The following is a 126,076-nucleotide window of genomic DNA, read 5'->3' on the forward strand; positions in this document are numbered from 1 at the left end:
TGCAGCTGGTGGAATCCCCATACCCTCTCCTGGGTTTGGACTATGCTGTGTGTCCAGCAATCCCCTGTGTGGTAGGCAGGCTTTGGAGCACTTGTAAGCACTGGCTCAACATCAGCTCTTAGAGTTGCAGGTGGATCCAGGCACACTGCTGCCAGTGAGGTCTCTCTGTACTGATGCTCTCTGATGTCCTCCTTAAGATCCTAATGCCCACCGGTGTTAATGCAGCAACACAAAGTAAATGCTATTTGTTCACTGGATATGTAGGTAATGACAGTGGGAGATTTTTGGTCTACACCCAGGTGCCCGCAACTACCCCTTCCCAAGTGCACCCAGCTGCTGCCCTGAGTGCTTCAGCCCCAGCACTTCCCATCTGTGCACATTCCAGGGCACTAAATTGCACTGTGCCATGAGGGCACAGCACTGATACCCAAACCTCTGCCTTAACCCCGGGCTTGGGCTCTCCTTTCTTAAAGAGAGTTCAGTCCTGGCTGGGAGTGCATGATTTGGATTCTCTGTGGGCAGAGAGGGGCCCTTCTCTGCATTTCTCAGGGCACTATTGGAACAGTGCATGCCCCAGTGCACGCAGTGTCAGGGGATCCTCACATGTGCTCCCTCCCAACAGCAGCAGCTGGCATCCCAGGTACATGCAGCATTCACTGTGGGAGGGGTCACGTCCTCTGCCACGGTAGCAAAACCTAAACCAACAACGATAACTAAAAAAAAAAAAAAAAAACCACCAGGAGAAGGGAAAAAAAAAGCAAAACCTTGAACCAAGGAATGATGGTGATAAAGAGGTTTTATATTCCTGGGGGCTGGCCTATCTTCTTTTATTGCCCCTTTTGCTCTGTTGTTTGTTTTTTTTTTAGCAATGCAAATGCAATCCATCTTCTAGAGCCTCCCAGTCACAGCCTCTCCATATACAGGGCAGGGGGAGCTTGGTAGCAGTTGGGACCGTGCGGTGCTCCCCAGCACCCACTACCTTCTGTGGCCGTGCTGGCGTCGGGCAGCACCAACATCGAACTCTCTCAGGGTGAGTGTCCCTGGGACAGCATCAGTGCCTCTCTGTGCTGGGCTGCCGGGCTGCTTGCTGGGATGTAGGCTGTGCTTGGTGCACATGGGGCTGGGATTTGGGCTTTCAGTTTAACAGGACGTTGCTTTCTTCCAGCCCCCCTCGTGCTGTGCGGGCAGCCTTCCTCCAAAGAAAAGATGGAGATGGTGGACCCCAAGCACCCGCCGGCCAAGCGGAACTGGTACGAGCGCTACGTGCTGCCCTGCTTGGCTGAGCTGCTGGGCAGTGCGGCCTTCGTCTTCATCGGCTGCATGTCGGTTGTGGAGGACGCAGTTGGCACCGGGCTGGTGCAGCCGGCGCTGGTCCACGGGTTGTCCATCGTGCCCATTGTTGTCAGCCTGGAGAACATCAGGTAAGGGGCTGGTGACCCCCAGGATGTGCTCGTGGCTCTCCTATCACACAGCCCTGGGGTCCCTTCTTCCCAGGGAGCATCCCCCACGTGCACCATGCCTCTTGGTTAGTGGTTGTGAGCGAGGTTCTGGGCCTGGGGGAGGTTCAGCGTTCTGGCTTTGGTTGCAGCATTCTGATTTTAGTTCTTTTTAATATAAGGAGAAGAAAAAAAAAAGGCCAAAGCTGAAGCAAAAGCATCACTTGGGAAATCTGTAGCATTTCCTTCTGAAGCAATGTCAGGATGACACATTTTAACCTGTGTGCTCAATTCCCTTGTGCACTGGGAAATGCTTGGATTCCATTTACAAATGGTTTCAATTCCTCTGAAGCAACATTTAGACAAAGCTGCTCACTGAAATAGGTGCTATTTGACTCCCAAACACGGCTTCTTTCTGGATGGAAAAGCTGAACGGGTCCCTGTGGGGCTTCACTTCCTCCTATCCCCATCTCCCTACAGGAGATGCAGGTCAGGATGGGTCCTGGGGCTGCCCCTGCCCAGGGGCTGACAGCAATCTCCTGCCTGGGCCTGTCTGAGACATCTCGACTTCGGATTTTAATTACAGCTGAAGAGTAAGACATAACTGTGGGCTCCTATACGCTCTGACTCAACGGCTTCACCAGCGATTATTATTAGGGCTGATTGGTTATGAAACTTGTTAATTAATGCGTGTCCCATGATAATCTGTCTTAATTAAGAGGTATCTGATCTTGTTTGGCATGTGGTCTTTGAGATTAACGTTCTGAGTCCCGTTGCCAGACGAGTGCCTGCTGCTGCATTGGAGTTGGGGCATAGCACTGCCCAGTGGAAAGAGTGCTGTCATGTCCTTTACATAGTGCACAACCCTTGCCCTGCCCTCTGCCTTCTTGTGAGATGTGTCCTGCATGGAGTGGAGTGTCCTGGCAGCTTCAAAGCAAGGGAAACCTGCAGCCATACCATGCTGAGCCATGCTGTGCTGTGCTGTGCATTGCTGTGCCCCACACTGACTCTTCTTTTCCTTTACAGCGGAGCTCATACCAACCCAGTCGTGTCCCTGGCCATATGGCTGATCGGCGGGATGGAACACATCATGCTCATCCCGTACATTGTTGCCCAGCTCTGTGGAGGGATCTTAGGGGCTGCCCTGACAAAGGTACACACGCCTGAGGGGGGCTCTGGAGTTCAAGGACTGTGCTCCCACTCTGCCAGAGCTGACACTGCCCTGTGCTGACGCACAGCCACAGGTGTGTGTTGCAGTGGGCAAGGGGCACTATAGCACCGGTTATCTGTGTAATTAAGAGCTCTGATGTTCATACAATCCTGCACCACAATGTGCTATGAGAGCACAGGGCGTGCTGTGCCTGCTTTCTGCTCCCATAGTCCTGCTTCCAAGCTGGGCTGGGTGCAGGTGTAGGGGTGCTGCCCAAGACAGAGCATAGCACATCTGCAGATACAGCTGCTTAGGTGCACGGCGTTCCCCTGCCACACTATTCTGCACCATTAATTGAATTTGGTGTGGCCCATCCCTGGGCTCTGAGCCCGGCACAGCCCCATGCTTTGTGTGTGTCCGACAGAGCACAGCCAGCTCATTATCTCTGGAGATGCTATGAGCCTTTGCTAATGAGTTTATATTTGCCAGGCACTTAGGGCTGGCTTGCAGGAGGAAAGTGCTGAGATTAGCTCCTCTTTAGCCGAGCACTCTGCCCGCCCACGCTACCCTGACAGTGAGCACATATGTTTGTAATGCCAACAATATGGAGAGGGGTAGCACCAACCAAGTGTCCCCCCCAGGCCGCGGCAAACAGTGCAAACTTCGACACCAAATTCGGAGGGGCCTTTGGCATCATCAAGACAAATGAGCAGATCGGCCCAGCGCTGGGCAATGAGATCATCCTGACCACTTTCCTGTTGCTTGTGGTCTGCATGACTGCAGTCAATGTGGAAACCAAGAGCCATCTAGCACCTGTCTGCATCGCCCTGACAGTCGTCATCAACATCATGGCGGGGTAAGCTCAAGTTCCCTCTGTGCAGCCCTAGTAGTTCCACTCCAGTGTCTGCAGCAGCCAGGATGGGACCCACAGCTGCAGGGATGGGACTCCCACTCCCACTCACAGTTCCCTGCAGCTTGTGGTGGGCAGAGTCTGGGGCTGCCAGGTCCCAGCACCAGGGCATCCCACTGCCACCCCAACTGGCACTAGAGCTGCTGCATCCTGCACCAGAGAGGGGAGAGGAGAGGAACAGGATGGGATGGGATGGGACAGTTTTGGGTAGATTGGGATGGGATGGTTTGAGTTGGTAGGTTTTGGGATGGGACGGGATGGGACGGGACGGGATAGGATGGGATGGGATGGGATGGGATGGGATGGGATGGGACGGGACGGGACGGGATGGGATGGTTTGCGGTAGCATGGGATGAGATGTGATAGGATGGGATATGCCCCCTTGCAGCCCTACTCAGAGCCTTCTGGGCAGGGCAACTGATGGGTTCTGAGCATGTCCATGGATGCTGGCAGATCAGACACTTGGTCTGCTGGCACTGGTAGATAGGAATTGCTGGGCACAACCCAGAAAAGTGTCAGGGAGGCCAGAGGCTTGAGTTCAGCACGTGGACACCTCATGCCGCACCAGCCTCTGCAATTACCTGCTATGGGCTGATAAAAGTGAGCAGCCACCCCGGCAGTATTGACAGTAGGAAGCCCTGAGCAAACAAGGGCAGCTTCTCTACGAGTATCCTCACAGCTGCTGGAATCGCTGCCAGGCTCAGCTGTGGGGCTGGCTCTAAGGGCGAGCAGCCCGCGTCCTATGGCACTGCGCCCAGATAACCAGCACACACAACTCTGAATGTTAATGGGCTGTTTGGTTAAGGCAGTGCCCCCTCTAGCGGGATTCAGAGCTCTTATTTAAACATCGCTCAAACTTCATGTGCAAATATTTATATGTGGCATGTTTTTTTAAGCTGTGAATGCTGTTGTCTCTCCTGCACTGCTCCGCTACCTGCGCACAGCACAGAGCATTCTCTGGTTAAAAGCTGGGCACCGGGCGAGCCCCAAAATGGGCTCAGCAGCTTTCACACCACACTGGGCATACCTGCAAATGGACGCAGGATGTGGGAGCTGCTCCACACTCTAGGGAGCAGCTCATGTCGTTTGTTCCTTTTTCAGGGGTACCATATCCGGACCCTGCATGAACCCTGCTCGAGCCTTTGGGCCAGCTGTGATAGCCAACTACTGGCTCTACCACTGGGTGTACTGGGTCGGGCCTCTGATCGGCTGCCTGATCTCCAGCATACTGATTAGGTACGTGGTGCTGCAGCGAGGCTGCCCTCTCTTGCTCCCCATCCCATCCTGCAGCAGAGCCCCTCTGCTTCTTCCTCTTCTCTCTAAGAAGGAGGCAGCAAAGCCTCGTGCTGCTTCCAAGCCTGGCGAATCTGCTGGCTTCATCTGCATCTCCCCATGTGTCTGGTGCTGAGCTACCACACTCTGTGTTCCTATGCACACCGCAACAGTGCAGATGCTGACCCTGAATTTCTTTTCCCTCCTGCAAGGTTCGTGATCGGTGGTCGGGCAATCCGCCTGTTCCTGAAGTGAGGCTGCACAACACAACCCTGGCACCTCCTGCTGAGCACACTGCTGAGACACGCTGGGATGGCACTGCCGTGTCCCAGCCATGCACCACGTCTGTCCTGCAGGGCTGTGCCTGGCATCTGTGGGACTGCACGGCTCCATGCCACAGTGCAGCATGTGGCTGTGGCCAGCAGCTCTGTACAGCTGCTGCTGGGCTGCTCCTGGGCCCCTCTGCTCCCCTGGGGGCTGTGAGAACCACTGGTTGCTGAGCACAGCAGCCACTGTTACCCCCAAATGATTGGCACAAAGCTGAGTAAAGCAACACGTGCCCCCCAGTGCTGGCACCAATTGATTCCTATATTGTTTATGACTATTATTTAAGGAGTGTGCACATGCTGGGAGCTTCCCAGCTCCAAACATGCTGGGGGCACCAATACCCTCTGCCCACTCATGCAGTATGTTGTCCTCCTTCCTGAATCTCTGCTGTCCCCCCATAGACTGTGCAGCATTCAGTTTTCCCCTGCATGCACCTGGGACTCTTTGCTGTGCAGGGAACTTGACTGCGCTGCATGTGGCTGTACTGTGTATGGCTGTGCTGCACTCCATGTGCCTGTGCTGCATGTGGCTGTGCTCACTGCGTGTGGCTGTGCTGTGTGTAGCTGTGCTGTGTGTGGCTGTGGTGCACACGGCCAGACACTGGCTGCAGCTTCTGCAGTGTCTGCATTATTCTGTAGTCTGTGCCATCAGAACTGCCCCTGCTGCTGCATGCTAGGAGCTCGGATCCAGTTTTTGGGGACTTCTCGGCATGCTGAACAAAAAGGGAAATGGGAATGGGAGGGAAGCCCACACTGGCTGCTGGCAGAAAGACATGATTTCTGAGCAGCTGGCATGGGGAGAGCAGCCAGTAGCAACACCTACACATTGGAGATCTATCCCCATCCCTAAATCACACTGGCCCCTTAGAGTGAGGGTGCTGGCAGTGACCCCTGCATCTTGGCAGGCTCTGCACAGCAATGACACCAGCACACGGCCGTCCTGCAGTCCCTCCCAGGAGAGCTTTTGGTTGTTCTGAATTTTGCAAACTTTTAGACACGGCTGGATGTTTCTGAGAACATCTGAGGAGGGCAGCATTGTCTGGGGGGGAGGTTAGCAGAAGTGGCTGAGGTTCCAATCAATGTCTTTTGCTGTTCCAGCCCCTACAAGCACTGCTATGAGGTGCCCAGGGGAAGGGGTTGTCCTGGGGATGCAGTGCCACACTTGGAATGGGGACAGACAGGAGCATTTCTGTGGGGACTGTGGGGGAAACTCCATGGGGTGGGGTGGGACACAGCACCAGAGGAAGAAAACCAACGGGGTTGGGCAGAAATGGCTCCGCAGCACCTGGCACAGGGAAGGAGCCCCTCCCAGCTCCCCACCGTCACCGTGGGTCTGGCAGTCCTTTCCAGTGCATCTCACTATTTTTAGCTCACTCGCTATGTTCAGCCCAGGAAATGACCCACCGATGCGCACACGCTTGTACACAGAGCCGGGCTTTTTATTGCGAAAAGAGTGAGGCAGGAGGGAGGAAAGGCCCCACAGGAACGGCCCCGGCCCAGGTGAGCGGGGCGAGGCGGCTGCTCGCTCGGGAAGGAAAGCGGTGCAACCCGCTACGAGACAAACAGCGCGGAGATGTCACCGCGACGGTCGTCATGGCAACGCTGTAAAAAATGCCGGAGCAAACAGGGAGCGAAGGCGCTGCTTCCAACCGGGAGGACTCCCCGGGCTGCGGTGCTGCGGCTGGGGGACACCGTGGGCACGGGACACCTCTGCGCTGCCCGGGGCAGGGCTCAGACGGAGCGCGGCTGCGGCCGCCGGTGGGGGGGAGCGGGTGATCATCTTCCTCTTTCGGGAGGAAACACGGGCCGTGGCATCCGCAGGAAGCACAGTTATAGCTGCAGCTGCTGCTGCGCGGGAGCTGTGCTGCACCCCTGCTCCGTGCTGCACCCCTGCTCCATAGTGCACCTGTGCACGTCCTCATGTCCTTCCCCTTTTTGCTGCTGATGTGATCGGCGCACTCATTTTTGATTTGTCAGGGTGACTTTTAATAAAGCATCTGTAATACATGTTGTTTTTCCCCGAGTATTATTAAAGAGCTTAATTTATGCTAATTAAATACCAATTAACTTCCAAGCACTTAATGTGCTTTAAGGACATAAAATACATCTCATTCCCATTCAATTAATTCCACATCAGGCCTGGCCATGGGCCTGCACTGCGTTTAACGGTGCATGGATCTGCAGCACAGCCAGAGCCCTGCATGCTGGCTGCGAAGCTCCTGGTGCCCATCAGGAGGGTGTCCCAGGCTGTCCCCACACTGCTCCCCAGCACTGCAGCTCTCCTGTCAAGCGCAACTTTTCATTTTTTGCATTGGCCTTTTCCCCTCTGAAATCCTAGCACTAGGAGCTGCTCTGTCCTGCGGCAGGGTGTAAGCACTCTGTATTTTTGGACCAAATAGTTTCCCAGTGGCTGCTGGCAGCCATGCTTTCTGCCTGTGCTGATGACACTTTTTTGGTGGCTGGTGGCTGCACAGAGCACAGCTGCTGGGATTTGGCACCGCACTGCAGGGTTGAGCTGCTCCACGCAGATGTGTGAATTAATGAGCCAGCTAATGTGGCTCAGTGCCTCCTTGCCTCTCAGACCTCTCAGCACCATCACAGCTGCAGGGACGGGGATGGTGAACTGGGGGAGCCGGGCAGCAGAGCAGAGGACCCCAGTGCTAATGCCCATGCTGCAAAGCAACAGATGGCAGTGAGGCTGTGCAGCAGGGATGGAAGCTAGCAGTGGGGTCAGGGCAGCTATCCTTTGTCCTTGAGTCAGGACCAACCGGGTTGGTTTGGTTGTTATGTCCACCTGGGACAGGGCTTCCCTCCTTGCAGCCAACACAGCTGCATCTGCTAAGGAGGGTGGAGGGCTTTAATGAGCAGCCCCACAGCAGAGGAGTGCTACAGTACCGGAGTGTGCACCCTCCTGTCCTGTCCAGGATGTGCGGATTTCTGCAGAAGAATGTCCTGTGCTGCTGAATGAGGCTGTAGGAGCAGCTGGACTGTGCTCACCTCTGTGTCCTGCACTGCTGCAGTAGGTAGAGTGCTGCCAGGAGCTGTGGCTGCTGGCACTCAGCTGGCACATCCCTGAAAGCACTCAGCTCCTGGGAGCTGGGGAGCAGCCATGGATGCTGGCTGTCCGGCCAGGCCATGCTGAGGGTGAGGATGGTGGTGGCTGCGTGGGCACCAGCACAGGGACACGGGATGGTGGAGCTGGGTGATGACATGTGGGGCTGGCACCGTGCGTGAGCTGGCATCTGTATGTAGGAGATGGGGAGAGAGGCAATGGGAAAGGGAGTGGGAGTCTGCAGTGTGCATCTGGGGAGCTCTCACCGTGGGTCCGAGCAGGGCAAGGGGGGCTGGTGCCCTTTGTTGCTGTGCCCATTTGGTGCCTGAGGCTGGGGAATGTGCTCCTGTGCTGTTCTATTGGTCTGCAACCAGGGACCAGGGCACAAATGCCAGAGCAGGCTCCCCGCTGATTAGCGTATATGCAAAGAAACCTAACTAGCTTCAGCATTGTGCACAGAGCTCTGCAGGGGCCCACAGCTGGGTGTGGGGTGCTAGGAGGGTGCTGAGGGGTATCTGCTTGGAGCAGCAGTGACATCCCCAGCTGATCTCTGGGATCTCTGCCCTGGGACCCCGTGTGAGGGCACGAGAGGTCCTAGATGGAAGGAAGAGGGCTGGGGGTGGCTACCGCTCTGCTTCCCACCCCCACTTCTGCTTTTTCTTCTCATTCTATTGATCTTCAATTTCTTTTCACTTTCTGTCATCGCAGCCCACTCGGGCTCCCTGGGGAGCAGCCGGTAGCAGCCTCCTGGGGGAACGGGGGCCGGGGTCTCCTCCGCATATGAGTGCAGCACTGTGGGCCCTACTCCCCCTGAGCCCCTCTTCCTGCCTGCATGGTGCCTCCAGCTTCACTCCCTGGCCCCAAGGTGTTTCTCTACCCAGCATTGCTCGAGCAGGGAGGATTTTCATTTTGCAGGGTTTTTAGAAAGGGTTCAGATAGAGTTTTATTTTCAAGTAATACTTTTTTTTTTTCTTGGCACATAACTCCTCAGCCTGCACATGCATGACCCCAATACTGGGGGTCCCAAGGCCCCAGTACCCCCAGCCCATCCCTGGTCTCCAGAGCTCCCTGGGGCACAGCTACTGCCCCCCAGCATACAGAGCCAGCTTGGTCACCATGGAGACCCATGAGGAGGATTTTGAACCATCTCGGAGAAAATTTGGCAATTCCCTAGGCTTTGTGTAGCCATAGGTTTGGGCTGCAGAGCTGTCTGTGTGACCATGCCCCCCATCCCAGGCCATGGCAGTGGTGCCCATAGGGCGGGTGGCATGGGATGACAGAAATCACTGCATCCCTCTCTTCCAGACCACATTCCTAATTTGTCCCTGTAGCGGATGATCCCACTGTCAACCTTCGACTTGAGGAATGGGTTTGCAGAAACAAGGGTTGCTGTTGCTGTTTGCTGCTGCCGGGTTGGATTTTGGAGGGCATGAAACTTCTGGCTGTGTCTCAGCAGCAAGCAGCCATCACAGCCAGATGGACAGGCGGATGGATGGATGGACAGATGGATGGACACGGTAGTGCTTGCCTGGAGGTCTCTGGGTCCGGGGCTCCCTGAAGCTGAGGACGGGTGGGAGCAGAGGCTCGGTTGGAGGGGAATGCTAATCAGAGTGTGTGCTGGCAGCAGGCAGAATGCTGCACAATAAATAGCCATTTTAATTACCGCACAATATTTACAAGATTGCTTCCTCATTTGGGAAATTAAAACAAATGCTCCATCAAAATGATCAACATTGTACAGAGAAGCAGAGGGCTGATAGAGAAATACATCGGCTGTTAATGAAAGAGTAATTGGCACCTTGGTTCCGGCGTGGCTTCCTCCTCCTCTGTACAACCACGGCATGAATGACGGCACAGGACAGCCCTGGGCGGATGGCAATGGAGCGGGGCACAGACAGCAGTACCCATTCTGGGCTCCCAGCCCCACTGAGGCTCTTCAAAGAGAGGATGTGGGAAGGCTGGGTAGGGGACGCTGAGCTGCAAAACCCTCTTTCGCTCTGGTGGGGTTCTGCTGGCTGCTTTTGTCTGTCTATCTGTCCTGCAGTTATCCCGGGAATTAATGGCTGAACGGACCCAGCTCTGGCTGCTTTGCTGTCTGTCTCATGATGTTATTCCCAGGTCCTGGGATCACGTGAGGATTTGGGGACACAGACTTGAGGAAAAAAAAAAAAAAAAACTTCTTCAGCTATCCTGGATATGGATAAACTGTCTCAGAATGTAGCTAAAGACAGGCAGAGAGGGGATGGAATAGATGATACTGGGTTTCTGAGTATTTGAGATGGATAAAGCCATTCGTTAGCCCCATTGGGACTAAAGGAAGTGGGATAGTGCTTAGGTCCCCATGGGGGCACTGCTGTGGTGGTCCCCACACCCATGAGCATCCCACCAGTCCACCCCAACCCACAGAGACTATCCTAGGTTGGTATGGGCCCTATGGGCACTGCAGCCCCTCTCCAGGCTGCCCCTTCCCTTCCCCCTCCCTGTGCCTTTCTTCGTCTCCATTCTTTCTTTTTTTGCAGTGCTTCTGTTGCCATGGGAACAGTGATATCAGTAATCGGGGTGGGGCTTCATGACATTGATGAGCACAGCAAAAGCCCATTTATGTAACGAGCGCAGAGCCCCTGCTCCTACATGGGCACACAGAGGGGAGAAGCACTGTCATGGGACCCTGCCCTGCACCCCTCTGTGTCTCCCATCCATCTGGTGCAGAGGCTGGCAGTTGCAGAGATGTGCAAGGTGTAGGGATGCATGGAGTACAGGGATGTATGAGATGAAGGGGTGCAGGGATGTATGTTGATACCAACCAAGGCAGAGGCAGGCAGGCGGGGACCAGCTCTGTGCAGCCTTGCCTGGCCATCATTCCTGCCCACCACACAGAGCTGCCTTTTGCTTTTCCCACCGGGTGTATTAATCACAGCCTGTGTCAATAGCTTTTACTGTTTGGTCATTAAACCACAGAGAACGTCAAACAGTAGCAGTGCCCTGGCAAAAGCAGGGCTCGTTTGCTGCGTGGCTGGGGAGGTTTGGAGGACAGCTACAGAGATGCATCAGAAATAGGTCAGGCATACGACTTCCAAGGACATCTGAAGAAGCAGCAGGATTTAATTATGTTCAGATACCCGCTGACAGTTCAGCATTCAGAGGAGGAGATTCCACCTCAAATAGATCAGGGGAAATCATGACAGGATGGCCCTTCCCTGCCAGGGAAGGGATCTCCTGGGCTGTGCTTGGGGCCCGGAGTGTGGGAGCACATGGAGCTACGGGAGGGGTTGGGGAGATAAAGGGCAGTGGGAGAAGGTGGGCAGCTCTGGGCTGTCACCAGGAGCTGTGGGGCTGGGAGTCATTGTCACATAGTCTGGGTGCAATGAATGCGTGGTTGATGGTAGCCACAAACAGAGTGGGGCAGAAACCAAAGTCAGGAGCTTGGTGTGCTCAGTGCATGCCCAGAGTGCTGCCTGGGACAAATGGGACCTGAGAGCAGCCGGATAAACACTGTGCTCCTGTCCAAATCCAGTCAGAGTCATTTAGTTTGAGAGCAGTAAAAGCCACGTGCAAATGTTTTCCATTCAAAAATTCTTTTGATTTTTAGATTAGGAAAGTAGCAGTTCTTTCTGTGTGGTTTGGGGTTGTTTGTTTGTTTGTTTTTTGATTTATTTATTTGTTTGTTTATTGGTGAAACATTTCAAATATTTCTGGAAATTCACCAACAGGTAGGTTGTTCTGTTTTCACAAATTTTTTATTGCTTTTCCTCCACAGCTTTTGTTTGACTTCACGTTCATGGCCTGGGGATTGCTATCAGGTCCCACAGTGGAGAGCAAAGCGTTCCTGCCCAGCTCCCACCAACAGTGGGTGTAAATGGTGTTGGTGGCACCTGAGCTGTGGGGTCAGCAGCCCAGTGCCAGTTCTGCACGTTGCTGCATTGGAAGCTCTGTGCATTCAGCTGTGCCATCACGGCCCCGGATCAGAGATCACTCTCCAGCACAGGACAGGGGACAGCAGAACAGGGTGTGCCTGGTCCTGCTCTCCTCTATGCCCTCACCTTTCTGCTGCAGTAATTTCTGGTGGAAAATAGGGGATGGGCCAAGGCCACGATAGGAACGTCTCAGGGTTTCCATCAGGGTTTAAGGCTTTCCCCCAGGCTGGCACCAAACCCTGCAGCACGGCACCGTGACACTGCGGGCTCTGCTGGCTCAGGGAAGTCTGAAGGGTTCCACCGGCATAGCGGCTGGGAGCGATGCTCGCACTTAATGGCTCGGCTGCAGGGAAAGCCCTCGCGAGGCAAAGCTTAATGAAGAAGTCAGCGTGCACTGGGATCAGACCTGCCGCCTGTAACCGAGCCTCATTGTTATTTAAATTGGGCTCCTGGCAGGGCTGGGAGAATAACACACGATCAGACAATTCTTCTGAGCAATGCGATGAACCATGCTCAGGGAGCCAGGAGGCGGGCTGGGGAGAAGCTCGTGTTGTGGGGCAGCGGCAGTGAGCAGCTCCAAAGGCAGCAGTGTGCTGGGGCTGCGGGTCTGCCCCGTTCCCCTTGGCACACTGGGAAGCAGGAGTGCTCCCACTGCCACAGAGGCTCACTTGTGTGCTCACCCAAGGCGGTGGAAAATCCCCGAAGCTTGAATCAATGGCAAGGAGCATGCCTGCTTCCCCTCTTATAGTCAGAGGATATGAAAGCCAGTTATTGATCAAATGGATTTGGAAACAGGCAGCAAAACCCAAAGGATTTTACCACTAACTTTGTTTAAGCAACGGTGCAAGAAGGCGGTTTGATGTGAGCCACTTTTGGGTACATGAAACAGAATTAATTTGTTCTTCCTGAAAACCCAGCAGAGAGGAATATGAAATATTTAAACCGCCCAACTGTGGTTGTGATGCTCTGAACCACAGGGTCCCAGCGGGAATGGCACTTCCCATGCATGGAGGTCTGGAGCACTCCCACTGCAGCTTTGCTGTTCCTGCCCCTTGCCCAAATGGGAGACCCAAAGAAAGACAGAGATTTGAAGTCTTTCCTCACTGCATTTATCTATCTGCAATGTGCTGTGCCTTGAGTAGTGATGGGAGGAATGTTGCACATCCACACCAAGTTAGGAAGCAGCTCACTGTTTGCAGCCCAGCAGCTCCGTATCCCCCTGCCCTGTATGCTCGTGGGTGCTGTGAGTCCCATCAGAACAACACGGGCTGGTGGGAGAGCCTGGAAATGGGGCACAAGCTGCAGAGAGTGTGCTGTGGTGGAGGGGAAGCCTTTGAAGCCCCCTCCTCTGAGCAAATCTGGCAGCACCACCTCGGCAGCCCCAACAGCCTCTCCTGCAGGTTCCAAGGAGGCAGCAATTCCTGCGCCTGCCCTGCCGCAATGAGAGCTGGATGTGAATATGAGGTGAATGCTGCTGGGGTCTGGAACTGGAGCAGTGTCTGTGGCCACACAACTCTCCCATTACTGGTGATCCTGCCAGGGTTTACATAATACCCCTGTCCTGCCACTGGGGCCGCTTGGCTTTGTGCAGCTGCTGAGGATGCTTTCCCCACAGTGGATGTGCAGGCTGGGCTCTCCCCACTTGAATGTCACTTCTCTCTCTGCTCTCTGTCCTCAAGATGTGAAACATGCAAAAATGTTGAGAGCAGAAAGGGAAACCCCAGAGCATCTGTCAGATCTCTGGGCACTGGGAAGCCCCCCATTCACCCCCTTGTCACAGGACAGGATACTTGGCGGGGGCACCATGAACCCCACAGCACTGCTGCAGGCACATGGCCCCAGGTACCTGGGTAGAACCCCCCTGCAGCCCTGTGACTGTGAGCAATGGGAGGCACTGATGATGTCCTAAGGAAGAACACAGTGTATGGAGGTGTCTGCATGAACAATCTGAGGTGAGAGATTTTAAAACTCTGCTTACATCCCCCCAGAATTGGGGTCAGCAGGAGCCATCCTCAGGGTCACAAGCAACTGGAATCCATCCCTGTGCTGGGTTTCCTGGCACGACGCAGGGTGAGACGGCATCCGCAGAGCACGCAGGGGCTGCTGAGACACCTTTATATCTCATTAGGGCTCCACTCTTCCTCCACCTGCTTCCTGTGGGGGATTCAGGATCCTAAGAAACACGCACTGAGAAAATGAGAAAATCTGCTGTCAGTCTCATTGGATTTGCTTAGAGGGAGCTGATCTGTGCGCAGCTGGCACAGTGTCCCCTTGCTACAGGCACCTTGTCTGTCTCCTGTACGCAAGATCCTTTGGGGAGCACTGAGCACAGAGCTGCTGCCTCTGCTCTGTCTGGAAGATTCCATAAAACTGCAGGTTTATGGGAATGGGAATGAACTCTGCTGTGTTTGCCCCTGCTCCATGCAATGCACTACTGCGAGAGTGTTGGTTCAGTTCTGTTCATGTGCTCATCCTCTCCTTGCACTTCTGAGGACTTTACTTGCGTTAATAAATACAAGAATTTTCTTATGAAGGAGCTGCGTGGATGCTCAGCCCGATGTGTTCTTGGTGTGTGGGGGATCTGAGTACACAGCTCCCATGGAAATCAATATGGCTTTGGAAGTCCCACCTTTAATATAACATGAGTCTCAGTGTGTTAAATAATGAAAACGGTAAAGTAAGGGAAAACAAGAAAAAGGAAAGCAGCCTCCTGAAAGCAGAAACCATACCTGGCTTTTGTGTTTTGCGGCTCAGCAGAAGGAGGAAAGCTTGAATGTGAATACTGACATGATTATCAGTGCTTGTATAGGGAAATTAAAGACGTCTCCGTGGTTCCTGCTGCTGCTGGGTTTCATATGCAACAGCTATGAGGGCTGTATTTGGAAAATGGGTACATGCATTAAAAGAACAACAAAGAAGAAATAGCAAAGCACAGTTAAAATGAGCAGAATTTAGCTTGGCGTGGTTACATGCTAAGTGCAGCATGCACTTAGGATTATATACCAGTTTCCTTTGCAAGAGTACACAGGAAAAGCATCAAAATGACCTGTTATTATTTTTCTTATTCCTTCCATTCCTTTGCATGCATAAAGAGCTATTTCTGTTGTGAAGATTTCTATGTGCAAAGCTCCATGAATGGGCCTGGGCCTCAATCAGGGGCCCCGCAGCTGCACCGCCTCCAGCCAGCAGCCAGGAATGTCTCTGCACTCCTTGGGACAAAAGCTCTGCACGAAGAGGGATGCCTGCAATTTGTCTTCCCTCCTTAGCATTAAGATCGCAGGGTGCTGGGTGTTAGTAACTAGCTGTCTGCTTATGGAAAGACACTACCAGCAGGACAGGTCAGCTCTGGGATTATGATTATAATGGAGCTTTTTAAACAGCTGCATAATAGCAGCTCTGGGCCTATTTCTGGTATCTTCCTGGGCAACAAATTCCATGAAGCTTGGGGGGCATTCTTTGGAGCAAGAGCCTGTGGGCAGGAGGGCTGACAAGGCAGGGCAGGGACAGTCACAGTCATAGTTGTTATGTTTTGGTAAAGCTGCCTGCCATTCTGATTTAATGCTCCCGAAGCAGGCTCAGTGCATGGGGCTGGCATGAGGAGAGCTGAGGAGGTAACCCTGGGGGGAGGGGAGAGGGGAGCTCTCTGTAATGCCATGGGCAGGGGGTGAGGAGAACTGTTGGTATGAGATGGGACCTGGAGGATTCAGTGAGATAGGAAAATGAGGCTATTGTTGGAACTGTAATTGCACCGTAATTTTTTGAACTGCTATTGTTTGTACTGAAAATCACCACAAAGTCCTGAAATCACCACAGGTGCACCCCTGAGCTTTGCATCCCCCCTCCCCAGGCTGCTGCTGGCTCACATTGTGCAGGAAATCAGGGCAGGACAAACGATCCTGGCTTTAGCGCTGTAAAGCTTTTGAGTTTGGGAACAGCAGTCTTCCTGCCAGCTCTGCAGCAAGCATTCATCACCCAGCGTAGGTGCCTCCTGCGAGTGACCTGAAGCCTGGATTTCCCTGTGGATTCTTATACCCCAGTTACTGTCTCTACTGTTATTGCGTGCCCACAGCCCAGTGACTCACGCTCGCCCCGTCCCTGCCCGCAGCACGGCTCGGCCCGAGGATGCGCCCCTGGGTACGGGATGCAGGTGCTGTATGCAAATCAACGCATGGGCGGAGCCCCGTCGGACCACGCCCACTCGCGCGTCGACACCGCGCTATGCAAATCAGCATGCAAAGCGGGGGATTGGGGGCGGGACTTGAGCCGAGAGGAGCGAGCGGGAGGCGGGGTCCGTTGTTAGAGGGCGGAGCTTGTTATGCAGATGAAGGGCGGGGCTGAGGTGATATGTAGATGAGGGGGCGGGGCGCTGCCGGGTGTGCGTCGCTGCCTCCCGCCACAGCTGCAGCCAGAGGTGCTGAGCGCCGCCGAGCCCCGCAGCTGAGCCGAGCCGGGTGGAGCCGAGCCCAGCCCGGCGCCCGCAGCGCAGCATGGCCGAGCCGCCGGCGGCGCCGGGCCCCGAGGGAGAGGAGGGCCCGGTGCGCTTCGCCCGCAAGGGAGCCCTGCGGCAGAAGAACGTGCACGAGGTGAAGAACCACAAGTTCACGGCGCGCTTCTTCAAGCAGCCCACCTTCTGCAGCCACTGCACCGACTTCATCTGGTGAGCGCCCGCTCCGTACCTTCCCCCACCCCATCCCCCCTCCCGATTCCCGTCAAATCCTCATCCTGATCCCCATCTCCGACCCGAACCCCCTCAGCCGCACCCGGACCCCGCTCTCCCCCCTCCCGGTCCCCTCACCCTGCCGCCGTCCCCCCTCCCTCCCGGTGCCGGAGCTCAGCCTTTCTCTCTCTCTCTTTCTCTCCCCGCAGGGGTTTCGGCAAGCAGGGCTTCCAGTGTCAAGGTGAGTGTCGCGCATCGGGGCCGCGGGGCTAAGGGACAGGTCTGAGAAGCAGCTTCGTCCTTTCATACCCTAATGTGGAGCAGACGGTCGGTGCGTTAGTTTTGGCACCCCAAAATGAGTGTAGAAGGCTGCATAGGCACTCCCTTCCTCCCGCCCCTCGCATCCCCCCCCACCCTTTAAAAAAAAAGAAAAAGGCAGAGTTCGATGGTTTTTAATACATTTAATGCATTTAATGTGTAGATGTTTGGTAATGGCAGACGGGCGGCTGGCCCGGCAGTGCGGGGCCGTGGCTGTGCGGGCTGAAGAACTTCAATGGCTCCGTTGTGTTGCTGGGGAAAAATGAGGCATTACAGCAAAATGTGCCGTGAGAGCTGCTGGGTTACTACAGGTGGAGTTCTTGGTTCTGATAGTGCTGGGGTTCAGGAGGGGCTCTCTAGGCTGCCCTTGCACATCAAGCTGTGGTAACCCTCCTTTGCCTGGCTCTTGTTGTGAGGTCACGAGATCCCCAGCAAAGGAGAGGAGGAGGGGATGCAGCTCCCACCTGTGTGGGGTTACAGCCCTGGGCTCACGACTCAGCCTTGTAATTGCTGGCTCTGTCATCTTGCTCTAGTGAGGATCTGGGTAAAGGTTTGTTTTGGCAGGAGGCTGAATGCCAAGATAAGGAATAAAACCGCCGTTTAACTCAGTAGCTCAGTATCAGCTCATTTTGGCACACCTTGCTTGTGCCTTGTGCTCCTGGGTGACCTGGGCAACCCACCAAGGCTGCTGTCTGCCTCAGCCCCCCAAATGCTGGCTGCTTGTGCAGAGGAATGCTGCAACCTGTCCTGCTGCTGCTCCTCAGGGCAGTGCTCCCCTCTACCTGAGGTTCCATACACAGGCAATGAAGCAGCGCTACGTGAAGGAGTTCTGTGCGTCTTATACTTCTGTAGGTCTTCCTAGTCTTACTTAGCCCTTAATTCCGCCTTTCCTTATGGCGTGTGCAGTGTGCTGGTGGGCATATTTGTACAAACACAGCAGCTCTGAAATCTGCTGTGCCCTAGAGAAGGCTGAGGGGCAGAGGGTCATCTGAGGGTGGGGCAGGGCTTGTTCTTTTCTCCTATGTAATTCATGGTCGTTTGCTCCATTCTTCCTCTAGTATTCAGTGTCAGATCATTTGAACCTTTTCAAGCATCTTTCAGCTGATGAGAACTATTGCTGAAACCTGCACTTGCTTTGAGGCTTAACTCTTAAGGTTTTTGTTATCAAATCCCTTTCTAGTGTAAAGGCAGTAAATGGGACCCATAAGGGCGGCCTCAGAGGTGCTGGTGCACAGCTGTTGGCCATCAACTGTCCGTGCCTGGCCGTGGGGCAGAACAGAGCTCCTGTGCCCTCCTGGAGGGTGCAGGGCTGTGATCACAGCATAGGATTCCCATTGCGCTGCTGTGCTCGGTGATGCTGCCAAAAGTGTGTGACTGGTCTGTAACGTCCTTCTGTCATAGAAACTGCTTTCCAGGTTATTCTGGTATGACAGACATGAGAACAGCTTTAATTCAACTTTAACAATTGCTCGACTGTTGTATCCTACTGTTAGCAGGGACGGCTGGAAACATAGCTAAGGCACATGCCTGTCTTGTTTCTAAGCTGTTTCTTATTGCATGCTTAAGTAGGTTTTCACCTGTGCCCTGATTTCTTTCTAGGGCATTTGCAATAATTAGATTGTTAATTAGCTCATTACTTGTGACTTTTGGCAGGAAGTTTGCAGAAACTGACTCATTGTAGCTTGGAATACTAATGGATACTGCAAATGCCACCTAACTGCTTGCTAATCTCCTTATCCTTGTATACAATCTTCTTCTTATCCTTGCATACATCTGAAGGGAACGTTTCTGGAAGCTGTCAAGAATGGAGTTCTCGGTCTCCTTCTGAGAGCCGCTACCTCTGTTAGCATTTCCTTTTCTGTTAATATTCCTGTTTACCATCCTTGTGGCACCTTTCTCCTGTTGGCCAGCAGCTCTCAGGCTCTGTAGGTCGGAGTGCTGGGTGTGCTGGAGGCATTAGGAAGGCACCTGTGCTGTCAGCAGGGTCTGCTCAGCTGCAGTTGATGCTGGGCTGTGCCTGACCCAGAGCCTGGGAAGCGGTGCTCATGGGGAGGTGAGGAGTCATGTAATGTGATTCTCAGTTACAAGCAAAAATAACCTGCATCTGTTAGACTGCTTTCACGTGCACAAAGTAGGAAAGATCTTGGAAAGAAGGATCTTGGTTCCTTAAGAAGAGAAGGGGGGAAAAAAAGGGCACCATTCAGCAATGAGTGCTTGGATCTCCTGCAGTGAGTTTTTTGGGTACATTGTTCACTTTCTTCCCCTAGTAGTGACACAGTAAGCAAAGATACCCTTCAAATTTAATCTTTCCAAACTTGGTCCCATACGCACATCCTTCTTCCACAGCTTCTTCTCCCAGCCCTCCAACACCAATTCTCTCAGTACAACGCTCACTACATAGCCTGAGTTGCTGAGGGTGTCAGGCAGGGCTCACCTCCTCCCGGAGTGTTTCTCATGTATTTCTCAGCTGTCACAACCCCCTTCCTCCCCCACCTCGCTGCCCTCCAGAAGGAAGTGAAACCCACTGCAGTGAAACCCAGCATAGCTCAGGGCTGGGTTCATCTCATCGGCCGTGCGCTATTGACTGCGTGAAGCAAGGGAGAAACAAAAGCAAAACAAACTCCAATCATTCAGAGTTGCCTCAAACCCAGTAATTTCGTGTCAACATATTATGCACAGTGGAGAAATGTTAGTGTTCAAATAGACTAATTAAAAATGTTACTGCAATTACTTTTGCGACACAAATGGTGCTAATTATATAATGCAGCAGAAATTGGAAACATAATTTTGGAGGGTTTCTGTGTGTCTCTTGGTGGTAGTACAATTTTCAGCACATGGCAGTGTGGTCTGTGATGAGGGGAGTGCTCTGTGGCTGTGGGCAATGGTGCAGGGGGTGGTGGGGAGGGAGGGGGGAAGTGAGACCAGACCCCCATGTTGTACCAGGTGATCAATGCTGCTGCAGGGCTGCATCAAACTGAGCTGGCAGGGAAAATAGGAGGTGTGTGTCCCTTCACACTGTGTCTGTGTGACCAGAGCTCCTTCTAAGATGAGCATTACAGCCTGAATGGAGCTGATTTCCCTAATCCAGCTCTTTCCTGTGCTGGATACCTCCTTCCTCAGCTGCTTTTTGGAGTTATTTGGGCAGGAAATCTGGGCTGGCAGAGGCCTCTTGCAGAGCCTGGCCCACGGCTATCAGGTTCAGCAGGGATCACTGATACCTTCAGCCCCGTCAGTGTCTCCTTACAGCACCGAAGGGTTCATTTTTTTTGCTCAGTGGATGTGGTTTCTCTCCACCCTCCCCCTTTGCAATTAGCATGGTAGATTTTTCTTTATCTCCCAAGGTAACCGTCATCCTACAGTGATCTTAAAAGTTTGATGACAAAGTGGTCAGCTTCCTTCCTGGGGTATCTCTGCTGAATGGGGCCAGGCAGGGGGCTCTGAGCCATGGCTCCATGCACCGTAGGTTTGCAGCAAGCGGAGCTGTTGGTCCCAGGGCTCTGGTGAAGGATTTGAGTCTCTGTGATGGTGCTGCTCCAGCAATTGAGCCTCCCGGGGGAATTCAGTGCCTGGGCAGTCCCTAAGGAGACCCGCAGCAGATGGCATCAGTTCTGCTGTGTGCCTGCTGGCTCGTTTGCACGCGATCCTGTGAATTGTTCCAGCCTCATGGGGTGCTGGTGCCTGGAGGTGGTGCTGAGCATGTGGCCGTGTGTGGCTGTGTGTGGGTCCCCTGTCCCAGGGACACCTCCTGGGGAGCGAGCTGCAGGTTTTTGCTGGGCCTCCATCTCTGCAGATGGACTCCTGAGAGGAAATTGCCAGGGCCGCAAAGCAGAACAAGACCAAGTATGTTGGATTTTTGGCATGAGACAGGAGGTACAGCTCCTCTTACATCCCTCCTCTTCAAGTTCAGTGTGGGTTCTGTGAGTGCAGAGGTGGAGCTCAAGCTTGAGGAGTCCCACCAGCCCTTGGCAGTGCTGCTGCCCTCCCAGCCAGCAAGCAGGGCTCTCACTCCTCTGAAGGCATTTGAGTAGAGCAAAATATCAAGCTGGATATACTCATTGGTGCTGTCCAGCCCCCCTTTAGATTTATCAGCAAAGAAGTTGCGTGAGCACCATGACTAAGAAATTAACTTCTGACTGTGCCCGTTATTTAGTTCAGGGTAGAACTGCCTGCAACACGTAATTTAAAAGTGCACAATCAGAAGGGAAATGTTGGAGTACTGTCTTCTGTTCTGCCTCAAACGTGCGTGGCAACAAGGAGGGATGCTTGTGAGGGTAGAGAGGGGATGGGATTTCATCCAGGAGGAGTGTTTGGGTGTGTTTTTCCTGCAGAAAGTAGCTGTGCAAGGGATTAGCCCTGCGCATCACCCTCAGCAGGGCTCTGGACCTGCTGGAGCCCAGCTGTGGGCTGCTCCCATTGCTGCATGGTGCGGGCTGAAGGGCAGCGCAGAGCGGAGGGGGTGTGTGGTGCTGCGCAATTAATTCCTCCAGCGTGGTTCCGTGAATCATTATTCTAAAAGTCCATCAATTAGAACCATTTAGAAAAGGTGAGTAATGAGCTCCCTGCGGGAGAGGAGTGGCCGTGGGCTTTCTGGGCAGCGCGTTCCTTGTTTTCTTCAAGAGCTGCAATGGAAGGCAGAGTGCTGGGAACAAACAGCAACAAATGCACCCACAGCAGCAGGGCTCTGCACACAGCTGTCCTGGTGCGTGCAGCCTTGGGCTCCCATTGCCATGTTTTGGTGTCACTGTGTTGCCAGTGCCAAAATCCTTCACTGCTGTCTGATGGCCTTTGGCATGCTGCCTGCAGCAGGAAGGAGGTGAGGGCAGGGCAGACCTGTTCCAAGCGGTGCCACAGGAAACAGAACGAGCAGCGCCTTGTTCAGCTCACAGTGTCATCATCTCATCCACAGAGCCCTGGGAGAGAGGGGTGGGGGCATGGGAAGGAAGGAGGCCCCAAGGCTGCATGCTGCTGGGCAATGCGTGGAGGTGATGTGCAGTTGCTCTGGGGGCTCCAGGAACTGTGGCTGCTCTGGGTTAGTGCTGCTGGGCTCTCTTCTGGTCTGCCAGCATTTCTCAACCTTGCTCTCCATTGGAAAGTAAAATAAGCTCGACATGTTCTGAGTTGGCCACCTGAATTCTGTGCAATTAAACCACCAACTCACCAGCAGCTGTCTTCTTCCTTCTGAGGATTATATGGCTGTTCGTTGCTGCAAGAGGAAGCACGAATGGCGCGGATGGGGTCAGTGCAGTGACTCTGCTCTCCCCATTGCTTCCGACAGCTGATCCCACTTCCCTCCATGGGAAACGTGTGCGCAGAGCAGTGGCAGCTGTCTTCCTGCAGCTCCCTGTGCTCAGCCTCTCAGTGTGGGGGTGCTGTGGGGTGGGTGGCTGCTGGCTGCACGTGGGTCTGCAGTGCACACCGCCTCAGGGCCGTTCCTGCAGCCACTTCAGCTGCAATTTGGTGCTGCTCTTCCCGGGAAATGGTTCCTGGAAGGCAGTTAGCTCCTCTTGTTGCTTACTGAGTGCCTCTCTCCTGGAAGCTGCCCAAGGTTGGGCAGGCGTGGGGTGCAGCAATTGCTGCTCTCCTGTTCGATGATGATAATTGCTGCTAATGAGGACATGATGCTTTCTCTTGCCGCTGGGTACACTTGAGCTGAGCTGCCCCACACATGGATCTGCAGGCATGTGCAGCCCAGTCGGGATGCTTGCAGCCAATGGGCAGTGTGCAGGCATTAGCCACATGGCTCTGTCTGGGTGATGCTGACCTGGAGCCTAGCTGCATCCCTGCCCAGGGCTTTTGAGAGTCTGGGCTGCTTTCTGCACTGCTCGGAGCTGCCCTGCTTGTTCTGTGCTTCCAGAACTCTACTGGGTCTGCTTGCTTTGAGATGAGCACCTGTAAACTATTAACCTCTTGCTTCCAGAATTTAATGTCTGTGGCACAGGATGAGTGCAGTGCGGCCCAAGCCTTACTGCTGCACTTGGCATCAAGTACATTGGTGCTGCATCTCCTTAGCTCAGTTTGCTTCCATATTTGGTCTGGCGTTTGTGCCAGGTTTATATATCTTGTTTAAATGTGCTAGGCAGGATGCTTTCTGCTGACCCTGGCTGTGCGGCAGTGCTTGCTGAAGGGCCCAGCAGTGACAAATCACAGCACCTGCAGGTCTGGGGCTCACTGCCTTCAGGTGCATTGCAGTGCAGCTCCCATTACAGCCAGCTGTGGGTTTGGGGATTTTTTTTTTATTATTTATTTTTTTTAAGATATGCAGTCTACCTGCAAACTTTCCTTTTTGTCTTGAGGTGCTGATTCCTCAGAAGAATAAACTCTTTCTCGCTCCAAGCAGGTGGAAAAAATGGATTACTTTGTGGGGATGGCTGGGAAGGTAAAGTCAAAACCGGGGAGCTCTGCAAAGGGTCTTCAGAGCAAGATGGGCTTTTAGGCAGTGGCAACAACTGGCTGCTCAGGATGGCTGGGAGTCAGATTATGTTTGAGCTTCAGTTGTCCTCATCACACCGTGATGCCTCGGTCTCTGTGCCCATCGGTCCCTCCGTTGCCATGCAGGAATCGCTTCACCTTCAGAGAGAACAACGAGCAGCCAGCACAGCCAGCACATCGCCGGGCTGCCACCCTGAGCGCATGAACAAAGCGTTTTCATGGTTTCTAATTATAGCCGAAGAATGAGAGCGTGCGGCTGTGAAGAGGTGGGAAAGTCGTCCTGGCGCTGGTGAATGGCTCAGTGCAACTTAGTGACATCGCCGCGAAGGCAGGAGTCATCCGAAGGCTGTTCTGGAAGATCAGTGAGAAGCCGGAGTGAGGGGGAAGTGGCCCACGGATGAAATTTGCATCACTGAGTGGATTAGCTCCTGACGCAGTGCAAAGTCATTATTTACCGCGTCTCCAGCTCTGCCGCCTTTATCGGCGCCGTGGTTTGGGGAGAGGCTGATTCAGAGCTCGTTCCATCGTAGTGTGCTGCTTGGCTGGGACCTCCAGCACTGCCTCGTAAGCGAAATGATGGGGCTTGTCAAGATCGTTAATATTGTGCCTCCCCAAAGAGGCTGAGTAATTTGTTTTTAGGTTTTATACGTCCTTTGCATTTGTTACGCTAAATGCTTTTGCTTAGTTCAAGAACACTTGGAAATGGTTTGTAACTCAGTGCTGCCTTGGGGCAGCCGAGCAGAGGGGGGTGGCCCAGGAGGTGAAGCGGGGGGCCGAGCCCTGGATGTGTCTGTGTCCCTGCCCACGTGTGGGAGGTGAGGCAGTGCCATGCTCTGCATTCCCGCAGCTCCGGTGCTGTCAGTGCTGTTGGTACACTGTCACCGAAGGGATGTTCGTGCATGGCTTGAAAGAACCTTTCGAGCTGGTGTGAGCTCTTGAAGCCATTTGTGCTGTGCTGCAACCTGTGCCTCACCGTGATAGAGGTTAGCTTTCCGCTGGGTTAGTGCTTCCTTGCCACCTTTCAGCTCCTTGTCCAGGAGCATGCCCTCAGGGGAGAGGTTGGCTGCTCCAGCGGTGCCTGGTGGAACAGCAACTGAGCTCTCTGTGCATCAGCCGATGTTGCAGCAGGGAGTGCTAAGATCCAGCACAGCTGTAAGGATGGGAGCTGTCTTTGTGCGAGGAGAGCAGGGGGCTGGAGCAGAGCCCCATGCACCCCCACCTGCCCAGGGCAGCAGCCATAGAGCCGAGCTCACCCCTGTGATTGTGCGACTAAGGGCCGGCTCCAATAGCTCAGCCCATTAACTTTCAAATGTATCTTATTCATCTGTTTTTGATGGAGAAGTGCCTCAGGGCCAAAGGCTCCTGGAAATGAGGCTTGTAGGGCTGTGGCAGCAGCGTGCAGCTCTCCCGGATGAGACAAAGTGACCTTCATGGCAGCCAGGAGCTGAGCGCAGTGCTTCTGCTGGGGCTCTCCCTGCCTCAGACGCGGTCATCCCTTGGCCCAGCAGCCATCCCTCGAGCTGCCCAGATCCCAGCACTGTGTCCCTTCCTGTCACTGTGTGACCTCCTTGATGCCATCCCCTCCTGGTTTCAGGGGCATTCCGTTTTACAGATGCAGTGGAAGCAGAGCCAGGTGCTGCAGCGCAGAGCCTGCAGAAGCGGGATGCTGGTGGGAGAGTTGTCCTTGAGCCTGTCCTCATGCTTTGTGGCTGAGGGCAGTGGGGTGTGTGCCAGGATGGCAGCCTGCAGCAGGCACAGCGTGGGCAGCTGTGTGGCTGTGGTAGAGGTTATGGCAAAACCATTGACCTGGTGCCTTCTGGGATGGATAAAGTCTCTCTCCTTGGGTCATTTGGAGGCTCTGGGACTGAGCTTTTGGCGGGAGAGGCTGTAATTAGCACCTGCTCAGTAGTGTTGCGATTAGGTCTTCAGAGCAGGATGCTGCTGGACTGAAAAAAAAAGTAACAATAGCTCATTTGCTTAGGAAACCATGATGGAGATTTGCATTTTTGTTCAGTACCAAACGTTTATGGAGAATCTTTGCTAAAATAACTTCGAACTCTGCAGTTCAAATTTCTTCCTTCCCTGAAACTATCAGAATATGTGTCTCAATGCTCAACAATTCAGTCTGAATTCCTTTGTTTTGCCGTTCTCTCTCTGCTGTAAGGGAAGAGCTCTCATCCAGGCTGTGGACAAGTGCTGTCATCAGACGCTGCGTGATAAATGGCTTGCTTCTCCCAACCTTGGAGCAGAATTAAATTCTTCCTTATTATATACCTAAAAGCATTTCTCTCCCTACCAGCAGTCCCCTATTGATCCGAACGTTTGCAGGCATGTGTCAGGGCAGGGGGAGGCTTTGCAGCGTAGTTCAGAATCAACTCTGCTGCTGGTTGACAGCGAAGCACCTTGAGATGCGCTCTGTGAACCTGCTCCTGCTGTGCAGTCTGCTCGTGGAGCGCTGGCAGCACAAAGAGAGGAGCTCGTGGCCATGAGCTGATGGCTCCGGGAGGGGACCTTCGGGATCTGCCTCAGCCTCCTCGCCGAGCTGCTGTGTGGGTAGGAGGTGTGGGGTAACAGCAGTGTGAGCAGCGCAGCACAGCAATGCCCTTTCCTGCTGGGTCCTGGGGCAGCACTGCTGCACAGTGTGTGCAGAGCCCACTCCCCATCTTGCAGGGAATTCTGAAGAAGGCGATTATCTCTGCTGTTACTATTATCTGAGTCCAGGAGGATGAAAATAAATGACTATTGCGAAGGGCAGACTGACTCACTTTCTGCTTCTCCTGTAAATTTCCATTTAAGTTTCAGTTTAAGCTCAGGTATGAGGGGAGTGAAAGCCAGTAATTTGTGACAAAAACTTCTATTTTAGATCACTGAAGAAGAACTCCCTTTCTAATTGCAGAAATTATAAGGCTGTGATTCTTGTAAAGGAATACTGAATCCAGTAGTTACTTATGAATTGCCATTAGATGCTTCTCTGTAGAGCCAGAAAAAGGAGCTGTGTAGCCATATGCTGGTGCCGTGTTCCTGGCTGAGGGTGGCGCAGACCTGCATGCTGTCCCTGCCTCTGTCTCTTGCTACAGAACAGTCAGGTCCCGGTTGGTTCCTGCCCACCCCTTCTGTGCCAACTCTGGTATTTTGTCAGCTCTGTTGTGTTCTTTGGGTTTCAGGGTTCCTCTCGGTAATCCCCCATAAATTAGCAATTCTGTAACTCAAATCTTCTTCCCCTTTCCCTGGGCCCAGCTGAAGGGGTTGGAAGGTGCTTCCTATTTCTAAGGGGGGAGGAAGGCGGGTTGCTGCCCACCCACAGAGCAGTTCCTAGGGCTGGCGGGGGCTCACTGCCCGTCCCACTCCTGCACCCATCACCCCAGCAGCTCTGTTGCAAGTTCCTCCCTTCTCACTGCTCAGCTGCAATTTCCCTTCCACCATGTCAGAGTGAAACAAGAGTACTTCTTGAAAATGCCAGAGGAAAATCATGTGAGCAACCAGTGTTCTGTCAGTGCTTAGAGAGGTTCAAAATAACATGGTTGGGCTGGTAACTTCCCAAGGGGGAAGAAGAGGGGTGCGAGGCATGGGGGAGTTCTGCATTCCTCCTTGTGCCAGGGAAAGTGCTGTGGGCATGGGATGCAGCCATAATCCTGTATGGGGGTAAAACTACTCCAGGCTGTTGGGTACAGTGCTTGGAGCTGCTGGTCCAGCTGCTTTGGTGGGCAGGAGTCCCACATCAATGCTTTTCTCTTGTGCTGCGCACCTCTGAGATGTGACTGTGCATGCAGCATGGCCTCGCAGCATGAGGCGCTTTCTCCCACTGCAGTGACTGAAGGCATCTCCCCAAGGTGCTCCTTTCTTTGCACAAAGTGCATTTCCCACCACCTGTAAAGCAGCGAATTCCCCAAGGGCACTCAGGGGACGCGTGCCGTCATTGCTTTCCACCCTCCCGCAGCCACGTGTGTGCCGCAGCCCCGCAGTGCTCCGTGGGGCCGGGATGGAGGCGCAGCCATTCCTGCGTCCTTCTGTGCCCTAAATTAGAGCTGCAAGATGCTGCAATGGGTCCAGATGGAGACTCCTAAAATAATAGCTGTCAGCTCGCTGCTGACTTGTATGGGGCGCTAAAGCTTTTGCCTTTAGGAGTGACAGTGAGTGAGCATGCTGTGGGGCTGTATCCTATGGAGCAGCGCCATGAGGCAGTCACTCTCTGGTCCGTGACCTGGCTATGGAGATGGCCCATGTTTTTGCCCAGCTGCTACTGCCCACCACGGGACTCAGGAGACCTTCCAGGAGTGCTGGGTCATGCTGTTGCTTTTATTCCCAATGGTTCATGAAGCTTCCGGAGTAAGGATGTGGCCCTGCAGGGCAGCAGAGGTCATGTGTGCATCTGTGCTGAGGCAGCTGCTGCATAGCTGCTAGGTTATAGTGAAGGAGGTGAAGTGTCTGCAGTGCCCTCCTGTTGGTTTTAATGCACTTTTCCTACGTGAGGGCCGATGGATGCTGACAAAGAATGTGTCTCTTGCTTCCCATTGCTGCAGAGACTGTGGGGTCTGCAATAGCCTTTTGCAGACTGTTGCCAGTCGAGGCAGCTGTTCCCATTGATTGGGTCATTGCACATTCAGCTCTTGTCCTGTTTGGGTTTTATTTGCTGTCCAGCCCTGCTGTATGGGAACTGCCAACCCATTGTACAGAGAGGAGCAGTTCTGTTGGGGAGCCTCGTGCCTGGCATCCCCGATAGCTCAGGTGTGGACTGGAGCCTGGTGCTGTCTGCCTGGTACTCCTGCACTGTCCCACTTCTGAGGCACAGATCTCAGCTGCGCTGTCACGTAACGTCCTACCATTGTCATATTGGTGATTTCAGGGGGAGATGAGGGATGTGACGTTGCCCTGCTTGCATGAAAGAGATGAGGGAAGAGCACAGGTGCTGCTGCTGTCCCCTGTGAGGTCCCCCGTACTGTTCTCCATAGCCTGGCAGTCCTCAGCTGTTCACTGCTGTCCATCACCTCAGGCAAGACGTACCTTTCTGCCTTCCCCTTGCAGCATTGATGGAGTGTGCTGCCTTGCAGTGGTACTGGGAGGGTTTTTTAGCATATTCCCTGGCTGCACAGCTCAGCTGGCCCATGTCACCTCCCACTGTGCTGCAGCACTGTGTTCTGAGTCCTGTCCAGAGCCTGGGCTTCTACTTCTGCTCTTATGGACTATGGTGCCCATCTGCAGCACTGTGCACTTGTCTGCCTGCTCTAATTCAGCGTGATCCCATCCATGATGCATGTGGTGCTCCGTCAGCCCTTACAATCCAGCAGCACCCACATAGCACCAGGCTCAGAGCTCACTTTCCTTTTAGTGCAAGCCCAGAGCCCTGCGTGCTGCCTCCTGCCTGAAGCAACACAATCACAAGTGGCAAAACCCGAGGCAATGGTACCCATTGCACGAGGCTTCCAGAGGTGATCCTGACTCTCAGCATCCTGACAGGTGACAGCAATGCAATGTGCATGGAGTGCAGCTGTCCTGCAGCCCAACTCAAGATGCACCAGGCACCGTTGGTGCTGCAGGAATCGATGGGGAACACTGACAGCCCAACCCCAGAAGTTTCCAGTTCCTCGTCCTGTTGCAGCTCCCCCCTGGGGTGAGCGCATCTCATATGCAGGCTCCAGCTGCCTCAGTCCTGTTCTTGTTGCAGCCTTTCCTGGTGCTTCTGCTGTTATTGCAATCAATATCTATTTCTCTCTGTTTCTGGCCTGCCACGTGGCGACATTTCTTTCTGTGAAGATTTGAGCAATCTGGATTGAGGAAGGGGTGGGTCACCTGCAGAAACTGCACTGCTTCAGTTGCAAGCTGAAATACTTTGAGGTTTGACACCACTTCAGCAGCTCCCCTGCAGGGAAAGCTGGGCTGGTGGTGGCGGCAGGTCGAGTGGGCTATTTTTAGAAATCCCGTTTAATTGTCTGACATTATTTTTTGTAGAGCTCATTGCTGGATGGTTAGTCAGCTAATGTCAAAGTTTATTACCATAAGCCAGGTCTTACTGCATGCTTAAATAATAGATTCATTATAGGGCCTTGGATCTTTCGCTTCATCCCTTGACTGGGAGGGAGATGAATGATGTGGGAGCACTCAGCATCTGTGTGTGATGTTTCTTTGCTGTTAAAGTTCCGTTCTCACAAGTCAGCATTCTGCATCGCTCCCCATTATCGTGTGCATTGGGCTCAGATAGCATCTGCCCTGCAGGGCTGTGCTGGAGGCTGCCACTGCCCTGCACTGCTGCAGCCCTGTCTATTGCTGGGCTCTCTTCGTGCTCTCATACTTCATCTGCATTGTGTAAAGAAAGCATTCTCTGCTGTAGAGGGTTTTTTAACTAAATGCTTTTTATTCACACAAGCAGTGAAAAGCTGCTGCTTCTCTTTGTTGCCCTGCCCCATGTCTGGTGGGTTTGGGGAGTAACAAGCCCTGTTCTGACCCCTGGATTTGGGCAGCAGGTGCCATCCCTACACATTGTGTGAGTTCTGCAGCCGCACAGGCTGGAGCAAAGCTCACAATATTCATCTCCATTGAGGAACATGGTCCCCCATAGCAAAGTCCTGAGTGTTGTATTGAAGTGAGACTGCTTCCTACAGCAACCTGCTGCAGAGGGCAGGAGCTGCAGACTGGGGCTTCTTGCTGCATCCCAACTGATGCATTTGGCTTTGTTTAGGGTCTTGAGTATTTTGGAGCATGCTGGCTTGAGTGAATAGTTTTAATTAGTTACATTCTTAGGCTGTGGTTTGCTGTGCTGACTCACTTCCAGCTCTCTGATAACTCAAACACATGACTTCATATCAAGGCAGAAGAACAGAAAATAAACTGAGGGAAGATAGCATTGCACAGCCATGGTGCAGTTTGTTCCTCTAGTGTGTGGGTCCACTTTCGGGGGAGTGTTTTTGGGGAAGCTGAGACCAGGCTGTGCTTGAGGCAGTGTGGAGGGGTCTCATGGACAGCAGCTGTTGGAGCTCCAGCAGAGACTGGCACTGTCCCTTTGCTCTTCTCATGGGAGAACAGCGAGTGCAGTGTGTGCCTGGGTACAATCTGTAGTATCACTTCCCCAAGTTATTTCTGAAGCCCAAAGGTTCTCACTAACCATTGTGAGCATGAGCAGTGCTTGGGGGTGGCAGTGTGTCCCGCTCGTCCTGGTACCGAGGGGCTGTGCCATATGGAGTCAAATCACCACAGGCACTCTGCTCCTGGAAGTCCTGCTGTGAGATGGAGCAGCTGGCATATGCTTAGTCTTTGTCCCTCTGTGGGTGTTGTCCCTGGCTTTTCCTTTGCCAAGCAGCTAGGATTTCTCCCTTGGCAGAGGCCCTCAGTGCCATGCCACAGCACAGGGTTCCTGGCTGGAGCTGTGCTCTGCTCTTTGGTGTGAAGGCTGCAGACAGGGAAGCTGCTGGTACCCAGCGTGCACTCCTGTGCTTTGCTCTGCTTCTGCTTGATCTATCCTCCCTTGGACATGAGAGCAGCATATCTGCCCCTAGTCCCAGCAGAGGACGCTGCTCAGACGCTGCCATGCTCCGTGCACAGCCTTGATCCCCCATCTTTCTGCTGGTGGTGCTGAGCAGGTGCAGAAGGTACAGCCCTGCAGCACTCAGGAGCTGCAGCCCCATAACAGCTGAGCTCTGCTGGTCTTTGCTGCTTCCCCTTCCCTCACCTGTGCCTGTTCCCCTCAACTGCTAAGGTCTGCAGTTCTCCCCTGGGGCCGTGCCCTCCCCGTGATGCTCTGGTGCAGCCCCAGGCACTGGGTGTGAAGCTGTTCTGCACCAGGCGTGAAGTTGGTTTGTGGAGCTTCTGTGCATGAGCTGAGCAGTGGCTCCTGGGGGACCCCATTAAGGCAGTTGGGTCGCTGCGCTGCCGTGGAGAGGAAGTTTTGGTGCAGCCCACAGCAGCATGGTAGCTTTCCCTCCTGCTTGCTCTTTCGAGTATTTTTTTTTTTTTCTTTTTCTCTTGCTTAAAGTCATCCTCACTGCAGACTCACTGCTGGAGACAGGTAGTAAAACATGCAGATTTTACTTGTTTTCTTGTAGGTATTGGTGGTGCGTGGGTGGTTTCTTCCAGGCTGGGGCTGCACAGAGCCTCTCCCTGCAGTCTGGCAGTACCCTACAAGACCCTTCATTTCCCCACAGTAATGCTCTGAGGCTGCCATGTAGCCTCTGCGTGGTGACGTGCAAGAGAAGACGTGCTTGTGCTCAGTGGTCACCTTGAGTTGGTGCAATGCCACGAGGACATGGAGTGGGTGCACAGTGCTGCTGCGGGATGGGTGCTTCTATCAGGGGAGCCCAGCACATGGTTATCTATGGAGCCCTCTCTTGGAGCCCTGCCCTGGTTCTCAGCCACCCCGAAGCGCAGGGCAATGTGGGCCTGCACCTCTCCTTGTCACGTCCTGCAAGTGATAGAGATGGGCAGAAATCCATGTGCCAAATACCTCTGTGTCTGAGAGCCCTCCACAAATGCTGCTGTTGCTACGGGAACGGGCTTTCTTGTGTTTGAATGCGGATTTAATTCTTTCTTCTCCTCCCTGCTCCCCACCGGTTAAGACACTCAGATGGGTTTAAGTTGTGCATATAATGGTCTTCCCGATTGTGCAGGGAGCTCAAGAATATCTTTCACTAATGAAAGAGCTGCCTCAACTCTCGAGGGTTGAATGAGAATTCTTCCTCAATGCCTCCTATCAACGGCTGAGTTTACCAGCCCTGTGCCTCAGGGCTGCTCTCAATGCCACCTGCATGGATAATTGAGACCTTTCGGGTTGCCATAGAGAATGCTTTGGCTTCCAATCTTACATCAATCGGTATTTGGGATGGTTTTCTTTAGAACCACCAGAGGTGGGAGTGCTGTCTTTGTAGCACACAGGTGACAAGTACAGAATCACAGAACCGTTAAGGTTGGAAAAGACCTTCGAGACCCTCGAGCCCAACCCTACCCCATCCCACTGTGCCCACCGACTGCATCCCTCAGTTCCACATCTCCACAGCTCTGGAACACCTCCAGGGACGGTGGCCCCACCACCTCTGTAGCAGCAGTGCCAGTGCCCAACTGCTCTTTCTCTTTCAGAGAGGAAATTTTTACAATACCCAAGCTGAGGTGGGGCACTCTTTGAGTGCTGCACCCTATGGAGCCACGTAATGCACCACCCTCTGCAGGCTCTCGTGGCAGTGCCCAGCCCCAGCGCCCAGTGGGTGCAGGAGATGGAAAAGCTCTGGGCTGTCACTGGGACAGTGCCTCTGTTCTGCATGGTGGGACGGCACTACAAATAAGATGAAATGATTCATTGCTAGACCTAAGGTTGGGTGAAAGTGAAGATGGTGATCACAGTGCTGGCTGTTCCTTTACATTAGGTAGGGGTTTTAACATGCATTGTCCAGAATGTTCCTTGCTCCCGAGAGGGACTGTCAGCAGCTTGTGCAAGGAGCAGCGGGATCCTATATAGGCCAAATTCTGCTCTGATAATGGAGCGAGCAGCTTCACAGGAATTGTTCCTCAGATACATCAGCCAAACTGAAAATAATTTGGCTGCTTCTTGAACTTGGCACACTTGAGCGGCTATTACAACTTCAGAGGAATAACACTGAAAGAGGGATTCATCTCTACTTCTGAGAACTCGTAGTGCTTTGATCCTGGGAGCTGGCTCCTGTTTTCTGGCTCCATGGCAGTGGTGTGGCTGGGCAATGCCTGGGCACAGCTGGAGCCCTGCGGCCCCATCCCCTTGGTGGCAGCCACCCACCTAGAGATGCTGCAGGAGAAAAGATCCCATCAGCCAGAGGGTTATTCTGTGTTCAGCCTTTGCCATCCAGAACAATGCTGTAATGAAATAGAATTCTAACCTAATTATTATGGATGTTGCGGAGGTTGGTGGGGATGATGTTGGGCTGCTGCTGAGCAGGGCTGCTTAGTGGTGACAGAGGAGGAAGATCGTGGAGGTGCTGAGAGGAGTGGTGATGTAGCAGAAGAATGTGCAATGAGGATCGGCCTCTGCCATCTACGTACACTCTGCTTGAGAACTGCATTTGCAGCGAATTAAAATCCTGGCAGAGTGTGGAACAGACAAATTTTTTTGGGAAACACCTTTTGGTGGGTGTGTGTTTCATGCTCTGGAGTCTGAAGGGCAGAGAAGTGCTTCCCTGGGGGTGGCTGGCAAATGAATCTGCTGTCCTAGGCTGAACCTGATTCCTTTTCTGTAGCTTCAGCCTGCATTGGTTCCAAGATAAATAGCCTGTGTGCTGTGCGGGATGTTGCTGAGGGACCGTACTGCTTCTGGTTTGGAAAGCTGTGTGCAGGGTCCCTTGCGAACCAGGCAGGATGTGCAGCCTGGGCTGAGCCTGGCATCACCAGCAGCAATCCGGGTGCTGGGGTTGAGCAGGCTCTGGGAGCCTGGCAGCAAGGAGCAGCTCTTCAGCTGAGCCTGTGCAATATGCTGCTACTGTTTATGCAAAATAACAAATCCTTCCAAATATTTATTACTACATCAGGCATGGAAAGCCGCCTCCAGGCAGCTGCCGATCTCTGAGGCTGAGCCCAAGACCCATCAGCGGGGCAGAGCCAGCACCGTGGTGCTGGGGGTGCTGTGGAGTGCTGGGGCCACAGCCTGGCCCTACAGCAAGCAGGTTGTGGGATGATGAGCTGGGAAGGGCTGGCACTACTTGGTGTTGGTAGGGTTGGAAGGCAGCGCGAGGGGAGGGCTCGGAAACAGTCTGGTTGGAAGGACCCAGAGCCCTCCCAGCACGCACAGCTAGGTGTCTGCAGCAGTATTTGGGGCCTCACCTGGCTGCTGCGGGTACCTGGGTGCTCCTCGTCCCCAAGCACCCACAGTTCTATGCAGCCCTTTGCTCCCAGAAGCATCGTTTCTCACACAGGGACACCCAGGATGCCGCTGCACGAGGCAGCGTTGGGGAAGTTTTTGCCTTTCCTGCAGTGTGGGTGCAGGGGTGCGTGGCAGGGTGCCCTGCACAGCTCAGGTGGTGTTGCAGGCATGGCACAGCTGAGAGTGGGATGGAAGGGACGCTCTGCAGGAGTACCATCAAAGCCAAGCTCTGCACTTACCACTGATAGGCCTTATCTCATTTATATGGAGTGCTTTGTAGCAGCCAAAAGAAATTTTAGGCAAGCTTAAATATTTTTATGATTCCCTTTGGGTTTGTATGTATGGTTTTCTCTCCTTCATTGCTTTACTTTAATAAAACCAATGTCTGTAAAGCTGCCTTTGGGCTGGCTGGGAAGGGCTGTGTTCATTGTGCTGGGAGTGGAGCAGGTGCAGGGATGGTGCTGAGCACAGCAGTGCACGGCCACGTGGAGCTGCACCCTTCAGTGTGGGGCTGCCTCTGGTAGCAGCAGGATTGGATGGAGGGTGGAGGGGCCCATGCTCTGTGCATGGATGGAACTGCTTATCCAAATCCCATTAAAAATGCAAATGGTTTCTTTCACCGGGACAGAGCCGCATTAAAAAGTAGGCCATATTGTAAACATTAATGTAGTCCTATTGGCCAGTAGGGACGTGGAAGGGGAAAGCGAGCCAGGAAGGCTCTTTGCAGAGCTCCATGCAAGTAAAAGGACTCTTCTCTGCCATCCAAAAGCTGGCAGCCCATATAACCCTCTAATTGAGCACAGTGCCATGTAATCGTGTAGGACCGCTGCCCAAGAAGAGCAGCTCCAATCCATCACTTGATGAAGTCTATTTGTGAGGTAGGTTCTGAACAACCTGACCATTGAGAGCTACAGCAAAACACAAACAAAACAAAACCCTCTCTGGTCTGATTTCCCACCCCCATGGCAACGTGCTGTGAGTGCTTCCCTTAATGTGGTACTGCTGGCTCTGCACGCCGTTGTGCTGCAGCCACTGCACCTCATGGGGTTTGGACCCGGTGCTGAATCCCAGCCCTTCCTGCAGCATCCATACAGCCCGTGCTGTGCGGCTCTGGCTGGGAGAGCAGCGAGTAGACAGTGAACCTTCATGCTGGAAATGGTGTTTTAATACTTTATTTGTATAACATCAAAAGGAGTGCCAAGTGCACGAGAGATCCTGCCAGCTGCAACCCTTTGAGTGTCTTAAAGGCAGTCGTGTTGCTGTGTAATAACATATAGCGCTCTGAACTGTCATGAGATAATGGCCTGTTTTCAAGGGAAGAAAAACAATAAAAAACTGTAATCTGCATCCCTTCCTGCAGCAGTGTCGCTGGGGTGTGTGGGGATGCTGTGCATGAGCGCCTGTCTCTGGAGGGTCAGCGCTGAGGGATCTCGCTGCTGTGAGCCTCCTCCTGCCAAGAGAGCTGTGACCCTCTGACGTTGCCCCATGAAGGTTAGGTGTCCCTGTGCTGGGCTCTGCTATTCCCCTGCCTGGGCTGCTTGTGCCCCCCAGTACTGTGTGTGCTCCCCTGTGATGTGGCTGTGTTTGATAAATAACTTCCTCCCCCCGCCTCCTCCCCTTGATTGGAAAGTTTCCAAATTGTTAGGCTTGGTTTTTTTTTGTCTGCCCCCCTCCCCAGCTTTCCTCTCACCTCCTGGTGGGAGGAAGGGATCCATGTCACAGCACCCTGCAGACTTTCCAAGGAAATCAGCTGTCCAAGTACAGAAAGTGTGGGAGTTCCTGCATATAACTATGCAAAATGGGGCTCAATCAGGCAATGGTGGCAGTTGTTCTCCTGGCTGGGAGGTGGCTTTGAGCCATCGAATGGGGCTTCGGTAAGCTGAAAGCTGAGGGCAGAACTGTTCCCTGTGCCTGTGGGTGCCCAGGGCTCATTGTGGTGCCTGGTGCTTCTGCTCAGCATAGCTGTGGCCTTTTTATTTGCATCCTGCTGGCTCTCTGCTTTAACGTATTATTTTTCCCTTTTCTAAATGGACATTTTCAAGCCTATTGCTGGCTGCTGAGCCCTGTGCAGTTGCTTCAATCCTGCTCCCCTGGGGTGTTCGTGGGGGGGGGGTGCTGGGAGGGAGCTGCAGCCATGGAACTTGGGGCCCCACAGTCCCCAGTGGGACCTCCTGGTGTTATCGAGGCTGCAGAGTTAGAGACCAAAGGAAACACCTGCTGTGTCTGAAACTGCTGGAGATGAACCTCTGCTCTTTGCTGGAGCATGGCAGGAGGATGTGGTTGAAATAACAAGATAACGTCCAGTGCTCTGCTCGTCTCGGCTGGGGAGAGAGGAAGGGAGGGAGCAGTGGGGCTGCGGATTCTGGGCAGCATCAGCATGCCCTGGGCTGGCAGGAGCAGGGAGGAGCTTCATCTCCAGTCCTGTGCTGTTCCACGAGACTGGGAGTCCACAGCATGGCATAGGTTGGTTTGGGGCAGGAGAAGATGGGAGAGCTGGAGGATATGTTTGGTTTGGTGCAGCAGCCCCTTGCCATCCTTCTCACCTCAGGGTGCTGCAGGTGTGTGCAGAGTGGCACGCTGCTGCCTGCGTGAGCTGTGCAGCCTGCAGGAGGCAGGGGCAGAGATTTGCTGGAAAGGATCATGGAAGCATCTTGCATGCTCCTGATAGCCGCGTGCAGGGGAGCTCTGTTCGTGTCAGGAGATGTTTGTGTCTGCACCTCGTGGTGCTGTCGGGGCAAATGAGGGCTGTGTGTTCCTCCTGGGTTCCACACTGGGCTGTGTGTGGAGGTGCAGTGTGCAGGGTCGGGGAGCTCTGCAGGAAGGAGTGCTGCAAGAAGGGCTGTGGCACAATCACACAACACGATTGCGGCATTTCACAGAGCCTCTGTAGGAAGCTTTGCGTTAAGGGGACCCCAGCTGGCTGCTGCTCTCAGCAGTACTTAAACTGATCCGCTGTCTTTCCTGGGGGTACAAGAAACCCTTCAGATGTTTCTTTGTATGGAGAAAAGAGAACCTTGCAAGATGCAGTGTGCTTGGTGTAAGCCACGGGCAGCAGCAGAGAAGTCATCCGTCTTTATATCGGCCAAGAAAATATTTTGCTGTTGTATTCATGATGGTTATTTCTGCACTTCCTGAAAAGCAAAAGAACTGTGCAGCACCTCTGGCACTGCTGAGTGAGTCCCAGGGCTGCCCTGGTGCCTCACTGCATTGTTCCCAAAGAGCTCCTGGGAACATCCCAGGCCCTGAGAGGAGCAGCATCCAAAAGCACAGCCTCACAGCCAGGGGATGCTGGGGAAGGCTGGCCCGGCAGTTGGGGCTGTGCCCTGGGCTGGGTAGGTGCAGCAGGAGCTCACTCATGTGGGAGTGCTGTTATGCGATGTGAAATGAGGTCCATGCGTGTGCTGTGGGAGTGTGTGGGACCCAAGTACTAAATGGCGTGTGTTGTTATCGGGGAAAACACTGAAATGAGGTGAGAAATAATACACACCTGTGCTGTTCAGTTGTTTAAGGTAAATTTACCCCCATTTTCCTGCATTTGGAGCGGTCTGAATAATTTAAAGCTTGGTGATTGGTTTTTCATTGTTTTTATTAGAAATATAGGGGACTGAGAAGATGCTCACAGACAGCGCTGTCTCGTTAGCAGTATGTAAATGCAATATGTAAATGCCTCCCAAACTTCACTGCACAGCAGCTCTGTGTTTGTGGTCTAGTCTTGGTTGAAGATCCCTTTACACTTTTAGAGCCAATTTCAGACTCCAGTCTATAACCCACCTGGCTGAGAGGTACTGCAGGGTGACTCCAGTGTTCCTGGAGGTCAGCAGAGAATAAAGCAGCATTTCTGGCCAAGGGAGCTTGGGAAATGCCTCATTCGTGTATGAGCTCCGTACCCTAAATAGAATATCTGAAGGAAATGACTTCTTTATCATGCAGCATGTGCTCAGCATAAATTCCTGCTTTGGTGTTGAGAATCAAAAAGCAGCTCAGTGTCTGAATCTCCAGTGCCATGAAAAGATGAGTTTTAGGATCAGAGCTCTGAAGTCTGCTGGCCAGTGTCCATGGGCATGAGAAAGCTCTCTGCTTGGGCAGGCTTCGGTAGTGCTCCCGGTTCAGGAAGATACCGCAGTGCGTTTGGGACAGGCTCGCATGGCACCAATTCCTTTAGGCAGATACACCCACCAACCCCAGTGCCTGAGTGCGGATGTGTCCAGGAGCAGCCACTGCCTCTGCATCTCTCTGCACGCCTACAGTGACAGCAGTGCTATCTGAGCACTGCTGCTTAATGACCCTGCTCTCTGGCATTGGATGCCAGACAATGCTCAGAACATCTCAAATTTAAGAGGGGGATAAGAGGAAGAAAAAAGGCAAGTGAAGTTTTCCTCTCTGTTTTGGAGATAAGTGACAAAATTCAGCTTAAACTGAGTTATATTATTATTAGCACTTTGGGGACTGGGTTTTTATCTTCCTTGAGCAGGATTAATATGCTCTTACAGCAAGAAGCAAGGCTTCAAAGCCAGCCAGCAGCCATATCCCAGGGCTGCGTGTGTGCAGTGACAGGGATGCACCAGGACCACCCTCTCCTTGGTGCCCACTCCCGTCCTGTAGGGACACCTTGCCATATTTCTGCCTCCTCCCCAGACTCCGACCTGGCGTTTCAATTACAATATCAAATTACCAGGTCACCGCTGTTAAAGTAGGCTGCCAAGTTTTTAATGATCTTCTCTCTCTTGTCATGTGCTGGGTTGTTTTTTTTTTCTTTCTTTCTTTCTTTTTCCAAGCCTCTTTTCCATCTCTGTGCTTCTAACAGAGCCCATCTGTAACCCAACACAAGGCAGCGCTGAGCAGTACCACGAGGCTGTGTAAGTGTGCCCCAGGCCGGGCTTTGCAGCAGGCTCAGTACTGATCCTCTGGGGTTGCTGCAGCTCCTAGCACCTCCATATCAAACCCAGAACTCATTTCTAAGATGGTTTAATCTGGTCCCCCAGGACCATGATTGATCACACAGCTGCCATCCAGCGAGACTGCACCAGGCTGAGAGCTGGGTAGGGAGAGGAACCTTATGAGGTTCACCAAGGGCAAGTGTAGCATCCTACACCTGGGGAGGAATAGCCACATGAATCAGTACAGGCTAGAGGCTGAGCTGCTGGAAAGGAGTTCTGTGGAATCTGGTTGTCCTGATGGCCAAGAAGGACTAGTGGTGACCTGGTTGATCAATGGTTGATCACAGGGTGATCATGAGCCAGCAGTGTGCCCTGGTGGCCAAGACGGCCAGTGGGACCCTGGGCTGCCTTGCACAGTGAGGCCAGCAGGTGAGGGAGGTGATCTTGCCCTCTGCTCTGCCCTGGGGAGGCCACACCTGGAGCACTGCACCTAGTGCTGAGCTTCCCAGGTACTGACAGACAGGGAACTGCTGGGGAAAGCCCAGGGAGGGCTGCAAACCACCTGGATGCGTTCCTAGGTCACCTGCTGTGGGGGTTGGACTGAGGGAGTTCCAGAGGTCCCTTCCAAGCCCAAAGTGTCCCCATCCCCTTGTCCTTGGGCATGGCTCTGAGCACCAGCACTGTCCCCGAAGGCTGAGGCAATGCGCTGCAGTAATGGAGGCTCTTGGCTTGTGCTTTGAGAAACAGGTTAGGGGGATGTTAACGCTGAAAGAAACAAATTCCAGCTTGAAAAATTACCTGTTAGTGTTGTGGCACTGTGCCACCTGGCTATAATTAAAGAGCAGAGCCGAGTCTGTTTCCCTCCTGTTCATTCAGGGCATCTGTCAGGGCCCACGCGTGGGCAGTTGCGCTGCAGGCTCAGTTCCCCCTGCTCTGTGCGTGGGTCTCTGAAACAGCACTGGCACGGGGAGCGTGGGGGGAGCGCACGGGGTGCAAGGAGAACACGTGGGAGGCTTTGCCCTCATCGCTCCGAGCCCCTCAGTGGGTGCTGGGTGCGGGTCTCCACTCCATGAGGAGCTTTTGGCCGCCCCTTGAGGTGCTGGGGTGAGGCTGCAGGGAGCAGTGTTTGTGCTCCCCGCAGCTTTTATGGCCTTAGAAGCTCAGGAAAGGTGCAGGAGCTCGTTCCCATGCCCCACGTGCAGGAGCTGCCTGAGCTGTGCCCCTGCCCACAGTCAGAGTGAGGCTCCGGGTGTTTACGTCTCATGCAGTGGGAGAATGGAGATCGCTCCCCAACCTGAGCTCTAATGCAGTCATCGGCCCCTTCCCCGCCCACACCTATCCTATTGCCGTGGATGATTGATGTTCCTCATCCCGCCTGGCTTCATTACGTTCATTGTCATGCAGAGTGTGTTGTCAATTCACGCCTGGTATTTCATATAAAAGCTGCAGACTTTTTTCTTTTTTTTGAATGTTTTGTTCGTATGTACTTAAATCCTTCTAATAGTGCATGGCTGGGCTCAAAATATTTAACCCTCTAAATAAAAAATGAATATTAAAAATGTCTGCTTTAGAAATGAGCAGCGAGTGGCCTTCCCACTGCGCTTCAGCACAGCTGCTGAGGGGTGCCTGTGTGTGCAGAGCGCTGCGAGTGCGTGCTTGCTTCATCGTGGTGGCGAGCAGCTGCCCCTGGAAGCTGGAAACATTGCTGCGCCCAGTGCAGCACCCACATAGTGACAGGCAGCAGTCGTCCTCATTTGGGAGCTCAGCCACGTGGCGACCAAAGGATGAGGAGGAGCCCACACTGTTTTTAAGAGCTTTCCAGAGGAGCCCGCGGCGAGCGGAGCAGCCTGGATCCTGCCCACACAACCTCTCAGGACTTGCGTGCGTTTTCCTCCCCATCCCCAGGAATCACCAACACGGGCACATTGCTGGCACAGTCCTCAGAGTGCTGCAGTTTGCAGAGGGGTTGGAGCTGAGGAGGGCGCCCTGCACTGCCCTGCAGAGCCCTGCACAGAGCTGGGGAGCTGCTCGCTTTGACGATGCCAGCAGCTGCGGCACGTGCCAGGCGGGAGCAATGGAGGCTGAATTATTCAGCCTGAAAGTGAATCTCTGTTACAGCTCGGTATGTGAGAGATGTTGATGAAGTATTTAAATTCTGAGCTCTGTAATGTAAAATTCATGTCTCTGTGCCTCTGGAAGGAGCTGCCAGTTGAGCGAGTGATGCTGCTGACCGGGCTGCAGGAGCTGGGACCTGGTGCTGGGGTCTTCCTGTAGCTCTGGGATCACAGCATCACTGGTCCGTGGGGATTGAAAGGGTGTCCTAGTGCACTTCCAGTCCAACCCCCACAGCAGGTCCCCTGCTGCAGGTTGCACAGGAACGCATCCAGGTGGTTTGCAGCCCTCCACTGGGCTTTCCCCAGCAGTTCCCTGTCTGTCAGTGCCTGGGAAGCTCAGCACTGGGTGCAGTGCTCCAGGTGTGGCCTCCCCAGGGCAGAGCAGAGGGCGAGATCACCTCCCTCACCTGCTGGCCTCACTGTGCAATTGTGTCCCTTTGGCTTTCATAGCCACCAGGGCACACTGCTGACTGCATCGCCCCAGGCGCAGCCGGGTCTTGCAGCTGAGGTAAGTGGTCCCCGCTCCCATGGCTGCTAGAGAGGACAACAAGCAGTGTTGGTTGGTTTCATAATGGCTGGGAGATTGTACGGCTAAAAAAAAAAAGTATCACATTGCAGTGCCTGGTATTTCTGAAGGAAAACAGTTTTATCTTTTTGGCACTGAATGACAGCTTTCTCAGTGCTGATTTGAAAGGCTGGGCCTCTTCAAATCTGTAATGAAGGCTTCTTTGTATTGTTAGTGCAGAATTAACTGGGCTGATTAAGAGTTGCTTTCTTGGACTGAGAAACCCATGTAGCTGCTCGGGCAATTGGAGCCTTCTAGGGATGCTGGTGAGGTCTCTCTGGAGAGAAGCTGGCAGTCTTGTTCTTTTCTTCCCCTTTCCTTAAGAAAAACAAAACAAAAACAAAACCTGTTCTTTAAGAAGCTGAAACCACACAAATGCCTTTTCCTGCTCCCTACCTCCTTTGCCTCTTGTCACCTTGGGTTGGTGACATCATCACACACACCCCTCCCCCCCTCACCATGCCTTACTGGCCCCTCAGCACCCCAAAGCCCTTGTGTCTGCCAAGAGTGGTGCCTTCGAGCAGGCAGGCAGAAACTCAGCCAGGAAGGGCTGCCCTGCCAGGATGGATGCATACATGCTGGTAAGAAGGTTGGGCTTGTGGGGCTCCTCCTGGAGCAGAAAAGCAAAAATGCAGCATGGATGTAGTAGCAAAGCAAAATGAGTTGAAATATGAAGAGAATTGTCAAAACGTGAAATGCTCAGATGCAGCAGCTGGGCAGCCCAGGGGCTCGGAGCAGGGGTGGCAGAGCTGTCGTTTTCCTGTGCCCTCCTGGCAGCTCTTTGCAGCACAGAGCCCAGTAATCTCAGAGCACGTCCGCTCTCTCCGCGTCTCAGGGGCTGGCAAGGGAAAAACCGCTGAAGTCTGATGGGGAATTAAAGATTTTTGTTGTGTTGTAAGGACTCCAGAAAGCTTTTAACCAAAGCTGGGGATTAAATCCAAACAGCACAAATTTTTAGCTCAGCTTCTCCTTATGCGCTGTAAGTGATTAAAAGCTGTAAAGCACTGTCAGAAATTTAGGACTTCCCTTCCTGGAAGCCTTCTTTCCCCTTATTTTACAATTACCATGCTTCACTGACTTTGTTTGATGTACCGAGCCATACTTCTGAGTGCGGGAATGGAAATGGTGGGCTGCTGCTGTACACTTGGGTGCGTGGTGAAGGCAAAGCCGGACTAATGCATCTGACCTCACAGTTGACCCAGCGTAGGTGGATAAGCACAAAGCGCCTTTAAAAATATTTTTTTGTGTGTGCTATTTTGTTCTCTCCAGCTCCGATAATCAGAACTGCAACCCGTTCCCCGGATCTCTCGTTATTTACGAAGTGGAGGCATTATCCAAATGAGAGCTTCCACCGGGTTGCAGGGGAGCAGCTACGCACTGAGATGCGCTCAAAATAATCTTTGAGTTTGCTATTAGAACCATCTGCCCAAGTGAGGATCTGTCAGCTCTCCGGCGAGGTCCTTATCTCCTCGCTGGGGCTGATTTGGAGATGAGTTTTGGTCGGTCCTTGTTCTGTCTCTCCTAACTCTCCATCTGTCTGCTTTATTTGACGTTCTGCATCTGGTGCTGTCCTGGGTGCCTTCAGAACTTTGCTCTGCCTAGAGGAGGATGACAAAGGGGACACGAGTTCTGGGAGAAGTGTTCTGGATGGGGAGCATCGAGGTGACTTCCCTGAATTATTCATTTTGCGAAGGACTTGGGGAGAATTGATTAGCCCCTTCTTCAGAACAAGGAGTCCGTACAATGAAATTAGAAACAAATGGAGATCAAATAAAGGCAGCACTGCTTTATGTGGCATCCAGTTGCTAGGCAGGGTTCATTCTTGCAGGAAGCCGTTTGTCATGGTGTCTGGGTTTTGAGGAGGGCTGGATACCTTCCTGCCAGCTAACTGCATTTTGTGTGGGAGATGAGGCTAATCAGATCGCATGTGGCAGGCTCTCAGCCAACAGTGTGCAGGCTCAGGGGCTGATGGATGGCATGCCCAGTGTGCTAAGGGTCCCTGCACTGCCTCGGTGGCCCCAGATGTTGTCAGCGTTGCATCCCAAAAAGCCAGCCTGGAAAAAGCACCATTTCAGAGATCATGTGCCATCTCTGAAGAAGGCATTCAAGGCCAGGTTGGATGGGGCCCTGGGCAGCCTGATCTAGTGATTGGCCACTCTGCCCTTGGCAAGAGGATTGGAACTGCATGATCTTTGAGGTCTTCTCCAAACTAAGTCATTATGTGATAAAGGAGCTGAGGGTGAAAGCCTGGACTGTCTGGGAGGTACCGGACACCTCTAGCAATGGGAGCACTTGGCCAAATGAAAGCTGCTCCCCGCGGTGCTGGCAAGGTCCTGCCCTTTCTGGGCTTTCATGTTCCTGGGTTCCATGCATCTGGGCTGGCTCCCTTGGCAGCCTGAGTGCCAGGCTAAGGAGCTTACTACTGCAATAGAGGGCATCTCCTGTGCAGAAGCTGTTGGGCTGAGGAAGGATTTTATATTCTAAGAGCAAATCTTTCGGCATTGTTGTGTTTTTGGGCAAGCTGCCCAACTGTCTGCTGTTAGAAGCGCATCTGAATGGAGATAGAGCATGTGAGGTGAGGGATGTTGCATATGGCAGGGGAATTCATTTGCATTTGTTTACATTTTGTAAACAGAGAAAATACCCCACGTGAGCAGGAAGATGTATGCACAGAGACGTGGAGCCCAGGAGCCCTCTGTTCAATATGACCAAATGTGGGGGACAGGTGTGATCCTGACTTGCTTGTTAGCAGGATGCAATCAGCAGCTGCCAGGGCTGCGTGGGGCTGCAGCTGGGCAGTGCCCCATGCTGGCATCTTGCCTGCTGGCCCTGCTGGCACGGGTCGCTCCAAGCAGCCCCTTGGCATCGAGCAGCTCCTGCGGTCGTGGCTGCGTGTGCCAGAGCTCTGCTGAGATCTGCCTACTGCGGGTCTGGGGCTACTCCTCCCTGCAGCTTCCCCACACATCGGTGTCACCGCACCGTAATGTAAAGCCACTGCACCTTAATGCACTGCTGCCTGCTCGTAGGGCCGCTGCCGGGCTGTGGGAGCGTCCTCCCCTCTCCCTGCACTTCATGTAGTGCCAAGGGCTCTGCCCTCCCGTTTTTACTTCTGCTGGAGGTCTCTTCATTAGTTTTCTCCTATTGGCCCAAGAGACAACTGAATCATAGAACCATATAATGGTTTGAGATGGAAGGGACCTCTAAAGGCCATCTGGTCCCACTCCCTGCACTGAGCAGGGACATCCTCAGCTCCATCAGTGCTCAGAGCCCCATCCAGCCTGACTGTAGCTGTGTGCAAGGATGGGGCACTGCCACCTCTCTGGGCACCCTGTGCCATTCCTCACCTCCCTTGGCATAAAGAACTTCTTCTATCCGGTCTAAATCTCCCCTCTTTTATTTTGAGACCATTTCCCCTCATTCTGCACATAGCCCATGCTATACCAAATATCACTGGTATCTGTGATGCCAAAGGCAACCATGGAGTGCTTCTACCTGCAGCTCATGGCAGCACTCCTGCGCAGTGTGATCACTGTATTCATCCCTCCTGCCATCACCAATGACTCCTCTCTGCTGCGATATCTTACAGCATCATTGCAAAGCATGCACGCCTATAACTGCTCCTAGCTGTGTGTTTTCTATCTGTCCCTGTATACTGCTGCCCACTCTGAGCCCGGAGGTCCCTCCTGTGGTGGAAGTGCAGCCAGACACGTGCTGTGCTCTTGGGATGTTTCTTAATGCGTTTTTTCTGGCTGTCAGGTTCTGTGATCCACATGTGAAACTGCTTTATAGTTTTCTCAGGGATTTCTGAGCAGCATTTTAGACAAAGAAGCCTCTAAGTAGCTTTGGGTTTTTTCTCCCCCTCAACCTTAACAACACCTTTAGTTATTTTTCTGTCCTCCCACCTTTTAAAAGAAGGCTCTTCTCAGAGACCTGAAAATATCCTATACCACTGTGCTGGGGCAGCCCCATCCCTGTAGCTGCAGTTCTGCCACACGAGTCCCAAACCTGCGGAGCTGCAGCACGCTGCCTTGTGTGGGCTTTTATATTCCTCACCTCCCCCGAGACAGTGATTTCTCCCCAGATGCCTGTAATGGAGATGGCACTGAAGAAGAACTTAGGGCCAACAAGGAGCCATGCATTACACAGCAACAAATGGTAAAGGTTAATGTTTCATTTTTGTTGTGTATAAATGACTCAGGACGTTTGTAGCTCACCAGTGGGATTTGATAACTTTATTATCGCGAAATAAGATTTACAAATGAACTGTCTAATTAGCAACCTGGGAAAGCTGCTGCTTGTGCTGTAGTTTCTAAAGTGATGAAGATGCAGTCCTAAAGCTCTGCAGCAATGGAGTGGAGCGTGCTGCCCTTCAGCATGGTGCACTGCATCGGCCATGGGAGGAGCACCTCCCATCCCTGTGCCCCTGGGTAAGGTGCACACATGGGGTCGAGGAAGAATTAGAGCATAAGCTACTATACCTGATTAATTCTCTGGGCTGTTTTTCTGCAGAGATTGAGTATTCCCCTAAGTGTGCATGAGATGTTTGCGTGGACCTTTTCAAGGCTTGCAGAGCTTCGTTTGAAGTGCTGGATGCAAATCCCCCACCACTGCAGTGAGCCTCCTGCTTGCTTTGGATGCGTAGGCGAGCGTTCCGCTTCATCATCATCAAATGGATTCTCCTTACAATCCATATTAATATCGATTGCTGGGGAGCCCACTGCTCCTGCTAAACACTCAGTGGCCACAGAGGTGGCCCACAGTGGCCAGGGCACCATTTACTTAATTGAACAGTAGTGTGTAATGCTTTGCGGACACTACAATCATTTTTCCACTTGGATTGATAATACCATGTGTCTGCTGTTCGTTGGGTCCCTGCTCGAAGGACAGGAGGTGTTAAGTGGGCACGTATATTTAATGCCTTCTTTAATAATTAAACTCTCCGATAAAACCTTAAAAAAATATGGCTGTAATAAAAACCTGTTATGGTTTTGAGCTTCCCAGGCATTGGCTTTCTGGTTTCTTGCCACCAGAAATGGGCATTCCACCTGTGCTGGGGCCTCTCACAACCCCACAGTGCCTCTACGTGATTTTCAGCTGTGGTGAAGGACATACAGACGCAGCTGCTGCTCCCTCCTGCAGCCTCAGCTGCCCTGGTTTACCTTCCCCAGGCAGGAGCAGATAGCGCTGTCCCAGAGTGCAAATCTTTGCAGGAGTTGGGAAGGGGTGGAACACCCCAGGATTTGCTTTTCTCTCCTTTCCCGCTCTTCCATCATGTTTGCATCCAGAAGCTCATTAACATGGTGCAGAGAAATGCCATACAAGCGCAGCCCAGCAAAAATCCACCTCTCCGAGCCCAAACCATTCCTGCCACAGCACTGCTGCAACATGAGCTCCGTGGGGCTGCTGGGGGTTGTTGCAGGACAAATCTTTGCTAATACAGTTCTAATTTCTTCCTTCCTGCTTCCCAGATGCTTCTGTCTGTGTGTACTAGTGACAAATGGTGAACAATGTTTTCAAGAAAATGTTTATTTGTTTGGCTCAGAGAAGCAGCTCCTCTAAGGAAGGAGTTGTTGGCAGCTGTTGTGCCTCCCAAACCTTCTGTTTGTTCTTTGCATAATGAAAAATGTGAAAGGGAAAATGCATTTGAAACTGGATGGAGCGGGGCACAATGAGTGGATTGTGAGCTTAATGGGAAACTTCACTTGCTTTCTCTTTGTTCCTTAAGGAAAGTCCCATGTGGGTGCAATGGAAGTCAGCTTCATTTCTGTGCATCTCCATCTGCTGCCTGTGCTCTGGTGCTCAGAACCCTTTTTTCACATGCATCTCCTCTCTGGAGTGGGGATGGAGCAGCAGAAGGAGCACTGAGGTCTTTACCAACCTTTAACTGTTTTGTGCTGAGTGGGGTCAATGCTGCTGATGGGGCTCCCTGGTGCAGGAGGTGCAGTCAGGGAGGTGGCACACGAGGACAAATTTCCTGCACTGCTCCCAGAACTCCAACTTTGTGATCTATGTGCGTGCGAGGAGGGAGGAGTGCGTGTCTTCTGGTCTGGCAAATGGAGGCTGGGGAGCTGCTAAAGAAAAGCAGAGCTGTGGGAGGAATGTTGCCCACCTGTTCCCTTTGGTATAACGTTCTGTTTTTGGACACACACACTCTGCAGCGCAGATGTCTGTGTGCGCCGGCGCTGCCTCTCATACATAGGTGACCTCAGCAAGCTCCAAGTGAGCGCAGGGGCACCCAGCCCCTCTCTGACGTTCGTTCCATGTTTTCCTTCTGCTTACTTTTCTGCTTTTCTGCCTGACAGTCATCGATAAGGAAATCTGTAGCAGAACATTAAATCTTAGCGAATCCTGCTCAGTGTCTGAGGTGCCGCTCCCCACAGATCAGATACAAGCACATTTCATGGCTCTGGGTCTGCACGCTTCAGGTCCCATCGCGCAGCTCTGACGCTGTCCCTCTTCTCTCTGCAGTTTGCTGCTTCGTGGTGCACAAGCGGTGCCATGAGTTCGTCACCTTCTCCTGCCCCGGCGCAGACAAGGGCCCAGCTTCTGATGTAAGTATCTGCCCTGATGTTATCTTGGTGTCAACGCTCTGCCTGGGCCAGCTCCCACACTGTACTGCAGGCAGTTCCCCAGGGCCAACCAGGGGCCCCTCAGGAAGAGCAGGTGTTGTTCTTCCAAGGGTCTGCTTCGTGTCATCCTGCAGGATTAATGAGCCCAGTGTGTGTGCACGTTGGAGGAGCGTTCCCTGCCCCCAGATTCCACCTGAATGGAATACTGCTCTCTGTTATCAGGGGCCTGTAAGAAAGAAAGGGACAGGTTCAGCAGAGGCTGTTGTGATAGGACAAGTTTCAAACTAAATGAGGGGAGATTTAGACTGGGTATAAGGAAGAAGTTCTTTATGCCAAGGAAGGTGAGGAATGGCCCAGGGTGCCCGCAGAGGTGGCGGTACCCCATCCCTGCACACAGCCACTGTCAGGCTGGACGGGGATCTGAACACTGATGGAGCTGTGGGTGTCCCTGCTCAGTGCAGGGAGTGGGACCAGGCAGCCTTTAGAGGTCCTTTCCAACTCAAACTGTTCTGTAGTGTTATGGTTTTTAGAAGGATGCAGCTCCTGGTGCATCCCGATGCTTTCAGCAGACCAGGACTCACTTGAGCTGCTCTGTGTAGCTCTGCCATTGCATTCCTGGTCTGTCTGACAGCTTTTGTGTTTTACTGTGGAAACTGGCTAATCTGGGGAACTGCGAGGAGAAAGAGAGCAAACTGGGGAAACTGTGGTGCACCAGATCTCTCACCTTTATAAATAGAAGCAGTGGGTGCAGGAAGTGCAGTGCGCAGCGGAAGGTGGGGGCTGCACAAGTGCTGTTGGTCACTTTGCCCAGAGCAGGGCTGGTGCTGAGATTTGGTATGTGGGTTTGGGATGTGCTGTCACAAGTGTGGGGAAGGGCAGAGCTCTGGGGCTCTGTGCCAATGGGATGGGCTGCAGGGGCATGGAGCTGCTTTGCTTTTATAGCCAGCCCAGGACCCAGTGGAACATTAAACCTGTGTGTGTAAGCAAGGTGTTCCTCACACCTCTCCTCGAGGTTGGCAGCTCGCAGGGATGCATGGCTGTCATGCACAGTTTGATAAGCCCACTTTTATCTGCACTTCCCACTAGACAATTTGTCAAGATCTTCTGTTATGTTGTTGTTTTTTTTTTTAATTCCCCACCGGCACTCTGCATGTGCCTATCACTTTTCCTGCTGAAGGCTTTCTGCTCTGCAGGGACTGCTGCTAATTGCAGTGTATTGGAAGCTATTGAACCTTACAAATTAGTTAGTGGAGGGGAAAAGGAGATGTAGTACAGATGCCAACCGAAGAGACCCAAACACGTACCCAAATTCTCTATTAGTCCCTTACTGTTCTGTATGGGGCTGGAGCTGCACAGGGGTTGCTGTACTCTGTCTGACCCCAGAGCACCCAAGGGTGTCATCCCCAGCCCAAGGGATAGCCATGTCCCCTGCCTGAGCCTTGCAGTGCTGTGATGGTTTGCAGCATGCAATTTCCCTGCAGCATGCTGCAATTACTCCCATGGGGATAGGAGGGAGTGAGTTCTGCTTCTATTGCTCTGGGTGGTTTCACTGCTGCTCTATGAAATGAGAGCCTGATGGAAAAAAAAGCAAGGAAAACTGGAGAAAGTATGGGGAAGTGTGATAAAAGGGGATTTACGCTCTGCCCTTTGCTCAGCCAGGTGGGCTAGCAAGCTATCCCATGTGCACACCCACACGGGGTTCCTCTGCACAGTGCTACTGCACAGCACACAGAGCTGCAGCCCCCAGGGTGGCTCTGCAGCTCTGCTGCTGCTGAGTGATGTCACACAGTGAGGTGCCTTCAGCCATGTGGCTGAGCTCTATCGTCACACGCTCTCTATTCTCTGTCATCTGGAACTCATAAAGATGGCAGTGAGACCTGCTTGCACCCTGCAGACGTGGCTCAGGTTACAAAAGATATATGTCATAGATATAAACGTATGTACATTTAGGAACATATTCAGATATTTGTGCATAGGGATCTGAAAACTTACAAGGCTGCTGTGCTGCAGAGCCCAGAGGCTCCCACCCTATCCCCTTGCGCTGGGGGGTGTTGGGAGCACAGAGGGTGCAGCTGGTGCTAGAGAAGACCTGCTTGCTTTCTCCTCCCAAGCAAACCTGAAACCCACCAGGCTCTGGGTGCTGCTGTTTGTGCCATTTGCTTTAGTGCTGGGGACTGCAGGTAAAAGCTAGGCAGCACAAGTTGGGGGTTCAGCTGGGCATGGCTCTGCAGCGCTGCTCGTGGGTCGCAGTGCTGCAAACCGTGCCTGTCGCAATGCAAAAACAGCAGGAAGATGCCAGCAAACATGATTGCAGCAGAGCTGGAATGAGGGACCCTGAGATGCTGAAAAGCACTTAACCTTGCTCAAGGAAAATGAGGCTTGGCAGCAGCAGCGTGGGGCAGGCTGTGCTCCAGGTGCCCCTGCTGCGTGGTGTCAGGCACAGGCAGCCTGCCCAGCTGGGTGCTGTGCACATCCTCACCCAGCAGCGAGCAGGAGAGCAGCAGGTGATGGGAAATGCTGTGCCCATTTCTGCACGCTTCTGGTTGTGGGCTCTTGCTATGCTTTCTCCTGAGCAACATTGTCCAAGCCGGAGTGAGAAGAAGGGACAGGGAGCACCCAATGCCCAGTCCTGCTCCCCGTGCACGGCACTTCTCTGCTGCCTTCTGCCGGCCCAGTGGCCCTCCAGTTATCGGTGGGCAGCTTCTGCCTGCCAAGGGGAAGGTTTGAAAGAAATCCAAACTGCCCCTTTGTAAGAGGCACCACTTGGTACAGGGATGTGCACAAAGGCCCTTGATCAAATCATCTCCTGTTTGCTGTTGCCACGTGAGTGCTGCCGCTGTGCTCCTTGGGCAGACAGGTAAATGCTGCCCAGCTGCTGTCAGATTATTAATGCATTATTTCTGAAAATAGAGAGAGGTGTGCAGATGCTCAGGGCTTAAGACAGGCAGCAAAAATGGCCTTTTTGTCATGATTTTTTTTTTTTTTTTTTTTTTTTTTTTTTGCCATTTAGTAGAGCTTTAGTTCGTACCCCTGGATGGCTGTCAGCTAGGATTTAACTGGGGGATATTGTAGGGCAAACACTGTTGGTTCTGCATGGGGAATCAGGCTGCTTACAGCAACCTAATCCTGAAGGAGCTTTGAATGGAGAGACAGCAAACTACTCCAGCAAGTAGCAGTGCCCTGCCTGCAGCAGGACTGGCTGGGGATGGGGCTTCATTGCGAGCTGCTGCAAAGCTCAAGCTGAGCTTTCCTCTGCGTTGTTGCTAACAGCCATGGCATGAATCCAGAGCGACCTGTAGTTATATCAAACACTGATAGGATCTAGGTTGTAACAATTTTAGCTATGCTTTTTTTAGTCTGCAGAGCAATCTGGTAACTGTCATTCCTTTGACAAATTCTAATACCCAATTAAGTCTTGCAGAAAGAATGAGTTTAAATTATTGCAGTTGTTTAAGCCTCACAGAGGGTTCTTCATTACAGTGGGCCACGTGGCTGCTGCTGAGCTGGAGAGGGAAGAGGTCCTCTCCCCATGGTGGCACTGGCGGTGACTTCCCTGCCCCAATCTGCTCTGGCTGCAGGGCAGTGTGCTGAGCTGCGAGCACACGAGCAGCAGAGTCAGCCAGGAGCAGTTCTGTTTAATCTGGTGGTGTCTGAAGCTCCCAAGGAATGTGTGTGCTTAACCTTGCAAAGCCAATGGACACAAGTCCTCCATCCAGGAGAGGGAGAGCAGCGCTAATTGCACGATGATAGGGCACATTAAGTGAAGGGATATAATTGCTCCTTACAATGCAGACCGAGGTTGTCAGTATAATTGCTGGGGCTGAGGTTGTGAGGCTGCTTTATGTTGCACTGTACTGAAGTCATGGCCAGGCACTTGTGCTTTTGATGTCTGAAGATGTGATACAGTGGTCTGTTTTGCCCATCAGCACTGCTGTACATCAGGTAGCTGAGGACTAGTGGTGTTTATAACATTTACTTCTCCAATTAGGTCCAACTGTGTGCAGCACCGAGCTTTGGGGCCCAGGATTGCAGCCATGTGCTGGGCTCAGGCTCTCCTGCCCTGCAGCCCTGTAGAAGGCTTTGGTTTTGACATGGTTTTTACATTAATGCTGTTGAAGCCCTTATCAACACCATGGTACTGAAGCATGCTGCTCTTCATTACAAGCTCTGGCGCTCCAGTGCTCTGCTTGCAGCAGGCAGAGCTCGCGTGCCCATTCAAGCTGAAGTTCTTTGAAATATGGCAAGGTCTCCAGGAGCTGAAATCAGGCATGTATAATGTAATGCAGTTGGCAAACCTAATTATAGCTTGAGCTATTAGTAGAATGCATAATTATTTAAATTGTAGACAAAATAATCATTAAAATAACCTTCTTTGCATTATCCTGCTAAAGGTCACCCAATCACAATGCATTAATAAATATCAGAATTGCTCCAGGAATAAAGCAGGCCACTATAGGTTCATTCTGATTTTGCATTTTATTTTTCCAGCTCCTGTAGCTTTGGGAAAGGGTTTCTGTGACACTGCTGTGTGCCTGTGCTCACTGCTGACTGCAAGCAGCTTCGTCTTTGTCTTGGGCTCCTCCGTTCCTGAAAAACTCCACAATTGTTTGTACTGCAGAAAGGGTTGATGCTGTTTGCTTTTAGAGGAGAGAAGCTTTGTGGGAATGTGAGAGCTGTGGGACCCACAGGTGTTCTAGCAGCAGAAGCTGTCTCGATAGCATCAGTGCATGCGCGTCGCCCTGCCCACACCCCATCGCTGGGTGCCACGCTGCAGCTCACCGCAGAGTGCAGGGACTCCCCCAAGTGTGTGTCACCCCCAGCCCTCAGTGCACGGCTGTCAGCAGCACCCTGCCCCTCAGGCAGCCCCGTTCTGCTCCAGTCCCATGCTCTTCCAACCTCTCTGCAGCTCACTGCTTGCTTTTCTCCCGCTAATTAACTTCTCCAGCTCCTGGCGGGTGCCATCTGCCCCTCGTGTGAGGGCACATGCAGCTCCGGCGGGCGCAGACGGCCGGTGACAGCTCCTGCGGGATGAAGATGTATCCGCACTGCTCCCTCCCAGCACCTTCTGCTGCTTCCCTGGCTCTGCGGAGCCGAGCTCACCCGTCTGCCATCCGCACATGGCTCCAGCCCTGCAGTTTGAGCAGCTCTGCTCTGAGCTGCCGAGGAACGCTGCCTCGGGCAGGCTCTACCTGCTGGGTGCCATGGCCGTGCCTGGGGGCTCCCTGCATGACTCTGTCCTGGACAGTGAGGGACTTCTGGGGTCACTCATGAGTGCATGGCACCATCCCAACGCGCCGTGCTGAAGCAGGGCTCTGAGGAGCTGGAAATTAACAGTCAAGGTGCCAGAGTGCCTGGCCCCAAGTCTGTGCCATCTTGTCTGGGTTGGACAGCTCGGCAGGAGAGGTCCCAGCCTCTTGCTGACACCCTGGTGACACTTCTCAGTGCTCCCAAGGGAACATTGCCTGTTCTGTCCTTCAGGGCCTGCTCTGCTCTGGTGGGAGGGAAGGAAGAGCAGATTTTCTTTTCTTGGCAAACTTCGTTGAAACTGTTCTTGCTTGAAGTCTCTCAGCATCTGCATGCGCAGGGATCTCGTCATCTCTGTCTCCATGGTGCAAAAATAGTCTCTCTGTGCAGAGACTTCAGCCCTGCTTGAAAATGATCCCCAGAACACCCAGTTCTGGCATGTTCCGCAGCACGGGGAAGGGGAGGCAGTGCCTCCTGCTCTGTGCACTCAGGGCTCAACTGCACGGCTTTACGCTGCTCCTCCATCGCCCACAGTGCTGTGTGGGGCTCAGTCCCAGCTGCTTCCAGGTCCCTGTGACACCCCCAGGGTGGCAGCTGAAGAGGAGCCCCCGGCACCTGGGGATAAGCCTGGTTTGCTCTGAGCAGGGGCGTGGGAAGCTGCTGGGAATGTGCCCGCAGGTCCCTGCGTGCTGGGTGCTTGTGTTTTCCACCTCTGACTTCTTTGAAACTCCCACTTCCAGAGGGAATTTAAAACTATTTGCATGAGGTGGAAGCTGCCTCACTTTGCAATGAGCTTGTGTCTTATTTTATGAATGACTAAAGCTTTTGGTTGCCTAAACAGGAATGTCTCTTTCCAGAAGGGAACACAGGAACTGCAGCACTTGGGGGCGGTTCCTGCCCGTGCAACACTTCGGGGCTCAGTGGCACACAGCTCCTGCTGGAATCACCCTGGTGCCCACACAAGGCAAAGCCAGGGGCAGCCTGGGGCCCCGGCACCACAGCTCAGCTCTGTGCTGGCTCAGAGCTTTGGGGATACAGAAGGTTTCTGCCTGTGGGCTGTTCCCCATCCATGTGTGGAAGCTTTTGGGTGTGTTGTGCCCGTATCTCTGCGGATCCCTGTTCCACGCTGCGCTGTGGGAGCACCCGGAGCTCTGTGCCAACAGGAGGTTCAGCTGGAGCAGCACGTGGGATGCTTCCAGCTCCCAGTACAATGGGTTTGCTGGAGCATGTAGCTATTCCGTCGCACTTAGCGAGTGGAATTAAATGCAGCTCAATTACCAGTCCATCCTTCTGGTATTGCTCAAGTTATCTGCGACACTGAGAAAGAACAGAGAATCTCAGTGCATCTGAAAGCTTCAGTACCTGGAGTGCTTGGACAATTCATTTAAGGGAGGGTGCTGTATAGCTGTGCCACAGCTCTGTTCTGCCTCCACTCTTTATTTATTTACATACCTTGCAGTGCCCTGCCAAGCTCTGTCCTGGTGCCTGGGCACCTTTCCAGGCTGTCAGCTCAGATGGCAGAGCTGGGAGCCGTGCCTCATCCCAAGCCCCAAGCAATTAACCTGAGATGGAATTAAGCGGGGCAGTGCCTGCCATGGCCTCACCCTGCCTCCGCCCTCAGGAGGGAGATCTCCAAACTTGGTGCCCTCAGGGCAGGGGGGTCTCGCTGACCCCCAGAGCAGTGGGGCTCTCACAGAGATGATCGCTAGGAAGTCCTAATACAGGCAGAAATCAGGGCACTGTGGTGTGTGCACTGCTAACTGATCTTTAGTGCAGCTTTATAATCTTCGTCTTTTATTTCCCTCTTAGGATCCCCGGAGCAAACACAAGTTTAAAATCCACACGTACTCCAGCCCCACCTTCTGCGACCACTGCGGCTCATTGCTGTATGGCCTCATCCACCAGGGGATGAAATGTGACAGTAAGTAGTGGTGCAGTGGGGACAGAACAAGAGGGGGGGGTCAGCACCCCCAGAGGGGGACAACGTGGGTGTGTAGGGTGCAGGGTGCTGGGGGAGCTGAACAGGGAGGAGATGGCGTGAAAGGAGAGGGAGGGAGGGTAGGAGAGAGACTGGTTATTTTCCGAGTCAGTCTTGTACAGTCCTATTTAAAATGACTGTGAACATACAGCGTCTGCTTACGCCGTCTGCGGGGAGCAGCACACCCCGGTGCTTACCATGTGCTGGCATCCTCATAAATATAGAAGCTTACTGTCTGTTATGGGAACAGCATATTCATTATCACCTTTAAAATGTTACCAAGTAGAAAGGGATTGGTTTAAATGATCTGTATATGGGTAAAGCTGTGGGGGTATTTGGTGCCCTTTTTGTATTCCTGGTGAATCCAGCTGAATTCCCAGTGCTGCACTGCGGTGGAGTGGAAGAGAAATAGAATCACAGAATTGTTTGCATTAGAAGGGACCCTAAAAGGCCATCTGATCCCACTGCCCTGCATTGAACAGGGACATCCACAGCTCCATCAGGTGCTCAGAGCCCCATCCACCGTCTGCAGAGCTGGGGCACCTCCACCTCTCTAGGCACCCCGGGTAATGGGAATGATGACTAAAAGCCCTGCAGCCCATGTAGGCATGGGAGGGAGGAGGGGGGGGCACGTCTGTGCAGCACCCACAGCCTCAGGGCTCTGGTTGGGTTTGGGGTCTGTTTGCTATGAACCCACCCCAGAACGGGGGGCCAAGCAAACCTCTCTTCTCTCCCGCAGCCTGCATGATGAACGTGCACAAGCGCTGCGTGATGAACGTCCCCAGCCTGTGTGGGACCGACCACACCGAGCGCCGGGGCAGGATATACATCAGGGCTGACATCGAGAAGGACGTGCTGACTGTCGTGGGTAGGTGTGGCACGGGGGTCAGCCCAGGTGGAGGGTGGGAAGTCCCTCCGATCAGCACCGTGAAAATGCGTTGCTTGGTTCGTGCTGTCCATGAGATACGACCATCTCTTTCCCGTCATCTCTCGGTGCCGTTTGCAGGGCTGCGGGCACAGCGGCCTCCAGCGCCCCGATCCCGGTACGCCGCTCCCGGTGCTCAGCGCGGCGCTCCGCTGCCCTCTGCCGGGCTTTGTGCCCCCCACCCGCAGCTTTGTGACAGGAATAGGGCCGTCCCTTCTCAGAGAGCTTTGGCCACCAATATTTCACAGAGTTAGGGAAGCATTAAGGTTGGAAATGACCTTTAAAGTCACCAAATCCAACCACAACCCATCCCACCATGCCCACTAACCATATCCCTCAGTGCCACATCTCCACCATTCTTCTACACCTCCGGGGACAGTGACCCCAGCACCACCCTGAGGAGCAGTGCCAATGCCTGACCGCTCTTTTGGAGAAGAAATGTTTCCTAATATACAACCCGAACCTCCAGGCACTTCATGTCCAGACACAGGCAGGGCTGACGCAACCCAACGTCACACCTGGGCTGGGGTGGATGGACACTCAGAGCTCACAGCGCCACGAGCACAGAAGCTCCTGTCATGGGGTGCCATTCTCATGATGCTGGAGGCAGGGCAGAAACTCCCTCAGCCTTTTCTGTGCAGCTGGAATTTCTTTTCTTCAGTTCGATTTGAAAGACGGTTTTATTTCTGGCCCATTATGGAGGTGTTGGTGAAAACATGTCATCTGTTGGCTTTTCCAGAAAGGCAGGGAAATGTACTGTGCTCCCCAGCTCTACTGCATGGCTAATGAAGGAGTGGGAGCACTTTGAGAGAGGAGAGACTCTGTGCACTCCCTGCTAAGCTCCCTCCTCCCTGCCCAGGCAGGTGAAGCCTTGGGCTTCTCGGTCCTAAATCTGAAGGGGAGGTGGAAATGCCTGCTCAGACCCAAGCAAATACACCCCTGGTCTTTGGGAGCTGCAGGGAGCCCTGCTGGTGCCTGCGTTGAGTCACTTCCAGGAAGTCAGCAGAGATTTCCATTGCCTCAGTGAATGCTTGCTTAAAGAAGACTCAACCTTCAGATAATGGCTGGGTTTGTGCTGGGTTTTTGGCAGGGAGAAGGCAGATCCTGCAAAAGTGGGAGTGTGCTGAGCATGGTGCCTCTGGGGGCATACGAGTGTTGCTGGAGGCAGTCTCCCCAAACCCAGTGCTTTCCTCAGTGATAAATCTAAAGCCCCCCCTGCTGCCAACCTCAGAGATTCACCACATTTCCCAATCCTGCATGTTCTCCCTGCTGCCAGCTCCGTCAGCTCAATGCAGAACACTAAAGGTCCTGCAGCCGAAATGCAACCAGAGAGAGGCAGCAATGCTGCCCATCATGGCAATGGGCATCAGGGTTATAAAATCATAGAATCATTTGAGTTGGAAGGGACCTCTGAATGCTGCGTGGTGCCACTCTCTGCGCTGAGCGGGGACACATCAGTTCTCAGAGCTCCATCCAGCCTGACCGTGGGTATCTGCAGGGATGGGGCACGACTCTGGGCACCCTGTGGGCCTTGCTGCCCTTACCATAAACAACCTTTTCCTCATATATAGCCTGAATCTCCCCTCTTTTAGTTTGAAACCATTTCCCCTTGTTCCATCACAACAGATCCTGCTATGGATCCTTCTTTCTTACAGCCTCCCTTTAGGTACTGAAAGACCTCTCACGTCCCTCAGAAAGGATGCTGTGCCATGCAGGCATCAGCTATTTTCCAGGAGCTGTGGCTGATGTCTGTGCACCTTTGGTCCCTGGCTGCAGGGCACGATGCAGGTCCCGCTGCTGGGGTCAGATCCCTGTCCTGGCAGCTGTGCAGAGCCCACGTCCAGATGCAGTGCCCCTGTGGCACAGAGCATTGCAAATGGAGTAGGAAACGAAGGTCCCTGGTGCGTGCATCTGGGCAGCAGCGAGTGCCTGCAGGTGGCAGCATGGGCACGTGCTGGAGCTGAGGAGCGCCGTGCTTCTGGTTTTGCATCAATTTAAATTTACTGGGCTTTGAGGAAATATTTTGGTAGCGTGCTTTTATTTTCTCCCTGCTTTCTCAGCTGCTTTTTCTTTGTAACGATATGTTTTCCCTCCAGCTGGGAGAACAAAGTTTTTTGGTTAAAGAGCACGTGTTGTTTAACCTGAAGGACTTTGGTCAGCAGGTGCTTTGCATCTGCTCTGGGTGCACGAGGTGCTCAGAGTCTGCACCTCACCAAGCGAGAAGCACTGAGGAAGGCAGCATGCTGGAGCATCCTGGCCGTGCACCATGCAGCTCACTGCTGTAAGGTGCAGGTAGTGACAAACCTCAGCACAGCGTGGGAAAGGAGTGGGCACTCTGCAGCAATTCAGGGCCCAGGTTCAGATATTGCTGTGATTGCCTGGAGCCAAGCTCTTGCTTTGCTGCCTGGCAGCACTCAGCATGGCATGCTCTCGTTCCCAGCGCGTTTTCTGGGCCCTGGGACCGTTAAATGGTGACATGAGAAAAATCCCAATTTCAGGCTGCAGAGCTGCCCCTCCTCATTAAAGTCTCAGTTTTAATTGCTTGTTTGTGTTCCCAGAGCAGCTCCCTTACAGCTGCTTACTTTGGATGTCAGTGAGTAATGGGCGCACCCAGGAGGGATCAAAGCACTGTGAGTGCCATTGTCTGCTGTGCAGGGCTGTTGCTGAAGTGCAGGAGTCTATTGATGCTTCTGGAGTTTAGAAGTGCCTGGCTTTGGCTAACACATGAGTGCCCAACCTTTTGGCTTTCCTGGGTCACACTGAGTGAAGGGCAATTGTCTTGGACCACGTGTAAGAAACATAGGTCACTCTGAAAGTAATGCCTCCTATTTGTTTTCATGGAAATCACAACAGGTACAAAGAGCACAAAATCACTATTGGATAGAGTAATTTCTCAGCCCCAAAACTATTTTGCAACGTAGTCGACACCATTAGCTGTGCATTTTTGCCAAGATCAACAAGAGCTGCATGCCAGCAGTGTCACCATTGCTGAAACATACCACCAGCACCTCTGTGCCACAGCCACTGTTTGGTCTCCATCAGTGGTCACCGAGTGTCCATGTATATCATTGGGCACCAGTTTTTCTGCATGGAGAAATTCAGTTTCATCACGTTGCTTCATCTGCACCTCCACATTGGATGTCGTTGTGTCGGAGTGCGCCTCTGCTGCTGTCTGTCACACGGCAACAACATGTAATGGGATGTTGGTGGGAAGGTTCAACCTCTGCTGCCATCCCACTGACAGCTGCCTCTGCTGTCATGGGCCGACGTAATAAAATAGGAGGCATTACTTTTGGAGCAGACCATGCATGTAATATAGTTAATGCATATAAGCAACAAAACTTTATTAAAACGAAAAATAAAAGAGAGCAACAAAACCATGAAACTGGTGGGATGTTTGAGCTGGTTCAATGGAAGTAGCTGCAGTTCCCAGTGAGTTCCCAAGGGGTTGGGCAGAACACAGCCTGTGTTCTCTTCTGGGCTTTCATAAGTATCTTACTGGTGGGAAAAGACTGCTGGATAAAGTGGGAAATTGTAGCAAATTAAAACATCATCAAGACCGTGCACATTTTTGCTTCCATAATGGAAGCACTTTCCAATGCAGATTGAAACCGTAGTATGAAGAGGCTGGATATTTGATTCTGGGAAGCAGAGGAGCAGAGAACGTGCAGCCATCACTGGCTGTGCTGAGCCCAGGAACCCAGCTTGGGCTTCTTGAACTCTCTAGTTTTCTTTCACCGAATTGTTGATTTCTGCTTGAAAAATCAGAAAGTGACAACTTAAGGTCAAGCAGAAGCATTTTGATTTTTTTTAATGGAAAGACATTATTATTCCCATTAACAGAATGTCTAGGTCTGCATGCTGAGATCATAACGCGGGCTAATCAAATCTCATGCTTCAAGGAATCAACTGATTGACTCCAAGGGTCAGGAGGTACCTTTGTGTGCTGTGAGGAACTGAGCAATGGCCTGATACATTCTTTGAGAGTGCCGTGGTGCCACAGCTGCCTGGACAGCAGCAGGTGGGCTGTTCCCAGAGCCTTGATGTGGCACAGGGCCATGTCCCCATGCTGGGATGTGTGGCCATGAACTGGTCCTGCTCGTGCTTCTGGTGCCCAGACCCAGGAGGTGATGAGCTGCATGCATCATGCAGTGGCTTGGCGGGATCCCATGTGGGACAACGACACTCTCTTAGCTTTCGTGTGTTTTTACCATTTGAATATTGAAAATAATCCTTTTTTTTTCTCCCCAGTAAGAGATGCTAAAAACCTAGTTCCTATGGATCCCAATGGCTTGTCAGACCCCTACGTGAAGCTTAAACTAATCCCCGACCCCAAAAATGAAAGCAAACAGAAGACCAAAACCATAAAGTGCTCCCTGAACCCTGAGTGGAACGAGACGTTCAGATTGTGAGTACAATATGCTTGAATTTTTTGTAAACTAATTTTTCTTGTCCCCTAAGAATTAACGTGATTGCATTTGCTCTGATTTAATCATTTGGAGATATTAAGCTGATTTGGCTGAGAAATGATTCCTTTCACCCCATACCTGTGGCTGGGAGGCGCTCCATGCTGTTCCCAACTGCTTTCCAGAGGTGGAGGGGTGCAGCTGTGCTGTCCCCAGTGACACATCCCTTCTCTTCGCTCTGCTGCAGCCAGCTGAAGGAAGCAGACAAGGACAGGCGGTTGTCAGTGGAGATCTGGGACTGGGACCTGACCAGCAGGAACGACTTCATGGGCTCCTTGTCCTTCGGCATCTCTGAGCTGCAGAAGTCTGGAGTTGATGGATGGTGAGAGTGGGGGTGTTTCAGAGCTCTGGGCACAGTGACTTCCCAATGGGAACGTGACTCCTGCAGGGACAGCAGTGTCCACAGCCCTTCTGTGTGGTTCCTGCAGCTCCCTGTGGGCAGTGGGACCATGAGGATGGGCTCTCTGTAAACCAGGATCACTGCATGTTGCTGGTACTGCTGTCCTCGTTACTGTACCAGACAGGAATACTGGGCATGCACAATCACACAGAATGGGTCTGCTCCTTTCCATTCTATCTCCTCCAGCAGGATGCATGCCCTCTCATTCACTTTCCTTTTTTTTTCTTTTTCCCCCAGTCACTGATGCCTGAGAGCTATGCTACACTCTACACTTAGCATGTGAAATACAGTAATTGTAAACAGACATTGCATGTAGATTTTGCAAACCCAAATGGTGTGGCGTTAATTTACTTGGCATGAGGCTGGGACATCCTCCTGGCTCAGCAGGAGCAGCAGCCCCAGGCTGCATTCTGCCCTACAGACCTGGATGGAGATAGAAATTCTGTTGGAGAAAAATAAACGCCCCTCCCCCCTTAATGCACCATCACCTGTGGGGCTGCATGTGTTTCAGCTGAGGCCAGTACATCACTGCTCCCCATGCAGCACAGCGATGGCTTTCCCAGCCTTTTAGAAACCATGTAAGCGGAGATCTAAGTGATTTTCCTTGTCACAGTATTTGGCAAGAATAAACTCTGAAAGGAGCTCTGATGTATATTTCATATCTAAACAACTGCAGTTAATGGAGAAAACGAGCTCAAAGAAAGAGTCTGTCCCTGCATTATGCAAATGGCGCTTTGTTCATGCGCTGCAGCCTCTGTAGATAACACCCGGCCGATAACTGCTCCATTCTGCTGCTGGAGAAGAGGGCTGACAGAGCCAAAGCTTCGCCCGCGGCTGTGTGAAATGCCTCAGATCTGAGCGGCACCTCCATGATTTCTGATAATTGCTGGTTAAAGTCTTTCTTTTCCTGTGAGAGCTCTGGCTGCGTGCTGAGGGCTGCCAGTGCCAGCCTGTCCCCTGCAGGATGCTCCCTGTCTCATGGGATGGGCCCTGTTCCCTATGGAATTCAGCCTGTCTCCACAGAGCAGGGCTCTGCCCTAGCCAGGAGGACGAGATCCCCCACCCTGCCTCATTTGGAGGTTTAGGATAGGTTGGCATATTGGAGGTGGCATCAGAGCTCTCTTCTGCAGGGCAGGGGGGTGCTGGCCAGCCTCCAGCCCCACCATGGACCCCAAAACCAGTCCTGCTCGGGTATGTGTCTGGAAGCTCTGTAGATAGGGGGTCAGGGAGTGCGAGGTTTGGGATCCTTCCCACCTTCTCTTGGGGAAAGGTTTCTTGGACAAGGAGGGTAGGCACCCTCCCACCCCCTGCCCTGACCCCCCGGCTGTCTTCTTCCAGGTTCAAGCTGCTGAGCCAGGAGGAGGGGGAGTACTTCAATGTCCCGGTGCCTCCTGAGGGTGAAGAAGGAAACGAGGAACTGAGGCAGAAATTTGAGGTGAATTGAGTTGGGAACTCAGCATGGTCTGTGGGGCAGGGCAAGATCCAGAGAATCCCTCCTGTTTGCACTGGGGCAAATTCTGAGCAGTGGGGCTGCAGCTCATAGATCATAGTGTGTGGCTGTGCTGGGGTCAGCGAGGCTTAGGTAACAGTGGTCAGGGAGTCAGCAATGTGCTGTAGGCTGGCCATGCACTCCCGGCATTCAAGAGCCCTAATTTTATTTCCTTCCACCCCCCTGCCATGCCCATGGCTGGTTTGGATCTCCACAGAGGGCTGACACGCTGTGTACCGTGGTCACCTCTCAATTCAGGTCTGCAGGCATGGTGAAATCCAGTGCGTTTCTGTGTGTATGCATGAAGTAGAGGTGGAACCTGGTTGGTGCAGCAAGCTCTTCGCAGAGTGCTCCTTGCACTGCTGGGCTGCAGGGAGGGGCTGCAGTGAATGCACTGCAGGGTCCACAGAGCACAAATTAAAGCACAAGGATTTAGATAGAGCAGGGGCTGGGAGGAATGGTTCATTCCCATAGTCTTCTCCTGGGATTGACAGGATGGTTTTAATTGCCACACACCGAGTGAGCTGTCCTCTTCCTGGAGCGTTTTATTCCGATTGGGAGATGCAGTGACCTCCTGTGCATGTCTGCAGCTCAGCGGGTGGTGGCAGCAGTCAGGGGATGAGCAGGGAAAGGGAACAGTCGGTGGTGGAGGAGGAGATGAGAGGAGAGTAGTGCTTTGGTGCTTATGTCAATCTGAAAATACCACAGAGAATATTGCACAGTGCAGTGCTTTGTGTAACATTTGCTTTGTGCACTGCTAAATCTGTGCTTGTTCCCGTGTCTCTACCTGCAATCCCATGGCTTTTAAGAAAACATTTCTTCTGGTTGCAAGAAAGACAGCACAGCAACCATCACCCTTTCACTTGCATTGTTTCAGACAGTGGATCTTGGCCATTTTTCAATAGGGCTCATACCTTCCCAGTACTCTGGGAATGCACACAGGAGACCAACCTGGAATGAGCTGCACACCAAATGAAATGCTCGTCATTCCGGTGCCAGCATGAGCTCCATACCTGCAGCATTGGACTGCAGATTTGGTTCCTTTTCCTCAGTGCTTCTCCTTTCTTCAATTTCACATATGTCTCATTTATATATAACTTGCCTGAATATCAAAGAAAATAAGGCAGTTCTAATGTAACAGTTGACATACAGCCGTATGCTGTGGTTGTCAGCTCTGTGAAGAATCCTTGCACTCCATGGTGCTCCAGCGGTGTTAGGACGGTGTGCTGGGAGCTGTAGATGCTGGGTTGGCTGCAGGTCGGGGAATGCAGCATCCAGAGGTGACCTCACGTGGCCATACTGTGTCTGCATCCCCTTCTGCATCTTCCCCTGGTGGCTTCGCATTGCAAAGCCCCAGAAAGGCAGCAGTGCCCGGTGCTGGCAGCGCTGCTCCCGCTCTGCCTGCGTCGTGCTGCCCAAAGCCCAGCAGGATGCCTGCAGCACTCACTGCCGGTTCTGCTCGGCCCTTATCAGCTGCTTGCCGGGACAGCTTGATAGATGCGAACGTCAGCTGCTATTGCATAAATTCCGATGTAGTAAATTAACTATGACAAATGGAGCTGGATAACGAAGGTCAAGCGCTTTTTTTTTTTTTTTTTTTTTTGTGCGCAGTGCCTGACATGCTTCAGCTGTAAGCCTTAGAGGTCTCCAAATTGTGTCAGCGTTAGATGTGCATTAAAAACCGGTTTTGAGGGGTTTTTTACTCATTTAGAGACAGGCATTAAAGATGGTCATAGGCAAAAGCAAGGCACCTCACTTCAGGGCAGGGATATGTTCTTTCTGAGTGGGCTCTTGCCTGGAAGACCTTTCCCTCCTGGCCCTGCTCCATTCTTATCCTGATTTTCAGGTGGATCCTCATCTCCTGTCAGGCACTGTGTGACTGCTGGAGGGGCAGTCCGGGGTGGCTTAAGCACTGCGGGGTGATGAGATGGACACCACTCCCTGCCCCTCCTGCTGCCTTTCTGTCCCACTGCTGCAGGGCTGGGGCTGCACACGGGGCAGTGTGCTCCTAGGTGTGATTTAATGGGAACATAATGATTGCCCTTGAATCTCGTTAAAGCTCGTCTTCGCAAAGGTTAATTTAGTGTCAAATTTGATCTGACAAGATTGTTTTTTAACCGTGATGGAGTGTTTAGGAAAGGCTTCGCAGAACATGACTGTTTGCCTGCTGATAAGTATACGTTTCTTTTAGAGATCACTCTGGAATATAATAGAGTAAGGATTGCTGAAGGCAAAGTTACATGGCTGTGTTGGCTGCCATGGTGGCCGGGCTGCTCCTGCTCGGCTCTGTGCCTGCATTCAGCTCCAGCTGCATCCCACAAGCAGCTCAGAGCTGGGGCACAGGTGGAGCCTCCTCCTTCAGCAGTGGGGTGAAGTGAGAGCATCCCAGGCTCTGTGTTCTTCTGACCAGAATCGTGAATTGCTGTGAGCTGGGGGAGATGTGAGAGGTCCCTGCTGCTGGGACAGGGGTGCTGCTGGCACACTGCGGAAGCCTGAAGGTTGTAAGTGGGGAAAGTTTTGCATTCTCAGAGCAGTGCCTGCATTTCCTTTTCTGTGTCCAAACTTTTTTTTTTCCCTATCTGAAAGCTGTGTGTACTGCTCCACTTGCAGTGCTCACAGGTCTCAGTCTGTTGAATGCTTTCAGCCTCTTCCCTGGGGCACTTGTTAGGAGCTGTGTTAGCAATTATGATATTTGCAAATCCTTGAAGCCATTCCTTTAGTTTTCAGCGCAGGGCTTTTTCAGATGTTTGTAGGTGCTGCAGGTGACCTTGAATGGGGGATTTTACAGCGAGGAGAACCTTGCAATAACCAATTAGCAGCAGCGGAGCTTGGGAGCTGGCTGGTGAGGCTGCTATCTGGAGGAGCTGCGAGCAGCAGCCAAATTGAACTGCTGGAATCGGGTTAATGGAATTTCATGCTAGACTGAGCTCAATGCAAGCCCTACACTGTGGCATATTTCTAAAAATTAAAACCGAAGAAATTGTGAGATAGCTTTTACAAATGGTAGTTCAGCAAATGAGATAGCCCCCGGACCAATGAGGAGGTGCCAAGCAACTGATGAGATTTTGTGGTTAAAAAATATGGGGGTTTGTGAGGGCTCCTTAATAAGCAATTGTGATTGAACTGGCTCGTGTGATTGCTGGGGGATGCAGAAGTGCTTTCTATTCTGTCCTTTCAAAATGAATTTGTTGCTTCCTGTGTTCAGCCTGAGCTGGCACAGGAGGGCAGTTCTCTCTGATATCAGATAGCAACCGTGTTGGAGCTCAATAAAAATTCCTGCATTTTACATTCAAATATTTGTATTCATCTGTTCTTCGCTCATGAGGTGCAAACGGTGGTCAGCTCTGTGAGGACAAAGCCCAGTGAAGCCCCAGTGTTACACTTCGGGTGGCCCTGAGCACTATGGGGCAGAATTTGGGGCAGCAGTGGGGGCTCAGAACGTGGAGTGCTCCGCATCAATGATGTGTGGTTTGGGTCTGAGAGCATCCATGGGGATCTGAGGACAGCTTGAAGATCTGAGGGCATCTTTGGGGGTCTGAGGGCAGTTCAGTGTTTTTGTGATAACCCCTCCATGCCCTTTCCAGTAATTTTTGTCTCTGTCTTTACAGAGGGCCAAGATTGGCACGGGCTCCAAGGCTGCGGATGAGAAGATGACAAACGCCATTTCTAAGTTCGATAACAATGGGAGCAGAGATCGGATGAAGCTCTCAGATTTCAATTTCTTGATGGTTCTGGGGAAAGGAAGCTTTGGGAAGGTGCGGTAGGATCTGTGCATTTGCACACTTTGCACTTAAAGGTTTTGCAGCGCTGTGGTGTGTGGCTGCAGGCAGGGCAGGAGCTCCGTGGGCTGCACTGAGCCGAGGTCAGCTCTGAAACTGCCAGATTTGGCCACCACAAATGAGACACTGTGCTCGGGAAGCAGTTTGTCCTCTGCCTTTGAAACTCTTTTATTTGGCCTTTTTTCCCCTTTAATAATTACAACTATACACGAACATTTTAATTAATTTTCCAGACTGGCTATGAGCGGTAACAGAATTTCATTCTTCCAGTAATTATGTGACTTGGAGCCTTCATTTTTCTTGGGATCTCGCCAACGTTGCCACGATTTCCATGAGAAATCCCAGCCTCGGGTTGCTGCTGTGAGTTCCGTGTGGGCTGGGCAGCCCTGTGCTGCCACGTGCTCCAGGGCCGCGGCACTGCGGTGACAGCCGGGCTGACATGCTCTGATTAGCAAAGTATTTTAATTGCAGGGAACATGGCATGTAAACCTCCTGAGTGGAGGCAGGTGGAAGTACAGGGGGAGCAATGCCAACTCACCTGCACAGAGCAAAGCACCGTGGCACCGCATCCCTCCCCATTCTCCCCTCCTGGTGTGTGCAGCACCCCTGGAGATGAGCAGTGGCACTGCTGGGGCATAGGTGCTGCTGCTCTGCTCTGTGCTTTGCGTGCTCTCTGCAGGTGGGTGAGCAGCAAGCGCCGTGCGTGCACCTGTACTGCTCCCAGCTTAGCAGTGCAGCTCAGCCGCTTGCAGGCACAGCACAGGATGCAGCAGCAGCTTTCTGCCCAGGGCTGGTATGTAGTTGCAGAGTGCTCTGTCCTCACAGAGCCAAAATGCTGGCTCTGAGCAACAGCCTTTGCTTTTCTCTCCCGCCCTCCCAGCAAATAATCTTTTAAAGTCTACTGCTTGGCATCTGGAAGCTGTCGTTGTTTTTATTCCCTCTTCTTCCTTCTTTTAATTTGAGAAACATTAACAAACCCTTCAGCCAGCATCACAGCTTATATAAGGGAATGTGTGACAGAAACTGTTCCCTGGAACAGAATGTTATAAATATGCTAATTAGCGCTTATTAAAACCGAATGTTGGGAGATGCAGCCTCAGTCTCACGTGTGCCTGCACTCTGCTGGAGCTGTGCATTGCACTCAGGGCCATCCAAGCACCGCTGGTCCCACAGCCCTGATGCTTCCCCAGAGCCAGCAGAAGGAGCAGGAGCAGCAGCAGCAGCTCACTGCCCCCGGGCACCACTGCCAGCCCTCAGCACAGCCCTGCTGAAAGGGATGAGGGGAAATAGTTTCAGACTAAAAGAGGGGACGTTTAGATTGGACAGAAAAAATAAGTTGTTGATGCTAAGGGCGGTGAGGAATGGCACAGGGTGCCCAGAGAGGTGACGGTGCCCCATCCCTGCACACAGCCACGGTCAGGCTGGATGGGGCTCTGTGCATTGATGGAGCTGTGGGTGTCCCTGCCCAGTGCAGGGAGTGGGACCAGATGGCCTTTAAAAGTCCCTTTCAACTCAAACCACTCTGTGATGCTATGATTCAATGATTCTGTGGCTGCTACGTCCTACTTTCAACACTGCTCTGCCATGACCATGCAGGGTGAGCAGTAGCCACACACTGGCCTCCCTTCCTCTGCACTCAGCATCAGAACATCTCCAATTATTACACTGGAGCATTCCCAAACAAATGCTACGTATTACAGGAATGAATCAAATGCAATATTAGCTGTTTGTGCAGGAGTGCTGTGGGATGAAGGCTTAGCTCAGGTCTTGTTGCACTCTGGAAGATGGGACCGACCCCTGGGCACGTGGCTCCCATGGGTGTCCCTGTTCCCAGGGCTGCGAGTGGTGCCAGCTCTGCCCCCGGCTTGGCATGGGGATGGGAGCTGTTCCCGGCTGAGGAACATGGCGCTTGGCACAGCCTACCCTGGGTTTGCTTTGCTGTAATATAAATAGAGAGGAGTTTTGTGGCTTGCTCATATTTTTGCAGCTAATCAATCTGTCGTGCTATCAAGCTGTCAGTTGTTTCTGGGGATTTTAGGGTGTTTTTTTCTGATAATTTTGCTTTTACAGTTATGGTTTCGAGTGTGATGGGAGACAATTTTCCTGTCCCATGAACATCTTCCATCTGTGAGATGCTTTCCCCAGTGTGGAACGTGGCTGAGGGCCAGCAGCTGGCACGTGTGGGCACAGCAGGGGCCGGGATTTGGCTCTGTCTCACAATGGTGCTCCAGCTCGTGGGCATCTACAACAGTGAGCTTTGCTTGCATTCCTGCTGCTCTGCAAACCTGCATGTCCTGAACAGCGCTGCTCAAGGCATTAGCAAACAGCACTGGGTGAATGCACTTGTCCTAATCTTGATTTGCAATGCAATGAGTACAAATCTGTGCTGTCACTAGCAGTGTTGCTGAAGCCTGCTCATCAGCGGCTGTTCTTCTTTTGAGACTTCAGCTGTGTCTGTGCTTCGGTCACCATAGGAACTGCAATGCCAGCATACTGAAGCCAGCCCGGAACAGCTCAGTGCAGGCTGCCTTGTGCATCTCCATGAGGGCTGCCTTGGGCAGTTTGGTGCAGGCTGGTAGCCCTTGCAGGTCCTACTGCCCCTCTGCTGCTTGGAAACAGCCCCAGTCTGCTGCTGCTCATGCAGGCTTGGTGCGTGGTGTTCAGGTGTGGAAGTTATTCTCTCACTGGGCAGTCTCTTCTGCATGCATGTGCAAACTTGTAGGGGTGACAGCATCCTGGGCAGCACCACTCTTAACTTACCCCTCTGGAGCTGCTTACTGTGCCAGCCCAGATGTGCAGAAGCAATGCAGTAACGTGGTGCTCCTCATCCTTTCTGCGTGCTCACGCTTGGGCTGCCGGGTGCCTCTGGGAAGCATGCAGCATAGCTGAGTGCTGGCAGCTGCACAGAAGCCCTTTTGCCCTTCCCTTGTCAGGGCTGGATCAGCTGGAACACCGCTCTCATTGGAACATGACACATGAAACATTCACAGCCCTGTAAGGCCGCCAGCAGTTCTTTGCATCAACAGCGCGCCGGCAGCTTCTGCCCTGGGTTGGGAGCATGTAGGGATGTCGAGGTGTCACCCAGTGCCACACAGTGCCATTTCCTGCTTCAAGCCTGTTCTTCAGCAGCTGCTTTTGGCTGTACATCTGATCTTTTTTACCTCCAGTGAAATTTCCTGGTGTACTTGTCCCCAAACACAGCCCATTACCAACAACAACATGCTCTCTTCCCTGACAGTCTCCAAGCAAAATGTCTGGGAAAGCAGCAGGATGTCTCCTAGCCCTGCTGTGCTCTGCAGTTCCTGTACTCCTCCTATGGGCCCCCCCACAGGTCCATCCCTGCTGGCAGCAGACACTGGGTTCAGTTTTATTTTTCTTGGAAAGGATTATGGATTTCAAGGTACATCTACATGCTGACAGCACTGTGTGGGATCCGCTTACGGACACATAACGCTTCATTTTCTCTCAAACTACTTTTGTAGAGACCGCTTCCCTTCTTTGCCAGCTTTGAACTGCCTCTGTCAGGTAAAAATCAGCCCTACTTTGTAGCAATGTGCACAGTGTCCTATAAGTCTCAACTCCATACAGCCTGTGAAGGTAACAGGAGGAAAAGAACCGAAGGGTTCTGTTTGCCTGGACCTGCAGAGGGGGCATCCCTTTGCCCGCTTTTTAATACAGGGCATGGGCCTGGAGGTGTGCTCAGTGCAAAAGACTCAGCTGCTGTGAAGCAACACGGGGCTGAGGGCAGGAGGAATGGAGTGCTGCTGTGGTCCTGGCCCCTGTGCCTTGCTGGGTGCTGCACAACATCGCTCCATTCTGCAGAATCTCTACTTCCCTTAAGCATCAGTGAGAACACAAATCCGATCTTGAAGCAGTGCCGTGCTGTCAGCCTGCTTTGAGTGCTGCCGACGGATGGCAGCCGTGTTCGTTGCAATCCTATGCCCCCCCCGATGGAAATGTAAATGTCAGTGGCTTTTCCAAAGCACTTGGCGCTGAGCAGCTCTGATGCCTTCCTCAGCTCATGACAAGCAGTGTGGCAAGGACACCCACCTGGCACTGAGCCGGAGCCAAGTGCATGCACCAAGCCAAGGAGCAGCCGCATGCATTTGGAGAGCACTGCTCTGTGGGGCTGCAGCTCAGCTCTGGGAAGCTGAGTGGGCAGCAGTGGGACTCTCACTGCCGTGCCCCTGTGCCATGCCAGGACCCACAGCACATCCCATTCCTTGCGGTAAATAAATCCACAAATAGGTGAAAGCAGTGTAAAATGTGAGTTTGAACAGATCCTTGGCTGGGCAGTGGGCCGGCTCACAGGGAGGTTCTGAGCACTGTGCAGGGTGTGTGCGAGGCAGGAGAAGCTCACTGGGTTTGGATGCCATTGGCTTACAATAACTCCTTCTGCTGCACATTTTTACCATTCCGTGATCTGATGGGCTCTGTGCTCATGCTCTGGGTGCATTCTGCTGGCACTTAGGGTGCTTTCCCCACCTGTGGGTGCCAATCCTCATGTGGGGGGCTCAGGGGATTCACCCCAGATCTGGGCAGTGAGCACGTCAGTGTGTTATTTGTTAGGGTTAAGACTGCTGGATGAAGCTTTCCTAGTGCTTTTGGAAGTACTACTGAGATCTGTCTGCATTCTTTGGCACCTCAGTCTCTTTTCATGATTGAGACAGGAGCTGTACAATGACAACCAGGCTGTGGGTTTCTGACTGCTGGCAGTGGCAAGCTGGGAATTAGACAGGTACACACTTACCTCCATCTGCTGTCATCTGCCCCACTCAGGTGATGCTGGCTGAGAGGAAGGGCACGGATGAACTCTACGCCGTGAAGATCCTGAAGAAGGATGTGGTCATCCAGGACGACGACGTGGAGTGCACCATGGTTGAGAAGCGTGTGCTGGCACTCTCTGGAAAGCCCCCATTCCTGACCCAGCTCCACTCCTGCTTCCAGACCATGGTGAGTGCTGAAATGTCCTGCATTGTGCTGTGCACGCTGGAGTCCCTTGGCATCACCCTTGCTGGGGGCAGAAACCCCTTTTGGGGACCCAGTATCACCAGGTAGCAGCACTGATGCCTTCCAGGTAACCAGTGCAGCCTGTTGGAGTGGTGACGGTACTGTTGACGAGGATTACATTTAATGTTATCTCAGAAATTTCATTTACCAAACACATTCAGTGTTCTTAAAGGGTGCAGGCTGGCTTTGAAGCAGTCATGGAAATATGGCAAGGAGGGGAAAGCTATTTCACACAGCATCTCTGTGGCACCTGAACTGAAGTCAGTGCCGGATTGCTCCTGGCAGACCCATAGAAACTTTGTGGTAATTATGTTTGTAATGTAACCAAAATGTACAGTGGGGTGTATTACCAAATGCTGCACAGAGCACTTGGGTTTCTGGGACCGCTGCCCAGAGCATCCCTCCCAGCCTGGGCTGCGCAGTTAAGAGCAGGACAGGGGGATTAAATGAAGGATTAATTAGAGGAAGGGCTAATTAGAGGAAGGAAGACATTGGAAGGAGCCCCAGGAAGGGACGTGTGCCAGCTCCCCACAGGTCTTGGGGTGTTCTATGCTGCTGCTAGGTGATGCTCCAGTCCCACAGAGCCATCCTCCTCCCACAGCCACAGCCAGCACCAGTCCGCATGTCCCTGTCCCAGCCGTGGGCTGGCCACCATCTGCCTGCTCGGTTCAGGGTGTTTTTTTCCTGAAGCAGCAGCATTCCCTTCACCGCCCAAATGAGGAAAGCTCTAATTCTGCTTTTAGAGCTCAGCTGGCTGTTTCAAGAGACCATCCTTTTAATATCCTCCCTTCTTGAAGCTGACGATATGTTTAGGAAGCAGCTGCAGACATCACAGCCCGCTCTGCCTTGCCCTGGGGGTCACCATGTGGCAGTGTGGCTGCTCCCACCCTCAGCCCCAGGTGCTGCTGTGTTAGGACTTTTGGGGTTGGCATATAGAGAGTGCAATGTGCAGAAATCCCCCATCATCTGACAAAGCTGAATTTCTTTTCTATCCCATCAGTGCCACATGTTGTACACAGCCCCTTCAGTGCTGTACGGAAGTGTCACTGCTGCCCTGCATGTGGCCAAAGCAGTGGGCAATTGAGGGAGTTACTGTACAGCAGTTGTTCTGATAATGGTCAGGTTTGCATATCTTCTCACTCCGTGCCCTCAGTGTCCTAAATGCAGGGCAAGGGTTGTTTAGGAAGGAAATGAAGTGAAAAATGGGAATTATTATGTATTATGGTGTGATACTGCAAATGTGAAGCTGTGCCTTTGCCCAAAGCTGTGGCTTTTCCCTCCACTCCAAAACATTCTGAGCCCATCAGGGAAAGCTGCCATGTTCAGGCCGGTCCTTTGGGCAATCTTGTCATCTTCTTCATGGCCATTCCCATTTAACTGTGAAAGATCCGAGGGAAGTGGCATCCCGATGTGACCACCACAGCTCCTGAGCTCCGCACTTTCTGTGAGATGCTGTGAGATGGGATGCAGCCGCTCTCAGTTTTTTAATCTGTACTTCGGAGCTTTGTGGAAATACTCAGGTCTTGTTTCTTACTGGGCTGCTCTCTTTGGGGCTTTGCTTATGGCCCACACTTGTCAGATTTCTTGCAGTGTTGAAGGACTGGCTTCCATCCAGCAGGAGTGCTGTTAGCAGGGAGCACAGGAGCCATGCAGCTGCTTGGAGCTGTGCCTTGCACTGGGACAGCAGGTTGCAGGGAATGGCACTTTAATGAAAAAATGGGAATCTCTCAGTCCTGTACCTACGTGGCTGCTGCTGTATCTGCCTGCAAAGAAGTGTGACGATGGAGTCTGGAGCATCAGACAGGAATGGCTGCAGCTCTGTGTGCACACGAGTTCCACCTGCACTCCATGGGGAGGGCAGCCAGGATAATTGTATTGCTGTGAAAAATTGGAGCTGTCATTTGCTTCGGCCAATGTATGTGACCTCTGCAGGTTCCCTACTCTAATAGTTCTGCTGCTAATTGTTTGCTTTTTCCTCTAGGATCGCTTGTACTTTGTGATGGAATATGTGAATGGCGGGGACCTGATGTACCAGATCCAACAGGTTGGGAGGTTTAAGGAGCCACACGCTGTGTAAGTTCAGTGCCCAAGTGTGGTGCCTTCAGGGTGGGTATTTCTTTGCTTGTGTCATATCCCTGTAGCATAGTCCAAGGCTTCTGTGGTGCACATCCTAAGCACAACAGGAGGAGAAATAAAGGGCGGCAGGAGTGGAAGAGGTGAGGTGATTCCTTTTCTGGTGCTGAGGGTGCTATGCCTGCAGCTCTTCTGTAGGACATGTGGCACCTGTAAGTGCCTGAGGCAGTGAGCAAAGCCCAGGTGGGTTTAAGCAGTGCAGTCCTCAGGGCACCCTGCAGCTCCAATACAGCAGCCTTTAGGTAATCTCTAAAGGAAGCAGTGGCTCCTGTTATCTCCTATGATGACCAATAACTTTTCAAGCTTCATTGCCAGCACTCAGTAACAAACAGCTATATATCCCTCTATAGCTATAGATAAGCTCTCTCTAATGAGAATCTGTGTAATGAGGAATGACAGCCCCCTGCCAGCCCCCAGCGACCTGACTGCATCCCGGCCCGACGTGGTTATGCTGTGTCCCCCCGTGTGATGCCTGCCTGGTATCTTACTGTAGTGGCTGTCGTTATCCTTTGGCCATGCATGTCCTGTGTGTTTTTTGTGGTGCAATTGGATGTGAAAGGTTTTCTTTTTGATTCATCTCCTTTAATTATCAGTCTTCCTCCTAAATCTTTCACTGCAGATTCTACGCAGCAGAAATAGCCATTGGCCTCTTCTTCCTGCAAAGCAAAGGCATAATTTACCGGTAGGTGAGCAAGTCTTGGGGACACTATGGGCTGCGAGAGCAGGGCTGGCCCCAGGTGTGCCCTGCTCTGTGCTGGGGGGGCTGCAGCCCTGCTCCGAGTGTGTGCCCCAAAGGAACCACACTGTGCCGCTGGGATCCGACAGGTGCTCAGCTTTGTTCCAGCTTTATAGGACAGAGAGCTCAGCAGAATGGTTCTGATGCTTCTCTCACCTCTGTCTCATGCATTTATCCCCATACAAAACCAATGCTGCTGGCAGCAGCAGGGACTGATTCTGAGCTATGTGCTTTGCTGCAGGGCACTGGTTTCTTCTTATTAACATTAAAGTAAGTGCTTATGAATGGCTTGTTCTGAGACTTGCAGTGCAAGTCTGTCACTTCCAACTCAGACTCTGAACCTTCTCTTCTGTTCACAATACGATGTGCAGTCCCCAGGGACTGTGAGTGGCTGTTGAGTGGGGGCCATGTCCTGGGGCTGGGTTAAGTGCTGGCACTCAATGCCACTGTGCACCCCTGCCCAGAGCATCCGCAGCGCAGGGCAGAGCATCCTAATGAGTGTTGGTGTCAAGCAGCACCGCCTGCTCTGCTCTGCAGGAAGAGAACAGCTGTGCTGCTGGGTTGTGCTGCTGAGAGTGCTCTGAAGATGAAAGAAGTGGAGCAAAGCTGACACAAGGGATGGTTTTTGCCATCAGCTGTTGCAGAGATTCTGGGTCTGCCGGTCCCCAGTGCCCATCTCCTCCTCCGACCCCAAATGCCAATGCATGTGCAGCTGGCTTTGGCCCATCGAGCACTGTCTAGAAAAAAAGTTCTCTTAAAAATCAGCAAGAAGTTGTAAATTAGGCTGTTCCTTTTATGGCTGTTCCTACTATCATGCTCTTACTTAACCAAACCAAGCTGAAGTGTGTCAGCGCTGGTGCTGCCCTTGTGGCCTTAATACAGCCCTCAGGCAGGGTGCATCCTGCAGGCACCTGGAGCCCTCTGAGTAGTGCCTCCATGCACAGAACCAACATGGTACAGAGCACCTGACTGCGTGGTGATGTATGCCTGGTAATGTGCAGATGGTGCCACATGGCTGCTGCAGAACTGCCCTTCAGCCTATCCTGGGCAGTGCTGGGAGTTGAATCACGGATCTCCATAGCTGGAGCAGCCTCAGCTGTGCTGAGCTCTGACAGGGGCAGTAGAGCTAACACAAACAGTCTGTGGATGGGGATCAGAAGCAGCTGATTTGTATTTTCATGGGGGAGAAAGAACAGGTGATGCGGGGAGTTTTGCTGAGTAGGTGCCTGCTTTGTTGCTGCTGAGCCTTAAGCAGACTTCGATTTTTCATAGGTGCAGCAAAAGCTCTGTGAAGTCTGTCTTGCTGCCATGTGAGAGCACTTTCTGTCATACACTTAAAAGTGATTTGCCCAGCATGGTGTTCCCATGGGTTAAAAGTAAAATGAAAAGGTAAAATAAGCACTTAGTGCTGCCAGCTCTGGCTTGTCTACGCTCTGCTCCCAAACGTGATCCTAGGCACATGGCCACAGGATCGGAGCCGTTGCTGTGCTGCACAGCTACATGTGGGGCTGTGCATATCACTGCTTTGCTCTGATTGCAGAGACCTGAAGCTGGACAACGTGATGCTGGACAGTGAGGGGCACATCAAGATCGCAGACTTTGGCATGTGCAAGGAGAACATTTGGGATGGGGTGACCACCAAGACCTTCTGTGGCACCCCTGACTACATCGCGCCCGAGGTGGGGACAGAACGCAGGGGATGGGGAGCGGGTGGTCCCTGGGACGTGGCAGAGTTGGGGTGTGTGGTGAGGATAATCTCCTTATCCACAGCTCAGAAGTGCCTAGAAATGATTGAGTGTTAGGTTATTGGGTTACTGCTCATGGGTTGCTGCTCATGGGAATTTAGTGCAGCACCAAGTGGGTGCAGGGTACTGTTGGATCTGTGACATTCAGGCAGGCAATCATTCCCAGATGCCTTAAACTAAAAGCATCCCTCTGAAATCCTCTCATTCTGCAGAATTTTCAGTAACGAGATTAGTATTTATTCATTTAAATAATTGAGAGAAGAGATTCTCCTTGCTAGGACAGCGAGGTGCACCTGTGTGCCACACCACCCTGCATTCTGCTGCAGCCAGAGAGGCTTTTAATTACCAACTCCCACCAAGATTAATATTGGTGTCCTATCGCCTCTGTTGCTCGCTGTGATTAATATTCTTATAAAACAGGACCAGTTCTCTCAGTATTTGGCTGGGCATTATCACTTACACTCTTATTTTCTTCTACTTGCTCTAATTATTTTTTTTCCCCAAAAAAAGAAAAACAGAATGAGAAATTGGGATGCGAATCACTACAGTACGCGGGGATCACACTGGAGGCTGCTGTCAGTGGAAGGGAACTTTAAGGGTCTGTAATGGCTCTCCTTTCAGGACAGCTGGAGCGCAACACAGAGGAGCTTGGAAAGCTCTCAGTGGGGATATCTCTGAGGCCTGACCTCAGCAGGGCACAGGCCAGGCTGAGTGAATATTGGTTTTTTTTCCTAATATTTAGTGCACAGCTGAGGACTGATAATTATTTTTTCTAATGCTCACACTCTTTGCCTATCGAATGCTCTGTTTATAATTGCAGTTTCTCACCATTTTGGAGTCTCGGTAAATAACTTGTCCTTTTGACCTGGCCTACAGTGTGAAATCAGTTTGCATTGTGCCAATGGGTTAAAATTGGAAGTGTAATCCCATGTTTGTGTTGTTTTCAGATAATTGCTTATCAGCCCTATGGAAAGTCGGTGGACTGGTGGGCATTTGGAGTCCTGCTCTATGAAATGTTGGCTGGCCAGGTAATTGAATTGTAATTGATTCCTATGGGAAGGTGCTAAATTCCATCATGAGAATATGCCGATATGTAATTTGTTTTGTCGCTGGGAACAGCGGGGCTCTGCTCTGTGTGGGAGATGGAGCTGTGGTTTGTAGGATGGGAGGTGGAGGACAGGTGACAGGGGGACGTGGGCTGCATTCCTGGCTGTACATTGCAGAAGCAGTGTGACCTCCAATACATGGATGTGGGCTCCCCAGAGGAGTGTGTGTGTCCCATCCCTGGAGGTGTATGAGGCCATGGATGGGCCCTGGGCAGCCTGAGCTGGGGGGGACAGCCAGCCCATGGCAGAGGTGGGGCTGGGAGATCCCTTCCAACCCAGCCATTCTGTGATATTATGAATGGCACTGAGCCTCTGCTTGCTTTGCCCCAGGCTCCCTTTGAGGGAGAAGATGAAGACGAGCTCTTCCAGTCCATCATGGAGCACAACGTGGCCTACCCCAAGTCCATGTCCAAGGAGGCGGTGGCAATCTGCAAAGGGGTAAGGGCTGGGTGCTGCGTCTGCAAGGAGCAAACTGCTCTGCCTGGCATTGCCAGGCTCAATATTAGGAACAAATATTTTCTGAAAGAGTGGTCAGCACTGACACACGCTGCCTAGAGGGGTGGTGGAGTCACCATCCCTGGAAATGCTCAGGAACTGTGGAGATGTGACTCTGAGGGATGTGGTCAGTGGGCATGGTGGAGTGGGCTGGGGTGGGGCTTGAGGATCCCAGAGGTTTTTTACAACCTTGGTGATTCTATGATTCTGCAATGTGAGGGCTTGCCTCTTCTTGCTGGGATGAAGGTGAGGAGGGAGCTGTAATTTCTGGATGGCACTTGGAACGTGAGGGCATCTTTCACAGGGCCTGCTGGCTGGCAGCAGGCAGGGCTGTGCAGCTTTGCACTGATCAAAAATGACATGAATGTGGTCTATAGTTTTCCCAAGTTCAGACACAAAGCCTTCATCCTGCAGACACTGACTTTAGGTATGACAGGTCTCTCGCTTGGAGCTGAAGTTTGGCATTGGTGGGCATCTCCCTTACATGAGGGCTGCTGTGTTCTCCTGACCTGCAGTGCCCTGAGCTCTCCATGCCCCAGGTGTGAGCAGGACGTGCCCTGAGTTCCCTTTACATGAGATGGAGAGCCCCGGTCTTGGTGCTGTGTGCGTGGTTGGTGCTTGGCACTGAGCCTCATCTCAGCCAGCCAGTGTCAAGCAGGGCTATAAATATGTTTGTGTAGGAATTTAAAAAATGTTAGCTTTTAATAGTTAATACTTAAAAATCTGAGTCTTCTATATCTCAAAATAGTGTTTCTATCTACAAACATCACATCTTGTTTTCAGTGCTGCCATGGCATTTCAAAGTCCCTCTCTGGTTTTGCTGGAGTTCAGAGCTGTGCCACAAACAGGACATCACTTCTCCATGGGGAGGTGCTGCTGGAGGTGTTCTGAGTCCCAGAGAATAAACAGCACTGTGCAATCACCTCCAGCAGAACGCAGTAAAACCCACACTTGAATTTAGGGACCGCAGCAGTGACCAAAGAGTTACCCCAAACTTCCTCACTCTCTCTCATTCCTCCTGGAGTTGGGGTTGGGGCACGAGGGAACAGCCTGTGGCTCTGTGGCTGTGCAGGGTGGGAGGATGCTGTGTGATGCTGAGATCATCCTGCAGCGCCTGAGGGAGCGAGCGGGGCTGCAGTGGGGACAGATCGAGCTGTCTGCTTTGCTTTGCGTGGCACCAGTCACAATCTGAATGCTGGAAGGAGACAAGGAGGAACTGTGACTGGAACGTCTGCTGGGTGTAGCTGCAAAGGCTTTTCTCACTTTACATGTAAATGTGAATCTGCATGGGAAGAAGTTCGGCCATGCACAGAAAGCTTGGTGCTTTGTAATCCTCGGGTTTGGGTCATGCAGTGGTTCCCTGTGCACTACTGCTGTGGGGAACTGTGCAAATCTTGTGATGTTTTTTGCCAACACCAAAGTATTCATGAACCATTATTGAGCTGGAAACAAAGTATTTGCATTTTCCCCTCAAACACAGCAAAATGCACCTGAGTTCACCACCCTGAAGTGGTGTTGCATGTGTTGGTACCTGGTGGGTCTTTTGGAGGGGCAGAACCAGCCTTGTTTCAGCCCAGAGACAAAGCAGCCCTAGGAGCCTCTCTGTGCAGATATGAAGGGTCCAGTGTTCCCCTGCCATGCTTTCCCATTGCAGAGGAATATTGCTGCTCCTGCAGTTCAGTACTGTGCAGGTGCTGGTCACCACTCGCTGTCAGTTCAGGTGTGGTGTTGTACAGCTCTGAGATGAAGTGTCTGATGCTGAGAACTGTGTGTCAGTGTGAACCAAGAAGCAAGTGCTTGTCTCCCCGGCAAGCAGAATGTGGAGCTAACAGGACACAGCTCCCTAGCTGCAGGCAGCACCAATTAGGAGATCAAATGGAGCATTTTCCTTCTCAGCTGTCAGCTCAGGTTTGGTCTGAGGACTGATGCAGGAGCTGCTGTCCCAGTGGTTCAGGCACTTGGCCTTGCACCGACCCCTGCATGGTAACAGCAGCCAGCCCCCATCACACCCTCTCCCCTTGCAGCTCGCAGAGCAGCGTGTCTGTGTGCACATAGCCTTGGCATAGATAGCAGCCCTTCTCCTTCCCATATGGAGGGTTTCACTGTGTCTGAGCAAAGCAGCCCTTTCCAGGTGCACAGATTGCTGCAAGCACATGCTCCCTCTGACTGTCGGGAGCAGAGGCGTAGCATGGCATGTTTTGCTGCCTGAGGTGTGTAGGGAGGTGTATTCTGAGCGGCATTCCCACTGCTGGCGCTGCCTGAGCAAAGCACTCAGTGCCTGCAGAGCCACCCGGGTGTCACAGTGTCCCTGTGAGCTGTGGCGTGCTGTGGGGGAGTGGAAGGCTGAGCCATGGCGCTCAGCACCTGCTGCCTTCAGGAGTTGAAAATCACAGCTGCAGCTGAGCAAAGCCCTTGGGTCCCGGGTCCCTTCCCGTACCTCAGCCACAAACACCATCACAGGTGTCCGTCAGCCTCCTTCCTCACCTGCAGGGCCTCAGAAAGTCTCAGGGATGGGGATTAAATCAACTTGTTCCTGTTTATTACAAACAAAGCTCAATGATTACCTCACGTAAGCCTGGAGAATCAGTCTGCATGTTTATGGGTCCTATATATCAATAACAGATGGTGCCTTCGTGCTCACATGCGTAAAAGCACAATAGGAAAACAAGGAAATGTAATTTCTGGATGCGTGTATTGAAAATATTGGATTTGTGTGCTACAGTACAGCTCTGCTCAGCTTCACAGCAGGTATATGAAGTAGAAAATCCCGTGTGGTTCATTAATCAGGCTGAGCTGCTCTGCTTGCGGTGTGCATTGGTGGTGCAAGGAGGAAACTGTGGGTTTAACACCGACACTTCCTCTGAAGCAGGCAGTGTGTGTACGAAATCACTTCCAGCCCAGAGCAGCAGATAGGAAATGGAGTTCTGGCTGGGAGCAACCAGTTGGTACCTGAGCATTTGTTGTGCATAGAGCAACTGCAAAGCAGAACAGTGCTGGGTGCAGCCCCACTGCCCCACAGAGCTGCTCCCCGTGCTGCTTCAGGACAAGCATGCAACACCAAAGACTGGAGGACAGGCTTCTTTCCATTTTGGCTGAATGCAAACTAAGCCATTTGCAGCGACAGCCAAATCGCTCCATCAGTTTATTAGCACATTCCAGGCTCTCGCACTGTTGTCAGAGCTTTGCTTTAGGAAAACCTTACTGAATCACAGGCGGCTTTTTATGTTCCTGCTCCAGCACAGTGAGGTGGGATCAGATTGAACTGTCAGGATGCTGTCCAGAGCCTGTTGGGGGGAGAATGAGTTCCTTGTGTTTCACAGAGCTGAAATCAGTGGGTCAGCCATGGACTGAGCCTCATTTTCCAGCAGGGTGGCTGTCAGCTCCACTCCTCCTTCCCATTTGTTAGGCGTGCTCTGTGCCTTCAGTGCTTTATAAATCTCTGGACTCTCCTTGTGCCTCCTGACACAGCTCCAAAAATGCCCCAGGACATGAATGTTCGCACAGCCGCCCTTGGTTCCCGCAGCCCCTGCCACTTCTCTTACTGAATAATGTGTGTGCCTTTTTCTCCACGTTGACTCTTTCATTAACAGCGTGTCCCCACCTGTGCAGCCCTGGGTCTGGAGAAGAGGGATCCCCTGGGGCTGATGGAAGCTTTGGAGGGCAGATTGTTCTCCTGAAATGGGTGGTGGCCTTAAACATGAATCGTGCTGCAAAATTGAGTGCTTGACACCCAGGCAGCCCTGTTGGAGTGGTGCTGGCAGGGGGTGGCAGCACCGCTGTGCAGGCTCCCAGCACAGGGTTACCCATGCCCGCATCCCGGGCACTGCAGTATTGTTGGGATGTCACCTCCCGCTGCCAGCCCTGGAGACACTTCATGGCACTCCATATGTGACAGCTGCTGCTTTTTCTCCCCACAGCTCATGACCAAGCACCCTGCCAAGCGGCTGGGCTGCGGCCCGGAGGGGGAGCGCGACATCAAGGAGCACGCCTTCTTCCGCTACATCGACTGGGACAAGCTGGAGCGCAAGGAGATCCAGCCGCCCTTCAAGCCAAAGGCTGTAAGTGCTGCGCTCTGCGCTCCCCCTCCCTCCCACTGCACAGTCCCCACATGCACTCGTGTGGGTGCTGCCCGTGCCCCCACTGTGTGCAGGAACCCCCTGTGCATCTGTTTGGGTCACTCCGAGGTTTGGCACCGCTGTGGTGAGAGCAGCACTCTGCTGCCACTGGGCACTCAGTCTTGCTCTTACAGGGCTAGCAGCACCACGTGCATCACTCTTGGATGTAATTGCATCACAGCGTGCCTCACTGTGCTGTCTCAGGGCTCAGCCTTCCTGTTTTCTCTCTCTAGCTGCACAGATCTCTCTCGTTTTTCCTCTGCCTAAACTTAACCATCCAGTTCTGCAGCGCCGTCTGCCCCCGGTGGCACCGCAGCTGTGTTTCCCTCTGCAGCTTTTCTCCCAGGTGAACTCTGGAAGGCCGCAGCTGGTGTGGGTGTGAACAGGGATCGGAGCTGCAGTTCTGCACCATGCTGCTGTGTTGGGTGCGCTCAGCAGTGGGGCTGTATGTGCAGTGAGTGTGCTTCTGTAGGGCAGGGGCTGCCAGCAGGGTCAGCGAAGTGGGAGCATGATTTGTACAGAGCTCAGGATGGGTGAGGCCATCAGTGCTGCAAGGGACAGGCAGGAGGTGCAGAGCCCCTGTGAGCCCATTGGCTCTGTGCCCTTGCTGGGAACTGAAGCTTTACAGAAAAGAGCAAATCCAGAGTTAACTCTGATTGGCAAGGCTGAGTCTGACAGGTATCCCCGGCAATGGAGGTTGGGGCATTGCTGGTTCTCTTAATCCACCATCTTAGACCGCATCTCAGTGTCTAGAGGTGGTTCCTGTGTTTGACTGAGCAGAGTCAGGGCACTCTGCACATTTTAATGTCACAGATGTGTTTGCAAACTCAGCCCCTGAGTAGTGTTGCCTTTGCACAGAGCTGAGGTACTGCTGACCTCAAAGCCTTCTGCTGCAGTGCCCACAATGTGTGCAGCCTCTCTGCTCCCATCAGGAGAACATGGGGAGGCACTGACTGCTACCGAAGTACATCAGTGCAGAAGGTGTTGGGCTGTGTGCATACATCATGATGTTCTGGCTCACACTGGGACCTCGCCTTTGTGCAAACGGTCCAGAGCTGAGGGCAGAGTGAGGCTGAGCTGCCACCTCGGGATGCAGGGTGCTGGGCATTCCCTGCTCTGCAGAAGCTGCTCCTGAGGTCAGCAGCTGCTGTTGGCTCTCAGCTCTGTGCTCCCTCCCTGCCGCCTGCCCCTTCCCCACAGTGCTGTTCTCTGCGTGCTGTGACACAGTGTTACTGCTTGTTTGTCTTGTCGCAGCTGAAAACAATTTAATTCTGCCTAAAGTGCTTTCTCACTGTCTTTATGTTTTAAAATATGCAGATTTTGTCCTGTTTTAAATGTCTTATTTCTTTAAAAATCCTTTTGATCACGGCCTGCAGAACGGGGCCCGTAAGCTGCCGCCTGTCATTGCACACGTACCGGCTGCCGGCAGGGGAAATGCAGTGCTGGGTAGCAGGGAGATTAATGGGAAGGTAGCACAGCTGGTTCAGGATTTAGGTAGGATTAAGCCGAGCCAGGTACTGCTGATAGCTGATATTTCAGAGCAATGCATCTGTGCTGCAAAGCGCTGCTCCTTCCGTGCCATCTGTGAGCACAATCAGAGCAGCACAGAAGAGGAAATGGGGGTTTGGGTGATGTTGGAATGCGTTTGGGTGGGAAAGGCGCTGCTCAGGGACCTCAGGCTGCTTGTGCAGCACTGAGCACACCCTGCAGTGGGCTCCTCTCCCCCCTCAGAGCTGCAGCACCGTAACCCACAGCAGGACAGCACGCAGCCTGTGCCCTGAGCTGGAAATCAATCCCCAGGAGCTCACGCGCTGCTTCGTGCTTTGTGCTTGATTAACCTTTATCACAGAGACGGTAACGAGACAGATCAGGGCCTGAGCTGTCTGTGGTGTGCAGAACGCGGCGGTTCTGACATGGGGCTGTGCTTGGCTGCTCCTGTGCTGGGCTTGTGCATAACAATTCCATCCCCAGATCCGCAGTTGCCCTGGGAAGTGTGCTTCCACTCGCCTGCTCTCCCCATCTCTCGTTGAGATAATTATTGTTTTTGGAACCTAATTACTCCTTTACTTTTCATAACGCCTGGTGATTTGAGAAGTCTTCTCATGCTGAAAGCACTGAAATCCCATGGCAGAGCACAGCATTGCTCACAACAGGACAGTGGTTCTAAAAAATGGCTTTTAATCTAATAATTTTAATAGCATAAATTACTATTCCTCTAATTACTTTGAATTAATTGATAGTGAGCTGCCATTTACAGTCCTGAATTTGTAAAAGCTTGGGTTCTGAGGGCTCTCTGAGATTCCCCCATCACTCAGCAGTATCCTCAGTGCATTGGGAAGAGTCTTCTTGCCGTTAATGGGGGAGGATGGAGCAAGCCCTACAGCAGCAAACTGCCTCAGCCGTTGCTCCACGCCCTTGCTTAAAACACGCTGAACTGGGATCATTAACCAATCTCATGCTCCCTCAAATTGCTCCCAGCCTGCATGGGCACAGTCCTGTCCTGTTTCCTCCCAACACTACTGAATAGGACCCCAAAATGAGAACATCCATAGAGTGGCTGTGATGTGGCAACAGCCCACTCAGCCTTCTTGACTACATCTCGGGGATCAATGGAGAATATTTTATGGTCCCTTTTGTCTCTATTTGAAATCAAGTTGAAGCTGATAAAATAAAAAGGCTATCTTTGAAACTGACAGGTTTATTTCTGCAGCCAGAAAAAAAAAGTCATTTGGTGCTAGCTATAAATATTAGGCAGGACATGTTGGGGATTTATGTAAGATAAATTCCCACCCTCCCCCTTTCTCCATTCAGGGTGGAGTGATGCCTGTACATTAATATAGTACTAACGGCGGTTTTTCATGACGTGGTGTTGGATAAACGTAAAGATTGACACTGCATGTCTCTGTCTTTAAAGAGGAACTTAATTTTAAGAGCTGTGGAAGGGTAGATAATAACAAGACAAGGGAAAATGGTTTTAAGTTGAAGGAAGGAAGATTTAGGTTGGATGTCAGGCAAATACTTTGCTATGAGAGTAGCGATGTGCTGGAACAAGCTGTCCAGAGAGTTTGTGGATGCCCCATCCCTGGAAGTGTCCATGACCCGGTTGGATGGGGCCCTGGGCAGCCTGGGCTGGTATGAAATGTGGGGGTTGGTGGCCCTGCATGCAGTGGGGGGTTGGAGCTTGAAGATCCTTAAGGTGCCATCCAGCTCAAGTCATTCTATGATTCTATGATATGATTTCTGTGGGGCTGGCGGATGTTGTGTGATCAGAGTTACGGGGCTGCTGCCCCCTGTATCCATGGAACGGGTAGATGCGAATTCGACAGTTTCCCATCCGCGTATTCTTCCCTCATTGCACTGTGGTGGGAATCACCATTTGTCAACATGTGTATTAAAAGTATATTGGTGCCCTCCATCCCGAAACTGGCAGCGCTGCCCAAGGATGCGTTTTTGAGTCATCCCAATGGGGTTTGATGGTGTGAAGACGTGCGTTGACTTGCAGCACGGGGGCTGCCCCACGTCTCCCTCACGTTTCGTGGAGCTCTGTCTTTTCTGCGTTGTCAAAGTGCTGCACAGCCTTCAGAGTGCATTGGCAGCTGATAAGAACTGCAGGTGAGCTGCTTATTAGCAGGTGAACCCCGTGCTGCCGCGTGTTCCCGCGCTGATAACCTCCAGCACTGCAGACTCCGTGCTAATCTCACTCGCACTGTGCTTTATCACAGAGCTGAAGGCTGCTGACAGCATGGCCTAGAAAAGCCCCTGTCGCTTTGTTTCCCGATGTTAGCTCCCAGGCTTTGTGCTGCCGGCAACTTCAATTTGAGGAATTTATTTTCTATTTTGATGTTAAGACGATGGCTTTCAGGAAGGCATTGGGCTGATGCTGACTTGTCAGACACCCAAAGCTTTGCAGGGATCCTGCACTGTGCTGGGCTGTGTGTCCTGGAGTGCAGACAGGAGCTGTGCTCGAGGCCAGAGCTGCACAGGAGTGCACTGGGGACTTGGGCGTGTGAGGGGGGAGTGCGGTGCAGTGCAGTGCAGGGGAGTGGCTGTAGCTGGGGTTAAATGGACTGTTGTCACCTGTTGGACCTTTTCCAGAGAGCTGGGAATAAGGAGTGTCTCACTGTAGGAATGTGGCGAGGGCTGCCCAGAGAGCACAGCAGCGGAAGCTGCAGGATGCTGCTGCTGCGTGCCCTGAAGCCTCCTCTCTGGCAGAGCCAGGCACTGGGGGATGTTGAAGTTTACGTGTATTTGCTTTAATATTTCATTACGTTTAGTCTGATGTTTATTAAAAATGTAAATCTGTTTCCTCAGCAAATGTAAGTTAAATACCAGGAGAAACATCCCAGCACTTGGAACGTGCGTTCTCCATAGGGAGATGGAGGGGAGGAGAGGTGTGAGGGCTGGGAGGTGCCATTCCTGCAGCTCTCCTGGGGAGCAGGGCCAGGGCAGCGCTGTGTGTGAGGGAGTTCGGCAGCCAGAAAGCAAAGTCATCAGCTGCAGCTCATTGGGATGTGACACGCGTGTGCTGGGTGGCAATTTGTAGCTGCTGCAGGAACCCGGCCTCCACCTGTTTATAGCTATCGCTATTATTAATACATTAAATAATTGTAGCACGGGAAATTACAGGACCCTTGTTGTGATTGCTAAGGAAATTAAATAAAGTCTCTGGCATGTCGCCTGCTCCCAACCTCTCTGATTGCTGCAGGTGGAGATGCACTGATGGTCTTTTGCTTCTGCTATGCAATGGCCCTGGGGCAGCTTAGAGTAGTGCTGGCTGCAGGGGCTTCACTTTGCCGTGCCGGCAGCACCGTGCCAGGCTGGGCATGGACAGAGATGGGGTAGGAGTTGGCAGCTCCAGCAGCACAGCCTGCAGGCAGCAGTGCCATAGCAGGGGGGCTCTGCAGGCGATGGAAGCCTCCTCCTCAAACAGGAGCAGGAAGAAGCATCTCGGCAGCACAGGGTGAGAGCTGCCTATGCCAGGTGCAGGAGGAGGGCCTGAGCATGGATGTGTGCATGGTTAGACCTGGAACCATCACGGTCTTTAGCAGAGAAACTGCCTGTGTGTGGCACAGTGCGAGGTGGTGCAGGGCTGCGTGCAGGCAAGGGAAAGCAGCAAGTAATTGCACTCCCATCTCATTGCTCCCTGCAATTCCTTGCCATGGTGCAGCCAGCAGTCCCTGCCTGTCTCCAGCTATCTCATGCAGTAACATCACCTGATGACTAACAATGCTCATACATGTTTTGCACCTTTTTCTTTTCTGCCATTGCCGCATTGAAATAACCCGCTCTGCGAGGTGTGCTGGGAGGGGTTGCTGCACACACCGCATCCCGTTTGCTTTGTTTCTCCACCCACCATACGTTCTTTTTTTCCCCTCTCATAGTGTGGACGCAATGCTGAAAACTTCGACCGGTTTTTCACTCGCCATCCACCCGTGTTAACACCTCCTGACCAGGAAGTCATCAGGAACATTGACCAGTCAGAATTCGAAGGATTTTCCTTTTTTAACTCTGAGTTTTTTAAACCTGAAGCCAAGAGCTAAGTAGCTGTGTAGATCTCATCTTCATCATCCAGTCCCAACTGCTGCTGTGGTGACATTGCATTCATGGTTTTTCTTTAGTAATACTACTAGAGTGACCATATTTCAAAGCCAGAAGTGTCTTCACATAATTTCGGGCATGCCTGAAGTGTAAGTGATGTGCAGTAAGTAAAAACAATGTTTTTATCGATTTTTATTTGTAGAAAATGGAAATGGTTTATTGGCTACCAGGTAAAACGGACAGGTGTGGGCCACGACAACTGGGAGAAATCTCTTCAACACGTGCTTTGATTCCTGCTCTTCCCCTTCCAAGTCCTTTAATACGATGGTGAACGTTCCATCTGCAGCCTCCTGATCTTAGTGTGAGGAATTGTTCCCTACCGGACCTCACCCAGCGCGGGATCTCCCCATAGAGCCGGGGGCTGCGGGGCAGCTGGGGGCTATGGGGCAGCTGGGGGCAGAGCTGGCTCTCCCTGCTGGGTCTTCGGTAGCAGTGGTCAATTGCTGGGGAAGCAGCTCTGCTGTCAGCACAGATTTCTCCTGATTGTGCAGTTTCCAAGTAGCAATTTTTTTAATCGAACGAAACGTATCTGGTTATAAGCAGGAAATTTTTAAAGAGCTGCTGTAGATGCTTTCAAATCCATGGTCACCCTAGTAAATAGCACACAATGTTGGTTCTCATAGCAAAACTTTTTTTTTTTTTTTTTTTTTTTTCAAATGCCAAAGCAATTGATGGAGTTTGTTACTTGTGCTTTAAATGTGTCAAAAACAGTATTAACACGAATGAGATGCTATTTAACATTGAACAGTATTGTGAATTCTGCTGTGAAGCTTGTAAAGAGATGTTTCCACTAATATCCCTGTTTTAAAAAGAAATGTCACTGGATATTTAAATCGCCTCCGTTTTGTTTCTGGCATCAAAGACAAAGTTTCAGGATGGATGAATTTCTCTTGAAACAATAACAGCCTCACTGCTTCTTTTTTTTACCGTTCTGCAGATGTTGGTGGGCTGTCACTTTGTATCGATTTGCTTTAAGTTGTAATGTGCCAATTTATTATTATTATTTTTTTTTCCAATACCGGTGATAATAATAATAATAATAAAAAAGAAAGTAAGAAATACCATAAAAGAAACCTGCATTTGTCTGGAAGCAGTGCACCTGTGCAGCCCTGGCCTTTGGGTGGAAGCACCCAGCACCTGCCCATTGCTTTCAGCATCCGCCCCAGCGCAGAGCCGTGCAGGATGGATGCGCCGGGACTGCGCCGCGTCACCCTGCGGCTGAGCCTGCTGGGATCTCGCCTTCCTCCCTTGAGCACAGGGAGAGGAGCTTCTCCTGGCAGCCCTGCAGGAGGGGAGGCGGATGGCAGAGGGGGCTGCTGCTCGGTGGCTCTTTGAACGCCTCAAACGGAGACAATCGCGGAAAGCACTGAGGATTTCTGGAAGCTGTGGCCGCGGCTATCTCAGTGCGGCAGCGTGCGCTGTGCCGGTGACTCATCGCCCTGCCTGCTCGCTCTCAAAGGAGCAGTTGTTAAAAGCAATTGGCAGTTTCAGCTAAAGAGGGATTACGGGGCTCCTGCTATCCTCCCTCCTGAATGCGTGCAGAATTTCCTTTCTGTCTTTGGAAACCCACTTCTGCTCAATTGCTGCAGTTGGGATCACTGCAGGATCTTTCCAAACAGCACTGGACGGCAGCAGCAGGAGCCGGTTCCAGTGGGAGCGTAGGGACAGGGACTGTCCTGCTGCCCCCTGCCCTGCTCTGCCTCTCCGTACCTCCTGGAGTCCTGGAGCATTTCCAGCCGTGAACTTTCCCTTTCTCCTCGTCCCTGTTTGCCAGCTCTGTGTGGCCAGTCTCCACCCGCTCACGGGCTGTTCATCATCTTTGGCAGAAGCCAACTTGCCAGCAATTTTGGATGAAGCTCAAGGTAAGAAGTCAGCAGAAGTTGCTTTGCTGTGCCTGCAGCTGGGCACCGCTGGCTGTGCCAAAGCCCTAGGGCAGGGCGAGGAGGAGGCAGGGCAGGGGCAGCCCCAGACCTGACCTGGCACTGCACAGCCATTTCTGCAGCCACTCATCCTAAGGACTCCTGGGTTGGGTACCCAATGCAGTCATGCAGCCCTGGCACCATCGGCGCTGCTCTGGAAGGCCAAGGGCTGCAGTGCACAGGAGCCAGATGTGCACTTTGGATTCCCCTTTGCAACTCTCCTGCCTGGGTAGGACAGAATCATCCCAGTGCTTGTTGGCTCAGTAGCCACTTGACAGTTCTACAGCCTATTTACCAATGGGCAGAGCCCTCTGCCCATTGCTGGTCCCACACTGACCCCTCCAGGAGCTGTCTTTTATCCAGGTCTGTCTAACACCTGTGTTTCTGCTGCCTTCCTCTTTATCTGCATCTGAAGTCTTCCCCTCCCCACTTCTGCACTATGCCCTCGATTCAGCTCTGCTTCTTCTGTGTTGTTGGGAGGGGAGCATAGGGCTGCAGCACCTCCCAGTTGCCTCTTATCCAAAGGGAAGCATCCAGCCAGGACTGTGACAGCAGGACTCGGGGCTAACGAGATGTCATGTGCTCATCCTGGCTTTTCTTCAGCTTCGTCTTTGCTCCTTGAGCTCCATCTCTGTGTTTCTTCCTACCTTGTCTCTTCTTGGACATCCTTGGCACTCTTTACCCTCTGATCTGGAAGTGTCCCCACGTGATTCTCCCATTCTCCCCTTGCAGAGCACCGTCCCCACAAGGAGATTGTGGTCCTGGGCCACCTCTCAAGGTTGGATTCCTCTCCAGAGAATCTCCAGCTGTGGTTGCAGAGGAGCTGGGCAATATGATTTGCCATGTTTTGGCTGTGGTAGCTGGACCAGGAGCTGTGCTGAAGGCACAGCTCATTGCCCATGTATTCCATCAGTGACAAAAGCTGGTGAATGGCTATGATGGGGGGCAGGAAGCAGTTCTTGTGGTGATGTGACAGTGCAAGTACAACGGTGCTGCCTCTCCAGAGCCTTTGGCAAGAGCTTGCACCACGAACAGAGCTGGCACCCTGGTGCTCAAAGGCAGAGAGGCTAAATAAAAGCATTTGACATGTTCCTACATGGCACCAAGTGTAGCACCTGCAGAGCCCCTGGTTCAGCCCAGTGAGTGCTGGCTGCGAAGTATCTCAGTGCAGTCCTGCCGATGGGACTACAGTTCTTATAGCAGGTTATCAGTGTTAATTAAGACAATAACTTTTGGATGGTTTTGAGTTTTGTTTGTTTGCTTGCTTGCTTGCTTGCTTGCCTAAGATGTAGCTGCAAAGTTGTTCTTTTTGTGACATTAAAATGATAAAAGTTTGCATACGTGGAATTTATGTTCTTTGAGGTTTTTATATATTTCTTATATACAGCCCTGCAGCAAATGACATCCTCAAATTAAATCAGTAAAACACTGTGTTGATCAATACCATGTCGTAGAGGAACCTAAATAATAGCGATAATAGTGAGAAATAAAACTCCAAGCACGAGGACCCCTCGCAGCTGCTGGTTTGGTGCCAGCTCGGCGCGGCGCTGTCCATGGTGCTGATCCTTCCCGCAGCGCCCGCGGCCCCGCTCCCTTTGCCGAAGGCCGCACGAAGCACGGCCCGCGCTGCCCTCTTTAACTCTGTGCTTTCCGTTTGACAGAAGGACAAACGCGACACTTCCAACTTCGACAAAGAGTTCACCCGGCAGCCTGTGGAGCTCACGCCCACCGACAAACTTTTCATCATGAACTTGGACCAGAACGAGTTCGCTGGCTTCTCGTACACCAACCCGGAATTTGTCATTAACGTGTAGGCAACGGCACGGACGCCGCCTCCCTGCTCCCGCAGCCCCAAACTCCAGCTCGCCCTGTAAATATCACACCAGTCTTCCGGGATCAGCAGTGCGTACATCCACACCCCGGCACGCAACGAGCGCTTGTTGTAGGAGGCCTCTGTGTGTGTGTGTCACCCGCTAGCTTGGTTGCCCTTGCTGGAAGCGCGCGGGGTTTTGAGTCAACAAGCAGTAATATTCCTAGGAACTGTAGTTGGTGGTGACTAATAGAGTTTTTAAACAGAAATATACCAAATTGCTACAGTCTTTGTAATTTTCGAAATCAGATGCTGAAATTCCTGTGAACTTAGGTATTCACAAATTGTTGCCATTGAATGCTAAGCATGGTTGATATTTTAAACCATTGTGCTGAAGCTTGCAATGACTGTGAACGTGTCTTAGAAGAGCCTTTTGTTTGAGACATGGATACATTTGATCAGTGTGGAAACCTCTGCTTGTAGACATCTCTCAATGCCTTGTACATGCGGTCACACCGGCTCACCAAGGCTGTCTTCCTCCCCAGCCTGCTGTAAGCGTGCGTTCCATCACATCCCTCCTCTTACTCAGGCATTAAGACTACAAAATGAATTCCATTCATGTTCTTGTAAATCAGAGCAAATCTTTTTGTAAGTGAAAGGTAGGATTTTTTTTTTTCTTAACATCTGGAACAGTTTGCAGTTTTGATATACTCTGTCAGCACTCCCATAAATCTTTCTCCTGTTTTTTTTCACAGACACTGTCAAAAATTAACAGCTCTGTAAAGGATATTAATATTCTACCAAAACAAAACACATTTATATTCTCCGTTTACCAACTGAAAACACGCCCACTTCAAAGGGGCTGTACTGAGGGCTATTTATAAAGGTAACTTTTATACTTTATACCCTCTGCTACTATCTTAAAGGCTCAAAATCATGAACTTTGCAGGCATCTCGGCTTACCAGATTTCAGGCAAAATTCCTGGGGATTTTGTTCAGTAACCCAGGGCCTTCCGTATCGTTTCAAAAATCCCAGCCCAGAGGATACTGCTGTGCTGCAGACACATCTCCTGTGGTGCTGCCTCGTTCCCCTTCTGGTGCACGCGAGTTTGGTTGGTTTGCAAACCAAGCATGTATATTCTTTCAAACCTCGACCAATTCTAATGTAAATACACATTGCTTCATGAATACAGGGGAAAAGCGGGGGTGGAATTTTATGAATCATAAGGAATCCTATCGAGGAGATTCTGGTTTGTAGATCTTTTGTAGACATCCAACTCTACCATTTGCAATTATTTCTTTCTTCCAATGATTCCTGAAATGAAAAGGCTGCTGGAAGCTGGAGCTGTGCGTGGCCGAGCCCGGCCCTGCTGCACGCTTTGGGATGTGTGAGCTCTGTCTGGAGTTCAGGTGCTGACCTGTGCTCAAGAAAACCAAACAAAACACAGCAAAACTGCAAATTGTGCCAGATGTGCAAGGGAGCTTATGGGCAACCTTGCATCATGCTATGACCAGGGCGGTGAGAGGTAGCTTCTGATGGGAGTGCTCATAACTCCAGCACACGTCTCAGAAGACATCTCACCATCTTCTGCAGACCACAGTTGATGTTCAGAGCATGTACGTTACTGTAACTTTCAAGTCTGTTCCTGCAGAATTAGTATTCCTTCAATGGTGAATGTTTCCAATTTCTATACCTTCAGCTCTGAGGATGCTCCCATGGTGCAGTCGCTCAAGGGATGCTGTGGTGCTGCGGGCCTGACCCCATGAGAGCTGCTGCAGAGGGAGGGATCCCACAACTTGGGGCTGTGTGCCTGCTGCAGCCACACTTCTGTACGAAGCAGCTTTTCTTCAGCACTATGTCCAGGGTAGGGTGCAGGGTGTGAGCATTGCTGACACTGTTCACTCTGTTATGTGCAAAGCTCTTAACTTAAAGTTTATTTCCAGATAATCTGATTCTTCTGTGCAATCTACCCTGCACAGATGCTGGGATCTGTGTGAACTCCTCCGAGGAAGGGTAGAGTGGCAGTGGCTGAGTCACCTCTTGCCATAATTTGATGATTTAATCTTTAGTGCTGGATGGAGAAAGCAGTACTCCAGGAAGAGATTCATATTCAAGAGCCTTCAGGAGATGCTGAAAGGCACCGGGTGCTCTGCCACTGACACTGAGTGGGGTGTGGGTTGCCTGGGGGGACTCACTGTGGGGCAGGGACAAAACCATCTCCAGTGGCTGCTCTTCCCCACTACTGCTACAGAATAGGAAAGGGTTGCATGGGGCCAGGGTGTGAGGGCTGTGAATTATATCTGGTGTGCCATGTTCTTAAGGTGGTGTCAGAGTGGCGAGGTTCTGGCACTGCTGCCCAGAGAGCTGTGGGTGCCCTGAGCACCTGAGCAGCCTGAGCTGGCGGGGGGCAACCAGCCCACAGCAGGGGCTGTGAAGTCCCTTCTAACCCAACGGTGCTGTAGTAGTATGGTTCTATCACCTGGAAATTTCACCTAAGGCAAGGCAAAGGGCTGTAGCTGCTTGTCCTGCACTGCTGCATCCGGCAGGCCATCCCAAAGCACAGCTGCAGATGGAACAGGGGTCTGCGGGCTCATAGAGACAAGGGAGCACAAGGGAAGGGGGAAGTGACATGGAGCAGGGCAGCAGGGACTGCCCGCAGGCAGAGGCAGCAGAGAAGCTGTGTTGGGTCCCAGTCTGGTCCCAGGAACAAATGAAGAGCCATGATATCTAGCACACAGTGCCAGGCTGCAGGGTCGTATCTGGAGTGTGGAGCTGACCCATACGAACCCAACGTGCTGCAGCTCCTCTGCTTTTGCTGTCTGTGGAACTTGTATCAGCAAAAGCAGCAAGAAGCGTCTTGCTCCATGCAGGGAAGTGTCATCCAAGCTGTTTATTTCTGATCACGTTCAAACTGGCAATTAAAACAAGGAGGGAAAAAAAAAAAAAAAATGTTTATTGTTGAACAGTTTGTGTTTGTGAATTTGATTTCACCTGCAAGTATTTGATGACTTTTCTACATCCTAGACTACCTGCTGTGTGTTTGTCGAAGGATTCTCATAAAGACCTCCTTTTAGATGGGCATATACTCTTTATTCTATTTGCTGCATGTTTGAAAAACAAAATAAAATATATAATTTTAAAGAAACCTTGTGCAGTTGCATTTCTTTGCCTGCAGGGCTCAGTTCGTGCTGGGGAAGGGTCCCAGAGGGTGACTGGCGCTGGCTGCTGCCCTCTGGTGTGGCTCCAATGAGCAGATGCTGAAACCTTGCAGCATCTTTGTAACAAAGGTGCAGATCTGTACAGATAGAGAGCATCACCAAAAGCCCAGGAGCGTGGTCCAGGACTGGAAACCTACAGCAGAAGCTGTACTTAGGGATGCACACAGACCACAAGGAAAGGAAAGTGTTGGTTGTTTGGCTTTTCAGCTATTTTCTGACTAAGGTGGACAAGTTAACAGTACTGCAGTGCTCTTTCAAGCACCCCATGAGCACTCCATGGCATCACAGCATGCAGGGGGTCTGGGGGCGACTTTGGGGCATGCAGGTTCCCATCTCTCCCTGCTCCCCAGCAAGAGGTCTGAGCATTGTGGTTTGCTGTCTCCGCACACACACAAAGGCTGATATCTGGGGTGAGATTGGTTAGAGGAACACTCCAAGGTGACTGGCAGTGCCAAAGCCAGTCCAAGGGCAAAGCTGGGGTGTGACTGCAGCCAGGAGAGCAGGCAGGGACAGATGGGGGCCACCAGGGCTCTGTTGGCCATCCCTGCATGTGTGGCCACCAGAGGCTGCCCCAGATGGCGAAGGGACAACCCCTCAAAGTAAGAGAGTGCAGTGGGATGGGGTGGCCAAGGGTTGGGCTTCTCTCCTGTGACCCCAGTACATGATCTCAGCAGGTGCAGTGCCTGCAGTGGTGTGCCCATGTCCGGCATTTTGGAAACGCTCCTGAGCTTCAGTCATTCTGGCTTTTGCAAGTGAAACGTTTGGTTTTGTGACACTTTCCTTAATTATGGGAGCTAATGACAAAACCATTGTGACAAATGACTCAGCTTTTGATAGTGAAGTTAATTAATTCTGAAGTTAGAGTCTCCATCAGAGTATCTGGAAAAACCCGATTAAGAAGTCTGCTTACCCAGTGTGACGTGGCAAGCAGAAACCTCAGTCCCTGTGACAGCCCAGGTGAAACCCTCCCCACCGGGGCCAGGGGGCGATTCGCTCAGAGCAGGGAGAAGAAAGGCTGAGCACGAGCATGGCAAATGCCTCCCTTTTCTCTATCCATCAAAGGCATCTGGGGGAACGCGGCCTCATTAGTGTTTGAATGAGTGACCAGCAGCAGCTCCGCGTTACACGCTGACCTTCAAGAGCCGTCTCCCTGAAGCCATCTTTCATCTCTTGCATTTGCATTACAATCCTGTTTGCCTCATTATTCGTTATCCCCTTCTTCTTCAAAGAATTTAAATGGAATCAATTAAATTGTGGTGGGTTGGAGTAGCAGCAAACCTTCTATTGGTGCTCGGAGTGATCCGGCTGGATTCAGCCTTCAAAATACCTCTTAATCTACCGCTATTTGTTCCTTTGTTACTTGTATGCTACAGTTGCCTTACAGAATCCCTTTGATCTTCCTCCCTCCCACCCGTCCCGGCACACCACGCTGCTCTCCCTGTGACCTTGGGAATGGGATTCCCTAATCCCTTCCATGCCCTGCGGCCAGGCTGTCCGCTTTGGTGCTGCTGTGATGGGAAGAAGCTGACCTGTACGTTGTTCCTGGAGCCCGCACAGAGCAGCTGAGAACTCTGGGCGCTGGCGTGGAATTTGCTGCCCCGTGTCATCCGCTTCCCTGCGCCAAGCTTGTTTTGTCCTTCCAGTGTATGGGAATGGGGTAAAAAAGAGGCAGTTGTGGTGCATGCCAGTGCATGGGAAAGCAGAGGTGTGGACAAAGCAACATGGCCTTCAGCATGCAGCAGCTGACGGCTATTCACCCGCGTCTCCAGATAGTCCACATGCCTCTCGTTTGCCCATGCATGGCCGTTCCTGCATAGCCTGTGCATGTTCCCATGATAGGCAGCCTTAATAAGAGCAGGTTTCTGTTTCTCTCCCCTGCTATTTTTATTGCTATCAAACTGTAGGAAGCCCAGCAGGGAGCTGCAGAGCCGGTAGGCAGCTGCACAGGCGGGCAGCGCATGAGCCGGACGCACTGCAGACAGGGGGCTGCTGCACCATGAATACGTCCCAACAAGGTCCTTATTTCATGTCCCCCTCCCCATGTCTAGGGTGGCCAGTAGCAGCTGAGCCAGTGAGGCCACAGCACAGAGAAGCACCCCAAACCCAGCTGCACGCAGGGTAGGGCTGCGCCAACCTCACTGCTGGGTCCCGTTAGCACAGGACTGCACTCAGTGCTCCCAAAGCATGTGCAGATAAAAATAATCCATGTGTAGGAAGGAGGAAGGATGAACCCACTAGTAGGAAGGGGAAGGATGAAGCCATGTGCCAAAGGGTCTGCAGCCCCAGCCCCTGGGAGCTCGAGGAGCAGGAAGGTGCAGCTAAGGCAAGGTCAGAGCTCAGCAACGTGCTGCATTGCTAACAACCTCAGCTCACCATGGATCAGCATCTCTCTTCCTTCAAGGAAAGAAATCTAATCCAGTGAGGGATTATTTCTGACTACCTTCTTTCTGTCACTTTGCCAGTTTAAAAGCAGCAGAGCTTTCATCACTGGATTTGGAAGGACAAAGCCAAACCGATCTTGGTTTAGGACATTTTTGTCTGCAAGGACAGCTTGGTTTTTTTTTCTGCACGACTCAAATCTTTGCAGTAGACTCTGTATTCTGTTATTTATTTCTGCTTTGCCCAGCTCAGAAGGGCACAGGCCCACAAGCAGTTGCCTGCTGACGGACGCAGCAATGAGCTGCAGAGAGCAGCAGAAGTGGAGCTGGAGGGGACAGGGATGTGCCATCACAGCACTGCCCTGCAGAGCCTGAGCTGTGTGCCAGGGCAGTAAGTTCCCTGGTCCTTGTTGGCTTCACAGCCCCTTGCACGTTCCCTAGGACCCCTGTGCTGATGCAAGGGGCAGAGCTCCACACTCACTCCTGGGTCTGGCTCCACCGTGCAGCAAAGATTGGAAGGGTGCAGAGCTTGGCAAAGGGGGTCCCATCCAGGGACCACAGCAATTCGAGACGTGGACTTTGATTCTGTTGGAGCTCGCTTTGTTAAGAGCCTAGGAAACGGTACATGTGCACCCTGCACACACCTACACACACGATGTTAAAATAACACAATTAAGGCTGCAAAATCCCCCACTCGGAATGCAATTTGCAGCCCCTTCTCTGTAGGTGTGAGATCTTTTTGCTGCCTCTCCCCGGGGCAGCTGCCCGCGTGCAGGACGGGGGCTGTGCAGGGTGCTGCTGCAGGGCCGCAGGCAGTGGGGGGTGACGTGTGACACGTTGCTGAGGCAGCATCCCTGAGTGGCACCCACCAAGAGCTTGGGTGGATGCTTCTGATCAAGCTCCCCAAGGGCCCACCTCTTCCTCCTCTTCAGAGGCCAATGTCCACCGTTCTGTCCCGCTAGTGGAAGTGCAGGGGGGCACAGCTGCACTGCAGCCTTCCTGCTCAGCACGGCAGCAAACACAGCGCAGGGCCTGTGGCAGAGCAGCGGATCAACAGCCATCGCAGCAGCACACGATAGCATGACGTCGTAATTAGAATGCCCCACCTAATGAGTATGCGTAAAGGAGGTGATCTAGGGTTGTGGAAGGTTCTTAATTTTCACACTTCTCAATGTCTCAGTACTTCATTTTTGGTAACCTTCATAGTTTTCTGTTTGCATTTTGGAAGTAAACAGTTAGCATTTACACGGAGGTGAGTACAAATGGAGCTGGGAAGCACACGCTGTGGGGTAAATCATGCGTTATCCTGTCTCACACGAAGCCCCTCAAAGACTATTAATCGGAGAGGTGGATATGTTATAGGGCTTCTTCAAAAGGTCGCATGAGTCATAAGCTCATCCAGCTGGCTGCAAAAATGTTTGAGAGAGATGAGGAGACAGCAGAGAGAGAGAGAGGGTTTTACTGCAGGCAAACAATGAGGAGCGTGATGTGGGAGACACCCCCGGGTCTAATGTCTGTTTCCGGGCCCCTTGCTCTGCTCGGGCACTCGGACAGGTGATGGACACGGCTCCCCCGGGGGCAGGCAGCTGTGCTGGGTGCGGGAGGCGGCTCTTCTGTCGGGGGGAGCCCGGGGCATCGCTGCGGTGCCCCCGCCACGCACGCAGGTGCTCGGATGGCTCTCGGAGCGATGTCCCGGGGGGGACAGCGGCTCCCGACGGAGAGGTGAAGCGGGGCCAGAGGACTCCCCCCCGGTTTCGCCCCAGCACATCCCCTCCCCCCCCCCGCCCCGGCTCCGTCCCCAGCGGGAGGAGGTTTCCCGGTGCCCCCCTCCCCCCACACCACCCCCCCCGGCCCGCCCTCCGCTGCCCCCCGCCCCCGCCGCCCCCCGCGGCTGCCTTGGGCCGGGCGGCGCGGGGGAGGCGCCGCGAGAGGCTCCGCGCTCCCCGCCGCGGGCGCACGGCGGAGCCGCTCCGCTCCGCGCCGCCGTCGCTCGGGCCATGCCGGCCGGGAGCCCCGGGGCTCGGCGGCCCCGCGCTGCGCCGCCGCGGGGGCCCGGCTCGGCGCGGGCCGCGGGGGCATGAGGCGCCGGGCGCGGAGAGCGGCGGCGGGCGGCGGCGCCGGCCCTTCCCCTGCGAGCCGCCGCCGTAGGATGAAGCAGCATGAGGATGTGTGACAGAGGCGTCCAGATGCTCATCACCACGGTGGGAGCCTTCGCAGCCTTCAGCCTGATGACCATCGCCGTGGGCACCGACTACTGGCTCTACTCGCGCGGCGTGTGCAGGACTAAGTCCGGCGGCGACAACGACACGAGCCGCAAGAACGAGGAGGTGATGACCCACTCGGGGCTCTGGAGGACGTGCTGCCTGGAAGGTACCGACCGCCCCCGGCCGCCCACCGGGGCCCGGCCCAAGAAGCTCGGGGGAGGGCAGGGGTGCCCCGGACCCCCGCCCCACGTCCGGACCCCCCGCCCGGAGACGATGCGCTTGGCGGTGCCGCGCTGCGGGCGGGGGAAACTTTGCGGGAGGCTCCCGCGCGAGGAACGCGGGGTGCCGGGGGGGTTCCCCCCGTGCCGGGAAGCGGTGCCGGCTGCGGGCGGCCGCGGTGCGTACCCCGAGCGGCGGGGCCGTGCGGCGGGGCCGGGGCTGGGCGGCCACAGGTCCCTCTCTCTCCGGGCCCCGGGGCTGCTTTAACGGGAATCGAGCGGTGAGCGCATCTCTGAGCCGCTCCCGGCGGGGGCTCTGCGGGCACCGTGTTCGCGACGAGGGTAACGCGCTTCGCCTGCTGCCGCCCCCCGGCAGCGGGGCCGGCCCTACCCCGCCGAGCGGCACGGCGTCCTGCTGCTGCCCCGCCGCTGCTCTGCCCTGCGTCCCTCGGGGACCGCGCCCCACGGCCGCCCCCCCGCCTGCCCTCACGGCTCTGCCTTTGCAGCGGCAGCACCCTCTGTTGTCCTGCAGCTCTGCCCGCTGCTCCGGGGGTGCCGTCAGCCCGAAGTTCCCGGCTGAGATTTGTGTGAGCACCAACAGGCAGCGCTCAAACGTGAGCCTGAGTGGAGTCCAGGTGCTGGCACCTGTGCAGCAAAAAATGGCCGATGGGATCACCCTAACTTTTAAAATGAACGGCAGCAGATGCTGCCCTGCGGGCTAATGAGCTGCACTCTATCCTGCGGCTCCGGGGGTGCCGAGCTCCCCCCACCCCAGGAGAGGATCTGCTGACATGGGGGCAAGCGAGCATAGCACCGAGCTGCGCCCGCCGCCTCAGAAAGTTCTCGGTGAGTCACAGCCACGGCTGCAGAAATACCCTGCGTGCTCCTGTGCTCGGCCCTAGGCCCAATGTAGGCAGTCGAAGCTCTCCTATTGATTCAAGGAGGGTTTGGATCATGCTCTAATTCCATAATAAGTAATTGGCGATAATCTGTCTCCCCTCTCAGGCTGAGCGAGCAGAGGAGGAGCAGACAGGGCTGTGAGAGATGGGATCACTGAAAGCATGAGTAATTTCTAAAATTCTTATTTTTGCTGGCTGTGGTTTTCTTCAGTGAATGTTTTATGTTTCCCTCACTGCCATAAATCACTGCTTTGGAAGGAGCCGGTGCAACCCTGGTCTCCTGGGCACAGCACACTCAGGAAAAGGCTCAGCGCTGAATCACGGGTCCTCACCCTGAGTGCGGCAGAGGAGGGCAGGGGGCATCGAGCTGAGACCTGAGTAGGGAGGTCCCAACTGGGGGTCCCACCCCACCCCAGCCTGTGTTGGGGCAGCACGTGGAGGCCGGGTGCCCTGGTGCTGAGGGACATGTTGGTGCTGGGTGCAGGAACACCACGTGCCATGTTCTGCTCAGGGCCATTCCTGCATTAGGGAAAGGGACTCGGTGGGGAGGGGGAGGGGGGAAAGGGGAAGTCGGGGGAAGGGGGCAGAGGGGCAGGGCAGCTCCTCCTGCTGGCAGGGCCTCATCATTCTGCTGCTTCTGTGCATTCATCACGTCTAGCTTACAGAATAAGGACTGTTGCACGTTGTCAGCCTCTCTCGGTGGTGAACCCGGCCCTGGAGTGCTGGGAGCACGCAGCACCAAGCAGAGCTCTGTGCATTGGGGAGCGCCTGGGCCTGGAGATTCCTGCTGCTGACAGGGGTTTAGCGTGCGCTGCGACAGAGGAATTAAGCGTTGCTCCGCTCCTCGCCTGCCTGCGTGCGTGCGTGCAGCGGATTATTGAAATGACCGAAGCGGCGCCGGGTGCGCGGCATCTCGGTGCTCTGTGAGCCCACAGCAGCAGCACGCAGCCCTGCGTGGGAGCTGCGTCACGTGGCTGCGCTGAGCCCATAGCAGGAGAGGATAAATCTTGAATGAAGCCGCAGCAGAGCTGTGTGAGACACCCACGCCGGCAAACACAAATTAGCGGCTGCCTCGACAGCGAGAGCCCGGGCAGCGCTCACCGCTGCTGTGCTGGCGCAGCCTTTGCCGTACCGTACATTGCAGTGTTTGAGTTGCACGCTGCAGGTTGGGGCCGGCTCCCCGGCATCGGGAGGCAGAGGAGGGGGGATGGCAGGGGTGGGGAGTGCCGTGCTGGAGCGGGGCTGCCCCTTCCTCCTCTGGGAATGGGGAACGAAGTGCTTGGTGCTTCTGGAGCACCCCGAGTGCTCCTTAGCGCCTGCTTAGCAAATGCTCTGGTGTCCCGCTGGCCCCACTTGTCTGTCCATCCTGCTTTCTTCATCTGTCCTGCCGGGATGTGTCTTTCCCCCATGTGCCCTGATGGCTTCTTGTCCTGGGCTTGGATGGATGCAGAGGACACGGTGTCCCTCTTGTCTGGACCATCCCACATTAGCAGCAGGGCCACAGTGCATGACAGAGCCCATTTCTTTCCACTGAACTCTGAGAACTTTTCTTAGGCATTGTTTATCTTACTAGGGGAATTTGGCTAAGAGTAAAAATCACTCTTTTGGATGTTGTCAGTGAGCAGCAGAGGGAGGACCGGGACCTGCCTGCCCCAAGCAATTCCCAGAACTGCCTTCACCTTCAGCCAGGGCCCACACACCGCTCCCACATCTCTGCCCCTCTGCCCCCCCTGTTCTCACATCCCCCTGCAGTTGCAGTGCTGGGAATAAACAAACTCAGTCCCTTCTCCAATATGTTACCTCATGGGGTTCCTGCTCTGCCTCTTGCACTCTGATTCTGACCAGCTTTCTTCTGCGGGGCACCTCCCTGGTGACTGCTCACTGCCTCCCCACACCCCTTCTTTGCTGTCATATCCTGCATGGCAACTGCAGCTCCTGAAGGCAAAGCCTTGGCCATGCTTCTGCAGAATGACTGTGGGTAACTGAACCCACCTCTGCACCTGTCCCTAGCACCCGACCCTCCTCCATCATTCCTGACTATTGCAGTTGGACTTTTCCCTGCCATTTACACCTTTTATCCACGATTAATATTTTCTATAAAGACACTGTTGTAGCCCAATGCTGTTTTAGCAGCAGGTCCCACATAGAAACATCCCATTGGAAGGCAATTCACAATCTCTACAATCTGCTTAATAAAGCATAATACCACTCTTTTACTTCTTCAGAACAGCTAAACCAAACAGCTTGTGGAGCTCTGAATATGTTATGGTAATGCCTTCCTTTGCAGTCAGCCCATACCGCACTGGGAGCAATGCAGCTCTGCTCCCCATGAGGCTGTTCCCACAGCACTGGTGCCACATGCCCCCACCACTGCCATTGCTTGTGGGGATCTTGTAGGGGCAGATTAACCATAAAGCCAGCTGTTGTCCTCCAGAAACTCACCAGATGAATGAAAATTCCTTTTAGACCTTCAGAAAACTCCTTAGCCTGTCCCCCCTGTGCTACCGGGATGGAGTCCTTCAGCCCCACCAATTCCATGTGCACATTTAAGGGCAGCTGTTCAGCATCCTCCCTGATCCCTGTGGAGACAGAGCTGCTTGTCTCCCAGAAGAGCAGTACCTGGTGCAGAAATCGCTGGGTGTCACTTCTGCTTGTGACTGACAGCTGTACTGCTGTCACCCAGCAGTGGTGGGGAGCTCCTTTCTTTCGACACGACTGAAGAATTTCTCCTTGTATTAATCAACCCTGCAGGCTTATTTTAACCGATCCCTTTAGCTCATATGATCAGCCATGTGCATGTGATAACTGCTGTTTCCAATAGCAGGAGTCCCGATTTTGGACTCTTTTAGTTGCAATTTTGAGTCCCTCTCTCCAGCAGTAGCTCAGGGTACAAGGAACTCCTGCCGTGGTTCTCCACCTGCAGGGGTGGCTCTGGCTCTCCTCTCCCCCTGGCTGTGCCCACAGCTCCTCTTGGCTCTGCAGAGCAGAGCTGCTCACACTGAAGGCAGCCGTGGGCAGTAAGCTGCTGCTGCTGGCCAGCCACCAGCTCCTGGAGCCTCACGGTCCTCTGAGGGAGGCCAAGCAGAGAATTTCCCCAAGGTGACAGCAATATTGTTTCTGTTAGAAAGTTATTATCTTTAATTTTTAAAAGCGCCAAGCAAATGTCCGTGAGATTGCAATCAGCCATGATGGAGCACATTTTTGTGCTATTCATTATCAGCAGGTATTTAAAGAGCCGCTCATCCTGTTCCTCTGTCTGGATGCCATCTGTGATGGGTTCTCACCAACACTATGGCTGCCATTTAACACCTCTCCATGGTGCTCACAACCTCACTCGGCTGCACTATCTGCACTGGGGGTGAGTGGAGCAAAGACCTCTGCCCCCATGCAGGGACAAGGAGCTGCAGTGGTGCAACAGAATTAGACACAGAGGCACCTCAAATGGCAGCAATGGGGGAGGGTGAGGAGGGCACGTTGCCCATGCCCTGATGCAGTTTACACGCTGCAAGCTTAACCCCATCCTTCCTGCCCCCAGGAAAAAGGTATGTGGGGATGGGCAGGGCTTGCACCTAGTGCTGGGGGCAGAGCTGGTGCTGGGGACAAAGATGTGCTAGGCAAAACCGCTGAGCGTCAGACTCAGGTCAGACCTCTGACTTGGGCACCCCTACCCTTCGTCTTGTTTAAGGTTATATTGCATAAGCATTCACTATGCTCCTCCAATGGAGATGGCAATCGGACTGCCAGACCCCTGGCCTGCTCCACACCCCTGTGCCTGTACCAAGAGCCATAAGAGCCCTTCTAGGCCAGAGCTGGGCCACAGCGTATCCTGCTGCCATTGGAGGATCCCACTCTGCTCCTGCCCCAGCTCTGCTCTGAGATGGGTGTGTGGAGCAGCGGTCACAGCACTCACCTTGTGGGACGTGCAGCAGCTGTCAGCACACCGCTCCCATCGTCTGGGGCAGCGTGGGGAGCCAGCTCCCACATTGCTGTGAGCAGCACGTGAGGAGTGAATGTATGCTGCGAGCAGCTCGGGAGCAGGCGTTTTATTGCTGCATAGGCGTGGTGCAGAGTCTGTCATCTCGAGAGCTGCTCCTGTTTAATAGAGGTGGAAGGCTGAATCTGAATGAGTCTCAAAGTGTTGTTTTTTTCCATGCAAGGTCACTGTCTCCATTACGGCTGTAAATAACTGGTGATGGCTCACAGAGGCAGCCAGCCCAAGCGCTGGGGCAGCCACCATGATGGTGCCAGGTCTCTGTGCCCGGTGTCTCTGCACTGGCCAGGCAGCAGGAGAGCAGCGTTGCTGCGCAGTGCAGGGTTACATGGCTGCTGGTGAATCACTTCTCTTCCCACGAGCTTTCTGCCTTTCATAATGCGCAGCTGGAAGCAGGTCTGGGTGAGTTCACTGGTGCTGGTCCTAGGGGGGACGCACGGCCCCTCAGCTCTGCTTAGTGGGGTGCTGTCCCTCTGACACAGCCACAGCCCTCTGCAGTGCCCACACTGCTTGGGATGAGGTGTGGTGACACAGCCATGATGGCTCGGTGCTTCTGACACTATTCACATGGATCTCACCATGGATTTTTAATAAACACGAGGTGCACTTTGTAAATAGACATTAACATCTTTTTTCAGGAAGATCAAAATTGCACTCAAAATTCTGTAACTGTGCTGAAATCCCACGGAAGAGAACTCCTTACAGCTGTGCTTGGCTGCATTTTGATTTGGGGCTTGGTACTGGGCTGCAGGTCCCCACATTCCCTCCTCGGGGCTCTGCTCTGCCTGGTGCTGCACGTGGTGTTGTGGCTGTTTATTGAAGGATGAGCACCCCAGGGAGCACGCCATGCTGTGCAGTCCTCCAGCTGTAATGAGGCACGGCTCGCTCCGGGGAACGCAGCAGTGGGCATCCCAAGGTGTTCCTTTGATTTAGAAGACCTGCTGTGATAAGGAGTGACAGTGCTGGGGTGACAACCGCTGTCCTCGCTCCATGCTCATGCCCACTGGAGCTCTGCAGAGGGGACATTCCAGCACTGCCTCCTCACAAGTACTGCTCATGGTGCGAGCCCAGTCTTGGTGGTTCGGGTGCTTTGTGCATCTCCTTATTTGATGATTACGTTCTCTACCAACTATCTGATATAGAGGAGTGTTTTCAAAATAAGTTCAAAGTAGGGAATACTCCATGCTTCATGCTGTCTAACATCCTTTGGACTGGTTGTATGAGAGATGGATGGTACAGAAATACTCCTCATGGTCATTTCCTGAAGCAGAGGCATGCTGTGCCAGCAGTCCCCCTATGCTCGGGCACAGCATTTTCTCAGCAGAATTACTGGACGATGGCTGCAGATCTGCTGGGGGCAGAAGGGGAAGTGGTGCAGCAGTTGTGTGAGGAGAACTGAATGGAACAAATGCTGTAGAGCTGAGGTGACCAGGTGCCCTGATGGCTAACGGGTGCATATCCCAGGCTGCTGCACGTTCATCGGGCTGCACACCTGGCTGTGGCCACCAGGAGCGTTAGTGGTAGAGCAGCAGGGTCCTTCCCTCCAGCACTGCTTGTGCTGGGGCTGCACTGTCCCGTGCTCAGCACCAAAAGGAGCTCCTGGGGGTGGACTGTCATCGCAACAGGGCTTTGCTCCCTGCTGGAATGTGTGCTATGACAGCTGGGTTGTGCTTGCCTCCCTAACCCCTGCAGAATTCACTCGCGCACTGGCTGACTGCATTTGACAGGCTTGAAAATATCAGGGTTTGTTCGCAGTCATCGTGCAGAGAGGCAGGAGAAATTATTATGGCTGCTGAGCAGGTAATGCTGCATGATGCTGTTCTCAGATACTGCATGCTCCTTATCTCCTGACACCACAACCCGCAGACAAAACCCGGCACTGTCGGGCTGCCGCCATCCCCACGTCAGGTGATGGGGAACTGTGTTCGATCACACAGAGAGCGGGGTGAGGCCGCCAGGAGGGCAGGGCAAGGCAGGGAGCGGGCAGGGCAAGCAGCAGGCAGGGGCAGGGGCTGCAGCCCAGCAGTGGGAGGGCCTCATGCATCACTTGGCATGGAGCAGCTCGTGTCCCATGCGGAGCACTGGGGCATGAGTGGGGCAGCAGCTCAGGGCGGTGCAGGAAGGAGCAGTGTGTGACTCAGCCTGAGCACAGTGCAAACAAAAGGCGTGTGAGGGTGACATTCGTGCTCGTGCCTGGAGGATGCTCACTCTTTCAGTTTGTTTGGTAACTGTCCCACTGTTGTACTTTTAGCTCGTGCTGGAAATGTAAAGGGAGGGGGAAGCAGCCTCCCCTCCCCCCCAGAGATTACCAATACTGTTACTGAAGTGTTCCTGATTTTCACTTGTGTTAAGGGACCTTTGCAATGTCCTCGTGTCCTGCACAGTCCCCCAGTGCCAGCACTGCCTTAAGGTGGGCAGGGAGCCCAGAGCACCCTGTGCCACCCAGCTGCTGTCACCCAACCTCTGGCAGCTGTCCGGGCTCTGATGCAGCAGTGGTGGCTGCATCACTGCTTCCAGCACACAGTGATTCAGGGGGTGCTGTGCCCCGGGTGTCTGCTCAGTGTGAGATCTCTTAGGCAAGGGAAGAATCAAGACCCAGATCTTCCACCTTTCAGTGTCCTTCCAGCAACTAAAGGAGGGCTGTTAGAAAGAAGGGGAGAATTTGTAGCAGGATCTGCTGGGATAGGACAAGGGGAAATGGTTTCAAACTGTAAGATTGAGATTAGACATAAGGAAAAAGTGGTTTATGCTCAGCACTGCAAACCCTGCTCCTGGAGCTCAGCCTGTAGGATGTTCCCAATAAATGGGGAGTGAAGCTGCAGAGCTGCTCACCAAGCACTGCCCGGCCCCCCCGGGGCTGCAGCCCTCTGCACCAAACAGGGTTGGATGGGTATGTCTGCTTTCAGCACTTCAGCTGAAATCTTGGAATGTTTCTGTTGTTAGGGAGATGTGAGAAGGAGTATAATAATAATAATAAAAAAAAAGGAGGTGTTTGAGTGGCAGTCCCATATCTGAAGCTGAAGTACTTAGCTTCGAATCACTGTTACGAGAGAAAGAAAAAAGAAATTTAATATCACTTTTGCAAGGAAAACAGCCTGCCGAGCCTCCTCCCGGGCTAAATGTGCTTCAGAGATTGACTGCGCGGCTGTAAAAACTATCGATGAACTGTAAACATGAAAAGATCACCCCGCTCGTGGCCTGTCAGAAGCATTAGGTTGGAAATGCTCTGTGCTCCGCTCCAGCATGACTCACCGAGTCCTGAGCAAATGTGTTTATTTGTAAAGATCCCTCTTTCAGAAATAGTGACCTTTTTAATGCCTCACGCAGCGAGCTCAGAAATTCTAAATTGCCTTTTGGCATCTTCCTGGCCTCGCTGAAGCTCTGGCAGTGCTTTCCGTGGCGATTTACATATTTTTAGCCTTGATGTTCTGCACTGCTTGACTCCTCTGAGGAGCGATTTACTTCTAGTAGCTCTCAAAAAGAGGTGGAGGAGCTCTTTTGGTGCCTCCTTCCCTCCCGCACAGCCCTCCTGCACCAGGTCCCTGCTCGCCCGCGTGCCCCGCATCGGGGAACGACGTCGTGATGGTTTCCGTGCTCTTTCTTGGTGTCCTCTCAGCGCTCCGCAGTTCTGAGCTGCTGATTTAAATGCCGATCCCCTCTCTCCCTTTTGTTGGGTGCGCTTTTGTTTTCGTGGCTGTTTGCATACTCACCGGGCGGCTTTCCGATTGGTGCAAGCTCGTGACTCAGTTGTGAAATTTGGGGGTAAAACACTTAAATCATCCTCTATTCACAACTGTGCTTTTATGCTTAAGCCCGTTCTAACTGCTTGGGCTCATAATTGTTTTTTTCCCTGTGAACTGGCCGGTAAAACTCCTCAAATATACGACAGTGCCTGAACTTCGCTCTGTTTGCCCATAGGAAATGTAATCAAGCCTTAATTGCCGGGACCTGAGCCGCAATTCTTAATATCTTGATCCATTCCCCTTCAGCTGTCAGCGCAGAGCCCGAAGGAGAGCTCCCTGAGCGAGGGGCCGTGCTTCAGAGCTATGAAATTGGCATTTATGGGTTTTGGGGAATTCGCTGGACACTTTAATACGGGCAGAGTGAAACCTCCCGCTTCCATCGTCACGCAGCTTCCTCTCCTACTTGTTATAAACAGGCACTTCAGCAGCCGCCGCTATGATGTGTCCTTTGGTGCAGCTCCGGGGCTGCTCCCTCTCTGTGTTATCTCTGGTTAAACATGTGGCCGCTAACTCACACGGAGGATCCCCAGGAGGTCTGTGTACTCCTGACCTTTGTTTTTCCCACCTCGTCCTCTCTGGATGGGTTTTACCACAGATTTTAGCATTCTAATCGTGTGAATCGCCCCGTAGGTTTCAGAGATGCTGCGTGGGTCAGATGGATTCCCATAAATGAGCTGGTCCTGGCCCTCTGCTGTGTTATCCCAGCTCGCAGCCATGATGTGCAGGCAATTACCGCTCTGCCCTTTGCTCCCTGACGCAATTCCCCCCACCTTCCCACCTTGATGTGGTGCTCCGCTGCACCCTGCCTCCTCCTCCCCGCTTTGTTGCAGGCTTACAGGCTGCGGGGCCAGGGGCAGCTCCGGGTGGGGCTGTGACATGGTGCCCCTGTGCCCCTGAACCTCGTGGCTCCCACTGAAGACAGCCCCAGAGCCACTGTGCTGCAGGGATGTGCAGAGGGCAAAGAGCAAAGGAGAGAAAAAGGCATCGCAGAAACACAGAGGTTGTGCATGAAATAAGAGAGCAGAAAAGGGTGTGAGTTGCAACAGGTTGGATGGAAAGCTGGCAGAAGGCAGCAGAAATGGTTGGGAGGAGCCCCATGGGGGGACATGGGCTCAGATCTTGTCCCTGTGTGTGTGTGTGTGTGTGTGCGTGCTGCAGGAGCGCTCAGCCCCAGCTCCCGCCTGCCTCTCTCTGTCATCATCTCTGAGCTGGTGATTTTTTCAAATTCCTACAGTTGTATTAATTTAAAAGGATAAACTCAATCAGCGAAGCTCATTACTTTCCATCTCGTGGCTTATTTACATGGATTCTGGCTGCTCCAGCCCTCACTTTGCTATCATAGGAACGTCAATTACTTTTTACAATAAAAATCGATGCTGTTGAAACAAGAAATGTTCTCCTACAAAATGCCACAGAGCTGCCTTAGCCCAGCAGTGGCTGCCATGTGCCTCATGGGAGGTGGCTGAATTCACCCTCTCCTTCCCCCCAAGGAGTCATCATGTCCCTGCTCCTACACATGGTCCTCATCCCACTCCACTGCAGGACTGGGCTGGAGGGTAGCTGTCATTGTAGGGCCTCTCTGGTCCCTAACAAGCTCCAGTGATGGAGAAGGAAACCGGGGGAGTGGCCTGGGAAGCAGTTCTGGTGCATTACCTGATTGCTTCTATCGTGAGAACACCAAAGCTGAGCCCTCAAAGAGTGCCAGAAATTATCCATCCTTTTCAAACTTTTTTCCTCCTCTATTATTCAGAATTGTTTTGCTTTTCTGAACTGCCTTGTGTAGGTTGTAGCAACCCCACAGATTCCAGAATGGGAGATGATGAGTCACTGTCAAAATGTAGATTTTTTTTCCTATTTTTTTTCCCTTTTAGCAATGCTGAGGGAATAAAGTCTGTGACACTTGGGCGCTGGCACTGCCTGCAGCAGCAGCATCTCTCAGCAGCCGTGATGCCAGAGCCTGACTGTGCCCATGGGGACACCCAGATCCCACCAGGCACTACTCAGCCCTGAGCTGTTGGGTCATCGCTGGGCATGGGGCTGTCCCTGTGCTTTGGTTGCCCACATTCAAGCTCCTGTCTGAGCCAGCATCTGCCCAACCAGCTCTGCAACCACACTGCTGCCTCTGCCACCTCCTTGCTGTTGCACTCCTTTAGTTTGACTTGGGGATTTTCCACTGTTTTTTTTTTTTTTTTTTTTTTTTTTTTTTTTTTTTTTTTTCCAAAGGGTAAGGAAAAAAAAAAGCCCTTCAGAAAATACATATCTGTGTAGGTGACAGCTGAGACACCAACCACCACCGGGGAGGAGGAGAGGGTGTGAAGGAGGGGGAGCCACATTGCCCTGCTGGGGGATCTGGCACTGGGCCACTGAGGGGAGCGGGGATGCTCAGGGGGGCTGTGGTGCTGGGGAAGTAGTATGTGCCATGCTGCAGGGAACCCATCTCAGCAGAGCAATGTGGAGCACAGGGCTTTTCCCAACCGTTGCACACACTAATCTTAGTTCAGCAGCTCGCCAGCAGGGTTCGTGCAAGCAGATGCCTTGTGAGAAGGTGGCAGGCTGCGGTCTGAAGGACCACAAAGCCTGTTTCAGGATGAGAAAACACCAGCCCTACACCTGCTGTGTCCTCACTGCTTTGCATCGAGTGCAGAGGGTGCAGCTCTCAGGCAGGCAGTTCTCAGCCCGGTGGCACCACGTGAAGCTGGGGAAGGGAAGGAGAAAATGAATCCTTCCAACTCTGCAGGCATCTGGGTGGTGGGTGGGAGGTAAAAAAGAGAAAAAAAAAAGAGAGAGAGAGCTCTGGAATTTGGATTCCTGGAAGATATTTTGGAGTCTTGCTGGGAGCTGGGTGCCTGAGCATCTCCGAGGTGTGTCACAGGCACACAGCACAGAGTGCTGCAGCTGAGCTCCAGGCTCTGTTCTCCTGTGGGTGGTGAATGCCAGAGGGCTCAGGACACCACGGCCGTGTCACTCACACTGCGTGGGTTCAGCCGGATGGGCTGTCTGTAGCTCAACTCCCCGGGTAGTGCCAAGTGCTGGGCCTGACCCGGCAGCAGGACTGTGGCTCCTGCTGGGCTGAGCCCATTGAGGAATAGGCTGGTGAGAGCTCTGTTCTCATTGAAGAGCAGCGTTAGCTCATCTTCCCAAGCCCAAGTTGTGCTTTGCACACTGAGCAGCTGCAGCGATCTCTGAAAGCTGTTTCACTGGATGAAAAATAATGAGGTGTTAAAACCACAGCCAGAGCTCTTTGCTCTTCTGGCTGCTCAGGTGAGGGTCTGTGTCCCTGACTGTTAACACCGCTGGCACTGCGAGAACAGTGCTTCTCCCAGCCCCCTCCCATAGGCCCTCCCTGGGGAAAGGGCTTTGAGGGGAAACGGACCTGAGATAAAATCAATTAATTGCCTTTGCATTCTCTGATAAATGCAGTGCAGAGAGTGCCTACATCGAAATACAAATGAACTAAACCAGCAGCAGAAAGCTGAAAGGAAAACATCGTCCCGGGAGCAGGGGGAGCAGAGGGCAGCATGAGGATCATGTGCAGTGGGGGGCTGCGGTCTGGGGGGTGGCGGGGCCTGAGGAATTGCCTGGAGCACAGGTGGAGGGAATGCAGTCCAAAATGCTGAATGCAAAATGTGTTCCGTGAGTTCATCTCTTCCAGGTTTGCTGTTCCCTACAGGCAGGGCTGCCATGAGAGCAAGTCAGTGGGCAGTGGCTTTTCACAGCCCATGGTCTGGTTCTATTGCACCGCAGTGCTGTCCTGCAGGGCGGAGCAAAGGGACACGGAGCGAGCAGCGGCATGAGGGCGGCTCCTCCCCAGGAGAGATGGGAGTTGGGGGCACTCAGCATTGCATTTGTTTGGAGTTTGGGACATTTTTGGTGTGTCGGGTGACTAAACAGTCACCATGGTAACAGTCATCAGTTAATGAACAGAACGGAGTAAAGGATCCGACATAAATGTCAGCGCGTGAAATAGATGCGGCGGGGCGGCAGCGTGGGGTGTGCGGTGCCATGGCCCATAGGATGGGGCTCAGAGCTGGGGCTGGGGGTGTGGGGGCCCTGAAGTGCTGCCCCTAAGCATGGGCAGCGGGCAGGAACTGGTGCTCAGTCCTGCAGCTGAGCAAAGGCCCTGTGCCAGCACTGGAAAAGTCACTTTTTTGTGTGTGTGTTGTTTGTTTGTTTATCTTCATTATTTTTTAAGTCATTCTCTGTTGCAAATGAAGTGTTTTGGTCGGTCAGAAAGCGCTGAAGCAGAGGTTGCAACTTCAGCTGGGGAGGAGAGTCGATGCAGCACAGCTGTGTGCATCCTGCTGTGTTGTTCTGCTGCTGCTCAGGGCTTCGCTCCTGATGGAGTTGTCCTGTTGGGGTGCATTGGGGAAGGCAGAGCTGCATGGGCAGAGCAGGGCTGGGGCTTCACTGTTGTCGAGGCACTGAAAGTCACAGACAGACTTGTGCTGGAACCTTCCACCAGCTAACCCATCCCGTGTCAAGAGTAGGGATATGTCATGGTGGGACCCGGTGTCAGGGTGCTGGCGTTTGGTGTGGTCCAACAGCTGAGTGACAGCTGAGAAGGAAGGAGAGAAACACAGTGGGCAGTGCGTGGGGCAGAGCATGGCTGATGGGCACAGGGCGAAGGAGATGCAGGAAGGCAGGAGCTGGGAAGGAGGAGGAAGAGGTGGCTGTGCCACATGTGCTGCCCTTGCCTGCCCAGTGCTGCCTACCCCACTGGTGCAGCCCATTCTCAGCTTCCTCTGCGCCCGCAGTTCCCAAAGCAACAGGAGCAGGCGCTTCTCCCTCCGATGCCGCGCCTCTGCTCCGATGACAGCTTGCCACCTCCAGAGCTTCATTGCCAGGCTTTAATTGATGCCTGTCACGATGCTCAGCTCCCCCCAGCCCAGAGCTGGAGCTGATGGGGATGGGGTACGGTAGGAAGCAGCATGCCTTGTGATGGCTTTGGGTAGGCCAGGAGCACGTGGTGCACCCGTATGGGAGAAGAGAGGTCCCCAGAACCTACACTGCCACCATCTGCACTGGGTCAAACTCCATGTGAGCACTAGCTGCTTCATGCAGGAGCCATAACCCAAATGGAGACAGCTGCGGGATCCCTCCTGCCCCACCTTGAGCTTTCACTTCAGAGAAGATAAACTCTGTGCCTCGGTTTCCCCATGCGTAACATCGGGAACAACATTTGTCAACACCTGTGCACGCTCCTGCATTAATGTTTGCTGCTCGCTTTGGAGACAGCAGCTCCGTGGGTCCTGCAGGCTCTCTCCCCGTGCTCGCTCCCTGCACCACTCTGCTGTGCATCACCTGGCAGGAGTGGGCTCATCCTTGGCTTCTTCTTTCTGTGGCACAACCACATCACTTTGGCACAGGAGAGAGCTGAGCCCTGAGTCACAGCAAGGAATGATCCAAATCAAACAGGCAGACACTTAGAGGCGAAATGCTTTTGTTTTGCTTCAGAGGCAGGAGGGGAGGGAAAAGGCCAAAAAAAGAAAAAGAAAAAGAGCCTTTTTTTCCAAATATGAACTGGGAGGCCACCAGGTGCAGAGCATCAGCTGCCCCAGGCCCTACCAGCAGCTGAAAGCCCTGCCTTGTGTCTCCCCAGGAACCTTCCGAGGAGTCTGCAAGAAGATCGACCACTTTCCTGAGGATGCGGACTACGAGCAGGACACAGCTGAATACCTCCTCCGTGAGTCTGCTGCCCCACACGTTGCCCCAAGCCCCAGGGCCTCATCATGGACCCCCGGTGCTGGGATGAGGCAAATCCCCCCCAGCACCTTCTGAGCCCTTTGCTCAAATGTGAGGCACAAAGGTGCAAACTGACAGCTGCTGGGGGAAGGTGAGTGCACACAAGGCATACCCTGACTGAGCAGGGAATGCAAGTGTGCAATGCCCAACTTGTCAGCAAACATCCCTGTGTCAGGCTGGAAAGTTTGCATGGCACATTGGGTGAGCACCACAGGCACAGAGACCCCCCAGCAGTGCTGCAGCACTGCAGGGAGTGCTGTGCTGTGCACCCGCCTGAAGTGGAATGTGTCTAATGGAGTTGGTTTGCCATTTTAGCAGATGAACATTTAAGCTCTTCTCCCACCCCCCTCCCACAGTTAAAACAAAAAAAAAAGTCTATTTTAAAGCCCCCAGAATGGCATTTTAATGGGGCTTCTCTGTATTACTGTGCATTTAATATGGGTCCTAAGAGAGGCATGAGAGCCCAAACCAAGGCACAGCATATTTTAGGTGCCTTTGTTTTAGCAGCAGGGAGGGATTTGCTGCATTAATTGCTCTTTGCAGTCAGTTTGGAGGCTGAACTTCTGAAAGGGTGAACAGAAAGGGCCCCTCTTTAAGTAGTGACTCCTGAGAACTGGTATCTATAGGGCCATAGCAGCAGCCTGTGTGCCAACCTAGGGCAGGCCAGAGCCCAGCAGAGCCCAGGGTCCTTCAGCCTGTGCCCTGTCTTTACGCCACAGGTGCTGTCAGAGCCTCCAGCATCTTCCCAATCCTCAGTGTGGGCCTGCTCTTCTTTGGGGGGCTGTGCGTGGCAGCCAGCGAGTTCTACAAGAGCAAACACAACGTCATCCTCAGCGCCGGCATCTTCTTTGTCTCAGCAGGTGATGGGCTCTGGGCTTGCTGGGGAGCACAGAGGCTGAGGGCAGGTCCGGGTCGCCAAGGCCAGCAGCACAGGGGGCTCAGCCCTGTGGAGCCTGCAATGCTGGGCAGCAGGTGGAGGGGCTGCTGCAGACTTCCTGCAGAGCAGCACCATCAGGTCTGCTCTTCTCTGTGCACAGCTCCCCAGCGCTCCCACTGATTGTCTTACGACAATGTCTTTGTCTCAAGGAACTGCTCTATTCTGTGTTTTTCTTCTCCCCACAAAGAGACAAATTACTCTCCCTCTTCTGGCTGGAAGGAGCCGCTGATGCAGATGAGAAAACAACAGAAAAAACATAATTGATTCATTAAGTAAATACAGAAATGTATTAGCAGCTTCCCAGCCCTGAAGCTCTGCTGGCAGTGCAGAAATTGCCCAAAACCCAAAGAAAAGTCTCTGGGCTGCATCAGGAATTGAGAGCACTTTGCTTCGTGCAGGTCTCAGCTCTGGGAACCAGGGCTGACCCTGTAAGGATGCTGCTGGCCCCATCCCTCTCCTCCTCCCACAGGTCTCAGTAACATCATCGGGATCATCGTCTACATCTCAGCCAACGCGGGGGACCCGGGGCAGAGCGACTCCAAGAAGAGCTACTCCTACGGCTGGTCCTTCTACTTTGGCGCGCTGTCCTTCATCATCGCCGAGATGGTGGGGGTGATCGCCGTGCACATGTACATCGAGAAGCACCGCCAGATCCGCGCCAGGTCCCACTCGGAGCTGCTGAAGCGGTCGGCATTCACCCGCCTGCCCCCCTACCGGTACCGCTTCCGCCGGCGGTCCAGCTCGCGCTCCACCGAGCCGCGCTCCCGGGACATGTCGCCCATCAGCAAGGGCTTCGGCACCATCCCCTCCACCGACATCTCCATGTTCACCCTCTCCAGGGATCCCTCCAAGGTCACCATGGGGACGCTGCTCAACTCGGAGCGGGACCACGGTTTTTTACAGGTCCACAACTCCATCCCCAAAGAGTTCAAGGAGTCTTTGCACAACAACCCGGCCAACAGACGAACCACGCCGGTCTGAGCCCCGCCGCCGGGCACGTGTACAGAGGTGTTTTGTCAGGCTGCATGACATGATCCTCGTGACGGTGTAACCCATGAAATCCCACTTTTAAGGACACCCCAATGAGCTCCCCGTGCCCATTTCCCCGGGTGCCACCCTGGGGGATACCGGGCTGGGACGTGCTGTCCTGGTGGGGACAGCCCCAGCGCCCAGAGGGCAGGTTGGGGGATTCCCAAAGTCACCATCGTTAATGTTGATAATAACCGCAGTGTTCCCTTAGCTGTATGTCCCACTGGAAATGCTGGCGACAGCCCTGTCTGTGAGAACCCCGTCGGGTCATTACTCCCAGCGGAACGCCTGGAGCCCAGAGCTGGCTGCTCTGCTCATGGTCTTGAAACCGCGTCCCGTTGTGGTGGGTGGAGTGCTCGGGATGGGCTTCTTTATGGTGTTTCGTGCATGCATTAAATAGCTTGGAATTCAATTTTGTCATGTCAGGTTGGAAGAAACATCCTTTTGCAATTTTCTGTGGTCATGAAAGGGCTTCTTTCTTTCCTCCATTCTTTCTTTCTTCCTTTTGGTGCATTCAGACCATCAATGGACTCAGGAGCAAAATTTCTCCAATGACTGGTAGCAATTAGCCAGCATTTAATTAACCTCTAACGTTGCAAGAAAACGAAATAATTCCTGAAAATTAATACCCTCACAGCCACTAATTACTGTCTGGGTACAACAGAGGAGGCTACACTTGACCTGGTCACGCTGAGAAGAAGCTGGGATTATGACCAGGCCTCGGCTGTGGTTGGTGTGCTGATGGTGTGTGGTTCTATAATGAATACGACCAGGAGATGAATGGGAAAAATAAAAATAAAGTCATCCAGTTTGGCAAGCAAGTTCCTTGGCTGGATAGGTGGTGTGTGCTGTGCTGTGTCACCAGGGATCGTGCACAGCATCTCATTGGAGCTGCACCCGGGGGGCTGCATGGGGAAGGGACCACTCTGGGTCCAGGTATTTCTGGGTGCAGTGGGAGCCCCTGTGTCGCTGGGCTCTGCCTTCTGCAGGTGGCCACAGGGTTGGCTCTGAGCACTGAGCTGTGTCCCTGTCCAGAGCAGGGCTCATCTTGATGCAGCAGGGCCTGACCAGCTGCTCCTAGAGCTGTGCACTTTAGAGGAAACCTCACATAACTGCCTGACTAAAGTGATGGATTCCCATGGCAGCACCATGGGTGCAGGGGTAGAAGAGATCCCGATTGCCCTGTGCAAGGGAAGTTCCTGATGCAGCTCCTGTCCTCATGGCTTGTTTGCTGCTGTTGTAAGGAGTGGGTGAGAAGTCCTATTCAAATGCTAATTAGGCCTCTTAATTGCAGCAGTCGCTGATTGCATGTATTAAAAACAGCCGAGGAAGTGAAGCATCCCGATCCTAGGGAAATATTTAAACATGAAGTAGTGAAAGGGCTTGTGGTGTAGAATGCAGAAACAGCAACATTTTAGTTTACCTGGGGCGTGATCACCAGTCGTGCAGGGCTCTACAACTCCCAGCACACCTCTTCCAGGTGGGTGCCCTTAGAAAACAGCATCAAGCAATGCCAGGGCGTCCTGGTGGCAGCAGGCTGACCATGAGTCAGCAGAGTGCTTTCAAGGCCAAGAAGGCTAATGGTGTCCTCGTCAACCTATGGCTGACTAATAGTTGACCGCAAGGGTGCCCATGAGCCAGCAGCGTGCCCTGGTGGCCAAGAATGCCAATGGGACTCTGGGCTGCATTGCACAGTGAAGCCAGCAGGTGAGAGAAATGATCTTCCCCTCTGCTCTGCCCTGGGGAGGCCACACCTGGAGCACTGCACTCAGTGCTGGACTCCCTAGGTACTGGCAGACAGGGAGAGATCCCAGCGGAGGGCTGCAAACCTGCCTGGATGTGTCCCTGTGCAACCTGCTGCAGGGAACCTGCTGTGGGGATTGGGCTGGTGGAGCTCCAGAGTCCCTTTCCAACACCTACAGCTCTGTGCTTCTGTAAAAGTGACATTTTTTTCAGAACTAAATCCCCAGGAAGCAGCTTCCAGCTGAGTCACCAAATACTGCAGGTAAGAAGCTCTGATTGCACTTACCGGGAACAGCAAAGCATGTGAGCAGGGCACACTGGTAGCTGGGAACAAATCCCAGCAGCACAGCCCAGCAGCAGGGCTGCTTGCACACGCACCCCAGTCTCCCCAGCAGGCGGAGCAGCTACAGGGCTGGGTGGAGTGCAGCTCACTGCCAGCAAATGCTGGGTCTGCTTCAGGCTGAGAAACTCCAGCGTCATGGCAATTGTCGGTGATGTAACTGAGCGTGCTGTTAGGATGATGACATCTGCTGTCTTGTATTTACTGCCTTTGTGGTCACCTGTGGGAGCAGTGCTCGGGAACAACAGGGGTGCTACTGTGCTATGTGCTGCACCAGCACAGCGTGCTTTGGTGCCCCAGTCACTTTTGGGGTGATTTGTGTTACTGGTGTTTTCCTTGAGGGAAGTGAGCCAGGAGACAGCAGAGGACAGAGAATTGATTTTCCAAAGGTAACTGAGTTATCCCTGATTCACTGACGAGAAGCAGGAGGTGCCCCAGGAAATGGTCTCTCTGTGAGGTGCCAGGGATGCAGTGGCACGGGCTGCACATCCCTGCTTTACTGTCCTGGAAGCTGATCTTGCTATCTGAAGGGTTTGTTTGGTTATTTCTGAGGCAGACCACCTCCAGCTATTGATCTTTGTAATGTCATTGTCCTTTTGTTGTTGTTGTTGTCCTTTGTTCTCTGTCTCGCCCAGCCCTAGCCCAGCACATGGCACCACTGCTTCTGGCTGGGAGAAAACAGGTACTGCCACAGCATCTGGTGGTAGTGTCCCAGCAAAGGCTGAGCTAGAAGATGTTAGCAGAAAAGAGAGACAAGCGTGGAGACCTGGGTGCAGAGCAGAGCAGTGGCACAGCCTTGCAAATGGTGACACTGAAATGAGTTGCAGATGCTCCCTGTGAGCCTGAGTGGTGGCAAAGGGATGCGGGCAGGTGGCAGTGAAAGGTGCTCTCTGCCACGTGCCACGTCTGCCCTGCATGCCAGTGTCTTTGCCCTGAGAGAGAAAATCAATACCCAGGCTAAATCCAGAGGCTTCAATATTTTTCACAGAAGCGCGAATCAATATGGATTTCTTAACAAGTTTAATTTCAGTACCTGAAAGTCTGCATTCTGCCTATCTCCCGATCTTTCCAACCATTCAGGGAAAAAGGATTTTAAAAGATTTGTCCAAATTCAAGGAACTGGACCAGCAGTTACCCCTTACCTCATTCTCTTGCTGGCAATCCCAGGGAGTAGTGCGGGCAATCACCACATGCTGTCTCCCCACTGATGCCACCATGGGCAGGAGTTCCTGCTGCTCCTACTTCCAGCCCACACCAGCCAGCCAGTACCAGCCTACATGGTATGTGAGCAGCCTGATTTAAGTGTGCTGCAGAGCTCTAGAACAGCTCTGTATTTATTGTACAAAGCCTTTTTGCAGTTTTAGATCATTGTATGGTCACTGCAAAATAAGCACAAGCCGTGGGCTCATCTCACCTGAGCAGAAGACTTCAGGTAATGTTATTGTCCTCGGAATGACCCCACTGAAAATGTAATGAGCTTCATTCTGGTTACGCTGCTAATGCAACTGTGTCCACCAAGGTCAGCGTCTGTTGTTCCAATGTCAGCACAGGAGTGGCTGTTGCCATGGGTACCGCATCCATCCTGCTGCAGAGGGACCGCACAGTGGGGGTGTTCAGAAGGCAGAGGGATGGGGTCAAAGGCACAGCCCTGGGATGGGGATGGCAGTGGGGAGCTGCAGCCCCTGCATTCTGGTCACTGCAGGTCCTGCTGCTGCTTGCATCTCAAGGGAGTGCTTTAATTGCTGTATTGCTGTTTTAGTAGACAGAAATCCCAACTAGGATCTGCACGCATCAGCTGGCAGAAGTTGGCACCCATACAGACATGGAGGGAACATCACCTGCGTGTGGATCAGCGTGGAGCTTCCCTTCTCCTCCTTCCCTTCTCCTTCCCTTCCCACCATGTTTTCTCAAGCCCAGTTCTGCAGGTACCCACATCCCACACCGTGCTGTAGGATGGGCTCCTCAACCTCAGCAGCCACCTCCTTGGTTGCTCCTTCTCTGACATTGTCCTTTGCCCTCCCTTGCTTTGATTTGTTTGTTGTTCTTTTTCTACCATTTGAAATAACTCTCAAAAGCCCAGGTGGGTCCAAGCAATTCACAGCGCGTGTTTATTATTTCCTTGATGGACAGTAATGGCTTCTGCGGTGCCATTACTATATGTCATCTAAATCCAAGAGCTGAGGTGCTCCAAAGGGCAGCCTTCATTCAGCAGCTGCAAGAGCTTCTCCAGTACTGTTATCAGCTGCCAGGAGTGCTGTGCACCTTAAATCTTTGCCTGGCCATGGCTGCTAAGCCCAGCTCTTAAATTTCCCCAAGAAATGCTCAAGCAGCAAACCCTCAGCTCAGCGGCATCTCTTTGCTGACAAACTGTTGTCACTCCATCACAACTTCCCCCATCTTTAGTAACCACCAGGTCTGCTGGAAAACTGCACCAAGTAGCGTTAAGAAGCAACTTGGTACGTTTATTTTGATGAAATACAATAATTATCATGCTTAGCAGCTGTTGCTATTTAAAATAAGAAAAAACGGGGCTTGCATTGAAAATGTTTTGTAAACCATGTGCACCAACAATCTGTTTCAGTGAAACCAGCCATTATGGAAACCGTATAATAGCAGGAGCTCATTATGGAAAGTTAAATTGCAAATCATATTTTGTTTTAAATGAGCAAGATGAATGCATAATTTGCCTCAAAGAAATAGTTTTGCAGTTCTCATCCTGCTGCCAAGCACCAAAGCTCTCGGGCTGCAGCTGCCGGAGCTCTGATTGTCCATTTCAGACAACAGGAAGTTTTGGTTTCAAAGGAAGATTTGAAGAGAGAAGGGGAGGAACAACAGCAAAGGAAAAAAAATAAATAGGCCAAACACTGCTGCTGCTCTCATGGTGCAGCAGTTGCAATGCTCAGCAAGTTTCCTGCAGAGACCCCAGCACCCAAGTGGCAGAAGGCAAAGGGCTGCAGGGCTGGGGCCACCCCACTGTGACACCAGATGATGGCTGGGGGTCCCTGCGGGGGTCCCTCGTGGGTGCAGCCTTTCCTGCACAGAGCTTGCAGCACCAACCTTCAGCCTGCATGTGTTCTTCCATTGTGAGAGTGTCACTTATGCACGTGGCAGTGGTTATTATCCTTCCGTCACTGCTCTGTCCCAGTAAGTCCAGCAATCCCCACACAATAATGCCATCAGAGCTCATCCATTTGCATCAATTAAAAGCACTAGGAAATACTCCAGGGAGATTCAAGTCTCGCCTGCTCCTCCTCAGGGGCCAGAGTTCCCCTTATTCCCCATGGGAACACAACACTCAGTGGCTCTGGGGCTGCTGAGTGTGCAGATGCCATGTGTTCCCTGCACATGTCCCCAGTCCTCAGGGATGGAGCAGCACTGGGATCCCAGCAGCTGGGAGAGGCTCCCAGGAGCAGCACTCTGTGCAGCAGTGCTGTCAGCCCCCACAAGTCAATGCAAACCACTGCCACCAGGTTTTATCGCCAGCCTTAAACCAAAGCATACATAGTAATGGGGCTTGGCAGAGGATCCTGACACACTCCTATAAATTCTACAGCTGATGGGGAACAGAGCAGCGAGCTGCTGCCTTCAGGGAACACCACAGGGAGCTGAGGGCTGGGCATCGACCGTGGGATGGCAGCTGTGGGGGGTTTGTCCCAGCAAAAGCCATACCAAGAAGACAGAACTGGTAGGATGGGGGGAGGGGCTGCTCAAGAGCCAAAGTACAACAGGAGCCTGCCCTAAGGTCACCACACGGGCATTCCCTGTCTCTTGTCCCCTAACCATGACACTACAAGGGCTCTCTGAGAAGCCAGTAAGCGCAAAGCACAGCTGCAGCAGTGCTAATTGGGGTGGCATTGATTGCAGCTGCACCAAGGGTGCAGGCAGCTGAGGGGGACCAGGCACAGCGGGGGCTGTGGGGTCTGTTCCTAACTTGCAGGCTGGGGCTGGATGGAGCTCACTGCATCCTCAGGGTGCCAGGAACTGCTGTGCCCAGTGCCAGGTGAGCCCATTGCTGCTGAGAGCTCTTCAAGTGCTGCTGGCACCAGGGACGTGGCTGAGCAAAAAGTGCTCCATTTGTCTCTTTCAGGCTTACAGCAAATGGAAAAGCAAGAAATTGGCAGCAGGTAAATTGTTGCTATTTGAGACTATAAAATAATGGAGAAGGAGCAAGCACAGCAAGTGGTGCCACCACAGGGCTGGGAGCAAGGGGTGCTCTCCTCCCAGGGCAGGCATGTGGCTTCTCAGAGCCTTTCAAGGTGCCGTGTATCTTCACAGAGGATTTCAAACCAGTTAACTTAGCAGAAAACCAGCACAAATAATTGAGAAGGCTAACAAGTGTCCCATAACCTTCATAAAAATAGCAAATACTTAATACTGCAGGTTTTTATTTTTTCTTGAATCTGGGCCTTTTTTTTCTTGTCATGGAGCTCAAATCATATAGGTGATTCTTCCTATTTCGCAGCCTTAATTAGCCTCTATTTCCTGCCTCTTGTCAGCAAAGTGCAGCCAGCTCATTGCTTCATGCTGCTGCTGGGTATCCACGCTGTGTGGCTGTGCTCTGGAGTTAAAATGTTTATACAAAAGCCAAGGTTGCAAAGCCTGCATCTTTACAAACCTCCTTATAGGAAACAGCAGCAACCCATGGGCATCAGTGCCCCATCCTGGAGGGATGCTGGTATGTACCTGGGTCACATCTTTTTCCCACCAATGTGGGGCTGCAGAAGTCTCCGAAAGTCTCTTCAAAAGCCAGGAGGACACTGGGGATGGGCAGCTCAGCCTCAGGCAGGGCACAGTGCCAAGATGCTTGCAGGCACTCATGGAGTTCTCACGTGAGCTGCAGGAAATAGGCAGCAGGGGTTGTCACACAGCACCCGATGAGTGCAGCAGTCCTGTGAGTCCTGGGGGAGACAGAGCCAGGCTGAGAGCTAATGACATGAACTCAGAGAGTTCAAAGTGCTCCTAGTGCTGCTTTGATTTGTACAAGCTCTGCTCCTCTGTGAACTCACTGCAGTACTTCTCCCCCACGCAGGCAATCCATCTTGCTGCTTTCACTGGATTTTTCTCTTTTGTCTTTTTTTATTTTATTTTTTTTGAATAATTCTACTTTTGCTGCCACTGGATTTTTGTTGCTGGTTCCCCACTTTGCTGGGCACACAGGGCCGCAGGGTGAGAACATAAGGCCCCATGTACGGCCCCATCATGGCCCTCATTCCTGGGAAGGAGATGAATTGTGGCAGAGCTCCATGCCTGAGCCCTGCAGAACACTGCTGTGGGGCATGTGGGGGGCTCAGGGTGGCTTTGGGGGCACTATCTCATCACCTCCCTTTTTCTAGACCAAGCCAGGACAATGCCCCCAGCCCCAGATCCAGGATGGTCACAATGTACCCCAGCACTGCCATAGCAGTGCCAGCAGCACCGTGCAGGCACTGAACAGGGAGGGGTCTGGCTCTGCTTGCAGCGGTGACAGCAACGCTTCTTCCATCGCATCCTCGCCTTACTCTCTTTTCGAGCACGAGGCTGATACCCTGCACCAGGTGTACTGAGACTGTTTGCCCTGTGACAAAGCACGTTTGGACTGGCATACTGTTGTGCTGGGCCCAATGAGAAGCCCTTGTCAGACGCACAGATCTTCCCCTGGCTCACACCCTGTCGGTCGCTCATTGGGCATTCAGCGCAGCGCTGGCTGCAGTTCCGCTGCTCACAGCCCACATCGCCGGCTTCTCTGCCTCCAGCACTGCTTAATCCGAGACAGCACCTGGAGTGCGTGGCAATGATTTTGTCCTTCTTGAATCCTCTGTCCTCTCTTATTTCCTCTGTCCCACTCCAGGAGAGCTGCAGTTCCCTCTGCGGGATGTCACAGCTTAGTGCTGCAATGTCCCGAACTCCATAGACTCAGGTCGTGCCAGGGGAGGTTCACGTTGGGTATTAGGAACAATTTCTTCTCTGAAAGAGCAGTCAGGCACTGGAACTTCTGCCCAGGGAGGTGGTGGAGTTGCTGTCCCTGGAGGTGTTCAAGAACCATGGAGACGTGGCACTGAGGGACACGGATGGTGGGCATGGTGGGATGGTCTGGGGTTAGGCTTGGTGATTTGAGAGGGCTTTTCCAACCTCAATGATTCCATGATTCACAGCCCTGTGCCTCCCGGCCCCTGCTCATGGGGCCATCCCACAGCACCAGAAGTGTTTGGGTGGAAGCGAGGCAGGAGCAGGGCACGGAGCAGCCGCAAGGAGCCTCAGTAGGGCTGAGCCCGGAGAAGGGTGCAGGTACGTCTACCCCACAGTGTAGGGTGCTGCTTCAGCTCTGCTGGCAACAGGTACCAGCTCCAAAGCTTTTGTGGATGATAACAAGCTGTGTCTTTATGGCCAATGATCAGCAGTTATAGCCTGACGCAGTGTTCCTCTAGCTGCCATTTTGCAGCCTGCACATCTCTGATGTTTTTCTTCTAATTACTCTGTTAAAGCTCCCTCACAGAGCACTGGCAAACATCCGTCCAGCACATTGCTGCCTGTGGGTCCCTGAACTCTCCCACAAAGAGCAGTTTCCCAGGGAAACAAGACAAGAAGCAGACCAAAAGAACGCAAGCATCCTGCTTCCTTCCGCTACCAGATGTACAGCTCACTCTGCTCTTTCACTCTCCTAACACTGTCACCCACTAATTGGCATCAGGCCTCAACACAGTGACCATTTGCTCTTCATCTATTTGTCCCATTCATCCTGCACGTTGTTGTCTCCTCGCAGCAGCTGCTGCCTGGCTCCCCGCTTGTCCCTCTCTGTCTCAATTGCACTGGCAAGATGGAGCCGGTGCCCAGCGCCAGGTTGGGGCCAGTGGTGCTGTGGTGACAGAATGCTGAGCACAGAGAGAGCCAAAGTCTTCCTGTAAAAGGGACATGACAAATGCAGGACGTGCTGCAGCTGCTGCTCTTTGCCTGTGTCCTGCTCATGGGTCTGATCATTATTTTAATGAGCTGCAGCATCTCGTAGAGTGCAGCACAGTGAAAATTATATTAAACAACTGTGAAAAGAAATCATTTATTTCAGTAATGTCTGTGTTTTGGATTGCAGTGGAAAAAAAATGACTCCAGCAATGCGACTTTTCCTGCCGAGCCACAATGTGGCAGGCTGCTCGTTAGCTTAGATCATTGCTGCTCAAAATGTAATCATCTTTAAAAATGATTAAAACCGTGAGCCTCGCCAACAAAATGCATGGAGGCCAACATGGCAAAGGGCCTCATGCTTCCAGCACCTGGGCTTCACCCTGGCCAGTGCTCTGCCCACCCGCAGACCTCGATAGCTTTAGGGCTAGAGGTATATGTGCCCCACAGCAGGGCCAGGAGGTGCTGCTCCCTCAGGTCTCTAGCAGAGCCCTGTGCCACACAGCCAATGCATGAACCCAGATGGGAAATGAGCGTGAAATCTGATTGCAAGGTTCAGCAGAGCTGATGGGCCTGGGCAGCTGGACCGGCCGCACCTTGAAGGAAGCCAGGCAAGTGCTGCTGGGTTCTTCCAAGCATTGTTAAATAATCATCTATAGCCAATGATTATTCATGAGCATAATGAAGATTATCATTCAGATTCCTTAACAATTCCACATGGCTCCTGTTTGATGTGGGGAGGCTCAAACAGTGCATTTGCATTAGAGAAAGTATTACTACTTTTGATGGAGAAGGATTACAGGAGAAATCTGCATAAATTTATTGGTAAATGTCATTTAGCATATGTCCAAATGTAATGTATCACTGTTCGTAGTGCAGACTGCCTGACTCACACAGGATCTTTTTTTCAGAAGACAGACAAATAACCCCTGGGACACCACCACCTCGCTGTGAGACCGGACGTTAAGTCACCACTGCACTGCTGGCTGAGTTCAGAGCCAGCCTCATAAGCTGGGCTTTTCCATGCATGCAATGGGAGCCATGCAAACACCTCGGGGCAGGGGAAGCCTTCACCTTCTGCCATCAGACATTTACGTCTGCAGCAAATTCTGCACCAGATTCCCAGTGCTTCACTGCCACACATCTCTGCCAGGCAAACAAAGGCAGTGCTCCGTTGTGACTACCTGATACATCTTATCATCTTGTTAGCAATTAATATTAGCATGGTAGAAATTGCTAATATGTGATATACAATAATTAGAATTCAATTTAATTGCTGAGGAGCTCTTGCACTTCGCATACAAATGTGGTGCTTCCCCCCTGGACCAGAAAATGGTGCATGGGGAGGAAGGCATCCAAAGGAGAGGATGAGGCTGATGCAGCCCAGCTGAGCTCTGTGCAGGGCAGCACCTCCAT

At 52.8% G+C, this 126,076-nt stretch overlaps 3 protein-coding genes across 7 annotated transcripts; all 3 read left to right on the forward strand.

The window, feature by feature from the left end:
• The first annotated feature begins 874 nt into the window (after positions 1-874).
• AQP8 (aquaporin 8) lies at positions 875-5,351 on the forward strand. The gene is made up of 6 exons (XM_010719506.4): positions 875-1,030; positions 1,166-1,421; positions 2,463-2,589; positions 3,228-3,442; positions 4,598-4,732; positions 4,981-5,351. Exons 2-6 carry the CDS (start codon positions 1,207-1,209, stop codon positions 5,021-5,023), a joined length of 735 nt encoding a protein of 244 aa, XP_010717808.1. The 5' UTR covers positions 875-1,030; positions 1,166-1,206; the 3' UTR covers positions 5,024-5,351.
• Positions 5,352-16,405: 11,054 nt separating this feature from the next.
• PRKCB (protein kinase C beta) lies at positions 16,406-94,490 on the forward strand. Of its 4 annotated transcripts, none has more exons than XM_085237371.1 (18): positions 16,406-16,717; positions 16,927-16,958; positions 48,296-48,378; positions 55,450-55,561; positions 56,358-56,486; positions 60,795-60,951; positions 61,197-61,331; positions 62,748-62,844; positions 66,507-66,653; positions 71,457-71,630; positions 73,669-73,760; positions 74,440-74,502; positions 75,829-75,945; positions 76,097-76,235; positions 77,249-77,329; positions 77,738-77,845; positions 81,820-81,960; positions 91,196-94,490. In XM_085237371.1, the coding sequence occupies exons 1-18, from the start codon at positions 16,548-16,550 to the stop codon at positions 91,346-91,348; spliced, it is 2,130 nt and encodes a 709-aa protein (XP_085093497.1). In that variant the 5' UTR covers positions 16,406-16,547; the 3' UTR covers positions 91,349-94,490. The 4 variants fall into 4 exon arrangements, with proteins under 4 accessions (XP_085093497.1, XP_085093499.1, XP_085093496.1 ...); XM_085237370.1 differs by lacking the exon at positions 91,196-94,490 and adding an exon at positions 87,399-88,688 and having other exon boundaries at positions 16,410-16,717; XM_085237373.1 differs by lacking the exon at positions 75,829-75,945 and having other exon boundaries at positions 16,409-16,717.
• A 4,336-nt stretch (positions 94,491-98,826) lies between these two features.
• On the forward strand, positions 98,827-116,525 carry CACNG3 (calcium voltage-gated channel auxiliary subunit gamma 3). 2 transcript variants are annotated; one of them, XM_085237720.1, is made up of 4 exons: positions 98,832-99,311; positions 113,596-113,679; positions 114,458-114,598; positions 115,145-116,525. In XM_085237720.1, the coding sequence occupies exons 1-4, from the start codon at positions 99,101-99,103 to the stop codon at positions 115,654-115,656; spliced, it is 948 nt and encodes a 315-aa protein (XP_085093846.1). In that variant the 5' UTR covers positions 98,832-99,100; the 3' UTR covers positions 115,657-116,525. The 2 variants fall into 2 exon arrangements, with proteins under 2 accessions (XP_085093847.1, XP_085093846.1); XM_085237721.1 differs by lacking the exon at positions 114,458-114,598 and having other exon boundaries at positions 98,827-99,311.
• The last annotated feature ends 9,551 nt before the right edge of the window (positions 116,526-126,076 follow it).

This window comes from Meleagris gallopavo, chromosome 16 (assembly GCF_905368555.1).
Source record: "Meleagris gallopavo chromosome 16, MGAL_WU_HG_1.1, whole genome shotgun sequence".
NCBI lineage: Eukaryota > Metazoa > Chordata > Aves > Galliformes > Phasianidae > Meleagris > Meleagris gallopavo.

What these genes read in the sequence shown, in the direction of transcription:
- AQP8 (XM_010719506.4), top strand. Translation starts at nt 1,207, where the DNA reads ATGGAGATGGTGGACCCCAAGCACCCGCCGGCCAAGCGGAACTGGTAC. An exon ending in GTCAGCCTGGAGAACATCAG is followed by an intron (nt 1,422 to 2,462) that starts GTAAGGGGCTGG and finishes TTTCCTTTACAG; the next exon opens with CGGAGCTCATACCAACCCAG. An exon ending in GTCATCAACATCATGGCGGG is followed by an intron (nt 3,443 to 4,597) that starts GTAAGCTCAAGT and finishes TTCCTTTTTCAG; the next exon opens with GGGTACCATATCCGGACCCT.
- PRKCB (XM_085237370.1), top strand. Translation starts at nt 16,548, where the DNA reads ATGGCCGAGCCGCCGGCGGCGCCGGGCCCCGAGGGAGAGGAGGGCCCG. An exon ending in CACTGCACCGACTTCATCTG is followed by an intron (nt 16,718 to 16,926) that starts GTGAGCGCCCGC and finishes CTCTCCCCGCAG; the next exon opens with GGGTTTCGGCAAGCAGGGCT. An exon ending in GGAAAGGAAGCTTTGGGAAG is followed by an intron (nt 66,654 to 71,456) that starts GTGCGGTAGGAT and finishes TGCCCCACTCAG; the next exon opens with GTGATGCTGGCTGAGAGGAA.
- CACNG3 (XM_085237720.1), top strand. Translation starts at nt 99,101, where the DNA reads ATGAGGATGTGTGACAGAGGCGTCCAGATGCTCATCACCACGGTGGGA. An exon ending in GAGGACGTGCTGCCTGGAAG is followed by an intron (nt 99,312 to 113,595) that starts GTACCGACCGCC and finishes GTGTCTCCCCAG; the next exon opens with GAACCTTCCGAGGAGTCTGC. An exon ending in CACAGCTGAATACCTCCTCC is followed by an intron (nt 113,680 to 114,457) that starts GTGAGTCTGCTG and finishes TTTACGCCACAG; the next exon opens with GTGCTGTCAGAGCCTCCAGC.